Raw genomic sequence first — 144,179 nt, forward strand, 5'->3', positions numbered from 1 at the left:
TCCCAACGTGACCTTTTTGCACACGATGCAACCTGGTAACTGTGGTTCAAATTCACCTAGTAGGTAACGAACAAGGAAGCCTACTAAACAAGTATCAAGGGTACAAGGCTATAGGAAGCCTCCCAAACAGGTACCAAGGGTATAGGAAGACTCCTAAACACAGGTACCAAGGGTATAGGAAGACTCCTAAACACAGGTACCAAGGGTATAGGAAGACTCCTAAACACAGGTACCAAGGGTATAGGAAGACTCCTAAACAGGTACCAAGGATACAGGAAGACTCCTAAACAGGTACCGAGGATACAGGAAGACTCCCAAACAGGTACCAAGGGTATAGGAAGCCTCCTAAACACAGGTACCAAGGGTATAGGAAGACTCCTAAACACAGGTACCAAGGGTATAGGAAGACTCCTAAACACAGGTACCAAGGGTATAGGAAGACTCCTAAACAGGTACCAAGGGTATAGGAAGACTTGTATAGGAAGATAGTGTCGTGATGTATAAGCTGCCAATGAGTGTGAGACACACCCTGTAGTGTAGTCAACTAATGCAGCAAAATGAGAGAGAGAGAGAGAGAGAGAGAGAGAGAGAGAGAGAGAGAGAGAGAGAGAGAGAGAGAGAGAGAGAGAGAGAGAGAGAGAGAGATCAAATTGCAGCAGCACCTTGAGAACACCAGGGTAAAGTATTCTTTAACACCTGTAACTAACACAATGGCCTAATAAATAGAGCTTGGAGTTACGGGCTGGTGGGGAGGAACTCAACACAAAGCAAGATTGTTTTACCTGCATTGAACACAAAGACGATATGCACATGCATACAATAACAGAATCAAAAGGAACCTACAACAATGGACAGATACTGGGCCGCTTAAAGCAGAACGCCACGTTGGTTTGAATTATATGTCCCCCTTCTAGATTGAAAACATGTTATTGCATGCATATTAAGTGGTTTATATGCTGCTGATTAGGCATTACACTTGGTTGAATATGTTTATGCGACTGATTGTCGTCACACCAATTGATTTCTTATGCATAATTGGTGCACAAATTCCCCAAAAAATCTTCATTCCAGATGATTTGTCATTCATGATCCGATATTTATTTATGTATTAAGTAAAGTGTCACTTTAAAATAATAATTGTTTTCTATTAGAAGTATTGTATTGTATTGTATTGTAACCACAGCCTTCAGAGAAGAGTATGGCCTCATTGTAAAGTCTGACCTGGGGTCGTGGAGAGCACACACGTTCTGGTTCCCCAGCATCTCCTTAAAGGCCTCCATGTTGGCTGGGGAAACAAGAGTCTGCTTTCAGGCATTCATTCAATATCATGGCACTGCATGAATCCATCTCTTTAGACCACAATGATGCTGCTCTTAGAATAATTATCATTATCATCATTATCATTATCATTAGGGAAATCATTAGTTAACCAACAGTAGAACAGAGCAGAATCAGAGACACCAGCTCCCTGCTGTTAGTGTGATAAAGGCCAACTCTTACCTTCATTTTCAATAATACATTTGAGGATTTGCTCCACAGTGTCCTGATTGTCTTCGTCATCTTCTGGAACACAAAGAAGAGTTGAGTGATTAAGATCCACGTGTAAAGTGCAAGTCTAAGTATGAACTGAATAGCCCAGTTGTTATGCTGCAGTGTTAGCCCACCAAAATGTAACACAATGTTCTATTTCTAGCTACACTCTGGAAAAACACTGGAAAATGTGAGTGATCCATCTCTGTTTACAAAAGCTCCTTACTTCTCATCGAATGCCTAAAAATATAAATCTGCTGGTATGGAGACTAGGGGAAAGGACAATGCAGAGCACTGTGACATCACCATCGTGAAATGATTTGTGAGCATGGGGAGAAATGGTTGTGTTTCAAACCACCAGTCTCACGAGCGACGTGCTGTGGCATGCTGCGTCGATGTTAACAATAACCATGTTTACCCTTGTGTCCCTGCGCTTCATGTTAGTGGACCACCGAAAACACGGGAGCTAAGCATGTGTCCGGACAACGCTTCCACGAGACAGCCGACCGTCTACCTCTTGTCAATCACCTTCTGAGGTGGTTCTGTCTGTCCCACAACAATTCTCTTTAGGCAGAGAAAACATTTCTTTGCATTGTAAGCTCACAACCGTTTGAATATGTCATTTAAAAGAGGTTGAAACACTTGTGTAAACAAGGTCTTTGTTTGCTTTTCAATATTGTGAACATTAGCCTCTGCTGGTTCCTCCTAGCAACGTTTGTAATTTACGACCCCAGCCTAGCACATAGCTGCGAGGACAGACGGTGTGCTGCTGGGGAGGAACAAGGAAACTTGAGTCAACAGACCTTTATTCAAACACTAAACAAGAGGTTCTTGAAAAAGCATCATGGGTCTACTTGATTACAAAGCGTTCGTTTTAGAGTCAGTTGGGACATCAAACTTTCTTTAAGTTCAAAGTGAACTGAGGAATTAATTAAGAATTATTTTATTATTGTATGAAAGGCTGGTGGATTCTTTGATTTCTTTCTGACGAGAGTTTCAAGCCCTTTTAGATATTTGTCTGACAACATAGTGTACGGCTGATGGTGTGCGTGTGCATCTTTATGTCTGTATGTGTGTGTACTGAACGCCCCCTCCCCCGATACCTTCTGCACTGACTTCCTCCTTCTTCTTCTCCTCCTTCTCCTTCTCCTCCTCCTCCTCCTCCTCTTCGTCTGTTTCCCAGGTGCGGCAGCGGTAGCCTCTCTTCTTTAGCGTGTGACAGACCAGGAAGCCCAGCAGCCCCGTGACGAAGAAGAGGAAGACCACCAGGAAGATCATGTAGGGGGGGGGGGGCTCCCCCACCGCCAAGGCGTCCAAGTCGCTCATGCTGAAGGCTGGACCTGTCAATAAAGCAGAGGCAACACAACGAGGCTGGTGGGACGGGTGTTGAGAAGGCATTCTACACTTTCACCGAGGTGAGAGCGAGTTGTTTTAGGTTTTGAGGTCAACGGCCCAGAAGAATGGGGTTGATATGATGGATGATCCCTCAAAAGACAGAAGAGGCCTGGAAGGGGGAGAGACCAGGAGGGGTAGAGACCAGGAGGGGGAGAGACCAGGAGGGGCAGCAAAGGGGAATCCAACTAGAAGATAATGGGGTATGAAGCAGCTTATCAGGGGCCCCCCTGTGTCTTATCAGGCAGCTTAAGACATCATGTATAAACACACACACACACACACACACACACACACACACACATACACACACATTCACTTATCAGCATCACACCAGCACTACATACAGTAGATGCAACATGTCAACAAGATGCAGTAGCCGCCACCAGGAAATACACATGGGCTGCTGGTGGTTTAAGTCTAGCGGTAAAAGATTTATAATAAATGAATCCATAATGTACATATGACTCTCAAGGGTCAGCACTTAGTGGGTTCAACAGACTTGCGCAGGGATGTTCAAGGCCAGTCAGATGATAGAAAGGAGCAGCATTTCAATATCTTTTTCTTTCTAATTATAGATTGTAAAACATTTACAATCAAATGTATTCAATCAATGATTTGCTGGCTTCCTTTAAGTCTGTAAAGTACAGGCCACAACAATTCATCATGCTGTTCAGCATCAAGCTGTCTCAGCTGATATGAGTACACACCCCATGGAACATGCACGTGCACACACACACACACACACACACACACACACACACACACACACACACAAAGACAGACAGACACACACACACACACACACACACACACACACACACACACATACACACACACACATATTTAAGTATACGTGCCTGACATCAAGTCTAGGAAGTAAAAAAACTCGGCCCAAGGGACACCCTGTACCCACAAGCCAACCCATGTAATGATTAAATGATCCGTTGAGAAAGAGATGCTGTGGCTGTGCTTCTGGTTGTTCTCAGCAGGTACAAACTCTTTCCATTCCTCTTCTAAAAGAGTTTAGTCTTTTAACAATGGGCGCATATAATGCAGGATGACAGGAAACGTGGGGAGGGAAAGATAAACAAAGGCAGAGTAAGAGAGAAGGAGGGAGAGAGACTATCCAATAGAGCAGTGATGAGCAAACGTATGGTTTGTATCATTTTCTGTGTAAAAAGTATACATTAAGAATTACATTTGTATACAAGCATATTCTCTCCCTCTTTCTCTCTCTCTCCATCTCTGCCTTTCACACACACACACACACACACACACACACACACACACACACACACACACACACACACACACACACAAACATAGAGAGCCATGACTGCTACATAGTCTCTTGACCCTTGACCTCTCTTGGTTCAGTGAGGTCTGTTCTCACAGAATCAACAGGCCTTCCTTCTGCACCATGTATGCTTCTGTAGAGCGCTCGCTTATCTTCAGTTAGTAGGTTTGCTCTTTTGTCCATTATGCACGTATTTCACTGCTTTCGTGTGTCATTATATCTGCCTTTTTTTATACTGCACCTGCTGGCGTCACAGTGTCTTCGAACCAGAAACCTAGCCCCTAACTACTGCAGACCTCTTGCCTTTGCAACACCTGACACTGCTCTGGGGTGTGGATGTCTGTGTCTGGGGTTCAGAATGAGCCATGATTCCGTTATACTAAAGTGCTGCCAATGGTTTCCTGCGAGGTCTGTTTCAGCATTACAGCATTAAGCTCAGATTGTATTCAGTTATTGCACAGCAAGTGTGAGACATGCTGCAGTCAGAGCTGTGCAGTAAAAACAAATATTTATGGCTAGCAGATAAGGGAACAGCAACACACACACACACACACACACACACTCACTCTCTGCATTGAGAAGGTTGTGGGACAGCCAGCTTTCTTTTGACCTCAACAGGAAGGATGTCCTGCTCTATGTGGTGTGTGTGTGTGTGTGCGTGCGTGCGCACACGCGCGCGTGTGTGTGTGTGTGTGTGTATGTGTGTGCGTGCGTGCGTGCGTGCGTGTGTGCGTGCGTGCGTGTGTCCACATGCATGTATACAGCATGTGCTCCTGCTGCCTTCAGCAGCGCGCAGCAGCAGCATGTGCTCCGGCTGCACATGGTACACATGTGATCTCCTCAGAGTAACCACGAGACACACACTCTCCCTACCCATCTCCCATCCTCCACACGGTGAAGACAGAACCTCTGCAACGCGGGCCCGTGTTCCAGTGCCCTGGACATCAGCAGCCCCTCAAGTCCAGTGGCCTTAAGCTCACTCATCCCCCCCTGCAGCCACACATGGTGGAACCGCTGAGCAGGAGGGGTAGAGGGAAAGAACGAGGCTGTACCAGGGATACACCCACAGAGACAGTGCTAGCCCCTATGCCCCTGTGTGCCTGTGTGCGTGCGTCCATGCATGTGTGTGTGTGTGTGTGTGTGCGTGTCTGTGGTGTGTGGGTGAGTGTGTGTGTGTGTGTGTGTGTGTGTGTGTGTGTGTGTGAGACCAGCTTCATAAGATACATGGCTGTCGCTGCTTACTATAGTAAGGTTGACCCTGAGAATTGATTGATCCAGGCTTCAAATGGTTGACTCAGAACAGCACAGTGCACCCTGTACGACTTCATGCCTGGCCTACCTGCTAAGGTTTTGTCCTCAATAAACATTGTATCACCGTCATCAAGTTGGATTCTTCCACCGTGATACCGGTTACACGACCAAATCAACCAAGTGCACTGTGATGTCCTTTAATTGATCAGCAAGTCTCAAAAAAATGCATAGGCATGGATTGTATGCCCATCATGCTTTACTTTAATGTACAGCTAAGCTGCACCAATCAAAGGGTTTAACTAACAAATTATTTCAATAAAGAACAAAGTACTTTATATTCTCAATATGCCGCCAGAGCATGAAATCCCTACAGCTTTACAAATGTACAACAAATAATACTTAAGATCTTGTCCCTTGAGCGTAAAGCTTTTTCTATTTCTAATGGCAAAGGTCTTCCTGTATCAAGGTGACACATTTTTAAATAAGTTAAGTTAAGTTAAATAAGTTATTGAGCAAGGCATTTTTTAGATATTGAGCAAGGCTGAACTAAAGGAATGTGGGACTCAAACAATAGTAGACCTACCAGAAATTCTCAAATATTTCCCAATTTGCTTATCAATTGTGATTATTCAATAACCGATATCTGTGCTGCATTACAAATATTGCATTACAATAGAGAGAGAGAGAGAGAGAGAGAGAGAGAGAGAGAGAGAGAGAGAGAGAGAGAGAGAGAGAGAGAGAGAGAGAGAGAAATTCATTCCTCGGCCCTTCGTCACCACCCTCCTCTCGCCCTTGACGCGCGGTGGCCTTCTGGGTCGTGCCGATCGCGCGCGCGCGTGAAGAGGACTACACACGCAGTCACTAGGCCTACTTAATAGAGAATCATCACATACTGGCCCTTTAGCAATGGTATGGTGGACATCCTGATCACAGCATCTGCCAATGACTGCTGCCGCGCAAACCCAGATTCCCCCTGTCCAAGATCTCCCCTGTCCCAGATCTACCCGCTCCCAGATCCACCCTGTCCCAGATCTACCCGCTCCCAGATCCACCCTGTCCCAGATCTACCCGCTCCCAGATCCACCCTGTCCCAGATCTACCCGCTCCCAGATCCACCCTGTCCCAGATCTACCCGGTCCCAGATCTTCCGGGTCTGTCTGATATATGAACACACACTTGGCCGGGACGGTATTATAAGTTCAGTCCTCATGATCAATGCATCGCCTTGGTTTGGCACATGCGCATGTTAGAGAGGACAAGATGGGCCAACCTGACTGTAACTAGGGGTGGTGAAACGACCTCAGAGCGCTTTCTGTCCCAACTGCGGATGATTGCACCGTGAGCTTCATGTTGAGACAGCGCGTTCCTGTCAAGGAGACTGCAGAGGCGCTTCTGTTTCTCCATCTCCCACATTCAACAACATCCCCACCTTTCGTTACCACACACTTAACGTCCCCGCTCCTCGTCCATAACATACAATAAGCCCAGCAGCGACATGCAGCTGATACATATATAAGTGTATGTAGCCTACTCACGGTTAGTTAGGAGGAGAGCCAAGCCATCGCGTCGCCTCCTAAACTCGGCAGCTCTAGAGGAACCTGACGGGGTGATGATGATGATGATGATGACGCGTCGGTCCACCAAAAGGGGCAGGGCCAGAACAACTGACAGGCACAGCCCTGAAAATGGGTTTATTTTCAAGAAGGCCTGCATGGTTTAGAACAAATTGTGCAAATTAGTGTGCAATTTAGTACAAATACAATATAACATCAAGGATGAATACAAGGTCCATAGTCAGTTGAGATGCTACAGGCTCATCTCAGTCCTCCTCTAACATTTGATTAGTCAGACTACAGATTATAGACCTAACACCACCAGTCCATACTTTCAAAATGGAAATGCACAAATATGACTATACTAATACATTATAATCCGACTACGTAAATATCTTTTAATGTATAGACAATTAATGTATAGACAATGTATATATTACAATTTTAAAAATAAATGCTACCATCAACCCTTTCTTGCAACGCTGTGAATTGATAATGAATGTTTTAGGTAAAGTAAATGCTGTGTCTGGCTCTGTGGGTGAGGGCTCTACCTAGAGGTCACTTTTGGTATTTCACACGGAAACCTTTCAAAACACCTATAGAGCGTCAGTGTGGTTCCGGAAGTAAAAATCTATGGGATTAGAATCCTGTCATAATTCAAACCTGAAAAAAAAAGTTTCAAAGGCCTGTAAATCTGTGTTTGAAAACTCGACACCTTGTAAAAAAGGCTTTGCAACATTGAAAAAAGAGATTATAGCCTGAAAAAAAGTTTTAAACATCTGCAAACTTGATTTTGTGTTCTATTTTTCCATCTTCATAATTTCCACCAACAGATTTTCAAAGTTTAAAAATGTTCAGCACATTTGCAGAGTTTCAGTGACCAGTGTATTATTTTGTTCCCTGGTTTTGAAACCTTGTAAATAGGGTTCTACAAGCAGGTGTTCATACATTGAGAAAAAGGTTTTGAAAGGGTGAATATTTATTTTTGATAAACGTGTAGGCCTATGGTGTAAATTCACCATTGCAATGTATCTATTAAAAACTGGGTTTTCAGCACTGACTGAAGCCACAAGTAGGCTAAAAGTTAACTTCTATTATTTTAGAAAAAAAACACGTTTTATTCGCAATGTCATTTCGAAGCACTACACTACCCTTAATCCTAAAGTGTACGTCTTTGATTGGTGGAGCTTGCTGTTACCATGGAAACGTTTACCCTCACCCGAGAAAGTCAAGTCATCGATGACTGAACTGAACTCGATCGTTTACCGCAGCAGCCAGGATTTAGATTAATGGAAAGTTAGAGAGTTGTGGTTAGAGATGTAGAGGAAATGTGTTCTACATGTTGAAAAATATCTTGATATAGAATATACAAATAAAAGTAAAAAATATATGATATAGCACTAGCAGTGCTTTTTAATAATTTTGGTAGGCCCTATAGTATTAAAGCAGAATAGCCTACATAATGTTGAATGAATACGTAACTGGAATACAAGACTAGGCTATATTGTATGTATTAAAAACGAGTAGGCTAACGTTATTACGCAGTGATTGCAGTCAGGAATGAAGGAACTTAGGCCTACAGGCCTACCATGTCGATGACAACGCTATACATATGAATCACTAACACACACACACACACACACACACACACACACACACACACACACACACACACACACACACACACACACACACACACACACACACACACACACACAGAGAATATATGACACAACTTGTATGAACAATATAAACAATATAATAATGACAAAGGTTATAAGTAGGGCTGTCAAGCGATTAAAAAATAATTAATTACTAATTAATTACAGGCTCTGTGATTAATTAATCTAAATGAATCGCAAACTTACATTTTGCAGAGAAAGTATTTCAAAATAATTTAATTCAAATAAATTATGGCAGATGAGTGATTCAATGAATAATAGACATAATAGAGTTTAAAGTTCAATGTCTCTTTTATTTAAAACATGTCTTTCATTAACATACGGTGCATTTTAAGATCAAATGAATAACATTTCCATCTCACTCAAGATGCAATGCAGCTCGGGCAAAAAATATACAATAGGCCTACTTTGTTTTGTTTTGTTTGTTTTGGCTCTAGGGGGCACTATAGAAGCGCGATTAATCTGCATTACATAGCCAACGTGGTCTTATTACAGCCCGATCATTAAATAAAAAACACATAGAAACATTTAAGCATTCAGCATATGATTTCAACAATGTGTGAGGGAATACGCAACAGGGATGGTCGTACAGTGGAATGCTGTGCGATTTAATCTGCTCAATGCAGCCTGACGAGAGGAACCGCAAGACCGTTCCCACCTTAAAGGCGTTGCTTGTTACAGGGGCCAATTTGATGTTACCTGTCCGCAATTCCACAGCAGGCTGTCAGCAAACAAATCGATATTAGAGCAAATTCACTCAAACAAATATGTGTAGGCTAATTTGAAGAGCGTTTATCTCTGTGCTCTATAGGTTGACGTCACACACACACACACACACACACACACACACACACACACACACACACACACACACACACACACACACACACACACACACACACACTACTATGGTTTGTTCAAAATTTTCTGAAGCTTCAGGCTAATTCATAAAAATATAGATAGTTGCACACGACACTCATTCAATGTATTTTCATATTTTCTCTTACATGTGTTTTTTTCCCCATTAGCTTTGTTGTGAGCAGTAGTCAGTAATCATGATTTGCCTCAATATCAGAATAACACCCATCCCGGTCTGTATGCAGTGAAGCTTGTCATGATGTAGGCTATGAATCTGAACACATTTTTAGAATGATTAGAATACATTTTTTGAATTTTGAAAATTAGAACATTTTAATTCAAATTTTATTTATTATTCTACAAAACTGGATGATTAGGCCTGCAATTAAAGAATTGGTGTGATGTTTATCAGTTCATTACTGCCATTCAAAATGTGTTTTCCTTTAACTTTACAAATGTATATTTTTAGTAGAATAAAATATATTTGTGAATGTTTTGCTGTGTAGTTAATTTATGACATATTTCTGTTCAAACCATTAACAAATCGGTCAAGTTTCCGATATGTTATGTTTTACTTCCGAAACCAGAGATGGTAAAAAAGGGTGTGGTCACTGTTGCGCTCTATAATCAAAATGTATAACATTAGGTGAACAATTCTCATTTCAGATTGAAGGGTTACATTATATGATTGATATTCTTAACTTAGGGTCAGGGTTCTTTTTATCGAATTTGAACGTTTTCATATCTTTCATGCAAAATATATATTGGGTTTCTATAAGCAACAATTAACACGTTTAAGGCCTAATTGTTTTAATTTTTTAATTTTTTAATTTATGTAAATAATAATTGCAGCAGTGTGTTAGGTAGGCCTACCAAAATGACAAATTCAACTGAAATATACAGAATTTCTAACTAGAGTAAACAGAATAAATACATTCAACTACTTTTGTGTGATGATGTGGTGTGGAGCACAGTGGCTTAAGGTGAACACTGGCCTGCTGTACTTTGAATACATCATTGTACCCAGGGAGCCTCTCTTCTGTCTCTAATTTAAGCGCTTGGGTGCGTGGATCGGTATTGACTGTAATTAATGCCTGCAAGAAAATAATATATCATATAGTATGTACTATATAGCATATAATATATATAACATAGGCTAATTCGAACTCCTACTGATTTTCTTTCGCAATGAATCTTTAATTCTTGTGTGTATTTAAGTTGTATTATTACAAATAATGCAGTTGTATCGTTTTTATAAACACAATATTAATATACAGTATACTCTCTCTCTCTCTCTCTCTCTCTCTCTCTCTCTATATATATATATATATATATATATATATATATATATATATATATATATTATATAATATATTAGTGCTGTCAAAAGATTAAAATATTAAATCGCGATTAATCGCATTAATGTCATAGTTAACTTGCGATTAATCGCAATTAATTGCACATTTTTATCTATTCTAAATGTCCCTTGATTTATTTTTGTCCCATTATTTTTTCTCATTTTAATGCTCTTATCAACATGGAAAAGTGGATCGGCTTGCTCTGTGTATACTGTAGTGTTCAATTTTACACTGACATTCTCACTTGGAAAAAAAAAAAAAGAAAGAAAGAAAACGTTAATCGCGCGATAAAGAAATTAACGCCGTTAATAACGTGTTTAACTGACCTATGACGTCTCTATCGTGTGTGTCGTCTCTCGTGACTGTCGCACAACGCTACGCTATGAGTGAGTTTCTGTTTGTAGTTGTTGATGTTATCTTCCTCCGTCTGACCCCAGGGCAGATGCTCTGTTCATGACTACATTTCCCAGCATGCCGAGAGGCTTTAGTCAAAACCAAACCCACATCGGAACTCCTGTAGCCTCCCTGTTAGCTCCAGCAGCTATTCGACTGCAGTGTTTTGACAGTCTTAGTCCTGTCATGTTATAAGGTACGGTGAATTCTTTATCGCTGCTTTTATATGACATGTTCTGTAATGTGATGTTAATGGTAAGCAGTATTAACCCAATGCACGTCAGCAGACGCTAACGTGTCACCAGCTATCTGATAGCGTTAGCATTTACAGCTGGTTTATTGACACATCTTGCCCTATCTTAAAACGTTACATTTAACATTGAAGGACAATGCATGAGACCGCTGGACAAACGAAAGAGACAAGTGACATGTTCTAAGGCGCCGAACGATGACATATAAGCTGTTTTTAGAGTCGACACACACACACACACACACACACACACACACACACACACCCACACACACACACACACACACACACACACACACACACACACACACACACACACACACACACACACACACACGTCATCTGAGATGTGATGTGGTTTTCCTACACATCATTCTAGAATATAAACGTCCTCTGTTCATATAGCCCAGCTGTTGGACCAAGGGACACAACTACTAGGATACAACTCATTACATTTACATTTAGGGCATTTAGCAGACGCTTTTATCCAAAGCGACTTACAATAAGTACATTTGTCATAAGAAGTGAAACAATATATCGCTGTCGGTACAGTAAAGATGTTCATATAACCAAGTGCAAGTACTAACAATCGCTAGGCTAACGCATTCCCCATATACAGCAGCTAGCTACTGCAGATGCTACACAATTAAGTACTATGAAGAAATACAACGTACATTAAGTGCGTTCATTAAGTGTCATTACATTAGGACCATGTCGGTAGAGCCCGATGCCTGAGACAGAATGAGTCCACATAGATGTCCTTTGAATGTCAGACCTCATGTTATGCTTATTATTTAAATTAATAATGTAACACAGAACGACCCTATAGACCAATTGTTTTATATGCTATTGTTGGTGGATTAGCTACTGTGAAAACAAAATGTGGGTAATGTGACTGGTTGGAGGATAAGTAAGATTAGGATAGTATAATTAGGACTTGAAGGATAATGGGGGTGTTCTGGTATATTATGCTGTATTTACTCTGATTGATGAAAGTAGCAAAAAAAGGCAATGAGTTTAATATTCACAGACACATCAAAATCACCTTATTTGATTCCTTACTTGTTTCCCAAATGAATCGTATTGGAGTCATTCAGCGGCCATGAGGAGAAGGTCAGATGTGTTTCAGTCCCCCTTCTGTTCCTCCCTCAGCTGAGCCTCTAGATCTGCAGTGATGGCCGGGTCCCAGTGGGAGCTGCCCCCGGAGCTGTGCTGCCGGCCCATGGCCTTCGTGGCGCTGACCGGCCTGGACGTGACCTACAACGCCGTGCACCGCGCCATCTGGGACGCCTTCTGCGCCAACCGCCGCGCCGATCGGGTCCCCATCTCCTTCAAGGTCCTGGCCGGGGACCACGAGTACCCCAAGTGTCGCACCAAGGTGGGCAGGACCGCTCTACTGCTGCACTAAGAGACATGCTGGTCTGTCTTCTGATTTAGATGGGATAGAGTAGAGGCATGTCAGGGGCTTATACCTTATCCACTGTCAAGAGTAGGGAGAGCAGAATGTGTATGGGTTATAAATCTATGAAATGCATCGACAGTTCAAGTACATTTGTTTTATTGAGATTAATTATTCAAAAATGGAGGCAGAAAGTAGACCAGGTGGGAGTGAGCTATTACCTGCCACGTCGTATTCTGTCCTGCCCTGTGACATCACAAGTGGGAGTGTCCACCCAGACCATTGGACTATAGCAACTGATAGGCTTATCTAGCCATCATACATCAAGGCGGACACTCCCACCTGTGATGTCACTATGTCACAGGGGAGGGAAGATTTGAAACGGCTTGTATTGGCTGATCACACTCCCACCACCTAGGTGCCCTTTAAAAATACATGGCATTGTTTGGGTACGTTTCTTTCTCGCATTGTTCTCCGTCTCTCTCTAACACGCTCCCTCACGCGTCTTCCTGCGCTCCAGAGAACCTCTTATGAGTGGTACATCCCCAAAGGCATCCTGAAGACAGGCTGGATGAACAAGCACCTGAACCTGGTGCCCGCCCTGGTGGTTCTGTTCTACGAGCTTGACTGGGACGACCCGCAGTGGAAGGAGAAGCAGTCTGAGTGTGCCACTAAAGTAGAGATAGTCAGGTGTGTGTCCTCGCTGCATCTCTCGGTCTCCAATTGGGGTTTTAGTTTCTAATTGTCGTAAAAATAACAATCAAACACTTTGTGATGCATTGACTGGTATTGGAGAAGCACAAGAAGAATTTCTTCCAGTTTATACAACCCATTTCTCGATGCAACCAGACAGATTTCTAACAAATTTTACAATTTCTCTAGGACCAGTCTACAAGGAAGGAATACCAAAGTTGCAGTAGTTCTGATCCAGAAGAAAACCCCTTTACCCCCAGGTAAGGGCAGCCATCTGTGTGGTGACTTTTTGTTGGTATCTTGGTCATCTTAAAGCCAGATGAATTTAATATCTATTTAATAATCACACATAACAAACACTGGGACAAATGTAGTTGATTTGTGTTTAACTGAGAAAACAGGGAGTGGAAGGCCGGGACCCTATAATGTTCAGCTAACAGTTTTTTTCAGTTTTCTAAAACATTTTCTATATATACATTTGCAGCTGTGAACTCATGTATTGTAATTTATTGTATGATGTGTACTTTTAGTTTTATGATAAGACCTTTTAAAAAACATTTAAATATTTTTTAACCATTCAGCGAACAAAAGGCAACAGGCTGATTTTAGGGTGCCACTCAATGACATGCAAATGCAGACCGAAGCTTCATCAACATGCCCACTAATGTGAAGTGCGAAATACCGACATTCTACGCCTCATTCACACATTCATTCATTCATTCACAGGTAATTTACATTTCTGCCAGCGAAAATACTACCTCAGGGGTAGTATTTTTTTTCAGGATATTTTCAGGATACCAATGTCAGGATATGTTGTTCACATATACAGCCAATCAGGAGAATAGCGGGAGAATAACAAGACTTACGTGTATGTGAAAGCAGCTTATACATTACATTGTGTTACATACATTTCCTTGTTAGGTGTAATATTGTACTATGTCATCTTTTGCACAGCATTACTTTGTATCCACTGTATACATTGGAAGAGATAACACGGCTTTGGGATCAACTTTATGATTGAAATGTATCTCATATTATAAATTCTTTATTTTGTTTTTCCAGGAGAGGACTTGGTGGCATCCGAGAGGGCGTCGTCTCTTTGTAATGCCTGCGACCTGTCTGGCAAGAGCCTGTTTGTCCTGCCTCACACAGACCACCTGGTGGGCTACATAATCAGGTACCCTCTATCGTACCACCACTGAAGCACCATCTATCTCCTCTTTGGCAAGAAACAACACAACAAGATTAGAACAGCAATAGATGTCTTCAATATGATGTTATGGAGACCTTGAAATCTCAATACATTTGACAAAAAAAGAAGAAGTAGTAACAATGTTTTCCAACTAAATCTGATGTTTTACATAATGGCATATATTATAATATTCAGATATATTCCGTAATCTGTTTTGCCATATAGCACAATTTCCTAAAGCACATCTGCCCTCTGGTGGTCAGGTTGGAGAATGCCTTCTACGAACACGCACAGACGTACTACTACACAGAGATCCGCAGAGTCAAGTCCCACAAAGAGTTCCTGAACAAGACCACACACCAGGTGGGGCTCCAGAGACTAGAAGCTTCTCACATATAGATGCTCAATAGTGGTGTATCATAACATGTTCCAAGTTGAAGGTGCTCTGGGTACGATTCAAGAGCAACTTTTTTCTTTCTTTCTTTACAACTCAACTCAACTCAACCTTTTTTATATATAAGGAACTCACGATTCTATTTCTCAATAGAACGGACCACAGTTCTTCTCACTAATATTGTGTGAAAATATAAGTTGCTTCTCTGTTCCTTTTTCACAGCTGCTTTTTGTCAGACACCAGTTCAAGATCGCCTTCTTCAGTGAACTCAAACAGGACACCCAGAATGCACTCAAGTAAGTCCAGAACAAACCGTCCACAACGTTCTTGTTCAAATTGAACCAAGGTGATGGTCTTGGTGTAATCTGTGTGTGTGTGTGTGTGTGTGTGTGTGTGTGTGTGTGTGTGTGTGTGTGTGTGTGTGTGTGTGTGTGTGTGTGTGTGTGTGTGTGTGTGTGTGTGTGTGTGTGTGTGTGTGTGTGTGTGTGTGTGTGTGTGCTTGCGCTTGCGTGCACGTTTGTGTGTAGATACTACAGGACAGCATACAGCCTGGTCCATGAGCTCCGAGCCCACGAGACTAACATGTTGGAAATCAAAACGATGGCTGGATTTATCAACTACAAGGTAAAACCTGATCAGCTTTGTTCAATCTCCCCGTACCACCGTACCAGGTATATAACATTCTCTACTGTTCTCTGCAGATCTGTCGACTGTGCTTCCAACACAACACCCCGCTGGACGCCATAGCCCAGTTCAGGAAGCACATCGACCTGTGCAAGAAGAAGATGGGCAGCGCTGAGCTGGCCTTCGAACACACCGCCTGGATGTCCAAACAGTGAGCCCCTCACCTGTCCTCTCGTTCACATGTTTAATGTGGGAATGCATATTGACGAGAAAAACACAAACGAGATAGGAAGACTGTTACGGTTCAACAGAACCCATTTATTTTATTTTATTTTATTTTATTTTATTATGTAGAGCAGCGGTTCCCAAACTTTTTTCCTGTGCACCCCCTTCTACGTCCCAACCGGGTTGGCGCACCCCCAATCCCCACTTCAAAAAGAAGGAAAAAAACTGCAACAAAGCTTTGTTTTATCGCCATATAAAGACTCATGTTTAATCATGCGCAAATAACCAGAACACGCATGACAATAACAACATCAACAAATATCCAACAAATAGGACAGCCAAGGGACACGACTGACGTTGTGTGCAAGATCTACTCATGTGTGATCCGCGCAATAGACGGGCAGACGACCGATCTACATGACCACTTTATGCGCCTCTCAGAAGTTAATAGAAATGATGATGAACAAAATATCACAGAGCATAGAGCAGGATTGTGAACGTTTCCGGTCTCATGACAATTTACATTCTGACGCTCATGTGTGATCCGCGCAAAAGACGGGCCGACGACCAATCTACATGACAACTGTTGCATGTGCGCCACGCAGAAGTTAATAGAAATGATGATAAACAAAATATCCCAGAGCATAGAGCAGGATTGTGAACGTTTACAATGTCTCATGTCAATTTACAATCTGCAAAATGTGTCTGTGTTGGCTGACTTTTTTTAGTTAGGATATTGATGCTGCGCGCCTCCTATTTGCAACAGAATTTGTTTAAGATATAAAACCATTTAATTTAACACACACGCACTAAAACAGATATTTTCGTTTTTAAATAAAAATTTGGAAACGAAAATTGAAAAGTGAGGCGCCGGGGGGCATAACGATGGTGGCTCTCCATCGTGATGACACCGTCCATCGGCACAACCCTAATCATAACACAACGGTTATAACGGAAATTAGAACGACAGTACATTGAATTAAATTGTAATGAAGTTACAAACGATCCACAACATTAAAGAGAATAGGCTCCGAAACAGATAATAAAAACGAGGTAATATTACACCAGACCGCCATTACATTTTTCATCTCGCGCACCCCCTGGTAGCAGCTCGCGTACCCTGGGGGTGCGCGTACCACACTTTGGGAATCCCTGATGTAGAGGGATAGTGTACCATGTAATATAGTCTAAATATAATCATCTTTCCTCTCCCCTGTGTGTCTGCGTAGGTTCCAGTCCTTTGGGGAGCTGTTTGATGAGGCCATCAAGCTGGGCCTGACAGCCATCCAGACCCAGAACCCCGGCTTCTATTACCAGCAGGCTGCCTGCTACAGCCAGGACCGCAAGCTCACTGCTCAGCAGCTCTGTCAGGTACCACCAGTCTACTGCTGCTGCTGCCAGTCTACCACTTTTCTTTTTTATTTTTTACCACATTTGTTTTAGGTTTTCTGAGTCATCTCATGGCCCTTGTTACCAATAAGTTCCCACAAATAGTGTATTTTTTCAACATAAATATTATTTGCTATATTAGAGGCCCATTCAGATTTTGGTTTGGAACTAATGCTAAAATTTATAATGATGAGGTTAAAATAAAAATAAATAAATAAATAAAGTGGGGCCATTAATTGATTGGCTGGTTGGTTGGCAGGCTGGGGCCATCTGTCCCACCCCTGACCCCCTGGACACGCCCACGGGGGGGCTGGACTTCTACGGCCAGAGACCCTGGAGACAAGGACACCAGAGTAAAGACACAGACCCATACACATACACACACACACACACGCTGGCATCCAAGCTAACATGTTAGATCGAAACACATGGGAAAGGTGATGCCAGATCCACGTTGACACAGACAATGTACAACACATTGTCTGTGTTGTACCCTCAGACTATTTTAAATTGTTTGGGTTATTGGGAAATCTTTTTGGAAAATCAAGCGAGAGAAATTCCTGAGATAGCCAGGACACATGTAAAAGTAGTGACAGGATGACCTCACCATTTCCTCAAATATCAAACTGCAAAAGGACATTTTTATTTTGTCACTTTTTAGGCCCCAAAACATTTTAGAATGATGGGAAGAATTTTTTTATTAGTCGGAAAAAGTACAGACAAAAAATCTGTTGCTATTAATTTTAGTAGCAATATTCCATCTTTGTTTACCACCTGCTGCAGTATATAGTTTAGATAAGAAGATTGCTTTTCGGTTGCTAGTTGCTTTCTTGCACCAGCTAAGAAAGAGATGGTGAGTGTGGAGCTGCTGTAACACTTGTTGGTGGATTGTAACCTCTGCTGTGATTGGTTCCCTGCGTCCCCAGGTATCGATCCACCGGACCCTGAGAAGGAGAGGACGGGAATACTGGCCCTTCAGATCAAAGAGAGAGACGTCCCGCATTCAGTATGTCTATGTACACACACACACACACACACACACACACACACACACACACACACACACACACACACACACACACACACACACACACACACACACACACACACACACACAATATTACACATAAAAAGACTACACAAATTTTGGACCGCAGTCAATGAAAAATATGTACCATCTGACAGAAATACAGTAGGCCAGATTCATCCCTCTCAAAATGTAAAGCCAGTGCTCAGTCTACTGTAACTCACCAGGAGTCACACAGCTAACTAGATATCAACAGGAACCTGAAGTACTCTTCAGTCTCTTTGACCATATAGAGATTTGGGAGAAAAATAAACAACTCTTTACCTTTACTCTTTACCTGGGAATCTTCAGTAGAGCAATAACCTATCACCCTAATCCGGCTTCACACTCTGCTTTCCCTGTGTTTGTCTGTCTGCCTGTCTGTCTGTCCGTCTGTCTGTCTCTTACACTGCATCTGTTTCCCTGCAGGAGTTGATCATTGCGCTCCTGAGCAACGCTGTGGCCCAGTTTAAGAAGTACAAGTGTCCCCGGATGAAGAGCCACCTCAGTGAGTAGGAGAAGTGGCAAAAACAATTCTATAAGTTCATATTCTGAACAGATATTTATGTTTATTGCTCTCCAGTTATCACCACATACAAACAACAACAGAAACTAAACTTTTCCTGACCACCACTGGAAACCCCCTCACTAGCCACAACCCATCACCAGGGGTGTCAATTTTATTATGTCATTTGACTTTTCTTCACTGTGTTTTTCAGTGGTCCAAATGGGGGAGGAGTACTACCATGCCAAAGACTACACTAAAGCCCTCAAGTAAGTCTGCACACAGAACCGTTCCATTCTACCAACTCTTACAGACATGTTACAACTTAAACAACAAGTTAAACATTGTGTGTGTGTGTGTGTGTGTGTGTGTGTGTGTGTGTGTGTGTGTGTGTGTGTGTGTGTGTGTGTGTGTGTGTGTGTGTGTGTGTGTGTGTGTGTGTGTGTGTGTGTGTGTGTGTGTGTGTGTGTGTGTGTCCCAGGCTCCTGGACTATGTGATGTGTGACTACCGTACGGAGCGCTGGTGGGCTCTGCTGACGTCCATCCTCAGCACGGCGCTGCGCTGCTCCTACCTGATGGCCAACGTCAAGGACTACATCACCTACTGCATGGAGCTGCTGGGCCGAGGTACACACACACACGTAAACACACGTAAACACACACACACAGGTAAACACAGGTACACAAACACACGACAGAGGTATACAAACACATGGCAGGGGTATGCACACACACTAAAAAAAAAACAACTACTTGATACTCAATACACAAGGATCAACTGGTAAATAATGAGTTGCCGTGGACTACGGTATTGTGTTCGATGTTGTAAACCCCATTCTGGTCAAACATGAACCATCGGGATGTGAGCTGAACAACCTTTCTTCTAGACTCCTGCCCCTACATAGGGTTATAGATGAATACAGAATACATACACATTCAACTATCAAATATCATTACCTCCACACAGGGTGAGTGATGCTTGTGTGTCCCTTTCCACCAGCCTCCACCTTGAAGGAGGAGCAGAAGTCCCGGATAGAGAAGAACCTCTTCAAAGTCCTGAAGGTAACGCGGATGAACACGCCCCATACCTGCAACACACTTTAAACACTGACTCCATAGAGTCCTCAACGTCTTCTAAGAGTCTCCCACTGCTGGCTGACGGCAGGCGAGCGTGTGTCGCACTAGTTTACTGAGAGCCGGTAGATGTAGATAAGGACTCACAGGAAGATAGGCCGGGGTTATAACAAGACGGAGGTGTTCCTTATCGTGAAGCACGTGGGATGAAAGAGGAAACATGAGGAAGAACCAGAAGACCTTGGTCTTCATGGTTCATTACGTAACATGACCCCCTGCTGCCCCAGAACGAGGTTCCGGACGCAGAGCCGGACTGTGAGCCCAGCGGGGCCAGTGCAGCCGCCGGGCTCTGGAAGGACCGCATGGCGCTGTCGGGCTCCAACGAGTTCAGCATCGAGGTCCAGGACTACGTCCCCTTCAGTGAGTCACACACCAGCACGGCCCCCAGGGACGGGGCAAGCCGGGACGGACTTCTGAGGGCCCATATGAATACTTTGGTTCTGTGGCCTTTGAGATACAATTTTTTGATGGTTGTTAAGTTGTTTAAGTAAGTTGTAGAAGGTTTTTTGGTGTTTTTCGCTATAGCGCCCTCTGCAGGTCGGTAGGACCGTACTGTTCACTAGCTCCTAGTAGCTTCCTTTACGTTAACATAAAACACAAAAAATAGATGAAGAGAAATCATAGAATTGTGGTACTCGCATGTACTGTATACATTTTTTTTTATCTTCCCCCATCACTTTCTCCACAAAAATGATTCAATTGGAAAAAATAGCTGTTTGTATATCATACAACTGAGACAAGTCTCTGTCTGACTCCCCAGTCCAGTGTAAGGCCCGCTTCCTGGCTCCCAGCTTCCATGTGGACCAACCAATCCAGCTCCAGGTCTTCCTCCGGGCTGACTGTCCCCACCCGGTCAGCTTCAACAAGCTGTCCGTCAGCCTAAGTAATCAGGTACACAACACACGCACACAAAGGCACGCACAATGCACTTACACACTCACATAAACATTCTAAATGATTATTCATGCTTCAGTGATGATAATGTCCTTCTGTCCACGTCTTGCTCAGGTTTAATTAAACTGTTGTGCGTGTGTATCTGTGGGTGCAGAGCTACAACCAGTGGTGTGTGGTGGAGGCTTCAGGCCAGGACGACATGCTCCTGACCCCGGGGGAGACCAGCTGCTTCAGCTTCAACTTCGTAGCCAAGACCCAAGACGTGGGCAAGAAGATCGAGGTGAGGCTTGGAGCGAGCAGCACGAGGTGGCCGGCTGTTGGGTTGGAGGGCTCAAAGGTCACATGTTAGTTAAGCCAGTGGGTCGCAAAGCTACGAGCACCAATACAACAGCTTTAAAACAACGTCAGGAAACCAAAGACATTTATCATTGATTTGTTACATTGATCTAAAACGAATACAAACGCCTCAAAATATTGAATGGTTTTAGCACTGGTATGACTGGGTTGGAGACTGGGTTTTAGCACTGGTATGACTGGGTTGGAGACTGGGTTTTAGCACTGGTATGACTGGGTTGGAGACTGGGTTTTAGCACTGGTATGACTGGGTTGTCGTCAATGTGATGTTTTACTGGGGGACCAGTTGGGGGCCCCTTATTGTTGCACACTGTGTTGGAGCTTTGTGTGTGTGTGTGTGTGTGTGTGTGTGTGTGTGTGTGTGTGTGTGTGTGTAGATGACGGGCATAGAGCTGAGTCTGGGCAGCGGCCGCTGGGTGTTCCTCAGCTGGAGGGGGGCGGGGGGCGACGCCGCCTCCACCCACGAGGCCCTGCAGGCCAGCCGGTCGGCCCGGCCCCGGGGGCCAGGGGCAGGGGCCTGGCAGGAGGGGGCCTGGGACACTCTGACCATACAGCACAGCACCATGTAAGACTCACACACACACACACACACACACACACACACACACACACACACACACACACACACACACACACACACACACACACACACACACACACACACACACTCACACTCACACTCTCTCACACACACACACACACACACACACACACACACACACACACACACACACACGTTTTAATTCTTCATGTTATGGCAACATCTATCTCTTGTTGTTCAGGATCATCTCCAGAGTTCCCAAGATCACCGTTCAGCTCAGCCACCAGCCCCCAGCCCTGAACAATGAGATGTACTGCATCACCCTCAGCATCCAATCACAGGAGGAGGGCGTGGCCAGAGAGGTCCGGCTCACCGCAGGCCTTAAGCCCGGTATGGAGCTGGGTGGAATGGTTCATGATGTTCTCGTTCTCTGATTGTAGCTCTGGAAGAAGCCGTAGCTGTTTAGTTGAATCACTTTAATGACATAATGAGGCATGATGTAGGGAGCTGCGTCTGAAAATGAAAGGTTTGTCCATAATTACATTCTTCGTCATTCTGTCTTCTTCCTCTCAGGCCAGGATGCCAACCTCAGCCAGGCCACCCATGTGACCCTGGACCGCGGGCAGGTGTGTGACGCCAGCGACCCCGCCCTGCTCCCAGATATACCGCTGGGGGATCTGAACCCAGGCCACAAGGTGAGGCCCCACACACACTCACACTCACTCACACACACACCTACTCTACTGTTAAATCTGCATAAGGCGATTTAGTTTGTGAAACTACAGCTTTTCCCACGTTTCGTGTGTGTGTGCGGGTGCCCAGGTGGAGCAGCGTGTGTACGTGAGGTGCGTGTCGACGGGGCCCCGGGTCTTCCTGTTCCACGTGGCCTACAGCATCAACACCAGCGTGGACGGACAGGAGATCGACTGCAACTGTCACAAGGTGAGAGGTCAGGAGCACAGGAGCAGGCTCCTCCCCCCACACACCTGCTCCAGGCTCCTCCCCCCACCCACCTGCTCCAGGCTCCTCCCCCCACACACCTGCTCCAGGCTCCTCCCCCCACACACCTGGTCCAGGCTCCTCCCCCCACCCACCTGGTCCAGGCTCCGCCCCCCACACACCTGGTCCAGGCTCCTCCCCCCACACACCTGGTCCAGGCTCCTCCCCCCACACACCTGGTCCAGGCTCCTCCCCCCACCCACCTGGTCCAGGCTCCTCCCCCCACCCACCTGGTCCAGGCTCCTCCCCCCACACACCTGGTCCAGGCTCCTCCCCCCACACACCTGGTCCAGGCTCCTCCCCCCACACACCTGGTCCAGGCTCCTCCCCCCACACACCTGGTCCAGGCTCCGCCCCCCACACACCTGCTCCAGGCTCCTCCCCCCACCCACCTGGTCCAGGCTCCGCCCCCACCCACCTGGTCCAGGCTCCGCCCCCACCCACCTGGTCCAGGCTCTGCCTCCATGTGCTGTTGGTGTTACCAAGGCAACGCTGCCATGGGGCTTCAGCCACCATAAGTACTTTCTATTTGTGACAGAATATCTACGACTATGTATTGTGAATAATTAAATAATATTTACCCTATATTAAATATCTGTGGGTTACACTCGATGCTTTAATCGTCTGCATACATTAGTGTATGTATATGTATCAACAATGTGCCACGTTCCAGGACAATATGGAAAAGGTATTTAACACTGAATGATGCATGCCCCTTTACACGGGGTCAGCGTTCTCCTGGGTCGGAGAGTTGGGGAATCTGTTTGCTGTTGGAAAATGTAATGACGTTGTCGTTGGTACGTCTGAGCAAACAAATCCAACTGACCGCACTGGTCTGTCTGTGTACTGAGTGTGAATTCCTCTCTCCTTGAATTGGTGCTGTCCAGGATGAGACCATCGCCATAGAGACCGTGGAGCCCTTTGATGTTTCCTCCAAGTTCGTGTCGACCAAGGTCTGCTATTGACTCACCCCCTGTGTGGTAACATTATGGTCTATTGACTCACCCCCTGTGTGGTAACATTATGGTCTATTGACTCACCCCCTGTGTGGTAACATCATGGTCTATTGACTCACCCCCTGTGTGGTAACATTATGGTCTATTGACTCACCCCCTGTGTGGTAACATTATGGTCTATTGACTCACCCCCTGTGTGGTAACATCATGGTCTATTGACTCACCCCCTGTGTGGTAACATTATGTTCTATTGACTCACCCCCTTTGTGTGGTAACATTATGTTCTATTGACTCACCCCCTTTGTGTGGTAACATTATGGTCTATTGACTCACCCCCTTTGTGTGGTAACATTATGGTCTATTGACTCACCCCCTTTGTGTGGTAACATGGTCCTCTTAGTTTAAGTCTGTTCCTGCTAGACCGTCGTCGTTCTAGCGGGTGCAATTCAGTTAATCCTGAATAGAATCGAAAGTAAAGACCTGCTTGGAACAGTTTGACGTTTTAATTTGTAGACCATTACAGACCATTTAATTTGCCGTTCAGTTTGAACAGTTTTAATTTGTACAATCGAATATCGAGTTTACAGGGTCATAGCATCTTCCATTTACAATATAAATATACAATTCAATCGTTTTCTTCAGCTGATGTTCCTTTTTTTTATATTGCAGTTCAATAAAGAAGCAGGAAGATTGAAACGTTCTCTTATTAGTATGTTGTTGACGGTGCCACCCTGCTGTGTTGGGGATGTTTCGGTTCTCTCTTCAGTTGGAGCCCCTGGAGCGTGTGGTGGTGGACATTCCCTTCGTGCTGATGACGGACCTTCTGTCCTCCTCCCCCTGGCCCCTGCTACTTCACTCCTCCTCCCTCCAGCTGGTCACCATGGCGACCTGCACCCCCCAGCCCCAGTCCCAGCTGGAACAAGGTAACGCCCGCTCCAGTGTGGTTTAAGCTTTGTTAAGAGTATCAGGATATTAGATGTATCGATAGATGGGAGCTTAAATAAAACCAAAGGGACAGCACCAAGCTTTGGCTGAATCAGTCCCTGAGGATGTTTTAATAAGCCATGTTTACGGTGGTGTAGGTAAGATCTAAGAGCTAGAATTTGAATGTCATTTGTAAGAGGGCCAGATCCATCCATCAGCTGTTAGTGAGTTAAATGCTCTGTGAGATGATCTGTTATGGTCGCCTCTGTGTAACAAGCTCCATTATAGACCAATCAGGGGGCATCTCTTCTCTGATTGGTTCGGGGAGTCCATCTTGCCAATGGCCAGATAGAAAGAGAAAGTTTGGGAGGGAAGGGGCATCCGCCAGTTCAATGTTGATGTGATGCAAAAGCCACATTGAAGCAATCGCTTGTAGCCGACGGATGTTCCTCTGCATCCCTGGTCTCTCCTCCAGTGGTTCTCAAAACGGGGGAATGTGCCAGCGAGTGTTTCTGCCTCCAGTGCCCACCGGGCGCCGAGGGCAACGGCACCGTGGCCACCGGGCAGTACGTGATCTCATGGAGGAGGTAGGCAACATGCATCTACAGGCAGATGAATACCCTTCTGTTGGCCCCCTTACTGTGAAGTCATTTTGCCTTATTGTCCTTGATTGCTTTTAAAACAGAATTCAAGCCTTTGTTATTAGAGTGAATGGCCTTGTGATGGGGGGGGGGGGGGGGGGGGTATATTAATAAACTCGCCTTGACTACATGGCGTGCCAGTGCATATGAGGTGACAACGGAGGAAACGGGATGCATACCGGTATACATGGCACTATGAAGTGTCATACCCTCTGCACCTTCTGGGTGTTTGGCTCTAAAGCAGCCCAGCCTGGTTTGCTAACCTTTATAGCTGGGTTATAGCATGAGACGGCAGCAGGCCCCCATGAGGTCTAGCTGTGCCTGACCTCCATCAGGAGGACTGGACCCTGATGATCTGGTACCTGTTGTTCTGCCTCAGGGAGTCTTCTAGTCTGGACACTCCTCTGGTCCACACCACCGTGCCTCTGCCACACATCCCCCTGGAGAACATCCCGCTGTACATACACGCTGGTGAGGACACACACACACACACACACTGACTGACTGACTGACTGACTGACTGACTGACTGACTGACTGACTGACTGACTGATCTTGCACTGATCTTACAAAGCGCGTCCTGTTACTCAAGAACAAACAAGCTTTGAAATCCAGGTCTACATTGGCGGTTTTAATCATTATGTAAACGCAACATAGCGATGTCCCCTCGATATCGTTTTCTATCTTCCCCACGTTGAATCTAAGATATGAATGTGTCTCACCCCCAGAGCTGCCGTCGTTCGGCCGCGTGAGAGAGACCCTCCCCGTGCGCTACCACATCGAGAACAGGACCGCCCTTGTCCAGCAGGTGGAGATGGCCGTCGAGCCCTCAGACGCCTTCATGTTCTCTGGCCTCAAACAGGTGTGTGCGTGCGTGTGTCTGTGTGTGTGTTAGGGCTGGGCGATATGGACCGAAAGTCATCTCGATATTTTCAAGCAAAATGTCGAGTTAAGTTACCCTTTATTGTCCCTTTTTGGGGGAAATTCTTTCTCTGCTTTTGAGCCATCCGGGAGCCGGTAAACACCCGGAGCAGTGGGCAGCCGCAGCGCCCGGGGAGCAGGTGGGGGTTTCAGGTGCCTTGCTCAAGGGCACCTCATCCGTGAGGACATAGGACGAGTACGAGTGCGAGGACGAGTGCTGCACAACCACTCCCCCTGTCCATATTTTTGCCTACCGGTCGGGATTCGAACCGGCCACCCTCCGGTTACTGGTCCAACTCTTTAACCAGTAGGCCACGGATATAAGATATATATATATCGATATTTGTTGACGCAACATCGGGGAGCCGCTGTGCTTTAATTTCCAGCCTGCCTGCGTCGCTGTGCTCGTTAACCTGCCTTGCTGATTGCAAACTCAATCCTAAATTTGGGTGTAGGCCAGGGTAGCTAAACATTTAAAAATTAATCAAAAACAGTCGGAGCAAGATGTGGCAAATGTGTTTGACTCCATGTTTCGCGCTGAAGGGGATTAAAAAAAGTGACGTGAGTGGAAGAGCGGGGCCGGGGCAGAGTGTGTGTGCGCAGCGTTGCCAGATTGGATGGGAAATCTTGCCCAATCTGGCAACCCTGAGACCAACACACTGGAGCCAGTATTGCCAGATTGTGCGGGAAATGTAACCCAATCTGGCAACACTGTGTGTGAGCCAGAGGCAGAGCGGGACGGAGAGAGATAAGCAGAGTGAGGAGGCGGCAGGCACGGCTCGGAACGGCTTTTTTTGGAGCAAATGCGCTGTAATTTCAACGCAAATGAACTGTATCGATGTTGAATATAGTGCCTCATTCCATATCCTGTTTGAAAAAAATATCCATATATTTCAAATATCAATATACCGCCCAGCCTGTGTGTGTGTGTGTATTATGTTTCTTACATTACATTTCTTTAAGATTTTGGAGGGCTAGCATTCCCCATCTGTGCATCAGAAACATTTTGGAAAGTGTGTGTGTGTGTGTGTGTGTCCAGGTGCGTCTCCACATCCTGCCCGGTGCAGAGCAGCAGATGCTGTATAACTACTACCCCCTGATGGCGGGCTACCAGAGCCTCCCCCAGCTCAACATCAGCCTGCCGCGCTGCCCCGCCACCAACACACACGCGCTGCGCCGCTTCCTGCCCCAGCGCATCTTTGTTAAGGTATACACACACACACAGTTTAATTTTGAGTTATTGATTTGCCTATATTATAAGCTACACCACATTTTACCAGTGCAGGAGCGTGTAGAGATGCATACAGGACAAACGTTCCCATGGTGCACGTATTAGCAGTTAAGTGAGTTGACTTAGAAAAGGTCTTTAAAGTGATTATTGGTAGAAGTTGCTCAGTCTGCTTAAATGGTGATCGTCTGCTCTCCAGCCTCAAGGTCGAGAGCTGGACGATGCGTCCATCGCTGCAGCCTGACGGCCCGGCACCAGAAGACACACATTCCCTGCTCCGCTTCCAACTACGTATACAGAGGATTGATTGGAGATTTCTTGTTTATTTGGCTTTTGTTAGCCACTGCTCTTGTATAGATTTTAACTATAGAATGGACAAGGCAGTGTGTGTGTGTGTGTGTGTGTGTGTGTGTGTGTGTGTGTGTGTGTGTGTGTGTGTGTGTGTGTGTGTGTGTGTGTGTGTGTGTGTGTGTGTTTTTTGTTGTGTTCCAGATGATTTGAATGTGGATCTATTGGTACAATATTGATGCATCTCAAAATGAGAAACGTTTAGTCTCACCTATTTAGGATTAGCCATTAGTTGACAGTTAATTTAATATTAACTAATTATTGCAGTCAACATTGCCCTGAACGCATAACCATTGGATGCATAATGCACATATTAGTAATGACCTATTGCATATTTGATTAACAATAAGAACATCAGTACTAATATTAGCAATGCAGATGAGAAAATGTGTTTGACTACAGTATGTTCAATAAAACAATCAACTCAGTGTTTGGCGTGCTGCCTTTGTGATTCAAACATGATGGTTCTGACTGGTCTCTGCCCGTCAGGACTGAAGGTCCAGAGATCAGGTGGGCTTGGAGCTGACAAAACAAACATGCAGGGTTAAAGAAGTATGAAAATATGAAACTATTTTTTAACATCGTTGATTATCATGAGGCCATCTCACAAAGGACATAATGGTTTGTTTTAACATGAGCTAAGACTGATTACATATGTATGCCATGGATTTGCTAGCAATTAAATTTAATAAAAGTGGGATTTTACTGACAAAAGGCCATATCATTGAGTTGCATGCATCAGTGGAGACCACAGTTTGACAAAGAGCCAGTGAAGAGCAGCAGTTCTGGGCATCGATTACCTCCATCCATGGGTGAATTATATCAATGACCTCTGGTCGCTAGAGGTCAAAATGAGCGCCATAGTCCAACAGAACCTTGAAAACAAACGCTGTCGACCATCCTCCACTAAACTCTCCCTGTGTAACCTGAGATGACATTTTGAAACCTGAGAACCTGTTTTAAAATGTTCACACCAATTTGGCCTTTTCGGAACCAAAAAGACGCATGTGGAGTAAAAGGTCCCCCAGGAGACCACGCCGCTTCATCCCTTTTAGTTCAGGACTGTTTTCCACCTGGAGGATACAGGAGATCCACCTGGAGGATGAATGAGGTCCCTGCAGGGGGCTGGTTGGTGGCTGCAGTCGGGGTCAGATTAACACTATGACCTCCTAATAGCATTAAAAGGTAAGATATATACTTATTCCGATTTGTAGAAATTAAATCAATACAAAAAAAAAAAAGGTAATTTCATTTCAAGTCTTAAAAATACATCCGTGTGCCAGGAGGACAGACCTGACCGGAAGTAGAAGGTACAGGCGAACCTGACTTGTGTGCGTCCGCATCCCCGCTGCTCTGCTGGCGCGCTACCTGCTCGAGGCACCGCCGCGTCCCGCGCCTCTCAACCCGTCACTTATACTGGACTCCGCGTGTCTAGGAGGACGCGCTTCTGCCGCCTGGAGGACCACGCGGCGGTCTGTTTCCCGCGGAACGGAGTGCAGGGCGGCAGGTGTCTCGTGAGACCTGGCGATGATGAGAGGGGCTCGCCGCGCGCTGCGTCCGCCGCACGGGTGAATTCATTCGCTGCTGTTAGCGGCCGGCTAACACACCTGGCGGGGGTATCTACTGTTCAAACCCCCGCTGTCATCTGTGGTTTCCGGTCGGGACGGATGGGAAAGAGGCGTCACTAGATGCGGCGCGGCGACGCGCTCGTGCAGGAAGGTGGTGCGAAGGTAAGACGGGTGGAGGAATGCTCGGCTAACGGGAGCTAGCAGGCTAGCCTCACGGCTACAGGGAGCTATGCTGTTATTGCCCAGTCTAGCCTAGCCTAGCTAGGAGCACCGACACGGACGTCTGGTGTTGCGCGGAGCGGCACCGCCATGATCACAGTGCGCTCGTGAGACCGCGAGGAGGAGCGACGCGCCATGGAGTCTTTCCTGCAGATCGCCCCCCACTCCCTGGCCATCGTCCTGTCCCGGGTCGGGGCCGGGGAGGCGGGCGGCGCCGCCGGGGTGTCGGAGAGCGACGCGCTGCCGCGGCACCACACCGGATACGAGATCTTCGCGGACTTCAAAGCGGAGAACACGCACGAGCACATGTGGAGCCGGCGGGTCACCGAGGCGGTGCGCGAGACCTTCTTCCTGGGATGGATAGACGAGCACGTCCTGCTGATCCAGGGGAAGGAGGACCACCTGGAGGTGCTGCGGGAGGGCTGGATGCGGAGGTCCCTGAACCCCCCCAGAGGCTTCACCATCACCTACCTCGGTAAGGTCCGCTCAGGTGACGCCTTGTGCTGTGAGTCCGGTCAGGAGAGGAGAAGCTGCGGTTAGAGGTTAACGTCTCCAGACAGAATATACATCTGACTTTACGTGTGTGTGTACGTTCACTTGTATCTCTACAGTTATAGTTTGATGACCCACATCTCAGTCCATGTCATCCCATGAGCTGCTCATCAATGATACTACCGTCTGACCCCTGTGGTGGTCACTAGTGTAGAATGCCTTTTGTCGTCATCAATGAGTACAATGTGGGTGTGGGCCTACATGTTGGTGTTTTCATATACTTAGAATATCTGGTGTGTTTTCAAAATGTTTCCAAGTAGACAATGGTCACTGGAAAGAGCAGCTCTGTGAGGAGAGCCTGGAGTCCTGGGAGAGGATGGAGAGCAGCCCTTTAGTCACAGCATTCCTGCCTTTCTTCTCTATAATCAGAGCAGAAAACACTTGGTTGGTTGGTTTACATTTAGTCTCCAGACTCATTTCCGTCAACACAAAGACTGATGACCCTGAGGTTCAGCACCTTGTTGTGTTCAGTGCTGCACATGCATGACGTGGATACTTCTCTGCTATTTAACAAACATCATTCAACCCTTTTGTTTCTATGTTGGTCAAAACGTGGGAAGGCGAGGGGCGTAAAAGACAACACACCTATTTAAAACATGGCTGGATAAACCATACCAAGGGGAGACATCTTTTCCTTTTTGGTGAAACGTGTGACTGAACAGTTGAGTCACTCAGACTCCTGACACGCAGGTGACGTTTGGTATCAGCTGCTACTTCAACTATATCACAGGAGTAATGGAGATGTCTGGACCCATCTTTAAAAGCTTTCTATTAAAGGTGGTTTGAATTGTATAAAGCCTAAAAAAGTGTAAAATCCCCGCACACTGTTAAGCTGTTTTTTTTTGTAAACAGTGCGTTTCGCTGTTGCTTCGTCAGGTTCAGTCTTCAACTTCACGACACACAGGTGAAATAGGTGATTACAGGGTCACATGACCTCACTCATTTGTGTAAGATGGCACCAAATTAACATTCCAGGCTCACATATAATACAGTGCAAGGCTCACATATCATAAATATCAATGTTCACATATATCCAAGGTTCACATATCAATAACTATGTTCAAATTTAAGCACTACAACACCAGAAGACGTATACGTTTAAGCTTTCACGAGAATAGGCTACACTTAAATATAAAGCTCACATATTATAAATAACTGCAAATATAAATGCTCAAACACCAGAAGATATAAGTTTAAACTTTCACAAAAATACACTTAAATCCTGTAATTCATTGAGGCCATAGGGTTCCACTGTGTTTAATTCATGTATACAGTAGGCCTCTCTCCTTAAAAGTTGTTTAATCAAGTGGTTTGAATTGTTTGAGAGAGTGAAAGAGCAAGGTTTTGAAACTAACACCTAAATACTAATCCTTGCTCCCTCCCTCCCTGGGATCTCCGTCATCGAGAAGGCTTGTTTTCACTAGTGATTGACAGCAGGATGGATTCCCAGAAGGAATCGGGGAAGAGGATGCCCTGATCAGAAATGAGGCGGCACTCAGGAGCAATCTAAAGTTGAATTGACTTCTACAGATGCAGTCATATTGAAACCAATGTTCTCGTAGTGCATTTCACTCACTAATAGCTGATGAGTGGCTAAAGTATTTGTAACAAAAAACACTCGGATAGCCTTTTAAAGATGAAGCGATAGTATATATGAATGGGCTGATCTTACCAAAGGTCTGAGGAAGGCTATTCTGACAACACTTGCTCCTATAGTTCAGATCCTCATTACAATCAGTTCTGGATTCAAAACAATTTACCTAATTATTGTGCATAGGAATGCACAATCTTGATATCCCTTTTCCGTTATTCTTCTTCCAACCAAACATCTGTCACAAAGGTCTTGGTTCATACATCTGGGCAATGACTTTTCATATTTGTAAACTTTATGTTTCTTGAGATATTCTACTTTTAAAATACTATTTTTTTTTACAATGGAAGTCAAACGGAGGACGGTGGAACCGTCCGCCCATTCTCTGACACTTACTACAGACTTTGTAATTTGGTCAATTTATAGTTAACCTTCTTTCAAAGGTTTAGCAACTACCTCCCTCATCTTACCCACAGAAAACATAATTGTTCAAAGGTTGTGCAATTAAGAGAAGACTAGAGACTGAAGTTTATGGTTTCTATGTTCAGTGTCTGATCTCTGTCCAACCATGACTCGACTCATCCACACTCAACCATCAATCTTTGCATTGGCTATACAACCCTCAGCAAAATTGAACTGAAATATGATTATGGTTCTCAGCAGATACCTTTATCCACATGTAAAAAGAAAAAGATCACAGGCATTTCTATGCACAATCCCTTTTGTGTGGGATTACATTTTCTAGTTCAAGATCGCTATACAGGACGGGGTTCAGGATGTTCCTGAACATCTCACACATATCAAAAATATAACTAGCAAAGTTCAATGCTGCGCTCCACCTGTGGGGCAGCCGCACTCCACCTCGGTGGCCGCCACGCTCCACCTCGAAGGTCGCCGTGCTCCACCTAGATGACTTCCTTTGGGATCCTCCAGATAAAGGACACATGGTGGTGGTGTTGTAAATCCACTGCCATCCAGGAGATCTCCGGAGTGTGTGGTGGTGGCTGGTTTAACCTGTGCTTACTGATTAGTCAATGTGCAACAGGTGTGCAGCCGAGAGTCACTCAGACAGGCCCAGGTGCTTAAACCAGCCATCAGCCACCCACACTCTCACAATAACATCTAAAGCAGAGGTTTCCGCTATGATAAAACAATTGCAGGTCATTCAAATCCGCTGTGTAAATTTCCTTTAAGAATGAATAGGGAATACCTTTTTTTACTGGTATTAATACTGATATAATATTTACAGATTGCGTAATTGTGTTCATGTGATGCCAGCCAATAGGAAGTTGGATAATATCATTTGTATGTACATGCACATCCTTCCAAACATGATTACCTTTTGCCTATGCTACTGATACCATCAATAAGCAAAGGACCGAAGAAATGCTGCACGTGACTGCAGAACCCAGCTCCCTTCCACTAGAACCTCCTTTCAAGGCAGGAGAGGGAGAAGTCTTCTCTGACTGCAAAGTGTGTTATGTCTGAAAACACTTGAGTGACACAGGGTCTCTCTTGGTAAAAGGAGAATACTTCACTAATCACAAAGTAATAATACACAGTAAGTAGTCCTATGCCCCTTCAACCTTTATGTTGGCGCAAAGGATGCTGGGATATGACATATGATATGATTGCTTTGGCAGGCTATTTTAAAGACAACTTTAGATGGGTCTCCAAACGCCTCCAGTAGCCCATTGTTATTTCTCGCTGAGGTTAGGTTTAGCCCTTGGAGGGCAATAGCTCTGCAAGCTATTACAGAAATGATATGTATCAGCAAACCTTCTGAATGCAGTGGTGGGATGAAGCCCTTAACGTTTAAGGAATGTCTCTGGAGCGGCCATTAGTCAGCAGATCAAGTTACAACAACCATGTGGTTAGTGTCGGCTCCTCTCAGCTCAGTCCTGACCCGGCGCTACAGCCTCGCTTCTTCCCTGCCTGGCTTTGTTTCCTTCTCTCTCTTTATGTAACACACACACACACACACACACACACACACACACACACACACACACACTGTCTCTGTTACTGTCCCTAGGACTGTCTGTGATTGTCTCTGGGACTGTTACTGTCTCTGTCCTGGGCAGACAAAGTGAATACAGTTTTTGATTTGAGCCTTCAATCATGTCTTTTGCACTTTCTCTCCCTCGTGTGTGTGTGTGTGTGTGTGTGTGTGTGTGTGTGTGTGTGTGTGTGTGTGTGTGTGTGTGTGTGTGTGTGTGTGTGTGTGTGTGTGTGTGTGTGTGTGTGTGTGTGTGTGTGTGTGTGTGTGTGTGTGACCGCAAACCCTAAATAGATGGTGTGTTTGAGGCTGTTTGTAATGGTGTTTGAAGGCACCTTTCATTTCTGTGTGTGTCTATACGTGTCTGCCAAACCCCTTGTCTGAGCCGCTGCCAACTGTCCATCGCCTGCAGGCGCGCAGGGTTCCTACCCCTTCTTTATCTCTGTCTGTCTCTCGCTCCTCTTTCCTCTCTCAATCTAAAGCTATTCATTAAAAATCATCAATTTCAAAGAGCCTGTCTGGCATCTACCTGTGAAGCCAAAGCAAACACATTACAGCTGAATCAAAACCTGTACGCACACAAAAATAAAGAAATAGAACTGAACCTCCTGATTGTTTTTTCTCATCTCCCCATCTCCAGATCTCTGGAATACACGCTACACACAGGACAGTGCTGCAGTCTGAAAAGTTTCTTTGCATTCTGAGCGGTCTGGGTCCTACAACATCTACTAAGTGCTGCCACCCTGTGGTAATGTGGTGCCAGCACACCCCCTCCAAATTTGAAAGAATGCAATTTTGACTAGCGGTGACAACAATTTGAATCTCTAATGATAGCTTGGTCAACTTCTTAGCTGATATCTATGAACATATTATTCCCCTATATAAAAAAAGTAATACTCTACAATATAATATCTAAATGTTACGCTCCCTGTCATAAAGCCTGTAGTTGCAGGCTTACACACGGCTAGCTACCAGGTCACTTTTGCACAATCTAACAATGGAATTTTGCTAATGCTTTCTCCCTCACCTATTACCTTTCTTTTCACTCAGGAATATACTCCACTATACTCCAGAAGTCACACTGAATGCCATTTCATGTTATCTTCAACCATTGTTAAAGATGGTCTTTGTTAAAGAAGTATTGTGCTTGAAACTTGTAAGACTCTGCTGGTCACTGTGTGCAGCCCTCGTGTGGGTGGGGAGGCTTCTGAAGTTCACAGCTTATAGCCTAAAAGTCCATCTTCTAAGGTAGTCGAAACATACCCTGCGGTAATTAAATAGGACCTTCTCCTGGTCCAACACCTACACAGATCATCAGAATGACCGGAAGGAGCATTCTAACTTCAAGGGATCATTTAAGACTGTGGTACATTACATGACAAGTCCAGAAGCTTAACGTATATGATTCAATCCAATGTCTCACATTAGTGTTGCTTGCTGGCAGTTGCCTTTTAAATATTGAAAATATCGGCAAAAACACTCAAATCAGTACTCAATATTCTTGCAAAACGTAGATCTGATGTGAATATAACACATGGGTATAATCCATATCTTGTAATTACATTACTTGTCCACAAGGTGTAAGTGTTACACAGTAATGAACATTTCTCCGCATGGCTTGGATCCATAGCTCAACGGTAATGACATCATCTAGGGAAAAAAATGAAAGCTGGAATCATAAAAACCTATAAACTGTCAATGTTATGACATGCCGCCCTATAAACCTCATGTGATCTTTGATGCTCAAAGTGCTTGTTCTGTTCATGTTCCCCCCACCCCTCCATTTCCTCCTCATCATAAACCCCCCCCCCCCCCCCCCATGTTAGTGATAATGTTTATGTTCACATTTAACTCTTGCAGGCAGCTGCAGGCATTCCTTCTCCTCTAGTAGGGAGCTATTGTTTCCCGGCCTGCAGTGGGGAGTGCGGGTTCATCACGGTTCATGGATGTGATGTGTGTTTGCATTGTGTTGTCGTGAAATTGCTCCACGTCATTGCTTTCGCCGCGTCATGGATATGGCCATGCCATAGATTCCTGTCCCATGCTGTCAATAATCATGTTTGCATTAAAGAGTCATGCCTCAACCCTTCTCCATCAAAACATCTCAGTTCAGCCCCCTTTGTTCTCCTCATCACCTTTGTGTCTTTCTATACTTTTTTTCTCGTCTCTCTTGACCCTCGGAATACTTTCTCGTGAGCCTCTTTCCTCACAATGTTTTCAACTCACTTGTCGTTCTTCTGTTCTCTACCAATACTTAACTAAGGCTTATCGAAGGCTACCATCATGTGCCTCTCTCTTCACATGCTCTTTGTCTCCAGAGGCGCAGCTTGCCAACAGGCAAGGCAGGCAAATGCTTGGAGAACCAAGCTGCTAGGGGCCCCTGCGTCTCAGAGCGCTTGCCACTCGTCCGTGATGGGTGTGAGTGTGTATGTCTGTGTGTGCACTTTTGAGAACATAAAGGCCATACAGTTGTGGCGCAACAGTTGTTCAGGCTATATCTGACCGTTTGCCATGATTAGTCAATGATTACATACTGATTCTTGGCAAACTGGCATTGCTGTCACACACATGCATGCACACACGCACACTCACATTCATTTCAGGTTTTTTTCATATTTGATTTCAAGCGAACCATTCCTTTTGGTGGTTAGTTTGGAATCGAGTCAGAAACTACATCTACATGCTAGTTGCCAGCAAGGCACAGATTACATTATGTGGGCCAATACATGTGTAAATTAAATTTTCCAAATCTTGACTGATCGGATGAAGAGTAGATGTTTTTCTGGGATCAGGGGCAGATACAGATTATTTGCAGGGGAATGGAACAGGAGTAGAGCTACGATTTTAGCTTGTTTAGCTAGCTCCTTGTGCTATGTGCTAGCTGTACAGAAGCTGTTGTGTTTCTGCAGAGCAGGATGGCAGGAAGCAGCAGTTGTCCTGCTGTTTTTCCTTCCATCAGGATGATATAATCAAATATTTTGTTAAAGCTGACAATTGACATCAAAAATAAAAAGGAAAAAAATGAGTTTCAAGCAAATGGGGCAGATTGACAGGAATTTCCCTTTTGCAGAGTCTGTTAACCTGTCTGCTTCCTTATCACCTTAACACATCTCTTGAAAGAACTATTCTTTTGGTAGGCCTACATTAAGGCCCCGTCCCCACTGATTTTTGTTGTTGTTGTGAAAACGTAGAAGTCTTGTGCGTTTGGGCCGACCATCCAGACGCATCCAGCGTTTATGGTGCCGGAAAACACTCTTTTTTGAAACCAGGTCTCAGGGTGAAAAAGAGAAAAACGGCCCTATGCGTTTTCATGTTAGGATTTGTGTGGACGCTTGATACGTAAACGATGACATCATCGGCCCCGCACCAGCTGGGCAACGTTAGACTTCCGTCAAATTAGTTTTGTTTGATTTGATTTGTATTATTTTTGTAGCGTTAAATACAGCCCCTCAGTAAATTGAATTACTAACTACATTAAAGGTGACATATTATGGTGTTTTCCCATCAAGTAAACATAGTATACGAGTTCCAGAAAACATGTTTTTGAAGCAGTTTGCTGGAAATGCCTTTTAGGAGAAAAAAATCTAGCCTGCCGCTGTTTCAGTCCCTTCAGAATGTGCTGTTTCTGGTGTCTGTAGCTTTCATGCAAATTAGCTGCTGCCATTGACAAAGAGCTGTCAGAGTGAACCACAGCATGGAGGAGAAGTGATTGTTGCCGTTTGCGGACTCCCGGTGCTCTATATCTATAATAATAATAATAATAATAATAATAATATATAGGTATCTATATAATATCTAATATCACGGCCAAAAGCTATGTGCGCCTCGGATGATATTATAAATCATAAAGACTGCGTCTGACGTCTCTGGTACTTCCACAACAAGTAAAGACTCGTAGTGGGGGTTATCTCGGCCATGGTTGAGAAGAATTGGGGAAAACGAACTTTGGCTTTGACTCTCTGAAGTCCGGATTGAACCGCGACATGGAGGAGAAAGGGATTGTATTCCCGGAGCTGAGTTGCCAGACTGCTGCCGAAACTCCCCCCGCCGAGAGCTGCCGGACTGCCACCGAAGCTCCCCCGCCGGACTCTGCCGCCGGAGTTCTGGTGGCAGTCCGGCAGCTCCGGCGGGGGAGCTTCTCCCTGCCAGGCAGTCACATCTATTTTTGTATGGAATCTCCCTGCTTCTGAAATGACATTTCATTCAACATGAAAGCCAAAATGCTGCCAATACCGCTGTCCTACCAATATCATATCAATATCAACATCACCATATTATAAACCCAACAACACTATGTTGAAGTGGGAAACATTCTGAAGATCACTTTGAAAACTATAACCACTTAGAATCATTAAGTTAAGATCAGAGATGGTACAGAAAGCAGAGACGTGAAGACAAACGTGTCTTACAGCCCCGTGCAACTGACTTTGGTTGCACTGTATCCATGTGTGTAGGGAAAGAATTGCTAGTTTTCCCCCGAATATAAAATATTTCCACATATTGGATCACAATTAACCCACTGTGTATTCAGTGGGTCTCGTCTCTGGCCCCTGCTCCACACCTCAGACCAGACAAGGGGGTTGAATGGAGATACCATAATGGAAAGACAAAGGCCAGCTGGCCTTCTTTCCCCCTTGACCTCCTCACTGACTAGTTCCCTGGTTGACCTCCTGTCTGACTAGCTAGTTCTCTGGTTGAGACCTCAGTAGGCTGATGCTGTGACTAGTTTTCCGAAAGTAAACCGCTCATACATTTACGGGCAACGACGTCCAAGGCGCCGTAATTACAGCTGAGTGTGTTTTCCGAAATGGTTCTGCTAATCCAATCTACAATTATGTAAACCAATCTAAATGTAGACTAAACCGTGTGTGTGTGTGTGTGTGTGTGTGTGTGTGTGTGTGTGTGTGTGCGTGCTCCTGCCAGAACTGAATCAGTAATATGACCCTTCAATTCTGTGTTTGTGTTGTTTTTTACTTGGGTATGTCTCAGTTTTATCTCAGTAGTGTATGGATTACCTCTGCCAAGGTTCCTACTACAGTCTCTCCACACATCCTGGTGAATAATTTACTAATGTTGTAGCATTTAGAAGTGCAATTGCCAATAGTAGCAACTGGTAGTGTTCAGGGATTCAGTCCAGTGTTTTTAGTATTACTAAAACGTTTTATTTTTTGTGTTTTGTAGTAAACTGCTATTGGTATAATGGCAGGCTAGAAGAAAATCAATACTTAATTATTGCTAGCCCACGTGAAATAAAATTAGATTCTTATAATAATGTGAACAATTATTTAATATACATTTTACAAAGTTTAACTGAGGTACAGTTTATGGTTGTGAGACGGAAACTATTGCATTTACTTTCCTATTTGTTTTGTCATGCTCATTAAGCCCAGACAAAGGTTTCCTCAACAATGATGGCTGCCTGAGTAAACAACGATCGACAAGTAAATCTGTTCTTACAATCATTGGTATGATTCTTCAAATGAACCTGTGGACAGAGAGACCTCAGTAGCTATAGCAGCTGCTATAGCTGGAAGAAAAATGACTGCACGCACGCTCTACACATCTTTCAACGTTTCCCTCTAGAGGTGGTGTTTGGGTGGATGGGGCGGGGGGGGGGGTGCTGTGGGGTGAGTTGCGGTGGTGACCTTCAACCTTCTGCCCGTTAGAGAAGAATTGCTGTGATGTCATTATCTCTCGCAATGCACTGTAGAGCTAGGATACATGGAGCTAGATAGAGTGAGTGAATGTTGAGCTGGATGTTGTAGACATTAAGTCAAACTGTTCACTTAAAGAGGTGTCGTGAGGCTACAAAAGGTGAGGGCTTTGCGGCTAGCTACAAATGCTAGCTGTTGCCTGTGTTGCTGTGTGGGTTGCAGCATTTGGTCAGCGCAGTGCTAACTAAAGAGCAACGCTAAGAGTCAGAAGCTGATTGGCTGGCCCTTGAGGACCCGGCGGTCAGCCGGCGGTAAATTCTCACTTCACACATAAACATACAGTGGAGTCCCCTGACCTGACCCTCCTCCACAAAGTGCTCTGCTAACTACTATGTGACATACATCTGTGTTCAGAGGTTGTGGTGGGAGCGCTGTATTCTGTGAATGGACCCTGACATCATCACAAACCCTGTAAAAAAAAAAAAACGGGAGCGAGAGGGAGAAAAGCAGGGGGAGGGGGGGGGGGAAGAGTGTTTGACTGACATGTTTCCTGCCCTTCCCGCTCGCTCTCCCTGCCTCTCTCCCTCCCTCCCTCCTGTTACCCCCTCCCTCCCTCCCTCCCTCTCCTCCTGCGCGACAGCAGCACAATAACAGCGCGAGAGAAGGAGAGCGCGGCAGATCCAGCGAGCGAGCGGGCGGGCAGGGAAACGCTCGGAAATGGACGGAACAGAGATGAGGAAAGACAAAGGGAAAAACAACAGCACTGAACCGCGGCGGATTTTCTTTCCCGGGAATTAATCTTTTTTTGGTTCTCCTCGCTCTTTTGCTAGATTTGTGGATATCCTTCCCGTCCTTTTATAACGTTCTTCTCCATCCTCCACCTTTGCTCAGAGGCGGTAGAGAAGCTCACGCATGCTCACACACACACACTCACTCACGCACGCACGCACGCAAACACACATCTGTTGTCACTCAAATTCTTCCCTTTTTTCAAGGGCGGTCTTTTCTCTAGCAAAGTGTTTGTGTGGTTTCTGCCAGACGGACGGACTAGAATGGAAGGACTCTGGATGGAGAGCTAGAGGAGCAGTGGGCGGAGAGGCGGGAGGGAGTGCAGTCTGCGTTTCCCAGGGAGACTCTTTCTCTGTATCTCCTCCCTCCAATGGCCGCTCAGCCTCTTCCTTCTCTGACTCTTTTGTGTTAGCGCGCCCCCCAGTTCCGCTGCCTCCCTCCTCCCCTGGCCCGGCCGCTTTCCGGAGGCTTCTCTCCTTCTCTCACGCTGCCCGTGTCTCTCCGTAGTAACGCTACCCTCACTGACCCCCGTGGCCAGCGTAAGCGGGGAGGATCCCCCCCCCCCCCCCATCGCCGCCCTTACACACGATGACGCTATCTGGTTCACTAGCACTGAGGCTAATGCTAATGCTGCTAACAGCACATGAGTAGGGAGCCCAGCAGAGAGTCAGGGTAAACGAAGCCACGACCGGATTTATTCCCTTCTTTTCTTTAGGTACAAGGACATAAAGGTACAAGGATACAAGGACTCTTCTGTCTCCTTGACTTGAGTGTGTGTGTGTGTGTGCGTGTGTGTGTGTGTGTGCGCGTGTGCGTAAGCGTTTTGTGTGTCTCCGATTTTGTTTTGCGCTGTGCGTGGATGTTTGTGAATAAAAGGTATTGTTTGACCCCAGATGGGAGCAGCCTAGCTTGGATGGAGGCTTAGTCCGGTCGACCGTGGCTTTGTCGTGACTGGGGGACGGCATGAGGACTAACCCCCCCCCCCAGCGCTCCCTCTCCGCAACTCGTGCGCGCCCCAGTGACCTCCAGGTCAGCCCCCCCAGTGACCATGTGGAGATCTGTCAGGAACCGGAGCAGCCGTGGCACCACAGCGCCTCTCCTCACCACATGTATTTTGTTACGTCTTTAATTTTACACCAAAAGCAACGCAGGATGGAATTCACGTGACCTCAAAGGACTGCCGTCCACGCACTCCCCACGTCCCGCTGAACGCTCGGTGACGACGACTCCTTTTTGAAAACACTTTTGTAAAAACCCAACGACACGACCGAGTCCTCTTGTCGTGTGAACTAATAGGACGATGAAGAAGGCGAGCAGCGCCACGCTGAGGCGGGGCTGGCCCAGCTCCGACCTCTCTGAGCGCTTCGTGCCGGTTCCGCCGGTGTCGGTGGAGCCGCAGCGGGTCTCCCGGCGTTCCCGTAGTGAGAAGGACTACAGGAGCCACAAGCACAGCAAGCCCCACCGACACCCCCCACAGTACATGTGTCAGAGCCCGCCTGCCTACGTGCAACCAGGTATTGTACACCAACAGATCCAGGCTGCATAGTACGGCATGTCGTGTTTCAGGTCCTCGATGTGCTGCATCTGGTTTTTCTAGACTGGTTTCAAATGGTTTCTGAAGTGATTAATGCAGCGGTCCAGTAACACTTCTGAATCTTCACCCAGAAATGTGTGAAGCTCGTCCATGACAAGAATGTAACTCCACATCACCGTCTCCCATCTCCATCTACGTAGCTGGTTTACTTTCCTGGATGGCAATGCAGTGTCATTGAAATATACCCACGCAAGAGAGTAGTAAAGGAGGATAACAATGTTAGTGGCTCAGTATCAACCTTTATCAACATTTAAATGCTCACGAAGGATGAGCTACTCAAAGCACTCTCCTCTGTCCTATACCTGCGGCTAAGACTTTGCTTATTTACTGACTGGTATGTTGCTAATAAAACTTGCTGAATAACGTGAATAGGGCTGATTCTGTGAGTTGTCTGTAGTAGTTTGTGTCTGTAGTAGATTGTGTCTGTAGTAGAGTGTGTCTGTAGTAGTTTGTGTCTGTAGTAGATTGTGTCTGTAGTATTTTGTGTCTCTAGGAGTTTGTGTCTCTAGTAGTACATGTCTCTAGTAGTTCATGTCTGTAGGAGTTTCTGTCTCTTAGTAGTTCATGTCTGTAGTATTATTTAGTAATCGTCAGAAAATGGTTTCAATCCTCAGAGTTGAGTATTTTGGATTTTATACTGACTATGGTTGGACATTTACTGCACAGATTTAGAGGCAAACAAAACCAAGTCAACCTTGATCCACAGAAAGCTACGCGTTGATATCAATTGGCAGCCTCTAGTGGGTAAAGGTGGAATAAATGACATATGGCATCACCTTGCATTTACAATGCATGCTAAACATACTGTATGCAGGACTGTGTGTAAGCTGGCCTATTGTGAAAGGCACCTTGATGGTTTCTGTCTTCAGCAGGGATGTAACATCGTAGGAACTAGTATTCTCGTGGTAGCTAACAGCAGTTATTTGGGAGGATGGGGAGTGATTCGCTACTCTGTTTTGAACACAGAGAGTGTGATGGGCAAACAAGGGAGTTTTAAAGCAGTGTTATGTTTGTATTGTAACACATTTCATTCATAGCCGTGTGAACGGGAAGGACACAAGGGCATGCACCCAGATCATTCTCTCATCCCCTAGCAACCTCGCACCAGGATGAGCGACAAGACTGGAATCAAACCAGGAACCTCTCCGCAGGAGTGTTGCTTTAAGTGCTCTTGGGGCTTGGCATTAATTCAACACTTTTAACAAATACTGCCAATTCAAGGCAAAGCTTTGCATTGACCAGGAAACTATAAGTATGCCTCTATATGGTCATTGCACAGCCTGTGTTGGAGCAGTGTTGGTCATGGTCTTGAGATAGTAGTTTATAGAGGTGATATTTTATTTGATGATGATGATGATGATTTTTACTCTACAAATTTAAGGATTGGATTTATGTTTCTGCCGTAGCATTGGCTGACACACTATTGTAGCAGTTCCCCATGTAGTGGTTTATCCTCCACTCTGTGCTGGTTCTCCCCCTAGAGTGGTTTATTCTACACTTAGTGCTGGTTCTGTGTGGACTCCACCTTCATGCAGTCATTATCGTCTGACAGCACGCAACACTGACCTCAGGGACACTTCTTGTGAGACAAAGGCTATTGTAATTTGCCCAGATTGATGCCAGATGATGTCACTTTCTTTAATATGTCCAATGACGTCAGCTGGGACCAATTTAAGACAATCTCCCCGACTGCTGTTCCTAATTGACTTAATATAATGGTTCCAGATGATGTCAATTTTCCTTCAAACCATTTACCAACAATTTGAACCAAACAGCATTTTCATAAATGTGTGACACAACCATGTTGGCGTGGTCCATTTGGTTCTTGGCTATACTTTAAATCAGTCTGCTGAAGGCTAGTGATACACGGTCCCGATTCAACTTAGATTCGACATGGATTTTGTTAGGATATGTCAGTTCCAGTACTAATCTTGCTTTGATATGAAGGACATTCTCAGAGCTAATGCTGTTGATTGTTCAAGGCACCTTTTAACCTGGGTCATTATTACAAAGATGTTTACATAAAGAAATTAATTAATTAATTAATTTACATAATGTACTTTTTATTTAACATGACCAACGCACTAGAGCAGTCCAACAATATCGTGCAAGTTGTGCCCAAACGCTGAACACGTGAGATGAACCGTGTTAAAGCTTCAAGTATCCACGTGAAATGGCCTATATTTAACAATTATTCGCCAGAGCCTGAGGTGAATAATTGTTTTAGCATATACTACACGTGAATATTCCAAAAATAAACAAGATAACACTTTTGCTGGGATTTATTTGTTTTTATTAGCAGTTTATTTGTTTTTATTAGTGTGACGAGATGACCTCCACGTGCAACATTTTGCAATAAAAACAATATCCCATGTTTGAGATCTCAATAATGGGATATTGCCCAATATCCCGAGATAGCGAACCAATCAAATTGTGCCATCTTAGGAGGTTCACGTGTAGCATATACTAATAAAAGATTGCTGGAGTGGCTGGGTGGCTCACCTTGGTAGTGCTAACCATGTATGCGGTATTCCTTGTAGGGACCCAGGTTATACCAAATCCTCAGTGTAGGATTATAAAAATAAAGTAACCCATGCAAGGTAAGGAATACAACTAAGGTGCTCTGGTTGATGGGTAGAGGGGAAGTGAGGTTAAAGGCTGGTGTACCATTCCTCCCAACAAATATGTGCAGTCACTCGAACTGGCCTGAATTCATATGCTGCTAATTATAGTTACACATATGAAGTTTAAATGATCTCCAGATGTTAATTTCATAGTATAAGTGAACCTTGTGTTTCACCTGGAATTTAGGAAGCAGGGGGGCATGTTATCCCCATGGTTACGACCCTCACCAAGTTTGTGATACTTTTAAGTACAGTCGGTGTATAAGCATCATAATGGGCGATGCTGTGAACTGCTTGACACCCGTGGCGTTTTACTGTCAGGGTCCGGGCAGCCTTCTCCTCTCAGTGTCCTCTCAGACTTAAACGTCAAAATGAGTCGTTGCTCGGAAGGAGCTCCACACATTCACACACACTGTGGTGTTCTGCTGAGGGTCCAAGAGGCACATCCCTCTCTTAGACGCCGCGATTAACATCCACTCTCCAGACAGAGCTCCACACATCCGCACACACCTCGCCACCAGTGTCCCTTCATCGTGGCATTGAAGAGTACTCTAAAAGGCACCTAGACATCAGGAAAAGAAGGTTACCTGCAGAGAGAAACGTTTAGTTGGTGGAGATTGGCAGAAACTTAGGACTTGACTCCTGTTTTCTCTAAATGATGATCTTGTTTTAGTAACAGTAAAAAAAGGGCATGGATACCTATGTTGAAGATCATTAAACACATACAATCACAATTAGAACAAAATAAATTATGAATATAAATAAAATGAATGCAACTTAAAATATTTAATATTTTGAAGGAATGCCTGGCCGACCATTTCACTCTAATTAACATTTGAAGTGTAAACTGTATCCCTATGATATGGTGTTCTAATTCATTCAGACTTTTAGTGTACATTTCTTGCTGGAGTTAGGTCAGAAAATAGGTTTGAGGTTTAATCAGCTGTTGGCCTAAAGTCATTCTAGTTAAATATCATATTTATCCCTGGGTCAAACAGGAAATGTTCTCCTTTCCCTATCCATATTCAATATCCTCTGCTTTATCCTTTTATCCTCTTTTTTCTCTCATCCCTCTCGTCCTGTTAATGTTTCCATCTTTGGAAGTACCTCTCACTCAGTCCCTGTCTATCATGCGTGGCTGGAATGTCTAGTGCCATATACTGACACCATGTCAGTGTTTTTTACATAAAGCCATGCTGTATTGCCTATTGACTTATCCTTTAAAGACACTATAGGCCCTATGGAGACCCTTTAGGCCCTATAAAGACACCATACATCCTATAAATACCCTTTAAGCCTTATAAAGACATCAAAGGCCATATAAAGACCATTTAGGCCATATAAAGACAGCATAGGCCCTATAAATAATCTTTACGCCCTATATAGACCCTTCAGGCCTTATAAAGACACCATAGGCCCTATAAAGACACCATAAAGACCCTTTAGGCCTTATAAAGACACCATAGGCTCTATAAAGACCCTTCAGGCCCTTTAGAAACGCTATAGGCCCTATAAAAGACCCTTTAGGCCCTAAAGAGACACTATAGGCCCTATACATACAAGATAGGCCCTATAAAGACCATTTAGGCCTTATAAAGACACCATAGGTCTTATCAAGATACTATAGGCACTTTAAAGACCCTTGAGGCCCTATAAAGACCATTTAGGCCCCATAAAGAGACCATAGGCCCTTTAAAGACCATTTCAGCCCTATAAAGACCCTTGAGGCCCTATAAAGACAATTTATGCTCTATAAAGACCCTTTAGGCCCTATCCAGACCCTTTAAGCCCTATAAAGACACCAAAGGCCCTTTACAGAGTATTTAGGCCCTATATGGTGCGTTTCCACTGGGCGGTGCGGCTAGGCCCAGTACAATAAGGTCCGGTAGTGTAGGTGCGGTTAGGCGCAGCACAGTTACGGCTCGCGTTTCCACCGCCGACAGTACCCTTATGGTAGGACGGGGTTTAAGCCGGATGGCGATAGCCGCGGCAGCTACGTAAGCATCGTGACCTCCTAGCAGCCCGACACAGTGTAGCCTGCTAATAAATCCAAGGAAAAAGAAGAACACTAAGTCTGGACCCCGCCCACTTCTGGCGGTGGAAACACAAAACCGACCCTTTAGGTCCTATAGAGACGCTATAGGCTCTATAAAGACCCTCTAGGTCCTATAGAGACACTATAGGCCCTATAAAGACCCTTTAGGTCCTATAGACACTATAGGCCCTATAAAGACCCTTTAGGTCCTATAGAGACGCTATAGGCTCTATAAAGACCCTGTAGGTCCTATAGAGATGCTATAGGCCCTATAAAGACCTGTAAGGCCCTATAAAGACACTATAGGTCCTATGAAGACACCACTATAAAGACCATTAGTTCAAACAGGCAATGAGATGCTGTTGAAGGTACGCCTACTAGATGACGTCCTACAAAACCATCAAATTAAGATGTCCCTATTTGAGTGCAGTTATAGTCTAGGCTACACCAAGGCCAATGAATGCAGTGTAATCTATTTTAATATAACATATTATAAGACATTAAATGCAATGGTCAGGAGTGTATTACCTCCATACTGGTTTTACTAGTGTAAGTATACGGAACAATGCCAGATTGGTCAGTATTCTTTGAATTACCTTTCCTATCTTATCCTCTTCCTCTTGTGTCCTCATCTCTCCTACACTTGGCTCCTCCTTCCTCCCTCTCTCTGCTCCGCTCTGCGCAGTGCTCTCTCGCGCGTAGCAGCAGCGTTGCATGCTGGGATTGTGAACTCGTTAACCCTTGCTGAGCTGCCACGCTTGCGGCGTGACATCCCCCCCCATCTCCACACACACACACACACACACACACACACACACACACACACACACACACACACACACACACACACAGGCTGATGTAATGGGTTCTCCACTCCTGTATGGCAGCTGTAGTAGCTCCTCCTCCAATGTCTGCTGAGCGATGCTCTGTGCTGCTGCCACACACAATCACGCACTGACTCACATACACACACGCAGACTCATTTATACCCACACACACACACACACACATGCTTTTGCCTTGACTCACATTCTCACACATGACATCCTCTGTCTTTCACACATTATTGCATATTGTTCTCTCTGCTCCTCCCCAATCATATCTAGTGAAGCCCCCCCCCACCCCCACCCCCCAATCTCTCCCAGGCGTTTGGCTATTTCTGGCCAGGACGACGCATGTGCGCATGAACGAAAATGAAAAAATAAAACACACACACGTACTCAGTGGATCATGGTAGTAGTGATTTGTAGTAAAATCCTCAGCATCTGGCTGACGACGGGCTCACAGCTTTGTGTTCGTGTGTTCTTCATGAAACTGTGTCAGATATCTGAATGCATTAGGGTGAAGGTTTGAATTAAAGTGTTTGTTCATGTGTTTCTGGAATTGCCATGCCAAAATAATAAAGCACTAATATTATTATTCTAATAATCAATTTGGGATATCTATTTTTGCTTCTCATTGACAATAATTGGCGTAGTTGTCAAAATATCATTTTTTAAATATTATTCTATGTTATAGGCTATTTATACATTACCAGGCACGGTGGCCTTTGTTCTTACTGTCAAAAATGTCTATGGAAATGGGCAAATTGGTTCTCTGGCCCAGCTGTGGGGAGTTACCATATCTCTGTCCTGAACCACCGTTATTACATCCAGATCCCCAAAGTTCATACGGACATTACGGAATCGACATGAACTCCTCATGGTTTGTTAACAAATAACATTGATTAATAATGGCTTCATATCTCACTCTAACCTTTTGGGGAACCTCATTGAAACGTGTGAACATACACTTTGTCGAGGCTGTGTTTTCTGAGCAGGTGTCATAAAGACCTTAATCATTGGATCGGTACATGGGTCTCCTTATTGAGCATCCTTTCTAATCATTTCTCTTAAAGGGAGGGCACCCACTGATGTAGCTGCAGTAATTTGTTTATTCAGTCTAGCATGACTATTGCCAGCTTCATTGAATCCAGTTTGATCCCTAGTTAATGGCATTCCCTTATGGAGTAAAATTCTGAATAAAGAACACATGGCTGTGTTTATATTTATTGGAGTGATAAAAGAACAATAGATGAAAACAGAAATAAAGAATAACTCTGTACCAGTGCCTATCATCATTCTCAAACTAATATAAGGAAAAGGAATAAATCTGAATCTGATCTGTAAAATGTGGATGGTTACATACATCCCGCCATTCTGAAGAATCTTGACGTGTACATGGCACATGCCTAGATGGCGATATGCAAACTTGTGAATGGTGATAAATCTCCAAGGCTATTTTAAAGGCAGGATCTGAACAAGTTTTATGTTGGATGTTTATCAAGCTATTTATATGATGTTATGAATAACTTAAGGTACTCTAATATTGCATTTTGAATATTGCAGATTTTGCGTGATTCTACTTGCCCGAACGCTTCCCTCGAGTTACAATATTTGTGAAACTTTTCAGAGAATTTGTCTTGACAGCCTATCAGCGTTCACTCCCTGAAGTCAGATTGAACCGCAACATGGAGGAGAAGGTGATGGTTGCCATTTGCGGACTCCAGCAGTCCACTCGCGTGAGTGTTTGAGCGATCAAACTTGTGTACGCAGGGCGAATATTTGCTTTGCTTTTGGTGTGAACGCACAATGGTCTCTAATGGTTTGATGCTTCCCAAATCGATCTGAGGTTACATGTAGGGCTGGGTTCAAATAATTGATTTTCTGATTCAAATTGATCTTCATTTGAATGTTCCGATATCGATTTAAAAAATCCCATCATAGATATTTTAATATATGCCTTTTCCCGTGGATGTGTGAAGTGGCTAAGTGAGAGATGTGCGTCTCTTGGCGGCGAGAATACATACAAGTCAATGCAAAGACGCCAATAGATTGGCAAATTTTCCGCTGCCACAGGATTCTTCTTGCGCAAACACATTCTTCTTGCGCTGAGTTTAAATATTTTAACTTTCCCCGCAAATTTTGCTTGATGCTTTGTCTTGACAGCCATCAGCGTTCACTCCCTGAAGTCAAGATTGAACCGCAAAATCAAGCAGCTGATCATTTCCAATATAGTTGAACACTATGAGAGAGCAGCTGATCACCTCCTCTATAGTTGAACACAATGACAGAGTAGCTTATCACCACCTCTATAGTTTAACAATGTGACAGAGCCGCTGATCACCTCCTCTATAGTTTAAACTATAGAGCAGCTGATTAACACTAGAGCAGCTGATCACCTCCTCTGTAGTTTAATTAAATGGCAGCTGATCACCTCCTCTATACTTTAACACTATAGAGCAGCTGATCACCCCTCTAAAGTTGAACTCTATGACAGAACAGCTGATCACCTCCTCTATACTTTAACACTGTGACGGAGCAGCTGATCACCTCCTCTATAGTTTAACACTATGCCAGAGTAGCTGACTACCTCCTCTATGGGAGGCCTTGTATTCGGTCTATTGTGAAGTAGCTGGTGCGTAATTAGCAGCCTATTGTCTGTGTGTTAATCTCAACTTCTAATATTGCGTCTGGATCCGCCATTGTTTTTCAAATGAATGTGGCCGAAAATAACCAGTGGTTGATGTGAACCGTCAGGGATAACTCACTGTAGTGAACCAATGCAATTGGTGGTTTCTTTGACAAAGATGTCACTGATTCATGTCTGTCAATATTACGTTTATGGTAACAAAATGTCTCTTGTGGGACCTATTCTACTGGTTAAGTGTGTCTTCATATATATATATGAGAGAGAGAGAGAGAGAGAAGAGAGAGAGAGAGAGAGAGAGAGAGAGAGAGAGAGAGAGAGAGAGAGAGAGAGAGAGAGAGGAGAGAGAGAGAGAGAGAGAGAGAGAGAGAGAGAGAGAGAGAGAGAGAGAGAGAGAGAGAGAGAGAGAGAGAGAGAGAGAGAGAGGTTATCTAGCGAGCCAGCTGTTGTGGCCAGAGCTCCAGCCTTCCAGATTACAACTGGACAGCCTGTCCTCAATACCCGTGCACACACACACACACCGTTTCCCCGCTGTGCTGGGACATGTTCAGACTAGTTGACTCTGGGATTTGTGTCTTCATCATTTGGGGAGTTTCTACTCTCATTTTTGTAGTTTTAGGAGATTTTTATTTGTAGACATTGCTCTAGACAGAAAAGTCATTTTCAAGACAAAATATTCTAGTTTTAATGCATAGATTGTGATTCACGTTTTGCTAAATGTAAAATGTACAAGGTTTTATATTCTAGTTCTTCAATGGGAAAGTCCAATGGAAATCAGAAAATACGCTTTGTTGCATTCCGACAGTACACTCTAGACCACGACTTAATCGTAATAACCAGTGTTACAACATCATGCCATCATTTAAAAAATAGTACAAATAAATGTTTAAACAATTATTAGTATTTTTAAGTAAACTATTATAAAATATTGATCTTCTCAATGAAGCAGCAGTATTATTTATATCTGGCTGTCAAAACTCTTTATACTAAGATGATTACAAAGTAGCCCAACTAAGTCATCAGGTAATGTTGTGTGGCGTATATGCACTGTCCAACACAAGTACACACTGTTGTAATAATCAGATTGTGTTGTGTGGCGTATACGCACTGTCCAACACAACTACACACTGTGGTTATAAGCAGGTTTGCTACATAGTATCAGTGAGAGTTTGAGACACTCATGCTATATGTGTGGTTGCCCTACCAAAACAATGTAATAAGGGGTGGTCTAATAGGTCTTGGAAGGCTTATGTCGTTAGCATCTTAGAAAATCTTACTGTCAGAGTTGTTTGGGCTGCATGGCAGGCTAAGGCTAAGGTGTTGTACTGCAGGGCAGAACAGGGTAAGAAGTGATTTGAGGAGATGCTTCTATAGTTGCATCGCGTTACAAAGCATCAGCAGCACTCGAAAACTCCAGTGTAATCATTTACAAGCCTATCATTTACTTGTGATTTTGTTCGGTACATGGAGAATAGACCCACGGTCTGTAAAATGAAGCAGCAGATTTGATCGCTAGGCCCACAGTACAACACTAAACTAATAGTGTACTTGATGCCATTAAAAAGTATAAAGGAAGTTTTTAGTCTGGCATTTCAGTTTTGCAATAACGGTTAAGTGTCGTTGAGTGATGGTTATGTTAAGGTAAAGCTCGAAATGGTTGAGTTCAGGTGTTCAGTTTAGGTGTTTGGTCAGATGTTGGGTTAGGCATTGGTTAGAGGTGATGTTGGGTTAGGCCTTGGTTAGAGGTGGTGTTGGGTCAGATGTTGGGTTAGGCCTTGGTTAGAGGTGGTATCAGTCAGAGATGTTGGGTTAGGCCTTGGTTAGAGGTGGTATCAGTCAGAGATGTTGGATTAGGCCTTGGTTACTTAAAGGTGGTATTGAGTCAGAGATGTTGGGTAGTAGGGCTGAACGATTTGGGGAAATAATCTAATTGTGATTATTTCAACCAATATTGCGATTACGATTTAGTATGATATTTTTATTTTTAAAGTTCCTTATGTTCGGTATTATTCAATAAACACAAACAATAAATCATTCTATAGTATGACCAACACAGCATTGGAAGCAGACACCAAATACACTGCTCTTTCCTTTCCTTGAGGCATGAATTCATATGATAACATTGTAATTTAACTATTGAATTGTAAAAGAAAAATAAATATGAATCGTATTGATCTCCAGTCAGTAACAGTAACAAATCACCCCCAAAAAAAGGGTGATTTGCAAATTGCGTTGTAATACATAGTGATGTTGGTTTGAATTTGATTAATCGTTCAGCCCAATTGGTTAGGCATTGGTTAGAGGTGGTGTCACTGAGCGATAAGGTCAGGAATGGAGTTTTAAGGCCCAAATGGGGTGACTATTTCCCGAATGTTAGGCTGAATTTTTTAAGTTGTCGTCCCACACAAATGAAATGAGCTGTAGCTGGGTGTTGAGTAGATGTCATGTTAGAATAATAAATAAACCAAATGCTTCCAAATTATAGATTGTGGTAAAATAACTTCCAAAGTACACAATGTTCTGAGTCTTACCTCTAAATTATATGACTTGTCTTATTGTAATGTATTCCTTACCCTATTATGATGGTATATATTTTACCTGTTAAGCAGAAGTGTAAGTCTAGTGTAACATTTGCAGTTGGCCTGGTAGCCTACAGCTTAGTCAGCACATTCAGTCCCTTACGTTCACATTAAAAGTCTGTTTATGTAATTATCAGTGGAGCACCGTGCAATGCAACATGGAGCCACTAGGAGGACATATCTCCACCACACTGCAATGAGCTGAACAAGAACCTGTTAAATTATACAGTCTCACAAAGATTAACTTAAGTGTAAATTGATCAAGTTACAAAAATACATACAAATATATTACTAAAAGGAATGATAATTTGTCTCGGATGCAAGGCTGACTTAGCACAGTTCCATCAAACAAGGCAAAATATTGTGGCCTGTTTTAAAAATGTAAACTCTACTCTTAATACTCTGCCCTTAATTGTGGACTTTATGTTGCTTTAATAGCCCAAGAAAACCCCAGCTAACTTTCAGGTGATGAGGCAGTGTGACCCTGTGTGTATGGGAATGTACACTGGGGAAAATCAGGTGGTTAGTATAGTTAATTAGGAAGCAGTTCGCCACAAAGGCAAATGGTTGAGAGAAGCCTGTTGGATACGGTGCTCTAAAACATCACCGTAAATCTCCACGGACACAAAGGCATTAATTTGAATGAGGAGGACATGTCCAAACTAAATGGTGGGATGGCAACTGTAAATGCTTTGAAAGTTATCCTAAATGCAACATTATATTAATTCTATATTTTAATTATATACCTGTTTATTTAAATTGATTGATTTTTTTTCACTCAATATAATAGTGAAATATTATGTGAAAGATTGACATTTAATTGTGCACTTGCATATCTGGGAAAAGAATGTTCAACTTCACAAGCAGGCAAAATGGGGAACAATTCAGCACCTAAACATTCAACATGGCTGACTTTAAAATCACTGCCTTCTGCCTCTAAATACGCTGTCAATATTAGTCATGGAGTCATACAAGTAACGAAGTAAATGTAACTGTCCATGTTTATTTTATTTCTTTCCTTGGCCCATGTCAAACGGTGCTTGTGCTCTGCAGCATGGCCACCTGGTGGGGCCTGGTGGCCAATCAGCTGTTAGCTAGCATTAACTACCTGGGACTATTCTTACATGGGAATCAAGGTGTGCTGACAATCTGTATGGCTGTCAGTTAAAACAGATGTTCAGTTTCAGTTTCGTAAAGGGTCGCGATGTTAGTTCTTCCTGTTTCTTGGACCATCCATTGTTGTTCCTTCACATTTGATCAAACCAACTCTTCACTGTAGACCTTCTGGGGGCCTTCCAGTTTCTTTATTAAGCTAGAGATGTAGCCATCGTTGATGGCTGGAGAAACCAGTAGGGGGTCTGGGAAAACTTTTGTCAAATTGTTCCACAAAAGCTAAAGTTTAACACATTTTGAGATTCATCTTTATCAAAATCACTGAACAATTTTAAACAGAAGTTTATCCATTTATTCATTTTTTTAAAGGGGTGCCTTGGGGGCTCCAAGCAGTCCCTTATATGGTTCATAGCTAGAAATGGGCCTGACTGGCCCTCATTTGTAATTGCATAATTCAAAATAATAAGAAATGTTAAATGCTTCCATTAACTCAGAGATCTTCCTGAATCAGTCTGGTCCGTGGAGAAAGAGATGACTATGTTAGAGGAGAGGAAGTGGCGTTCAGCCTGATCACATGACTTCATGTGATCCCATGAAATCATCAGGATGCTCTCCATGCTATCAAGTTCCACAGATTCTTGCATTTTTCTGTTTACACTGAGACAGGTCTCTCTTGCACATACAGACCCTTAAGCCGGCTGGATCTTGCAACACTAATGCGTTATTGTTTCATGCGGTCAGACAGGCTAGTAGACCACAATCTTCTCATTCACCGACTTTTGATTCGAGAGCGTTTCTCTCAACCTCTTCCATGGTGAAAACTGAAAATTAATTCCCACTTCTGCGAACGACAACTATTCTAATTGCTTGTCACATTACCATGTACACAAGGGGGCAGTGTAGCGTGGTTAACCCCAAATGTACTCGATCTGACGTGTAAATCCTTTATCAGAATCGCAAGACTGAATCTTCTTCATTTAACAGGATGTAAAAAAGCATTACTACAGTTTGGTAACCAAACAGTGTTTGGTTCAGTGTCTGGACATGCTCCTCCTCCTCCGAGGAGGTCGGTGTGTTGCTGAGCTCTGGGAGGGCTGCAGGTCTTTGTCTACACATAAGTCCTCTGTGTGTACTATCTCTAAGTAGCGACGCGGCTATTCGCTGGTCTTCAGTAGGGACGCAGATGTGAGATCTGGCCTTTAATGTGTGCGGCCAAAGCAGAGACCAAGAGGATGGTGAACATTTAGTGTTTGTTGAAGTAGCCATGTGGACATGGGCTTAAGGCCAAAGTATACTTCTCCTACTCCGTAATCCGTAATCCGACTCCGTAACTACGGAGACCCCTCTAACATTCGAAGTTCTCCGTCGGGATGTCGGATACGCAATGCAATTCACCGCCCGTTCAATCTTATATGACTACTAACCATGTAAATAGTGTTGAAAATAAACTTCCAAAGCTTTTCAAATCTTATTTGGTGTTTTATTGGTGTTTTATTGGCTTAATGTGCAAAGTAAACAAGGTGCAAAGTCAAACCGGGAAAGAGGACCAATCACAGCCCTTGCCGTCTCCGTTTATGGATAGTTAAAAAATATTGGATGCGCACGTAGAGCTACGGAGAGGGTCTCTGACAGGGTCTCCGACCACGTGTGAAGTTTGGGTCCCCCCCCCCCTCCCCCACATCCATACCACCTCCCCCACCACCCTATTCTCAAGTTGTGTGGTTTAGCCTCCGTGTCAGGGACTCTTTGTTCAACAAGCCCTAACCAGCCTGACACACTGTTGCCCTGTCCTTTTCACATGCTAATAGCCCTGTTTACACCAAACCCTGCCCTAGTATCCCCTGCTCAGTCTTTCTGCGTCCTGTCTTCTGTCGGACTGTCTGTGTGTCTGTGTCCCATCTGTCTGTCTATCTGTCTGTGTCTCTGTGTCCCGTCTGTCTGTCTGTGTCCCTGTCTGTCTGTGTCCCTGTCTCTCTGTGTCCCGTCTGTCTGTCTGTCCCTTTGACTTGTCTTCGCCATTTAGTAATGCTGTCCTGGGATGTCTTCTTTCTCTCCCTACACATGAGCCTGTGTCTCCATGCTCCTTGTGACTGTTAGGTATGTGGAGCGTCTTCATAAGCTCTTCTTTTCATGATGCTGGGATATTCTCTTGGTTATGCGGCTCTCTGCTGGTGCATGTCCTACATCTAGTCTGAGTTCTAACTGGGTCACATCAGAACCAACTGCAGCACTGCAACACTGCCCCCCCCCCCCCACACCACACCACACACACACACACACTATCAGCGGTGCAGTGGCGCACACAAACTGTTAGCAGGAATGAGCGGTAGAGATAGTAAAACACGGTTCGAGGTAGAAGTGTTTGTGTGTGTTTATGTTTGTTAGCTTGAGAGAGATGAAGAGCGAGAGAGAGAGAGAGAGAGAGAGAGAGAGAGAGAAAGCGTGAGAGAGAAAGAGACGGAGAGCGAGAGAGAGAGACAGACGGAGAACATTAGAGAGAACTGAAACGGGAGGCGTTAGGAGCAACTGGGGATGCGTTGTCATGACAACTCCCTCGGCAGCCCGCCCACAAGCTTGTGTGTCAGTGGGCATTACGCAGGGAGCGGGCGAGGGAGGGAGTGAGAGAGGGGAGAAAACGAGTGCAGAGAGAGGCAGTGTGATTGGTCACACCCCCCTGTCTTTGTGTGGAGCAAGGCATTGTGGGTAGGCCCTTGAGTGAATGCTCATTTGTGTGTGTGTGAGAGAGAGAGAGAAAGGGGAGGGGAGAGGGAGGAGCAGAGTGTGTGTATGTGTGTGAGAGAGAGCGTGTGTGTGTGAAACAGGACAAGCTTGTGTGTGTCTGTGTGTGTGAAAGAGAGGGAGAGAGCTGTGTTACGAACGTAGGCTACATTGGGAAGCCCATCTGGAACATATACATTTTTTTTTTTTTTTTACCTAAAGGATATATTATCAACCAAGGTTTGGCATATTTTTCTACGTCTTTGTGTGATTGCGTCTCCAGTGTCTCTCGTCTGGATAGCTCTCTCCGGCTAGGGAGTGAGTGGCAGATGCTAGTTAGTTAGCGTTTAGCTGCGTAGCATTACTGTTCTGCAGAGAGAGAAAATGACACAGGGGTGATGAGGGAGAGAGAGAGAGAGAGGGAGGATCGTAAAACCTCCTCGGAGCCAAAATGGGGGATGAAGATCTTCAGAATCAGAAGGAGACGGAAACTGTAGTATTTGACTCGTGAGGGGAAGGAGAATGAGAAGAGGTAGAGGGGGAGAGAGAGGGAGAGAGAGAGGTGAGAGAATGGGAAGAGGCGAGCATGACAAAAGGAGGGGGTGTGGTTTAGCGCTCTGGACAAAGGAGGCAGGCCAATTGTTTACTACCATTGCAGTAAAGGGAGACCAGCCACGACAAACTGCTCCAGCGCTCTGCCATGTCCAGTCTCTCTCTCGCTCTCTCTCTCTGCCTCTCATTTTCCCCTCAATCGTTCCGTCTAACCCCCTTCCATATTATTTCCCCGGTTGGTTATTCTGCCACTAGATGTTGCCCCCCCCCCCTGCTGCTGTTCATCTTTCCTGTCGTATGCCCCTTACATCATTCTCTCTCTCTCTCTCTCTCTCTCTCTCTCTCTCTCTCTCTCTCTCTCTCTCTCTCTCTCTCTCTCTCTCTCTCTCTCTCTCTCTCTCTCTCTCTCAGCGTTACACTTTTGGTTGGCTGCCTGTCTGTCTATGCACCTGTCTCTTTAATTATCTTGCTCTGTAACACATGTCCTCTATTGCTCTGCCCTGGACAGTGCAGTAATAGTAATGGGGGGGGGGGGGGGGGGTGTTAGCCAACAGCTGCTACAGAAATGCTCTTTACACGTACTACGTCTGCCTGTCTGTCCCGATCCCTGTCTGTTTGCACAAAGCAGATCGACGCCAACAGCTGTCTGTCTTTCCATCCTGATCCTGGGCCTTGTGGGATTGAGTATTTAGTAGGTATTTTCTCTGGCTGTTGGATGTTTTCTTAGCAGCCTCTACTGGGTGTCTCCGTCCCCAGCCCCTTGCTGTAGTCCTTTTGGAATTTGGTGGTCGTGGTGGAAGGCAAGACATACCTTACTTAATCATCCCCTTATCCACACATATACGTCTGTGGTCCTTCCGGCCAAACACAGCAACCTGATTCCCAACTCTACCCAGTGAAGCTGGGTCTAGGCCTGATGGGTGAAGCTGGGTCTAGGCCTGATGGGTGAAGCTGGGTGGAGGCCTGATGGGTGAAGCTGGGTGGAGGCCTGATGGGTGAAGCTGGGTGGAGGCCTGATGGGTGAAGCTGGGTGGAGGCCTGATGGGTGAAGCTGGGTCTAGGCCTGATGGGTGAAGCTGGGTGGAGGCCTGATGGGTGAAGCTGGGTGGAGGCCTGATGGGTGAAGCTGGGTCTAGGCCTGATGGGTGAAGCTGGGTGGAGGCCTGATGGGTGAAGCTGGGTGGAGGCCTGATGGGTGAAGCTGGGTGGAGGCCTGATGGGTGAAGCTGGGTGGAGGCCTGATGGGTGAAGCTGGGTGGAGGCCTGATGGGTGAAGCTGGGTGGAGGCCTGATGGGTGAAGCTGGGTGGAGGCCTGATGGGTGAAGCTGGGTGGAGGCCTGATGGGTGAAGCTGGGTCTAGGCCTGATGGATGAAGCGGGGTGGAGGCCTGATGGGCGTGTGTCAACCCAGTCTACCAGTGGTTTGTAGGCTGCTGTCCCAAATGCATGTTCATTACGTTACCTTACAGATCAATTAATTTAACCCCCAAATTCGGTCACTCACCTATTATTGTAGAATGATAGCACACCTATGCGAGCAATCTCTTTTATTGCTTCAATTGCTTTTCACTTTTCTTCTTTCTCTGTGGCCTAGGACCTCATTCATAGTAGCTTTAGGTGTTCCCGCACGGTGGCACAAACCGGAAAGGTTGTACCCACCACGGCCCATCATACAGTGGTTCCTACAGCGGTTCATCCAGTGGTTCCTACAGCGTTCCTACAGTGGTTCATCCAGCGGTTCCTACAGCGGTTCCTACAGCTGTTCCTACAGCCGTTCCTACAGCGGTTCCTACAGCTGTTCCTACAGCCGTTCCTACAGCCGTATATTCAGCGGTTCCTACAGCAGTTCCTACAGCGGTTCAGCCAATGGTTCATCCAGTGGTTCATCCAGTGGTTCTTCCAGTGGTTCCTACAGCGGTTCATCCAATGGTTCATCCAGTGGGTCTTCCAGTGGTTCCTACAGTGGTTCATCCAGTGGTTCTTCCAGTGGTTCCTACAGTGGTTCATCCAGTGGTTCTTCCAGTGGTTCCTACAGCGGTTCATCCAGTGGTTCATCAAGCAGTTCCTACAGTGGTTCATCCAGTGGTTCCTACAGCGTTTATACAGCGGTTTCCCCTTGTTTTTTTGGTCATATCTATTGATGGGTGAAAACTTTACATTCCATATTTGGTGAGCGAATGGAGGGAGGCTTGAGTTTTAGGCGTCATCACATTTTAATATTAGTTTGGTTTAACAGCACTAGTTCAAATGGAAACATTTGAACTAGTTCATATGGTTCTTCATATAGTTCATATGAAGAATACTGCCAACTTTGGTTGATTAGTTTACTCAAACCATCAAATCTCATTGGGTGCTGGCAGCTATCTATGACGTAGAATAGTTGACTTTATACTAACTAACATCAAGTGGTTCTTCTTCTGACCAGGTCTTCTGCAGACCCTCAAACCTGGCCAGTGTTTTATGAAACATTTTTAGTATCAGGCCTAGATAAGAAATATTTATAAGAACAAATATAAGAAATAACTAAATATGAGTTTAGTTAAACAGATAAACTAGATTAAATACATACCCCTACATGCTTACAACAGAATAGAAATTTGCAGCCGCTGAATCACGGTAACCGGTCAATCTTTGACCGGTTACAACAGAGTCATTGAGATCTTGTCTTTGTTTAATGACGTCAGGAGTTTCCTTACATCTCCACATCCTTGTTGTCCCTCCTCGACTGGTCATTCAAACGTGCATGAACAATAACCTCAGCAGGTCTAGCTTCCAACTGGTTAATCTTGAAACAAATAGGGCAGGATGCAATAGTCCCTACTTGACAGATACTGAATGTATACAGATACCAGATACTGATGTAATCATTCACATGTTAATTTGGACCCATGCTGCATGCTGGGAATTTGGGTGGTGTTGGGAAAGTCTTTTTCCACTGAGCACCATGAGCCCACTGGGGCGCTGGTAGCCTGTGCGGTTTCTTGTTTGGTTCTCGAACAGACTGCCTTGTCTGTGCCTACACCCCATTTCAAATGTAGTTGTGAGTAAACTTGTGCCTTCAGTTGCTTGGCCACTACAACCACCAACACCCAATCATCTGACAAGTTCACCAACATAAACCGGACTGAAGCCAACCACCACCATGAACGGCACATGGGTGGAACCTTCCCCCATATGGGGGAAGGTTTTCTGTTTATCGGGCCAGTGTGCAAGCATCTTCTTAGGGTGAGGAATTAAGTGAGGAATGGTTAAAGAATGAGGCGGTGCGATCCCCCCTCTGAAAGGACCTGATAATGGATATTTAACTAAAGAACAGTGCACGCAGGAACACAGTGGATTATATCCAGTGCCTCCAATTTGGTTTGATTAGAATCAAAGTAAAGATTTGTTGAGACGATCATGATGAACACTTGTTACAGAGTTTAGCAAAAGCTGTTGCTTGGTAACTGCTTTTAGTGGTAGAGCTGTGTGTCCGATGTATTGTCATGATAAGAAATCAAATGTTGTGACCAAAATGTTTAAAAAACTATACGTTTGCATGATTGAGTTATAGCCCTCAAATGTATTGTAAACAGTTTTTTGTTAGTTACATCAATTATTTTCAAATAGCGCTTTTGTTAGAGTTTGGGTTAGAATTTGCTATTATTATTACCAAAAATGTAGGCCCCGTCCAGACGGAAACGATTTTTTTGTGAAAATGCATACGTCTTGTGCGTTTAGGCCGACTGTCCAGACGGATCCGGCGTTTTCGGTGGCCGAAAACACACTTTTTTGGAACCAGGTCCCAGGGTGGATAAGATAAAAACGTCCCTATCCGTATTCGGATTTGTGTGGCTGCCTGATGCGCAAAGGATGACGTCATCGGCCCCCTACCAGGAGCGGAACGTCAAATTTGTTATGTTTGATTTGATTTGTATTATTTTTGTAGCTTTAAATACAGCCCCTTGGTAAATGTAATTACTAACTGTACATTAAAAAGTATTTTCTGCCCAATCTAAAAGGTTTAAATACGGCTTTCACAGTGCCACACAGTGGCCTTGAATATGTACTACAGCGTTTCTACAGCTAGATGCGTTTTTGCAATGAGTCAGTCTTTACGGAGATATTCCTGAAACGCATCAAACAGAGGGGAAAATATAGTTTTCGCCCGTGTGGGCCTTAGTGGGGCCATCCAAGCCGACCCGGTAGCCCTCATGCTCCTTCTACTTTATACGTCTCCTGTTCTCTAAAACAAGGCTCATCGCCATCGGCAACAACTTGAGCAGGATTGGCCCCACCTGTCAATGCCCTCACAACATGTCTGGGCATAAAATTGTCTCCTCCTAACTGGCCTCCAAGGTTTTTTTTCATTCAAAACAGATTACAAGATATGGATACTAATCCAAATAATACACATATGTTTGACATTTCATAAACTTGCAAACAACTAATTTGTAAATGATACAATGCCCCTGTGCATCCAGTACAGGGCGTACGCTCATACCAGTGGACTGCATGCTAATGTTAGAGAGCATTTCAAGGATGCATTGAGAGGGTCCAGTCGCCTGTGAAATCACTACAAAACATCCTTTTAAAAGTGTTTACTTTGTTGTGTCTTACGGAGCAGAGGCAGTGTTTGGATCTCAACGTGGATTTCTATCTCTAATTGTCTATTTTATCCAGTTCTCAAATGCTTGAAGCTCTCCCTTTGTATACGTCTGGTATCTATAGTGCACGCTTGGATACCTCATATTGAGCAAAGTTCAAACTTCAGTGATCTCACTGCTGTTTGGACCAACCTTGGCCTTGCCACTAGTGACCGATGGAGTCTGTATTGTTTGTACTGAGTATATGATGAAAACCTCCAAATGGATGGCGAAAGCCACCACAGGGCAGGGTGTACGAATAGTGTGAACCCATGTTGGGAGTACGGTGTGAATTAGGCCTGGGCGATATGGCTGAAAGACATATCACGATATAACTTGATCATATTGATCGATATTGATAACTAACTATTTTAATTTTAATGACCTAAAAAGACAAAAAAGACTAGGAATTACCACGCTGGATTTAAACACTTCCTAATATGACGTTTTTCATTTAGAAATAGTCCAATGTCGATACAACAATGAAAAACACTCAAATATTGTAAATAAGTATGGAACCATGTTTGTGTAACAAACCCAGCTGCTAGATTTGGTGGTCTGCTCTCTTATCGATATATATTGAACATGTTTTATATTGATATTGATCAAAAGTCTATCACAATAAGATAATTTATTGTTTTATTGCCCAGGCCTAGTGTGAACCCATTTTAGGGTGTACGGTGTGAACCCATTTTAGGGTGTACAGTGTGAATCCATGTTAGGGTGTACAGTGTGAACCCATGTTAGGGTGTACGGTGTGAATCCATGTTAGGGTGTACAGTGTGAATCCATGTTAGGGTGTACGGTGTGAATCCATGTTAGGGTGTACGGTGTGAACCCATGTTAGGGTGTACAGTGTGAACCCATGTTAGGGTGTACGGTGTGAACCCATGTTAGGGTGTACGGTGTGAATCCATGTTAGGGTGTACGGTGTGAACCCATGTTAGGGTGTACAGTGTGAACCCATGTTAGGGTGTACGGTGTGAACCCATGTTAGGGTGTACAGTGTGAACCCATGTTGGGGTGTACAGTGTGAACCCATGTTAGGGTGTACGGTGTGAACCCATGTTAGGGTGTACAGTGTGAACCCATGTTAGGGTGTACGGTGTGAATCCATGTTAGGGTGTACGGTGTGAACCCATGTTAGGGTGTACAGTGTGAACCCATGTTAGGGTGTACGGTGTGAATCCATGTTAGGGTGTACAGTGTGAACCCATGTTAGGGTGTACGGTGTGAACCCATGTTAGGGTGTACGTACATGTGAACCCATGTTAGGGTGTACAGTGTGAACCCATGTTAGGGTGTACAGTGTGAACCCATGTTGGGGTGTACGGTGTGAATCCATGTTAGGGTGTACAGTGTGAACCCATGTTAGGGTGTACGGTGTGAACCCATGTTAGGGTGTACGTACATGTGAACCCATGTTAGGGTGTACAGTGTGAACCCATGTTGGGGTGTACGGTGTGAATCCATGTTAGGGTGTACAGTGTGAACCCATGTTAGGGTGTACAGTGTGAACCCATGTTAGGGTGTACAGTGTGAATCCATGTTAGGGTGTACAGTGTGAACCCATGTTAGGGTGTACAGTGTGAACCCATGTTAGGGTGTACGGTGTGAACCCATGTTAGGGTGTACGGTGTGAACCCATGTTAGGGTGTACGTACATGGGAACCCAATGTGTTCAATGTGTTAAAGGGGTAGTTCAGGATTTTGGACATCGGGTCTCATTTCCTAGTGAGCCAGTGTGTTATTTATCATTGGAGACCATTTTCAACACTTTTCATTCAGTCCTTCTAGTTGCAGAAATCGCTGGTGCTAGGCTAGTGCAAGTCGAGGGGAACTGCTAGCCTGCCAATAAAAACAGTTTTACCCACTCCAGAGGCAAACCAATTATAATGCCTGACTATCGATGTAAATGTCTGTGTTGATAGAATAGTGTTAGAAATAAACGTACCCTTGCATCGCATTGCATTTAGTTTATAATCCCTGTAGTTGGAAGCAAGCTATGGCAGCGGCGGACTGATATTACCTGGAGTGCGCTTCTCTAATTACCTTCTGCTGTATTGAATTGGTTGCACTGGAGCAAAGTGAAATTCCGCCTCTGCTGAGAAAGTAGTTCCCCAAAAATGTAATGTGATCATTGAGATACAAGGATAGTTTTATTTCTGATATTATTCTATCAACAGACATTTACATCGATAGTTAGGCATTATAATTGGTTTGCATCTGGTGTACTTTGGAGTGGGTAAAACTGGCAGTTCCCCTCGACTTGCGCTAGCCTAGCATTAGCGATTTCTACAGCTAGAAGGACTCAATGAAAAGTGTTAAAAACTGTCTCCAATGATAAATAACACACTGGCTCACTTGGAAATGAGACCTGATGTCCAAAATCCTGAACTATCCCTTTAACTACTGGAAATGCACCATTACTCTATTACATTACTGTTTATAGTAAGACACATACAAATGATAAAATCTCATATCTCTCATTTCCATGTTTTTGTTTTTTGTTTAGATCGCGGTGTTGTTGTGGTTATTTAAACTCCTAAATCATGAGAGGCTTTTGTTAACAATTCTAAACTATTGGTTCAAAGTTCCCGACAGTCTTCTTTGAGCGGGGAGTTGCAGACAACAGACCACTGGAGCCATGATTACATTACCTTCACATGCCCCGTCAGCAGCACTACAGTCGCGGTGACTATAAATTAGGGTTAAGGCTCTTCCTCAAGGACACTGTGACAAGGTTGTCTGTTGTACCCTCGCTGGGGTACAACCAACCATCCTCTGAGTGGTGACGTAAAGACCATATTGTTAGGATGTATGATGAGGAGATGGTTGGTTATTGTTGTGTGTTTACCATCATGATAATTAATACAAAGTACAATATCTCTCTTTCCACAGGTGATGTGTCACCTATCAGCATGTCCCCGATCAGCCAATCACAGTTCATCCCTCTGGGAGAGGTGCTGCTATTGGCTATCTCTGCTATGAACTCCGCCCACAAACCTGTTACCCAGGAGGCACTCACCGAACACCTGCAAACATGTTTTCCAGGTAATGACACCAAATCAAACAAAACGTTTTCTGCTGCCTGTTCATCTGTCCCCAAACGTAATTGGTTTGCAACCACTTGTTTTAAACCATAGGTTACAGTGTTAACTGTATGTGTGTACACTTGGTTGAAATATGTTGACAAATGTGGTAAGGATGTATGGAGAATGCATCTTCCCATCCTTATGTGCAGTCAATAACCTGATGGCAATATACCCAGTAATATTGTGTACATGCTGGGCTTCCCAGCCTCCCAATGGCTGGGAGGCCTCCTGTATAGATGACAATACTAAGTGATATGATGGAGAGAGAGTGTCCTATACAGATGACACTACTAAAGTGATATGGTGAAGAGAGAGTGTCCTATACAGATGATGCTATGAAGTGATATGGTGGAGGGAGAGTGTCCTATACAGATGACACTACTACGTGATCATGGTGAAGAGAGTGTCCCAGTTCAGTAGGAGGCAGAGGATGCTCTAAATGTGTGGAAACCTTGTTATGCTTCCTTGGTAAGTGTTGCCTATATCCCAGAGAGCCACGCCAGCAAAGAGTTTCTTGTACACTGTATGTATCATATTTACTTGTATTAATTGTTTTAATTTCATTTCTGACTCCAGTTGACTTATGTTGGTTAAGACATTATAGATCATTGTCTCTATTACCTTTACAATAGCAGCCAGCGTTGATGTAGCTACATCAAACTGCTGCCTGCATCACAGGCTGTCCCTTTCAATCCAACATTTACACAAATAAAGAAGCTCCTTAAATTGGCATAAAGGTTATTGGAAGCCTCCAAGCTATTTAGGAAGAGACTGTGGTGAGACAATATGACTAGGCCAATGTAAAGACAACTAGACTAGACCTGTGAGCTCATGTCCTGTTTACTTGGGGTAGATATACACACCATGCATTAACGGGGTATTTCATCCATCTCTTCTTGGTAATAGACAGAGACACTTCATGTCATGTTTAGCCTTCCAAAACCCTCACCAGTAGATCACAGAACTCTCCTGTTTTCCACTCATTGCTTTTTATTGACAGACTTTAATTATAAACAGTCTATCGTTTGCTCATGAATCAGGAACTGTTGGACAGTTTGTTTCTACCCCAGGCAACACAGAAATATAGTTAGGTTTAGTGGTATTTGTATTGATTTCAACCAAAAGAGAAATAGTTGAAAATTGTGCTTAACATTTCATATTCATTCAGAAATTTAGGGAAAGAAAAAGAAAAGCATAATAGCAACATAATATAATTGTTTAGATTCAATGAGAGTAAATAAAGTAAGTAAAGTAAAGAAAACGATATAATACATTCATGTATAATACATACATTGGTATATTAAAGGGTACGTGAGCCTGTTTCATTGTTCTGTGCTGTGACTCGATGGAAGGGGGAGGGGCTATCCCTGTGATCAAAGGTTACGCCCACTTTGTGCTACCTTTCTTTAAGCTAGTACGCACTTTTGATGATGAGCATCACAATGACCCTTGTTGCATCTGAAATGTACCATACACGTGTCCAGGAAACTCAACCCTCTCTGGGAACAACAACGTTGATCGCTCCACAGAGCTCAGGTCATGGGCACTTTGACATACCACTCAGGTTCACTTTGTGGTGATGTCACAGAGTCCATGAACCGGGCCTTATCTGGGAGCAGAGAACAAGTAGTTGAAGTAGTTGGTCACTGGCCTAAAAAACAGAGAACACCTGTATTTTCTAATTACTTATGTTAGTCACAGAGACACAATCGCAGACTACTATGTTATAGATCAAAGAAGACACACTGGCATGTTTAAAAGAAACACTATGTTGGGTTCAATGGCACTCTAAGGACATGGACTCGGTCTACTGTTGAGTTAAATGACGACTTGTGTTTGCCTTCTGACTATAATGTGAGCCTTGGTCATGAAACACATTATTATCTAGTAGTCTTACACACATGCGCACGCATGCACACACAAAGAGCAGCATCAATGCTGGCCCTCTGTGTATGTGTGCGCATGTGTGTTTCTGTCTACTGTGTATGTCATTCAGAGTACCTCAGAGTAAAAAGGACTCTTGCATCATGTCGCTACAGCAACTGCACAGGTCTGATGTAATGACAGGCAACACACACACACACAGACATAGACATACACATACCCACAGACATACACGTAAGGACGTCTGTGTGCCAATCTGGTGCAGCGTCTGTCAATTAGTTTGAACTGGCTGTTTTTTTGTTTTGTTTTATAAGTGTATGATAAAGCATGTAAATATATCTGTTCAGAATCGACTACATCGTGCCATATAAACACCAATCAGCCATTCACTGTACCCATTGATTAGTAAAAGAATGAAGCCTCCAATGAACTCCATTAAGGACAAGTGTGTTGTGTTGGTAAACAACCTCCCTGAATGTGATGGATGATCTGTTCGTTAAGGACATTCGTCTCATCTCAGAGCAGAATAATTTTTGCGTCCATATTTCATGGGTTGAAATAAAAGATTTAAGACATTTTCTAAACACGCAAAAGGCTTATTTCTTTCAAATTCTGAGAAAGAATTTGTTAAAATCGTTTTTTGTGAGCTCTTCTCCTTTGAGATGATTCGTCCACTTGACTGGTGCATATCAAGACGCTCATTCCACAGCATGATTATTACAGGTATGACACGGCTGGCCCATGATGTATTCAGTTGTAAGGGAGTATGCAATAAACATGCTGACAGCAGCATGTCCACCAGAGCTGTTGCACCTGAATGCACCTGAATGAATTGAATGTTAATTTCTCTGGGAAAACCGGAATTCCTCCGTGAAGAGAACACTGCTGTCAGATACCATGGAACGCTGGTAGGGTGGCAGACCTGAAGTCAGCCCAGACGCTGGTAAGGACGGAGAGCCGCAGGTGACCAACCCGGTCACAGTTTCTGACAGTTTCTGACAGTTTGTGCAGAAGGTCTTTGGTTGTGCAAACCAAATGTTGCATCATCAGTGGTCTGGCTGGATGCTGTCAGAAGATCTGCTGGTGAAGAGGCCGAGGTACTGGTGGGCTGGTGTGGTTACTCGGGTCTGTTATAAGGCTAGTTAGATGTACAGAAACTACGTTAGAGACAAAGTGTGACCAGGAGTTGTTATGTTCAGCTACCACTGATCAAATGCTGTGATCCTGTGGGTAATGTGCATATTCCTTGTACCTCAAAAAAGAGATAGTATTTCAGTGGATTATGAGGCGCAGTATTGCTGATGACAAAGCTCCTTAGCGCCGCTTCATGCAAGAGTCCCAGGCATGGCTGGCACAGAAAACAACCTGCTGCTGCTGGAAGTAGTGGTTAGTTCATATCTGAAGGTAGCTCAGCACTGATAGAACGTGCATCACTCTCTTTTGACAGCCCTGTTCACCGACCCAAATGCGCCATCAGCAGAAGAGTCGACAATCTTGGACATTGTCTGTTTTGTCCTTCTGCCTTCTACGATCTCCGCTACAGTGGCCCTCTGCCCATCACCACGCATCAATTCTTTGTATGAGTTCTACCTAAACCACGTTAGGCCAACCTCCTCAATACAATACTTATTTGTATATGTTTAGTAAACCTGGTGTTTTGTAATCAGGAGGGTAAATCTACAGCCGTAACCATTTTAATGCTTGGACCATAAACTGTAAAAATGAGAGGACCCTTTGGTTTACACCACCTTTATGAAGGTGTAGATGCCTTCTACGGAATCTCACTGTTCCTTGCAAACAGCAACCAAAGCAATGACTATTTGGCCTATCGGGGGAAGACCTTGAATGGCTGAATATTAAGATTAAATTGTTAATAACTTTTTGTATTGAATATAACTGTCATCCAGGAGGCAGGAATAAAGTTACTTATTTTTAATAGCATTATCTGCTGACAATCTTTGATTTAAGGGAACTGGCTCCCTACTATCTCAGTTCATAAAGCCTATCACTTGATTTCCCTACATGCTATCATGAACATTAGCCAATAGTTGACACGATTGGCCCAGGTTCCTCCATGTCAAAGCGTAAGTAGTATTTATAGGGGAATCCCCTATAAACACCAGGCTATTCCCTCCCCTCCTTCAGTCACTTGGATGGAATCTCCACATTTACTGAAACAAGACTGCTGAATTCACCAATTTCAGAAATTCAACACCATTTGTAATGGACGTGTGTGTGTGTGTGTGTGTGTGTGTGTGTGTGTGTGTGTGTGTGTGTGTGTGTGTGTGTGTGTGTGTGTGTGTGTGTGTGTGTGTGTGTGTGTGTGTGTGTGTGTGTGTGTGTGTGTGTGTGTGTCATTATTAGTGTTGCATCACTTTAGCCGGCATGTATGATGGGCCATGATGTAACAGGCAGTAATACTTTTAGAGAAAGTCTGATTAAAATTTGCTCAATGGGAAAAGAAAAAATCCAAAATTCCAAATAAAATCCATGATTACACAGAATTACTAAGGAAGACCGAACTCAGAGTAAGATGGAGACTCATTCTGAGCTTTAAAAAATATTGAATGATACTTTGATGGCTGCTGTCGTTCTATTGGTCCTTCCTAGATTCAAGAAATATCTATTAGTGAACAATGTGATATGAATATTAATTCAAGCATTTCCGGGCAATATTACAATCAATGATCAACAATCAGGTGTTTCAGTTTCATAATAAATCAAGTGCATATATTAACTTGACTTTTGTGGATCGGAGAAATAGATGGTAATGGTATTTGGTGCCAACGTCCCCCAGCCTGTGACCGCACTAACGACCCTCTCTCTGGTACCGCAGGTGTCCCCACGCCAACGGACGAAGTGCTGCACCACACGCTAAACATGCTGGTGCGTGAGCGCAAGATCTACCCAACCCCGGACGGCTACTTCATCGTGACGCCCCAGACGTACTTCATCACCCCCAGCCTCATCAGGACCAGCTCAAAGTGGTACCACTTAGACGAGCGGGCCGGCGACCGCCTCCAGCAGCAGCAGCAGCAGCAGCACCAGAGCCAGCAGACGCAGTGCACCTCCCCGCTCTCGGGCACCGTCACCCCCTCCACTTCCGGAGGGTTGCGGGACCGAGCGCACCCCAAGCCCAGTCAGAACCACTGCGGGGCCGGGGAGTCCTACAACAACAGCTACCGCGGGGGGGGCGCCGACGACCCCCCCAGCCACCACGCCACGCTGCAGCGGCGCTCCCCGAAGGACCCCCGGGAGGCCTACTCCTCGCCCCACTCCCCGCAGACCCCGCCCACGCAGGGGGGAGGCACCGCGGAGAAGAGCCGCAGCACCCTGAGCTTCCCCTTCAAGACGGACACGCTCACCAAGCACCGGGGAGGCGGCGGGGGCGGCGGCGGCGAGGTGGAGAAGCAGTCAGGGAGCGGGAGCGGGTCGAACAGCGCCAGCCGCAAGTTCGGCCTCAAGCTGTTCCGCCTGAGCTTTAAGAAGGACAAGACCAAGCAGCTGGCCACCTTCTCGGCTCAGTTCCCACCGGAGGAGTGGCCCCTCCGGGACGAAGAGGTCCCCAGCCAGCTGCCTCGGAACGTGGAGATGGAGATCATCCGCCGGATCAACCCTGACCTCACGGTGGAGAACCTTGCCCGGCACACGGCCGTCATGAAGCGGCTGGAGGAGGAGCGTGCGCAGAGGAGCAAGGCCTCCTCGGCCAACCAGAGCTCGCGGAGCCGGCGGAGCGGCGGGAGGCACCGGAAGCCGTCGCAGGCCAAGCCCAGCCGCTCCCACAGTAAAACCAGAGCCCCCCGGGGGGAGCCCAGCGACGGCTCCCACCCGGAGCTCACGGAGCGGGACTACCGAGCCTACTCGTCCTCCCTGGCCCGCTCGCCCCGGGAACACGCCCTGGCCATGGAGCGCCAGCGGGCGAGGCTCCACCTGGCCCACAGCAACCCCAACATCCTGGACGCCGCCCACCTGCCGGTCACGCCCGAGTGGGACGTGTCGGGCGAGCTGGCCAAGCGGCGGACAGAGATGCCTTTCCCTGAGCCCAGCCACGGCCCCTCTGCCCAGCACTCGAAAGTCCACCGCTCGCACTCGCACACCCAGGAGAGGAAGTCGAGAACGGAGCGCAGTGACAAAGCCAAGGAACGTTCTAGATCCATGGACAACTCCAAAGGACCCCTGGGGGCCGGGCTTATAGGACCGCCAGACTACTATGACGACCGGAGTCGCTATTACACAGACGATGGGACCTTGCGAGCCAATCAGAGTTCTTCTCACTACTCTCGGGTCACGCCCAGCAAAGCAAAACTTGCCAATGAAGCGCTGGGGTTGGAGGGCGGCAGAAGCTTGGAAAAGAACAAGAGCCGGGACAGTCTCCCGGCGTACTCCCCCAAGCCCCCGGCCGCCTCCATCCCATCAGACGACTACTTCCAGTGCTCCGCCTCCTCTGAGGCGGTGCTCACCGCCGCCAACCCCCACGGCTCCCTGGGTAAGAGCAGCCACGAGGGGCTCAAACTGGGCGGCGCGGACCGGCAGACGGACCGGCAGACGGACAGACAGACGCCCCATCCTCCGGAATACAAGGACGACGCGGGCAAACCGGGCCCCAAAGGGGGCAGCCTGCCCCCCATCGCGCTGTCCATCCCCGACCCCCCGCTGCCCAACGGCCGGCCCGTCCACAGCACGTCGGCGGGCCCCGAGAAGCGCAAGGAGATCTTCAGCAAGGACACGCTGTTCAAGCCCCCGCCCAGCTTGCCGCTGCCCGGCTACGGCTCCTTGAGGAAGACCCCCGCCCTGGCCGCCTCGGCGCTCTCGTCCTCGTGCGACGCGCTCGACTCCCCGGAGGCCTTCGACGCGCCCAAGCCCCTGGTGGCCACGCCCTCCGCCAGCGCCGCCCCTGCCGGGTCAGAGCCCGCCGGCGGCGGCGGCGGCGGCGGAGCGGCTGAGGCCTCCTTCGACTACTACAACGTCTCGGACGACGACGAGCTGGAGGAAGGCGCCACCAAGGGCCGGGGTGCCGACGGCAAGGCCGGCGGAGATGGGGGCAAGGCGGGCGGAGGCGGGGTGGGCGGCGGCGGGACCATGCAGTGGCTGCTGGAGAGGGAGAAGGAGAGGGACCTTCAGCGCAGGTTTGAGCGCAACCTCACCTTCCCCAGCGCTAAAGAGAACCTCCCGGAGCCCAGCCAGAACCAGCAGTCGGCGCACTCGGCCCGGCTGGACAGCATGGACAGCAGCTCCGTGACAGTGGACAGTGGATTCAACTCTCCACGGTGAGGGACGCACATGCACACACGCATGCACATGCACATGCAGGCACACCCACACAGCATGTACCGTGAACATGTACAGTGAGAAGGAACTATGCATGAGCCCGAAATAGTTTTTTGTATCCGTAACCGTTAAGTAGCGATGTAATTATTGTTACATCTTGTACATGGTTATTTTTCCTGTTTCCAATGTGAATCTCCACCAGGGATTTTCTGCTTGTTTGAGTTTGCATGGTAGTTGTTAAGTCATCAAAATGTGGCAACATTCTGAGTACTGTACCCAGGTTTGATACCCTGATTGGTGATATATAATATCACCAATCTATAAATTGATTGGTGATGATACCCCCCATTTTTTGTGAGTGGAGGGACTAGAATCCCAGATAGTGCCGTAGTCAGCTGCCATGGTTAACACAGGTTAACGACTTCACCAGAGAGAACAAAACGTAGACTTCACTAGAGACAGAAAAGTAGACTTCACTAGAGAGACAGAAACGTGGACTTCACTAGCGTGACAGAAAGGTAGACTTCACTAGAGAGACAGAAACGTGGACTTCACTAGAGAGACAGAAACGTGGACTTCACTAGAGAAACAGAAACGTAGTCTTCACTAGAGAGACAGAAACATAGACTTCACTAGAGAGACAGAAACAGATCTGATTGGATAACTGTACTGGTGTTAGACTGTGGCTGTAAAGCAGGCTGTGTTTTTGACGTGGACCAAATGAGGAAGTTCTTCTTCATAGCTCAATGTAGATGACCTCAATGGCATGAGACTAGATATACTTTACTGATCCCAAACGGGACATTTTGGGAAGTACAGGAGAGCAGCAGAGTAAACAGCATAAACGTTGAATACAGGAAATGTATCAAAGACAGCACTAAGGTTAAGAGTAGAGTAAAGGTGCGTGCGCGTTGCCCCCACAAACACCAACAGCTGAACACAGAATGTTCGCCCAAGTTGTCCAACACCGATTTGACGGGTTTGCCAATAGACCTCTGAAGAATAAGTCCCGCCTCCGAGGCTCCCGGTTCCCCCGTCCCTCTGTCAAATGTCTATGGGAAATAACATGGCGTTTTTGAACGATCGTACATAACAAACTCTGTAGGTGGCGAAGAAGTAAAAGCTGTGTCACGTTTTGAACACACTACACACTTTTTCCATCTAGTTTCCACTCAAGTTTTGGATTGTCAGTGCCGTTAAAGTTTTGAACTATAATGAAGAAGCATTATGCTAAAGCATTATGCTGTTTCCCATAGACATTTGACCGAGGGAACCGGGAGCCTCGGAGGCGGGACTTATTCTTCACAGGTCTATTAAAACCTTCTTTGGGCAACAGCCAAAAACCCCTGTCTGTCCCCCTTGCCTAATGGTGTTGGTTGCACATCACACATATCAAAGACAAACTGAATGTAACTAAAGATAGTTCCTTTGACACACTTGGCCGAAAACGTTGGCCGGAACACCCCGGCCCTCCCGACCGCCCCGTCAGCTCACAGCCCTCTCCCCCCTGCAGCACCAGGGAGAGTCTGGCCTCCAACACCTCCTCCATCGTGGAGAGCAACCGCCGGCAGAACCTGGCCCTCAGCCCGGGGCACCTGGGCCTCGCCACGGGCAACGGGCCGCCCTTCTCCTTCCGCGCCGTCCCGGAGCCGCCCGCCCCGCAGCCCGAGAAGCTCCAGAAGCCCAGCGCCTGCCTGGCCTCCATCACCAGCGTCTGACCGCGCCCTGAGAGCGGAGATGGAAGGTGGAGCTCTTTTTGGGACATGGTTGTGAAGGGGAAATATAGATATATCTATATAGAGATCTATGTCGATCTCTCTATATATATATATCTGTATGTAGATATCTGTCCCAAGATGCCCAAGGACTGTTACATTTCAGAACTAATGAACTCAGTGGAGCGCCGCCTGGAGGCCCGCTGTTGGAACTACAGCTGTTACAATTACACACGCACACACACACACACACACACACACACACACACACACACACACACACACACACACACTCCCTCAAATGGACTAATACACAGATGGAAATCGAGGCCACAAATTAAACCGCTTTTGTTTCTCACATGCGTTTACGCACGCACACGCACCCGCACACACAGACAGACACACACACACACACACACACACGCACTCACACCAAGCCACTGGGCAGACTTTGACCATGTCATTCTACAACCTCTAGTTTACACACTGCTGTTGTGTTGTTTCACTTGGATAATATGACTGACTGCTGCCTGTAGATATAATATATATATATATATATATATATATACATATATAAATATATATGTGGGAGTGTTTGTGTGTGCGTGTCTGGATGTGTGAGTGTGTGCGCATATGTGTGTATATTCTGTAATCTCAGGTCATGTTATCTCCACTCTCATTCCCGCTGCTCAAACTCAAGTGTCCCCCAACCCCCCCCCCCCCCCCCAATTTGTGAATCCTAGTATTACACCACTACAGAGGAAGGGTGTTGTCGTCACCCCCCCTAGTGTTCTATCCTAGTATTACACTGCAATAGAGGAAGAGTTCCCCCTAGTGGTGTATCCTAGTATTACATTACTATAGAGGAAGGGTTCCCCCTAGTGGTGTATCCTAGTATTACATTACTATAGAGGAAGAGTTCCCCCTAGTGGTGTATCCTAGTATTACATTACTATAGAGGAAGAGTTCCCCCTAGTGGTGTGTTCTAGTATTACATTACTATAGAGGAAGAGTTCCCCCTAGTGGTGTGTTCTAGTATTGCACTGGTAAAGAGGAAGGGTCCCCCCTAGTGGTGTATCCTAGTATTACATTACTATAGAGGAAGGGTTCCCCCTAGTGGTGTGTTCTAGTATTACACTGTTAAATTGGAAGCGTTATCCCTAGCAGTGTGTTCTAGTATTACACTGCTATAGAGGACGGGCAGCAGAGATTGTCTTCTGTGACCCACGGTACAAATCCAACTGCTGACCCACGGTACAACAATCCATCGCTCTTACAGGAAGATAATGGCAACCATAACTGTTACAGCTCCTGTTAAAACGCCTCCAGGGATGGAAGACACCACCACATAGATATCGCCACCACTACGTAGAAACAAGTGAAATAACGTCACCCAGGTCCATCACAGCTATACAGAAATAATTGATGTATCTAAATGTATTTTCTATATTACATAAATTTGAGGGTTAATTCCCATTCATAGACAACACATTTAAGGCAGTGCAGATGGCTAGTTTTGCTAACATTATGTAACTGAGAATATTTTTTTACAAGCCCTCTTTGATATCAATATTCATCCCGTCCCAGGTAACCATTCCTTCTACCTGCTTGACATCATGTTGGCCATCTGCACTGCCTCAAACACGTTGCCATGGATATAGACGGACCAGCTTAGAGAGCTTGAGATAATTTCTTCGGCCTACTACTGCAATAGTTAACACCTCTGAGGTGGTTGTTCTGTCTGCTACAGCCTGTCGGAGTAGTACCTCTACCAACTACAACCACTCCTGAGCACATTTACACGCACACAGATGACTGGACAAATATTATATAAACAGGCAATACTCTTCCCTGCAAATGGGAGCGCTGGTACAGCACTGGCTTTCCTCGTTAAGGATAAACATTCAATCTAGACACTAGATTGAATGTTTAGCTATTGCATTAGTAGAGTGCGCATAAACATGGCAGTTGGTTCCTGCCCTTACCCGATTGTTAAAGTGATCAGAATATGGTGTGCATGTAAGCACACGCCATGTGTTTCTGGGGTTGTGAAGCGAGCTGTAGCAGCTGAATCTGAGAGGAAGTGTTTCTTGTACCATGGTGAAGGAGCTCGGAAAGCAATGGATTTTGGAATCGTCCCGTCATTACAAAACAAACGGCTCATTTTTGCTGTTGGCCCTCAGAACCGCAAACCCACGTTTTTCAGCTCAAAAGAAAAACGGAGAGTTTGCAGGAGTGCATTTGGTAACTTTTTTTGTACCTACTGTCGATGCAAAGAGGACTCACGCTGGAACATGAAGCTGCCGTTACCGTACTGGTACGTCGGCTGAGTTTCCAAATCTCAAAATGCAAAGATGTGAGCCAAACCCATCGACCCACGCCAGTCCAGTGTTGTACGGAGCATACAGGGATCTTCTTTTGTTTCCTTTGTCTTGTTTTAACAATTTTTTTTTTTTTTTAAACTTTTGGGGACTCATTGTTTACTTTACATCCGATTTACATTTTTTGTAGTTTTATTTTTTGGCGTTTCGGTTGAACCCCGTGAGCCACTGGCCCTCCTGGTGCTTAGGACACTCTGGATGTCTTCTGCGGTCGTTGTTATTAAAACAATGATCCATCCTGTACTCTTGTCACCATGGGGACGACCACAACGTCAAAGCAGATCAAACCATCGGCGGCGAGACGCCCGTCATGTGTGCTCCAACTTGGCTGCCACTGTGCCCGGTCTGCCCGGGACACCTGACTCTTAACCAGTGAGGCTTAAGACATTTGAAGCTGACTTAACTCCTCAGGCCCGCTGATGGATGCTTGCCTGCACCGAGCCGCGGGCGACCTGACCCCGGCGCGGGGAGACGCGGGGCACGCGCGGCAAACTCGCAAAAAAAACCGACACCAACGTCCAATGTCTGTAGTTTGTGATCCAGTGCCGCGCAAAGCCGGACCCGCCCATCTGAGTCCTGCATTTCTATAGGTCGAATAATTTGTCAATCATTTGAAATCCCACTGCGCGTCGTTTCCAACGGGCTCTTCTACAACTACCTCCAAAGCAGCAAAAACACAACCCAGCCCCTTTCTAATGAGTACACTGTCATCAGCCTCTAGCCTGTGAATGTCTTGCGTACACACACACACACACACACACACACACACACACACACACACACACACACACACACACACACACACACACACACACACACACACACACACACACACACACACACACACACACACACACACTTTTATAGCCACAGATTCCCCCACACACTCAGACACAGACAATGCATTTAAGTGCTGGACCGTCCTGTCATCTCGTTCCATCCATCTCCCTCTCTTCCTACCAACCTCTGACGGTGAACATTAGAAACCTACTTTCCCCCTTACACTTCCCCCTTTGCTGAACTTTAAATGGCATTCGGCAGAGGAAAAAAGATACGGGTACAAAAAGCTAAATTCACGGCATTTGCTAATTAGCACGTGCAAATGTTTGACTGCAAATCTTGCAGAAGGACTTCACATTCCTGAACAGGAGAGTCCACCTCTGTGCAAATGACCAATAGAAGGACACCAATCTAGAAAAGTTCCAGGTTTGTCCCAAACTAGCTTTAAAACGGGTGTACGAGAACAAGTCTAATCTAAAGCCAACACTATAATCCAGGCACTGGCACCACATCCAACATGTCCGATTACCACGGTGTATAGTGATTGGTTGTGAGACAACGCCTCACACCATATCTCTGTGGTTGGATTCCTTAAGACGCCTAAGGCCTTGCCTCCTTAGTCCTAGTTTTAGTACTGTGTACTAGGGTGTAGAACCCGACTAGCAATATAGCGCAGAGCCCTACTTTATGGTCCCTGTTAATGATACCACTACGTTGTGGTTCTAGTGTGGCCACTACACAGGGATCAAAGCTGACCACTAGTCTGAGTAGGAGGTGAGGGGGTCCCCACTCTGGTCCCAGGTCTTCTTTAAACCTTAAACAAGTTACTTGAGGAGATTGTAATGTCTGAGTTCAACACCCTCAAACCCTCACCTTTGTTTCTCATGTTTTGCACTGCCCCCCCCACCCCCACCCCGGCCTCCGTTCCACACACACACACACGCACGCACACACCACCACCACCTACGACAACAACCACCTCCTCTTCCACACTCGACGCTCCATGAAATGTCTTCCGTTGACATTGACAAACGGTTCTAACGCTGGAGGTTCCACAATAGCATTGTTTCTAACAGTGACGTTAATGTCATACTTGTAAATGATGTTTATCTGTCATGCCTAGTCAGAATAATTTAAACAATAAAAAGAGGGATTCTTTTGTAAATGTCTATAATATTGGGGAAAAGGTTTTTGGGGGTGGTGTTTGTCCGGCTAAGCACGTTCAGCAAAAAGAAAACACATTTAGCTACAAAATGCGTCTTTTAAAAAAAACAATTCTTCTTCTGACACCTCCAACTGATGCACCATTTTTAAGAAAGGCAATTTGAAGCTTTAATGTTGTTATTTTGCACATGCTCAACTAGACAAAGGGCACCCCATAAAAAAGTCCCTCTATGTGTAGTGCTGGTGTTACCGTTGTTGTAGTGTATGTGATATATTACCCCATGGGGATTGTGTTACTTTTTAAGATAATAAAAATTAACAATGTTTGGTTACGCTGGTGTGTTTGGTTCATCATTACATGGATTATAAACAGCAGTAATCCTTTGAAGCCATGAGAGGAGACTCATTTTAAAGAGAGCCTGTTGATTGGACGACCGTCTGGGCTATGCTCCAATCGGTTCACTCTGCCTTTATACTGCATCTTCATGTAGGGGGTCAAGATGTCTGAAATGTGAGGATACACTTTTGGTTCCCCATAGACTAATTATTGTATTATTTTATTTGATATCTCATGATTTGTTTATAGATTTCACATGTCTTGCTCTTGTCTCTCGAAGCGTGAGGACAAGCTAAGGAAGATGATTGCTTTGGCCCCAAATACTCAACGGGACAACGTTGTGTGTGGGGCCTCTTCAGTGTTAATGACCCTTAATGTGTGTGTACCTCAGTGTATGAGAAAACAAACAACATAAAAAAGGGTACAACTAGGATTATACTGGTGATGGTGGAGGCTGACAGAAATCAACACAGGACTGCAGTGTTGGATTTGGCTGCCGATTGTTGTTGAGTGAGTGCAGGAAAACGCAGCAAGAGAAGGCAACCGATGGTACACATTATCACCTTAGGTTTAGCCATAGTGCTATGAATGGTTAAGGTAAGCCTATCGGGTTAGATTTGGTTCTGTTATGCTAGGCCTATTGGGTTAAATATGGTTCTGTTAAGGTAGGCCTATTTGGTTAGATATGGTTCTGTTAAGGTATGCCTATTGGGTTAGATATGGTTCTGTTAAGGTAGCCCTATTGGATTAGATATGGTTCTCTTAAGGTAGGCCTATTTGGTTGGATATGGTTCTGTTAAGGTAGGCCTATTTGGTTGGATATGGTTCTGTTAATGTAGGGCTATTGGGTTAGATATGGTTCTGTTAAGGTAGGCCTATTTGGTTGATATTGTTTGGTCGGGTTATTAAGGTTACGCTGGTATACACCAAAGTGTAGGTATTAGGTTAGACATGGGAATGTTTAGGTTTAAATCTGAAATTGTAATTCAAGTATTTTAAATTTAAAAATACTAGATGTATCTAGATACCAACAACCTCATGTATTTGAAAACAAATGGAATAAGGCCCATCTCTTTAAGACTAGTTTTATTTCCAAAATGTTTCTTACAAAGCATTCACAGAGTTAATGACAAGAGAAGAGAACATTAACCGAACAGACAAAGATATGAGAAGGTGTGTCCGTGTCATAACGTGTGAGAGCCTGCAGCTTTTCACGCTATCTAGAAATGTTGAAATTGCTTTTCAGATTTATTTTTCAATTCAATGTCAATGCTTGAAAATCTATTTTCTGTGGACGACTGCGGCAAGACGTCCCGATAAGGTTCTCTTCTGGAGGACCTTGTCTCTTGTTGGAGGGATTGAAGGCTGGAGGTCGGAGTAGAACATAGAACAGATCTAAAGGAGGGCCAGGCTGTACCTTCTCCCTCCATATCCGACTCCCTTTCCTTTTATAAGATTTCCTAGCTTTGTAGGCCATTATAGCCCTGAAAACAGATATTCACCATCTGTCATCGTCAGCACGTCCACGTGCAATCACTCTGCACCACCGGTGCACATTATCTTGAGGTGTGCGGAGGGATGGGATTCAAACCTGCAGCCTCCTGATGGAGACTGGGGCCATTCTTAGATATTACAAATGTTTGATATGCATGACAAGCGGTCGTGTCCACGACTTTAATCAGTAAAATCAGTGGTTCAATGTTTGATGTCTCTCAGTCTTCCTACACTGCTGTCATCTAAAAGTCTTTCTAGCGCGTCCCGGTCAGTCTTCTCTCCACAGCTCCTCCCCGGTGGGGGGGGCTTCTTGGCTGAGAGCCCCTCAGTGGCGGCCCACCCCCAGCAGGGCCAGCAGCAGGGCGGTCAGAAGGCTCCAGGGCAGCAGGCGGGGCGGGGTGCTGCCGCCGCTCAGCAGGTACTCTACCCGCGACCAGGAGCCGTTGTTGGGCAGTGGCGCCACGCCCGCCGTCGAGCACATGAGGTTGTAGATGTCCACGGCCCGGATGGGCGCCGCCCGCAAGCCCTTCTTGAAGTCTGAGGAGGAGGCGGAGTTAGTCTTTACTACCAGTACATTCTCTATGAGGAGGAGGCGGAGTTAGTCTTTACTACCAGTACATTCTCTATGAGGAGGAGGCGGAGTTAGTCTTTACTACCAGTACATTCTCTATGAGGAGGAGGCGGAGTTAGTCTTTACTACCAGTACATTCTCTTTCTCACTTGCCAAAAGTTGACGTTGACACTTTTTAGTATAAATATGTTGACCTTCTACCCTCTGACTTCATAAAGGCTTGATAGATATTAAGATAAGTCTAAGATATATCTAATCTATGAATTCACCCTGTATTATTTTACTTTAACACGTGTTTGTGGTGATAACCAAAATCACCACTGCTTCTGCATCCTCCACGAGTCATCCTGGATCCGAGGCAGAAAGTTTTCTAACAATGTCGCTTCACTTTTACATCATCTGTGAAAGTGGGTTTGGTTTACAACAGGTGCCACTGATGAGACGTTTTGCATCCCTTTGCTACGTCATCTGCTGGCAGACTATTTGACTTGGGGACGGGTATATTCTGTTTCTGATAAGGGATTGGCTCCGACATTGAGTTTTGACATCATTGCAATTCATATAATATAGGAGACTTCTCAGCTATCAATACGAGATGGGAGATTAGGAGGGAAGATGCTTCTGGACTTCATCTGCTCGACCAGATTGTAAGGTTGTAATCACATGAACCCTGGAGGAACTCCAGAGAACCAGGAGATGATCTCAGCACACAGCATGAGAGGTGTTCACACATACTGTGGAGACTTAGAGACTGAGTGTGCTTTAGGCGAGGGGGGGTTCAACTGGTTTCACCATTAACCGCCCTAGAAACATCACGGTTTCCAGTTAATTAATCTTTCTACGACCATCGGTTCTACGGTGAGGAAATAAAACAAACAGAAAATTGCCAGCCACACGTCATCAACACACACAGTCGTTTTGAATTCTCCAGACTTTACACTAGGGGCCTGGTAGGTTAAATACGTTATTCTAGGGGCCCGGTAGGTTAAACTTCAGACGTTACTCTAGGGGCCTGCTGGGTTAAACTACAGACATTACTCTAGGAGCCCAGTTGGTTAAACTACTGATGTTACAAGAGGGGCCCGGTAGGTTAAATACAGACTTAACTCTAGGGCCCCGGAAGGTTAAAATACAGACTTAACTCTAGGGCCCCGGAAGGTTAAACTACAGACGTTACACTAGGGGCCCGGTGAGTTAAACTACAGACGTTACACTAGGGGCCTGGTAGGTTAAACTACAGACGTTACACTAGGGGCCCGGTGAGTTAAACTACAGACGTTACACTAGGGGCCCGGTAGGTTAAACTACAGACGTTACACTAGGGGCCCGGTAGGTTAAACTACAGACGTTACACTAGGGGCCTGGTGAGTTAAACTACAGACTTTACTCTAGGGTAGGTTAAACTGAGTGGCTTTGTTCCTCATCTGTCCATCACCACTTTCAAATAAAGTCCCTGTTAAATGACACATTGCTTAATGATGAAGGTTTGTTACCAGGTCCTGTTGCCAGAAAGAAAGCCTTCATGTCATTGAAGGTGTTGTCGTAACCATGCCAACCCTTCTGCCATCCTGAGGCCCCAGTACCATTGTTCCAGTAAGGAAGAGTCGCTTTGTTCTAGAAAACAACAAATACACAAATAACAACAAAGTTGAGTGTGTGGTAATGCCTGACACACACTAGACCATTTTTCAAACTTAGAAATCATGAGAGACCATATACCTGAAGACATATTTTAATGTATTTATAGTTAACTGTGTGTAAAGCCACCATTTTGCAAACACAGAACACCACACACTGACCAATTCCATTCCTGATTCTCAGCGTTAACAAACATACTATGCTATCTTTTGTGCTTGTTTTTTTATTAACATCTTAAAGAACTACTAAAGAACATTGGACGTCATGGCGATGGCGGGAAAATGGGCTGTACATGTTGCAGTGTATGTTGGACTCCATTCTGTGAATTCAAACTCTTTAGCTTTTGCCACCATGCCACTAATGACCTCTCATGGTCTGTGTGTGTGTACGTGCGTGCGTTTGCGTGCGTGCGTGTGCGTCACCTCAGTGATGAACCAACCAGGCTCGGCCACCAGTGTCAGCGGGGGAACAAACTTCCCTCCTTTGTAGTGGAACCGCTCCGGGATGTTCTGTCTGTCGTACACTCGCATGTTAGGAACCCGACTCAGAGCGGAGAACACCTGGACGGACACACACACACACACCATGTTAATTCTCACCTTTATGTTTTTTATTACCTGCTGGAGCCTTCACTCCAAAAAGTCCCAAATGCTTTGAATGACATCAAACGAGCAGATATAGTACAGCTCAGGTTAGAGCAGATATACTATACAACTAGTAACACCTCGTGGTCTGCTGCTGTGTTGTGTTTGAGGTTGTGCATCTTGGGTCTACTTTGCCCAATACACAAGCTTGATACGTAAATAATGTCTCTTTTATCAAGATTATCAAGGTTATACGTCACTATGGACCCAAATGACAAGTCCACAGGTTCAATGCACAATATTGCATGAGTGACCTGTGACTCGCCGTTACCAGGTAACGTCCATCATACATTCTGGCCCTCAGATCTGATGTAGCCAATAGAGACGGAGGAAGCCTGCAGAGCAACACAGTCCACCAGAAGGTTACCAGAAGCTGTGTGACGTTTTGATGGTTGCCGGGGACGACCTCTGGTCTTCCAGCTCAGCGCTCCGGAGCTCAACCAAAACCAAGGTGCCCTGATCAGTGGGCTCTGTGACGTCACCTGATCAGTGGGCTCTGTGACGTCACCTGATCAGTGGGCTCTGTGACGTCACCTGATCAGTGGGTTCTGTGACGTCACCTGATCAGTGGGCTCTGTGACGTCACCTGATCAGTGGGCTCTGTGACGTCACCTGATCAGTGGGCTCTGTGACGTCACCTGATCAGTGGGCTCTGTGACGTCACCTGATCAGTGTGATCTGTAGCGTCACCTGATCAGTGGGCTCTGTGCCGTCACCTGATCAGTGGGCTCTGTGACGTCACCTGATCAGTGGGCTCTGTGACGTCATCTGATCAGTGGGCTCTGAGACGTCATCTGATCAGTGGGCTCTGTGACGTCACCTGATCAGTGGGCTCTGTGACGTCATCTGATCAGTGGGCTCTGAGACGTCATCTGATCAGTGGGCTCTGAGACGTCACCTGATCAGTGGGCTCTGAGACGTCACCTGATCAGTGGGCTCTGTGCCGGCACACACAGCGCTCTCACCTCCTGCTCCTTGTTGTGTTTGGGCCACAGGCTGACCACCACGCCTCGGTCCATCATCTTGACGATGTCAGCCATGTCGATGTGTTGGTCCAGCTCGATGACACGCTCCATCCACTGGATCGCGGTCATGCCGTGGTCAGAGAACAGCATGACGTTAAGCTTGTCCCCCAAGTCCTTCTCCTGTGGAGGAACACACCTGTCAAACACACACCTCGTACACACCAGTTCAAGTGAAAGAAAATATATAAACTTGTGCCATATTTCTGAGTGGTGAACTCAAACAACAATGTTTTGTATGAACCTTGATCTTCTTGTTCAGCATCTGCAAGGCCGTGTCCAGTTCTCGCACCGCTGTTTTGATTTGGTGTGAGTCAGGTCCAAAATGGTGGCCCTCCACGTCGATCTTCTCATAATATATTGCGGCCATCTCTGCTTTGCCTGACCTGTCAAGAGATATGAACACAGACATTACACTCTGCTTATCCTGCTCCTTATCCTAGCAGCCCTGACCTTGTAATCAGGCAGCTGAAGTTATGACTCAGTAGACATGATGATAACTTAGATTCTGATGAGACAGACTATCCAAACAAAGCCCAACAAATTTACTTTTCTTACACCACTAATTCTTGCTATTCGATTATAGCAATGCTGACCCAGACAGCAATGTAGTTTGAGTACTAGTAATGTATTCTAAGTATACTAAGTAACGTATTCTTACTAATAATACTAATACTTGTAAATGCTTTAAAAACGTAGGGACCGTGAGATGGGGTTTTAGCTTTGTTTTGATTATTTGCATTGTATTAATAATTTATTAGATTGTGTCCTCCAAACTATGACGTGAATTTAGAATTGGGGGAAGTTGACTGTAGATTAACTTAATCTAGACTATGACTGCAAGCAAAGTGCTCAATAAACTTTAATTCAACGAATGACGGTTGACCCTAAAGATGTTGAGGATGTGAAACTCACTCCAAGCTGTCGAGAGCGTCCTCGATGGAGTCAGTCAGGTTCTTTACAGAAGGGTTGTAGACGTACTCCTCACAGAAGGATGGGCGCACCCCCAGAATCTCAACCTCACAACCTGGGACACACAGAGGAAACAAACACACATTCACAACAATGTGTACGGTCTGGTCCACACGTTCTAATCCTGAAAGCCGGGCTGATGTTCCTATCCATGCGTAGAGTGGCTAAAGACAATGTGTTGTCTTATTCGACGATTGCTGTCTTTCTTACTTATGAGATACTATTGCTTGATTACTATTACTACGTAGTACTAATACTATTACATTGTTCACACCAAAAGCAAATATTTTCGCCGGCCACATGTTCGTCTGAGTTTGCTCTCGCGAGTATACAAACTTTCCTCGTGGGAGTGATTGACGCGAGTTAAGATAATATAAGATAAGCCTTTATTGTCTCCCTTAGGAGAAATTTCTCTTAGGCATTCGAGAGAGTTGTTTAGGATTCATAATATCATCTGGCGGCGCACACAGCTTTTGGCCATGATATTATATATTATACACAGGTGATGGAGAGCACACAGTCTCTCCATGTACACACAATTTGCACGTATACATATACAATCAAACTACAGTTAACATTCAGTGACACACACAGATCCATATACACACCAAAAATATTGCATGATGCCCTACACCAAAAAAAATATAGAGCCAAGATATTGCACATTCCCCCCAATAAAGCCGTAACATTAAATATTGCACAAATGTCCTACACCAAGATATTGCACATTACCCCCTATAAAGCCATAACATTTAACCAACCACACACACACACACACACACACACACACACACACACACACACACACACACACACACACACACACACACACACACACACACACACACACACACACACACACACACACACACACAGCTTTTTTCCACTCCATGGACCCTGAGCCATGCAGACGCTGACTAGTTTGTGAACAGACATACTCTTTGTGAGCCCATGGTTACTGAGAATCAAAGTGAATACCTAAGTACTTGTATGTTGTTACCTGCTCAACTCTCTCCCCTTTAATTAGAACTGGGCTGTGATCACCAACAGACCTGGGATCAAAAACCATTTCTTCTTGTTTTTTTAACGTTTGTTAGGTTGTGCCCCCCACTACATTGCACAACCTTTTCTATCTCTGACCTGAGTAAGGCTGTATCATCAGTTACTCCAGTTAAGTGTAGTACAGTTACTACATCAGTTTGATCTCGCAAATTTACTCACGACAGTAATGTTTTAATATGTCTTGTCCTATGGTCTTAGATAAAGCGGGAGGTTTAAATATATGTCTTGTCCAATGGTCTTAGATAAAGAGGAAGGTTTAAATATAGTGATTTTTCAACCGCAATAAGCCAACAAAAAGGTTTACTCCCACAAACACACAAACTCACACAAACTCTACTGGACTTGATCTCAAAGTATGAGCTTAGCCAGGTGTTGTAAAGCAGTTATTCACATGCTTTTCCGTAATGCCTTCCTTGGCTCTCTGTATGGATGTGGAACGGATCGTTTCATACGCACCGGGCCAGTAGTACATTGCCACGTTCTTGCCCTCCTTCTGCATGGTGACCCAGATTGGTTCAGACCCGTCCCACCACATGGGCAGACGGCTGTCGGGGTTGGTCCCGATGAGGAACTCCTTCATGGATACCTCGTCCCACATGTAGTTCCCGGTCATCTGATGGACATCACAGCTACGGCCTGGGGAACAAAGGTTACACACAACAGGTTGATCAGGGAAAGGCCACAGCACTGACATTAAGATCATTAGAGAGCTGCTGTCTTATTTAATGAAGGGACAAAAGGATATCTCAAACCTGAATTGATAGCATAGATCCTGGTTAGTTTGGCCAGTTCATCCATCAATATTATATCATGTTTACTGATCAGATCTGTATACATGATTTTATTTAATGATTTGTTTTTATTGATGAATTTACAGGTCAAACACAGGATGTCTTCTCCTTTACAACTCTGTGTTAAATGTTCCTTATTTATTTATCAGTAAAATAATAACTATAATAGTTAAATAATAACTATAATATATATGTATTAACCCTGTGAGGACTCCACAAGTTAACGAGTGGACCATTAGATCTAGAAATAGTGTAAACAAGTTGCTTAACAAGCGACAGGTCAGCAATAAACTCTTCAAATTGCAAACAAATACCATCTGTGTATTTTAACCTGTGTATTTCTACAGTGCCAGTCTACATGGTTGGAAACCTTTATAGACACTTTCTTGTGTTAGCCTCAGCCAGACCCCCTCCTCCAGCAATGTGATTGGTGAAGAAGTGGAATGCCCCCTTCCCCCAGAATGGAGTTTGTATGTTATTAATCCACAGACTAATCTAGAACCTTCATGACCTCCTGGCCCCATGAGGCTCTGCAGACGGCCCTGGGACGACCTCTCTGGAGGAGGGAGGTCGATACTGGCCTGAGGTTGGGGCTACTGCCTTTGTTTGCCACTTCTGAGCTGTACTGAACTTATTGTTTAATTTAGGAGAGTGATCCAAGTTGGCATGGAAATGATGAGCAAGGAAGAGCTTGGAAAGCCATCCAGGACCCGTCCAGAACAAGAACAAATCAGATTTCACAAATATTGTAGCGTGAACTTGCACCCTGGCACACAAGATGATGAACTTGTTTGTTCAGACTAAAAGTAAACAAAACCTGAGTGAGAACAGTGAGCCATAATACACTCATACATGATGATATAAATAACACAATATATAGTCACATATTGTGTTATTTTTATTCTAACTTATTTTATTGATACTGCCCAGCTTTACTTCAAATACTAACAGGTGAAGGCACCTGGTGTGTGGGTCAACATCTTTAGACAAATCACGTGTTTCACTGAACAACGCACAGGAGAAAGTGTCAGTACGGATTGTTGGTTATCGGTCAATGTTTTTCCTGGCAAAGATGCTGGGTTCTGGTACTGGCGATAGCAGCTGGCCAGCACAAGGCCTTTTGTCTCAAAACAAACAGCACAGCCATGCCTCGTCTCTATCATTACCTCCCTTCCCAACCACCGTCATAAATGTTGCACTCCCAGTTACAAAACACTAATCTGTGAGACCTTCATCACAGAGCTGTAACACGGGGTCATGACCTTTATATGGACACTGGCATGCCTACGCAGACCCGTCCTGAAGTAACTGAGCTGCACTTGTTCCCCCTAAACACCTCTAGGAAGAAGGCCTATTGGTGGAGAAGAGAAGTGACGTTGGGACGTCAGCAAAATGTATAGATGAATATGCTTTGCGTGATTGAAAATGTATCAGAAGCCCAGAGTTCCTGATCCGTTTCTCTGTAGGGCTATCAGAATTAATCGCTTGGCTGGCGGAGACAAATGTGACCCGTCTAAATCCACAACCTCAGCACATCAAGTGGGGAGACTCCCCGTCCTGCAGCGGGTCGGAGCATAATGATGGTTTGTCTCTCGCACGCACGCACAAACGCACGCTCTCATACACGCACACAAGCTCTCATGCACGTACACACACACACACATTCATCTGCAAGTGACTGGGCATTTTATACGATAACCTGGCATTTGGGCAAATTCTCTTTTCGCTTTTCATTTGCCTGTAGGTTTGAGCCAAGTATAGATTCTTTTAAGTATAAGTAGAGGTATTATAGAAGACTAAGTTAAGTAACTAAATCATCATAACAACCTGTTTCTCACGTCATCGATAAAAATGCAATATTGTGCTGTATAAGAGTCTGTGGCTAACATATGATTGAACATTGTAGACATTTTGCAGCCTTACTGAACGCTATAAAGGTCTCTCTCTCTTGCTCTCTCATTGTAATGAATATATAATCTTATATGTATATATATTGTCCCTCCTTCAGCTTGGGGCAGACGGCCATCTCCCAGCAGGGAGGACAGCATTATTGGGCAACTTATTTGAATGTTTGTAAGAAAGTCTTTCTAATAATAACTTTGATCCATGTTGTCTGGGCGTTTCCACCCCACCCTGCTGGCACGGAGCGGACTAAAGATGCTTGTACCGGCCTGTCGCCCCTCCCTGGGACTCTGAGCAGACTGAGGAGGGGAGGCTGCTTGTACCAGCCTGTCTCCCCCACCCTGGCAAATGACACGGCATTTTGCTCTGAACTTTGTTTTTTCATATATAATAACATATATATATATATATAAACTAAATAATATATAATTTCGTTTTTGACTATTATTTCTCTCTTTTTTTCCAAACACACTCCAGACAAACTTGCTGGACCAAAGGGTTTGATTTGATTCAAAGTAAAGGACAATTCCGGTATATTCAACATTGAGCCCCCTTTCTGGATGAAATAGAGTGGTTGACACAGAAATTTTGACTATTGGTCCCGTCTCGGGTATTTGGCTCATTTCGAATCGCCCCTGACTCATCATTGCTCGTTGGCCGGAAACGGAAAGGGGGGCTGTTTACGTTTGGTTGTAGTCTTTTCGCTTGGTTCGTCTCAACAGTAGGGCTAGAATCGAGCGGAAAGACTACAACCAAATGTAAACAGCCCCCTTTTCGTTCCCGGCCAATGAGAAATGAGTCTTCCAACAGAAATCAATGGCAAAATGCGAAAAATGTGCAATAGAACCCGACAGAAACTGTATTTCGCTACGATACTTGATTTGGAACATCAACGAACACCACTTACCACTCGGTGAGTTGCACATTTCTGAAAACGAACGCTAAGGGTTGTTTTAAGGACAGGTTTGTGAATGCCCGTCGCCAGCCATTCTGAAGCAGGCAGATTCGAAATGAGCCAAATACCCGAGACAGGAGCAATAACAAATGTCGGTGTCAACCACTCTATTTCATCCTATACAAACCAGAAAGGGGGCTCAATGTTCAAAATACCAGAATTATCCTTTAACATCAGTGGTGAAATGTTCCGTCTTCCACCATCCATCCCAGCTCTGCAGAACATCCAGAAGCTGCTGTCTGCGTCTCATTGAGCGATGTAGTCTGATGCAGACTCGGTTATAAAGTCTCCTATGACGTCCTGCTAACTTTAGATCTCCACACACACACGCACACGCACACGCGCACGCGCACACGCACACACGCACACGCACACGCACACACGCACACGCACACACACCTATCTACCTGTCATCAACGAGTAGTAATTAGGGTAGGACAGGCTCGGGAACTCGGGGGTGACGTAGTCCACCTTCACCCCGGTCTCCACCAGCTCCCTGAACCCCGGTAGGCCGCTCAGCTCGTCCATGTAGTCGAACCGGAATCCGTCGATCAGGAACACGAGCAGCGGGCGACCCCCGAGGCAGACCCGACCCCCCAGGAACAGGACCAGGAGCAGCGGGCGCAGCGACGCGGCGCACATGTCTCCGTGATGCGACCCCCCCGGTGATGATAATAACGGTGAATGAGGTATGTTGAATATATGGGATCAGATGTTCCTCTGGTCCTCTGATGTCTAGAACAGCGGACCTCTGATCTGTGTAAAGGGGGCGTGCCGCGTCTCACTTTATTGTGCTTCTTATTCGTTTCGACGACCAATCAGGTGGCTGGAGGTGGGGTTTAACTCTGATTTGAATCGATTGGCTGACAGCGAACAGAAGCACTCAGACTTCTTCCAACCCCCAGTCCGAGGACCCGTAAAAAATATATATTAGTTAATAATAGTTTATTGAAGTCTCAGGTGCCTTTTCTTGTGTTTCTCTTATATATAGTATATATTTATATAGTATATATCTTATATATAGTTATATATTTTATTGCATTGTTGAAGGGAGCCTGACACTCACGCATTTATTGCTGTTGCTTTAATTGTTGTGAATATGACAAATAAACCATCTTGAAAAACAGCCACATCCTTTGTTTAAAAAGGATGCATCTTAAAATGAAGGCATTAAAACTGACTACCGGTCCTCCAAATTTTTTTATGAATATGCTGGTCCTTGGAACAAAAAAGGTTGGGAACCCCTGCCCTACATGAGCGTGGGATCCAGTTCCATTAGGTTCACCTGCAATCTTAAATCAGAGGTGTTAAAATCAATAGTGATGGCTCGTTCACGAACGAATCAGTTCGAACGAACGACTCTTTAACATGAACGAACCGACCTGATTCCCCGTTTCAGTTTATCTCGTTCATATCATTCGTTCGCCGAGACTCAGCTCCCAGCTCCACCCACTAGTCGCTGACTCGCGAGTCGCCGTTCGTTCACTGACTGTGTTTAGCAGTGAAGACTCAAGGACTGAGAAGTCATGAGAGCCAACCGGGCAACAACATCCAGATTCCGTGAACATGAACATCCGTAACATGAAGCGCTCCTCAGCTAAAAGGAACTTAGTTAATGTTGTGTTGATTGATGACCGTTTGCACCATTGCACGATCGTGATTCGTTTGAGAATGAAAACGAGGGAGGAGCTGAATCTGACCGACTCGGTAACTGACAATCATGATTCACCGCTACCGGAAATGTGAACAAACAAACAAACAAACAAACGACTCTTCTTGGCGAACTGATGCAAACTGATTCATTCAAACGAATCATGAAATCCACCACTAAAAATCAACACAACATGTGATATTTTTAAGACACCCCTTCTAAAGGGCTGATTATGGTTCCACGTTGACGGACCACGCAGACGCTTCGACACAGTCATAAACCTGTTTGGTTCTGTGTCTGGTTTTATGGCGCGTTCGCATCGCTGGGAATTATGGGGGAAACATTTTCGCGACGTTGGAAAGTTCTTGTGAATGACACCTCATGATGATTCTACTTCCGTTCTGCAACTGGGGCCACATTTTGATAACAGTTGCCCAGTTGGTGACGTATGCTTTATAGGGGTGGGCATTGTCAAAAATGTAACGATTCGATAGTATTGCGATATTTAGGCCACGATTCAATATTATTGCGATTCAATTCTGTGATATATTGCGATTCATGTTTCCCATATTATTCAAAGTCATTACAAAAAATGAGGAAAATAAGACTGATCAACTCACTTCAAATGTCACATTTAATTCTGTGAACAATTTTTGGGAAGCGCAGGCCCTTGCGGTGGATGCAGGGAGGGTCCGCAAGGACGTAATTGGTCCGTAAACCCTCTTGTGTTGCGTCGACGTGGAACCATAATCAGCCTTTAAGACTATGCTTTTCCCCTCTGCAGTGCAGGAATTAAGAGGCAAAAGTAAACATTTTAAATATCATCCATATGGCAACGGAGAAATAGTGAGTCACAAATGGGAAAAGGGGAACTGATGTGGAGTATGGAGTCTTCAAACACATAAACCACATCCACAACGGCATCTCCCTGGACGCTGCACTGACATAACCATGCTGTCAGATCAGCTTGACAGATCACCAATTGTTCCAAATGCTGATGAACTCATGACCTACGCCTCCCAGAGCCACTGTAGTGGGGACAATCCACGTGTTGATTAGTCTTCTCTTAGTTTTGCTGTCCCATGTTGTGTTATCCAGCACATCTGTCCCTTTGAAAACTGCAACTGTGTTCAGGGCTCACTGCTGGAGAGGAGACTGGTCTATGAATACATTCAATAGGTCAATTATACAACCTTTGTGTGCTTCTTTGCAGTCCAATGCAGACACGTTTTTTTTAAATTGTTCCAGTATTGAGAGAAAGTGCTTCAGCCAGAATTAATTGAGATTTGAAAATATATAAAATAATCGCCCTATAAAAACAATCATTAAATATAGTTGCAATCAACCATGAATGGGTCCTACGGTATGACAGACCGTATGACTGTTTGACTATGGTGGTGACCTAATGAATACATGATGGTAGACATTATTTGATGTCATGCCATGTTTCACAGAATGATTGGTCGAGGTTGGTCTTGAACCACCGACCTCATGGTCATGAATCTGACGAAATACCACTACATTGTATGAACATGTGGACTCCAAAGGGGCAGATCAGAGTATATTTTGAGAACTAGAAGTCTTCTGTATGTGGAGTTATGGTGATGTGGCATTGGTATGCCTTAAAAACTGGTTTTCCGGAAGTTAACATATCAAAACAGTCACCAACCATGTTTCTAAAGCATATTGTGTGAAAATCCACTGTCAAAATGTACGTTTGCGAAATTACGTATGCACCAGTTTAAGGCCAAGCCTGCCTTGGAGAGAGGCTGTGATTCAGAAAGGCAACTTCAAACAAATGCATCCAATTTCTATTTTCAGATCTAGACAATTTGGCATGGGTATACTATGGAGTCTCCTCTTAGTAGCCACGACAGCGGAGCCTGTGTTTCTGATTGCCTTATTGTTATGAATGTCACACCATAAAGTCCCACAGTCACCTGGTACATGTGTGACAAGTTTGCAGCTTTTACCACTTTTGGCACAAAAGCAGTTTATGTGTGGGTGTTCAGTTGAGTTGTAGCCTTTGCATTAAGTCAAAACGGTCTGACCGTATGGGTTGCGATTTGAAAGTTGTTCATCATGACAAATAGTGCATGTATAACAAGTTTCATGCATAATAGCACCACCTAGCTTCACATTCAAAAATGAACAAAACTATCTTCTAAATATATATATATATGTATATTTAGAAGATAGTTTTGTTCATTTTTGAATGTGAAATAAATAGGCTACAATCTTCAATCTTTTGAAGTTGCGAGTTTTTGAATATATATATATATACTATTAAACAAATAAACCATTATAAGCAACGAGTGAACTTAAATAGTGAACTTGAATAAGCGATCGAAATACCACCACCTCTTTCCCTTGACATTTAGTTTTCAACTGACATATGCGACAGATGTAATTAAGGCAACTTGGTGACCAAGGGTGCTTAATAGTGGTGGATTTCATGATTTGTTTGAATGAATCAGTTCGCGTCGGTCAGTTCACCAAGAAGAGTCGTTCGTTCGTTTGTTCGCACTTCCGGTAGCGGTGAATCATGATTCTCAGTCACTGAGTCAGTCAGACTCGGCTCCTCCCTCATTCTTGTTCAAACGAATTGCGAATGCACGTTCTCAGCCGAGTCGGTCAGACTCAGCTCCTCCCTCGTTCTCATTTTCAAACGAATCACGATCGTGCAATGGTGCAAACGGTCATCAATCCACACAACATTAACTAAGTTCCTTTTAGCTGGGGAGTGCTTCATGTTCGGAATCGCCATGTTTTTGCCCGGCTGGCTCTCGTGACTTCTCAGTCCTCACCGCTAAACACAGTCGGTGAACGAACGGCGACTTGCAAGTTAGCGACTAGTGGGTGGAGCTGGGAGTCGAGTCTCGGCGAATGAACGATATGAACGACGATGAACGAGAGTGGCAAGTCAGGTCGGTTTGTTCATTTTAAAGAGTCCTTCGTTCGAACTGAGCCACCACTAGTGCTTAACTCAAAATCCGTGGTGGCCTCCATAACTGACAGTGATATTGATCTTTTAGATGTAGCCTATTGGTATTTACCTCAAAAACACATTTAGCTAAAAGCAAGGTGACTTCTTCAGACTTGCGAGCTGTCAAATCGAATCGATCGTATGCAGTTTGCTCACATAGCCTAGTGGTGTGGTGGTGAAGTGCAGTCATGCTGCGTTCATGAGCGTAGGCTACGGTCTACGTCCCGTATAGTGGCCTATATTTTAATTTAACGTCTTTAATGGTAAGAGACCGCACAGGGATGGATAATGAGTGTTGTTTAAGATTAAATTACAATGACACATGGCAGACACCGTCAGATAAGTGGTGGCTGCCGGTCTTTCAAAGAGGGGAAGCTCATTTTCAGCCTAAATCATATAAATTGTAAATTTATGTATATGTAAATTATGCTCTCTGTTCCTTTTCAAGGAAATACTCTGTGACCCCGTCATACCAACTAGCTGTCTTTTCCAGTGACTTGACCAGTGTCCTCTCAATGGCCAGCAGAGCTAGGCTGCTTAAACGGCCTTGGCCCATTGTGTTACGGGTGTAGGACTTGAACCGCTTTAAACAGGAGAAGCTCCTTTATACACATGCAGATGTAGCTCCAATTGTTGCCACTAATGAGAACAGTATGTAAAGCTGAGGCATTGCACTGTCCAACTCGATGTCTTTAAGGAACACCAAGAAATCACACAGCTTTCCCCTGTCACGCTGCAAGTGCTGATCTGAACACAGGAATTGAAGTTCAGACCTCAGGCTCCCTGAATCAAAATGATGACCAACTACCAAAACGATATTAAACTCGAACAAGGAATTGTGTGTATAAGTATATGAAATGTATGATGTAAATTGTCTAGCAATTTCGCCAAGCAAATATCATGAAATAGGTTGCATTTTCTCTTTCGACTTGCAAAATCTGCGGTGGACTAAAGGTGGATTTATACTACTCCGTAAAGTGCTGTACGTAGACACGGAGAGCCCTCTCCGTTGACAGAGAGCCTGTTGAAGACCCTCTCTATAGCTCTACGTGTGCATCCAATATTTTTTAACTATCCGTCGAGGCAACGGAGATGGCAAGGGCTGTGATCGGTCCTTTAACAAAATCATTTCCTGGTTTGACTTTGCACCTTATTTACTTTGTACATTGTTTACTGGTCCCTTCCAGTCTCCAATCATGTCCTCAGACAATCTGATTGCAGCCCCTCGGTCCACTCCTTCCGGTTCTCTGGATAGCTGCCTCTCCATCCTGAGGAATGTGGCTTCCACTGTCCTTTTATTATTTGGTAGAGAAGCTGGGTCTTCCAATCAAGGATAGCTAGCATGCCAATGTGGGTCTTTACTGTGACGGTCCCCTGTTACATAGGTGAGGCCTTCCTTCACCACCTCAAGCTCTCTCTCCTCAGCAAGAGTAATTTCTTTCCCGCCTGGCTGGCAGTTACCACAGCGGCAACCCCCACAATCGCTCACATCCTGCTCCAATGCTATCCCACTTCCACCAATCCAAGAAGTCTCGATTGGTGGTTGATGTTCGTGACTCCTGGACTTTGGCAGCGACTTGTTTGTTTGGTGAAAGTTCCTCAGGGACTGAGTCAGTGAGTGCCTCATACTTTAGAGCAGCTGCTGTCATTGATCTTGCGAAGTGTGTTCTGGACATGTTGGCTGACATGGAAAGCTCCTCACACAACTCAGGATGACAACCTCCGACAGTCGTTCCCAGTGGTCCATCCCACAGAATGAGATCTCCCAACAGTTCTGATCTTCTGAGGCGTTAGCCGACCTTCTCTATGGCTTATGAGCAGATGTATTTCTTTTGGTCTCACCAGTTCCTCAATTGGGACGTCTGGAAAGAACTTTTGCAGCTGCTGTGGTGTCTCTACGTGGACCTTCATCCCCCCCAACTCCATGGACGATAAGTGTGATTGCTTCACTCGTTGTGAGTTATATAGTTGCTATCTGAAGCCAAGTCAATTAATGTCCCAACCTTTTGTCCAGCATTTGCTACGACCTACAGAAGCATCATAATCACTGGGTGCTCTTGCCGATCACTTCCCTTTAGAAGGCTTGGCTGATGCTTTGCCGTGTTGAAGGCTCTTGATGCTGTGTTGGAGAACGCATCTCGACATTGTTTTGCCAACTCTGGTGGAAGTTTACTGAAAAACTCCTCTTGATTCACTGTATATTTCTTCCTGCTTGTATCTTCCTCTGGGCCAAAATTTCTCCTTCTCTGATCCACACTGCTCTTCCTCATCTCGTAATTGGGGCACAGATAAAAATGATGCTCAGGAGATTGTTCTTCCTTGCAGATTTGATTTTTACACAGATATGCAGATTTGCAGTATGAACTCTCATCATGAACTTCAAGACGCTTTTTGCATGCTCCCAACTTCTTTACTGCAGCTCTTTTCTCTGTCAGCTTTAGCCCTCGAAACTGCTTGCAGAAGTACAGCTTTCTTTTGTGTTTTTCATCACCACAGACTACGCAACCTGTGTGGTCATTTCCTGACTTGGTAGATTTGGTCCTGGCATGTCTTGGTTCAGTCCGAGTCTCCCTTCTACTCGGCTCTTCGATCCTCAGTTGCTCGAGCTGTTCGTATATGTTCTCCTGCTCTTTGAGAAATGTCAATAGACTGTCAAACCGCTTCTCTGGCGTCACAGAATTATTTTTGTCAGCTACATAAACCAGCCATTCCTTTTTGAGGGTCTCTGGAAGCTTGGTTTCAATTGACTTTGTCATTAGTGGATTTTTAATGGTGCCTGTGTCCGAGATCACTCATGTCCTGAAGCGCCTTTTCTACTGCTTGAATTAATTCCACTATTTTACGTGGCTGATGTCCTTTGACAGGTGGGATTCTCTGAAGTTCCTCCACTATTTCAATAGCAATAGCCGTTTGATTTCCAAATCGGTTCTCTAGGACACGGAAGATATCCTCTGCAGTGTTATAACTTGTAATACGGAGGTCTCGTGTCATTTTGTCCTCCAGACTGTCCAGCAATTGAACCTTCCTCACCTCACTCGACCCAGTGGGTTCACTTTGCTTTTGTAGTGCCTCCCAATCCTTCCTCCATCTGTAAAAATCACGCTTGTTGCCAGTAAACTTAGGAAGGGCTGTGGGTCTCAGTCTGATGGCTGGTGAAGGATAATTGAAAGCATTCCCTGTCTGTGTTAATCTCTCAGTGTCCTCTTTTATTCTCGCCTGTATGAAGTCATCCTTTCTGGAAATAAGCTTGGGGACGAGAACCTCGAGTGTTCTTAGCTGTTTCTGGTAGCTCTCCTGCTCATCTGGAGGGATCCAACGTTTCCACCGACTGTACATCTCCGTTGCAGTCTCTGCATAGACTTGCAGTCACCAGTCTATGCAGGTGGTTGAGCACGAATTCATATGCTTCTTGGTTGCTATTTGATGGTGCAGTGGCAGCAGCATGTTCACATGCACCATCAGCTGTCTGTAGTGAAATGGATAATTCAACATTTCCAAAGTTTCCCCATATGGTGTCCTGGATGAGCCCTTTGACCTCTTTTAGTTTGGACTCACACTCCTTTGCAGTTTTTTCCAGATCGGCTCTTTGCTGGTCAGTCAACATGGCTTCCTCATCAGTTTCCAGCTCTTCTTCCAGATCTGCAATAAAGCCAGCTTCCAGTTCATCGTTAGCCTACATAACGTCCTCTGCTACTGTTTTGAGTCTGCTGAAACTGTCTCTGAGTTCCTCCTCAGACATGTCTTGGTGTGTCCGGGTTATACTGTTGACCAGACAGGTTAATGCTCTTTTGGCTGTAGTTCTCACAAGCTTTAGTTGGTCAGCTGGAAAACAGATTTTCCAGCTGCTTCATCAGCCATGATTATTTTTTCTTTCTTTTCTATTTATCGTTAAGGGTTGTTCAGTTGTGAATTTAGGAAAGTGGAGGTAAGTGCAACCGTCCAATGGTGCTTTAATGTTTCTTTTTTCTCCACTTTTCCTTTCCAGGACTCCAGGTTATGGCCTCTGCTGTTAAAGCTTTCAGCTCCTGTTCTTTATCTTGGCCAGTTTTCCGGTACTAGCGGTTTTTCACTGTCAAGTTCTTCCCCTTTTTTATCTGCATTCTCCACTTGAAAGAGATGGTGCATCAGAACAGGGGTGGTACATCACCCCTGTTCTGCAGCAACTTCACTGGCTCCCTGTCAAATTCCGCATAAACTTCAAAATCCTCCTGTTTACATTCAAGGCCATCCACAACCTTTCCCCTCCTTATCTGTCCGAACTCCTCCACATCGCCACCCCTTCCCGTTCCCTCAGATCGGCCTCCTCTGTCCACCTCTCTGTCCCTCCTGCCCGCCTTGTCACCATGGGGAGCAGGGCTTTCAGCCGCTCTGCCCCCCATCTCTGGAACTCACTCCCAGCGGACCTCAGGAACCTGGACTCTCTCACACTCTTCAAATCAAGGCTAAAAACTCACCTATTCAGAACTGCATACCCCACTTAACCATCTACATTGTCTTTTCTTATCCGTTTCTTATTTCTTACTGTTTTTTATTTTTTATTTTTATGCTTTGTACGGTGTCCTCGAGTGCCCAGAGAGGCGCCTTTAAATAAAATGTATTATTATTATTATTATTATTATCTTTCTGGATTTCACTCAATAACCAAACTTTGTTTCCTCTTTATCTTTCTTTATTGAGGTAATTAGTTGTCAGCAAGGTGAAAAACCTTTAAATAAAGACCCCAGAAAAAGGTTGTTTTATAATGTTATGTTATTTTGAATCCAGGAAAGGCCGCCGAGACAGGATTGCTTTTAACTCACTTTATTTGGTAAAGGTTTTGGTCTATTGTCTATCGTCTATGAAACAAAAGGAGAGGAATGGTATATAACACGTGCGGAGCGTCTCTAAGCTTTATATCTACGATATGCCGCCCAAGAGATTCTGTCTCTCTGATAGCGGGGTCCGAGTTAAATAGGCAGGTAGGGGTGGCCCTACCGTATGTGCTCGGTGCTGCTCCCTTGTGACTATGTGAGAATATTACCTCTTAACTATTAAATGTGCTCGGTGCTGCTTTCTGTGGCTATGTGAGAATATTACCTCTTAACTATTAAATGTGCTCAGTGCTGCTCTCTGTGGCTGTGGGAGGGTATTATGGCTGAAATATGTCACAATAATGTGAAATTAAATGCAAACAGGAAAATATACATTTTTACAATTATTGCCTTATTTCCCTTAAATTAATGAAAGTGCAAAATAAAGTCTCCCAATATTTATCGTTCTTAATGTTATTCAGGGATTTTTAAAGTTAATATTATAGTTCTAAATATTTATATATAATATTTACTTCTTATTAAATAACATCCATGCACCGGTGTTGCTCATCACCACATCTGACAGGCCACTCTGCAGCCGCACGTACTGTGGCCTGCTGGAGAGGTAGTCTCCAATCCTGGCCACCATGTCATGGTCTACCCGCATCGCTGAGAGCTTCTTCACAAGCAGGACAGGCTGGATTGTGTTGAACATGAGAAGTCAAAGAACATGACTCTCACTGTGTTACCGGCCTCTCCAGGTGTGAGTAAGCCCTTCGTTTCTTGGTGGATGCCATGCTAGCTGTCAATGGTTAGATTTAGAAATGACACTGCAACTTCTTTAGGTTACCCCAATGTGACCCTCAACATTCCAGAAGTAAACAAAAAGGAAATTAACCTTTTTCTCCTTAATTCATTTTGTCCAAAGTTGTCTCTTATGCTTGTATAACTATATTGTAGGCTAGGCTATATGCTTTGTTAACATTTTATTTAATAATATTAAATATATATATTTTGGGGTTTCTTGAGCTGCTTATTTTTATTTTATTTTTCTAATTTCTTTTTTTTAATCCTTGCCTCCGCGGGCCAGATGAAAGGCTTTGTCGTGCCGTATCCGGCCCGCAGGCCATACGTTCCCCACCCCTGTTCTAGCGTTATGCTAGAAAGATTGAAAGTTGAAATAATAGTCAGAAAAGTAAGAGAAAGTAAAAGAAAAACTGCAGGAGCTACTGTAACAGGCTGCCGTCCTCGACGATGGCGTCACCCCAATTCACAAGAATCTTCTACAGCATTAAGAAGAGTCGTGTAATAAATAATATAAATATAATATATATAATATAGATCAAATATATATAATAAGAAGACTAAATAATATATAAGAATAAGAATAAATAATATAAATATAATATATATAATATAGATAAAATAATAATATAATACAGACATGAGCAAGTCTGCCTGTGCCTTGCGTAAATAGTTGTGAAGACCCACATGTCAGTCGTATTGGTTTGTTAATGATCACATTCAGATCAATAGTGTGCAGACTCTACTCTTTCATATCGAATGAGGAACCATCTGAATACGGGGAAAATGAAACAATGTGAAGAAACCACACAAAGCGCTGTCTAGAGTGAACAAGGAACAACGATGGATAGGCCAGGGCCCGGCTGATTTAATGAAGCTCTGCCTGGTGGAACTGGGGGTGACTGATGGGAACGGGACGAGACTGGAGAGGACTCACCCACGGCAGGCCTGAGGGGCGAGGAGGGTCAGACTCTGATCAGACGGTGAAGGTTCAGGACTCGAGGGAATCACAGCACTAAGGCATTAATTCATACAGGAAATGTCCTGGACATCTAAACATAAAGTCCTATAATGCTTGATGCCATAGATATCCGTTTGTATTGTCCTTATGTATCAGTTTGATTGCCTCAACTAAAACTATTTGTGTGCAGAACAGATAATTCTAGCAGGTAAGAAAGTAGAGTGACCATGCGGATGAGGAGTGCTCAGAATGTTATCACTGGTCAATTATCCTAACCTTGAAATCCTGTTGCTATGCTGTTCAGCCAATCTTATCCATCAGTATAGTCTTGTGTATAGTACTTCAGTTATAGAGATTCTTCCGAATTGCTTGTGAACTTGTTTCTCCTGCAATATGAAAATATGAAAGAGATTCCAACAAGCATTACTGTCATTACAATTATTCAGTAATTTCATTCCTTAGATTAATCTCTACATGTTTCACAGTGGGGGGTTTAGCCAAATGTCGGACAAATCCTAACAGATATCAAAGACCAGTCTCTGGTCAGCTTTCTGAGCAACACAGTCAACATTGGGTTTAAAGGTCAGCTGAACATAATCTAGATCCCAAGGTGTTTTCGACAGGTTCTGCCTCAGAGGACTGCTGAGGCAGGCGGACACTGTGAAAGAATACCTTCTTTGGTTTAGTTCACATTATAATATTATAAACATTACATTATACAAGTTACAATATACATTATAATAAGAGACTAAGAGACACAGCACTCCTACATCTGCTCCATATCTCCATGTTCCAACGCATAGCGGTGATGAATATCCCTATACTGTGTTATACCGCTGTCTCAATGGGCTCTATCTGCATTGAGGGGATCCCTACTGCTCCACCAATGGGAGCAGAGGACAATGGGAGGAGAGGACAATGAGAGTGATGGAGATGAGGGGAGCCAGTGTTCCAGATCTGGATCAGACACTGAGAAACAACCAGAGAACAAGAAGGACCGCAGGTTGCGCCCGGTATTACAGATCAGAGACACTGACGACATGACAGCAGAGGGCTTCATGAACCAAGTCTAAACTAAACACACATTTACAAAGTCACACCTATTATCAACCAGGTATTATCATGTCATCACCTTGTGCTAACTGAGGTGAATGGCTTTGCGTTGTGAATTTGAGAGAATTTGTAAAGCTATTGTTGATCAGTTATTTAGTGATAATGTAGTACATCACAAAGGCCAGGAGGTGGCAGCTGCTGCTAAGCTAAGAGCAGCCTCCCAACAGCATCGTGAACAAGGCGTTCATGTACTTCCAAATGGTTGGCATCCGTACATATGGAAGAGTGGAAATTAAAAATATGGAAGAAAAAAAATGGCTTCAAAATGTTAAAACAATAAGTGGCTGAGATCTAACTGAATGGATTTTACAACATTCAGAGTAGTTAAGGCAGGAGAACAGGACTGTAATAGCCCCTTAGTCAGTGGGGTGTCAGTAGGGGAACACAGGTCTATCAGGATATGTTGATTATGACCCTAAAGAGCTGCAGGGGTTATTTATCTCCACTGTCACGCTGTGCTTCAGGCCGGTCCTGATGGTTTGTAGGCTCATCTCTAACTACAGCCGTGGATGTTGTGCTTCTGATCCTATTTCATTCAATGCAGATTTGAAACCAATGCTTGAAGGGAACAAGATTTGGTGACACTGGATCAATGGAAAGCAGAACCTGGAAAATCCTAAAACTTGGGCGCCATTTGTGCAGAATGCAGATGTGTGAACTGTCGTGTTATAACAGCACCTACATCCACTGAGCTATGAGCTCTGCATTGAATGTCAAAAGAATCCCGTCATAGAATTTTCTACCAGTGCTATTAGTTTAGTAAGGAGCCATCTTAGTAAACCAATGGAGTAATGGACTAATGTGTAAACGACAGAGCTTCGTCAGAAGGTCTTACGGAGCATTGAGCCTGTAAGGATAGATATATAGATAGAAAGATAGGAACTTTATTAATCCCTCTGGATGGTTCCCTCAGGAAATTACACTTCCAGCAGCTGCAAACACCATGTTACAAATAGAATAACAATAAAGAACAACAAATATAATTGTGCAAAAGTACAAATTGATAAATCCTAAAGGCAAAATGCTTAAAATATAAAAAATATATATGCAGGGAAACAATATATGAGAAGAATAGCTCACAAGCCGATATTCACATGTGGGGGTGCTTAAACAGTGTGTTTGATATGGAATGTTATGTTATGTAGTGGGTAGTGGGTCAGGCCTGGTGCTCCTCCCCGACCTCTGTCCTCCTTTGCCGCCGCCTACCTCCATGTCAGGTGTTGTACAGTTTAATGGCATGGGGGAAAATTTTGTTTTTCAGTCTGTTGGTGTTGCACTTGGGGAGGAGCATCCTGAGAGGATGGCTGACATTGTCCAGAATAGCCAGCAGTTTGTTGGATGTTCTCCTGTCTGCCACTGTCACCAGAGAGTCCAGCTTCATGCCGACCACAGAGCCGGCCTGCCTGATCAGCTTGTCCAGCCTTGATGACAGGAGCGGAGTCAGAACGGGGGCCGGGGTATCACTGGCCCCCTTTGGAACCTGATTGGACACCTTAGGTGCCACCCTAGTTGATTGACACCGCATGTGTCATTGAAAGCAGCGTGATTTATGCAAATGAGGAAGGCTCTCGAAGGCTCTCGTAAACGTCTTGCAAGGCAGGCACTTCCATGGATGAGGAGGACCTGTTTCAGTGAAACCATAATTCCAAAGTAAGTTTTAAAGTGATCTCTGGATAAATCCTTGTTTTAAACTATTGATAATTTGACAGCACATTTAGATAAGAGATTTTGTCCCAACTGTGCAGGTTGCTAGCAGCTAATGTTATGAAAGCTAACTATAGTTAACCGTAAGCCACGCAGACCTAGATTAGGATATTAATGTGGGAAACCACATCATACTAAGTTTTCAGTAAGTGTATGTACTGACTTTAAATCCACTCAGCTCGCAAGAATTTCAAACAAGACCTCCAAGTAAACTTTAATGAATGCCCAAAGATTTTCTCAATGTCCATGTAGCTGCATGCTATTGTGAAGGTAATTAGGTGTAGCCAAGTTACTTTGGCGCTGACGAGTGCTCTTCTCAATCTATCCAGAGATAGTTTAGCACTTTGCTGTACATATCTTGGTGCCTATGGTCATGTTCTATGTAGACCTAGATGGTCATGTTTGAAACCTATGTTATGTAAAATTGAAAAGATTTTGTATTTGATTATTTTTGGTTTTATAATTATCTGGTTTGTATAGGTCTATTGCATGCAAATTTTGCAACATTTTGCACTTTTTAATATGCAACATTTCATAGATTTTATGTCAAATGAACTGCATCATATTTCATCCACTAATCTCCACTTGTGCTTTACTTGCTTAAATATTAAATATGCTTGCTTAAATATTAAGCAAGCATATTAATAATAATAAATATTAATAATATAAATATTTTCACTTGGTGACCCAGAATCATTTTCTGGGTCACCAGAAAATGATTTTTCCTCTTTTAATTTCATTTCTTGCCAAGAGAGGGCGACAAAGAGATTACACAGAGAAAGAATCAATTAAGTCCTACTCTGTATTCCCCAGAAGGTATGGAGGTACGGTACAGGCAGAATGCTAAGTAACCTTCACAATCTCCTGCTTAATAACATTCAAAACTTTCCACCTGCTCCATTCAATTGAAGTTTGGGAGAGCTGCTCTCTGCTGGCCCCGTTCTCTCCTGGCTCGCCTGCTTGGAATCAGACTATTGTCTGGGTAGGATGGGACTCTGCGTCCTGGTGTGCTATACAAAATCTCCCTCCTCTTTGGGTCCTTCTGTTTCTCCAACAGAGCAGATTGACGACAACCTCTGCGTCCCGCAGGGCCCAATGGAAGGGGATCCTCTTTGGCTCCAGAAATGTTAGGTTGTCTGTGTTTGGGGGGAGATAGGTCAGGGGGAGGGACAGGCGTATTGCACAGCCTGTGCTGTGCTGTTTGGTGCTGAAATAATTGTAGATATGACCCTTTGATCACTCTAACGTTGCTTAAATATTGTCATCATATTTATAATTATAATTATTATTAATACAAGCTATTATGCTTAACATTATCTGCCTAAGACTAAATGGTCCTGAGTCATCCATGGGTAAGTGACATAGCATAAATGTAAGATAAATGTTAGATTGAATAGATTAGATGGAATAGCTCAAGATAAAAGAGAAATATAGTGGAGTGACGGTGGACATTGGAATGATGGAGGAGAAGTAAGGTGAAACAACAAGCAGTTGAACATTTGGATAAAAGCTGGTCAACATCACACAATTACAAACACACTTCAGCACCCAGGAAGGGTTGCAAGAGGGCCTTCTGCTGTCCTCTGTGAGGACCAGATCACCACCTAACAGCTCGTAAAGTGTGTGAGGAAAGAAAGTAAATGTTTTTACGGTAACGACGTACAAACTGATGAATACAAAAACAGGTGTTTGATGTTTTTCATGATTTCCACTCGTGCGTGTCCAAGCTGGGGCTGTGTGATGGCAACAGAATAGGCAGAGAAGCCTCTTTCCCTTGCAATTTCCCCCCCGGATCCCTGGAGACAGAAGAGGGGGAGATGTTATCCTGCAGGCCTCCAGGCCTGACGCACATAGGGAGACAAGCTTGATGACTATCTGGAACGACACCTGGCTCACCTCAGCATCGCCCTAATTGAATTGTGCACGTAAAAAAGCCATGCATGATAACCCTTATACCGACAGAGGATTCTAATGAAGGGATCATCATTGTATCCATAAGCATATCTGACTAAATCGAAGCAAATGCTTCGACCCAGTAGCTGCGATATGTAAAGTGCAGCCACAGTGTCCTTTAGGTTCAGCGGACCAACACACTGATGGGAACTCAGTCTGACCCATTCTCATAATATCCACAGAATATAGAAATCCAAACTATATCTTTCCAGTCTTCATCCATTCCCCGGCACATCAATTATGTTTTGTATCGACGTGGCTGAGCGTAAAAGAAAGCAGAAGGAATATATCAGCCGTAAGACAGAAGTAGCGCATGCATCAACTATAAATATTTCCTATTTCAGACCCTTGCAGAGTTAGTCTTCTGGTAAATACTTAAAATAAACAGACATGAAAAGGAACTATTAAGCAGAGGTCTGTTTAATTTGTCTTGCTAATGGTGTATAAAATATGCCTTACAGAAAATAATTCAGATATAAGTCAATAATGTGCCTGTAACCCCAATAGATATATTAGATATATAAGAACTTGATTCAATTAGATGAACAATCGACTCTGAACCTGATAAAAAAAAAAACACTTTATGAAGACTTTATTTCAGTATATAAACACACGATACTGGCAGATACCCTCCTCATCCACAGAGCATCACAACAGAGATGAAATCTCACAATATCCACCAGAGTGTTCTTAACTTGCCTTCAGTCCTTATCTGTGTTTCTGTTGTTGTTTCCCCTCCATATCGTCCATACTTCTCCAGCTGAAACTTCTTGTCCCCCAAGTTGATTGTGTTGTTGTTCTTATTTTAACATCCATCTGCTGTCATGATCTCCATTTAGCCAGCAGGGGCCAGCTCTGCTGTGATCTGCGTTGTTTATCCGCGTTAATCCACAGTGGCTATATTCTATTGATTAGGTATTTTCACAACTGCTTAGGTTTATTGATTTATGTCATTGTTTTTAAGATGGGAGAAAAAAGAGAGAACAAAGAGAAATCCTGTGTGTGTATTTGTGTGTGTGTGCATGCGTGTGTGTGTGTGTGCATGTGTGTGTGTGTGTGTGTGTGTGTGTGTGTGTGTGTGTGTGTGTGTGTGTGTGTGTGTGTGTGTGTGTGTGCTTGTCTATGTCCCACGTCAACAACAAAGCAAGAATTGTGTGCAGGTTAATACACAGCCATGACAATGTGTAATGACAGGAAATACAATGCAGAGGATCAGTTGTTTAGATGTATGCATTGAATATGTTGAATACAATATATACACAACATACAAAGGGGCATATTTAATAAATAAAACAACATGTAACTCAATTCACTTTAGGTAGACGAATGCAAGCTACTGTCTCAAAGTGTGGAACGGAACAGAGCCATGAATCTCAAAGCACAAAGAAAGCAATGACCTTTACCTTTTATGTTTTGCATAGTTTTTCGAATAAATAATTTGGTGGATTTATAAAACTGTTTTCGTCTGAATTCAGTATTTTTCTGTCAAATTGAGGGGTGCTTATCTAATGTGTCATCAAAGTCTCAATGTGTGCGACTTGAAAGCCCAACCACGTGTTGTCGGTCATGCCAGTTCTTCTCTCATTAAACAAAGTCTTGACCTGAGTTTGTTGTGGTGACGGAGCCTGGCTGTGAGGAGAAGTCTGGCTCGCTGACAGAGCAGCTGTGTTATCATCATTTGGATAACTATGTTACAATGCGTACAATGTCAACTTCAGTTCACACAAACTTGTGTGTGTGTGTGTGTGTGTGTGTGTGTACTACTACGTTGGCTCACCAAAAAAAAAAAATACCATGACAATCACATAGAAACAATTTGTAATAGCTAAACTTCAATAGTCACTGTTATGGAGATGATTTTACTATATTTTTATTACTAATTCAAGGAAAAAGAGTTGATTAAAAAGTGAATCTTCCTCCCACTTAGCCATTATTAAAGATGCATGAGAAAGACAGAGGAAAGTGCGTCAAATAAACCCATTCAATATTAAGCAGCGGCGCAATGGAAGATCTCTGCTCCCATTCAAACGAGGTACATTTGCATTGCTACCATCTGGGCCATGCATATTCCACAGTTAACTTCACGTTTCTAGCCAAAAATCAAACAGGATAATTTCCCAAAAGCTCTGGCTTTACCTCAGAGTAGAACAAATGGGGATTGTGTTGTCTTTGTTCTGATGCCATCTGCATGTGCAGGCACAAGCAGCCCATTAACATGTGGGATTTATATTAATAAGTCAATACCCAGCGGAGCCTCAAAACAATGCTTTTTATTTTTTTGATTGAAGATTTTCTTTCAATTTGCTTCTTTACAGAAGTGAATTGCTTTTTGCATGAAATCGGAATTGGTTATTAGGTTGTGAGCTCCCTTCAGAGATATAAGGCCGATATAGCTCAAACTAAATCGGAATTGGCATGTTTATAGTTTCACCAGCCTGATAGCAGACAATCTCAACCGAGATGAACGGGCATTTCCCTTCCTCCCGCTTCCGCTGTCAGTCAACCAATCATGTGGCTGGAGGAGGGATCTGTAAGTGAGTAAAACACAAACCGGGCCAGTAGAAGTAAACCCTAAAAACAGGTTGGGACGGTTGAACACAGAAGCAGAAATACATTTATTAAAATACCCTTTTGTATCCACTTGGGCCAATGAGTTGCTCTTCAGTAGGATCTCTCTGTAACAGGCTAAAAGGTGTAGCCTTGGGCTTGGGGCTAGGGCCTGGGCTCTGAGCCGTCTACCCCACAAGTTCTGCTATAATAAAGTAGTATTGCTGGATCCCAGTGACGTGTGTTCACTCAGATAAAGAAACACTACAATGGGCTTCTATCAGCTGTGCAGCTCAGCCACTATGAAGTCATTCCCACATACCCCCAAACACCGCTGCCTGTAATTGACCAACCACACCCAAGGACAAACTATATTAGTACAAATACAAAAATAAAAATGTAATTATAATTATATGACTATTAGTAGAATGAAGAAGAACACTATAATAAAATGCATCAATTGAATCAATCACATTTTGCCAAAGCAAATTAGGAAGGTAATAAAATTAACCAAGTCTGTTCTGTTTATTTATGTTTCCACTTTACTTTGGCAAATATGCCTAAATGGTTGATGTACAAAGCAGTATGTGTAAAAATCGTTCAAAAATAAATCAATATGTGCATACGGAAGAAAATGTACAATTTCTCCATGGATACGGTGTATCAGATAGGGGAGAGGCTAACGCTGAGCAACACCCCACATTAGGACCCACGAGGAACACTGCAAAGAGGTGTGACTGTCTGAATGGGAATGGGATAATTGGCTGAAATAATCTCTTTAGTGTCAGAGAGCAGACCTCCCGCTGTTTAGCAAGGCCTGCATCCCCCTGCCATGCAAATGAGGTTAACCAGAATGTGAGGCTTGTCCAGCCTCTCTGCACCACAACATAAACACCGCCCCACCACCCTCCCCACCAATCACCCTGCCAGCACCCCAGGAGCTGCAAATGAGATTACACCTTTGTCAGGTGGACAGGGACTAGCTAATGGCCCAATTAGAGAGGTGCAGGCCACCAGCCAAACCACTGATGTTACGTTGTGCTTGTTCCTCCAGACAGGGGGGGAGCCGAGGACATCTGAGGCGGTCTGAGGCTAAATCATATACTGCATTATAAAGCTTTTCAATGAAGACATTTACATTCGATGACCGGGTCACCAATTTGCGATGCCATTACACAAATTACATCATAGTATAGTGAATCAGAATTGTGCCTACTCCTAAAGTCTTTTCTGCAAATCCTCATCTGTACCACAACAGCCTTTTATTGTTTAATTAAAACACCCACTTTAGTGAAATACTGAAAAACAAGCTCTGGTGAAAAGTTGTTGTGTTCAACGACATTGCCTAATAAAACTAGAATTTCCCCGAAGACAGACGTTTCAGAGTGGCGCGGGCGTGCACTTTGTAAACAATCATTACAGCGTTTGACCTTTAATCATAGGTTCATGCATGACAAAACATGGTTTTGTGGAGCAGGTCCAATTCTTTCACCCCAGTGGTTGTTCATATTATTTGTCGAGAGAGCAGGGGAATATGATTGAATTCCTGGTTTAATGGGGAAAATAAGGAGAGAATATTTGTTTTCTTAATGTATCCGTTCCCTCCTCATATCCACGGGTGCTGCCGTGTGACGCCGTCGGGGCCCCTGTGTGATGCCGAGTGGGCCCCTGTGTGATGCCGAGTGGGCCCCTGTGTGATGCACGGAGTGGCCCCTGTGTAATTCACGTTGTAGCCCCTGTGTGATGCCGGATGGGCCCCTGTGTGATGCCGGGTGGGCCCCTGTGTGATCCCGGGTGGGCCCCTGTGTGATGCACGGCGTGGCCCCTGTGTGATGCCGGGTGGGCCCCTGTGTGATGCCGTCGGGGCCCCTGTGTGATCCCGGGTGGGCCCCTGTGTGATGCCGAGTGGGCCCCTGTGGATGCACATCGGGCCCCTGTGTGAGGACTCCCTGGGCTTTCTTCTGGCTCCAGGAATACTTTGGAGGGAGAACACCACTGCTCAGCACGGAATGGATGGTCGTTTCACATCCCAGGGCTTCAAGTCTGATGGTTCATCCATCACAAAAAAGAGGCGAGCATTCTTCACAACACACACACACACTCTCTCTCTCTCTCTCTCTCGCTCTCTCTCTCTCTCTCTCTCTCTATCTCTCTCTCCTGCAGACACATTCTCACGATGTTGTTGTGTTCATGAAGAACCTTTTAGAACCAGTAAAAGCCATTGTTGTTGTTTCCTATTTTTTAGCAACACACAAATTAAACAATTCATTAAACAATAGTACTCCAGTCTGAGATTGTGATGCTTTATGTTTGAGGGGCAAATAGGGAATGAAGAGAATTCATAATGATCTCTGTTTATTTTGATAACCTCACATCAGAACACAAGAATGCATCAGGTTCTGCCTGGTTTTACTTAATCTGCACACCTATACAAAGCGTGGCTATTGCATTCCCGTTGCTACACCTATAGTCAGATGAAGTCGGCCATACAACCAGTTTGAGTTAACTACACTCTGCCAGCACCTGTGAGCTCCCACCACATATCCTGTAGCTACTTTGCAGGCATGTGTTTTATCAACGGCCTAAATGACGAAAGGCCAAAGAGATGATTCACTATAACCCAACATCAGTCTCACTAACTGGTGCACCAGGCAAATAGGAGAATGGATATTTGATCATCAGGCTTTAATGTAGCAGCCAGTATTCCAGCTCCCCATTGTCCCTGTCTTCCGTAGAGGACAGTCCATAACCTGGTCAGTCTCCTCAGATGTAACTGTTAATGTTAACTCCAGCATAATAATACCACATAATCCAAGACAGGGATTTTGGCTCTCCAAACACTGTCTGGAAGAAGGAGACAGACAAACATGTGATCTATGGTCCATCAAGACCGTAACTTTGGTGGGGACAACAGTGCTGTCAGTCAGGGACATGCGTGGTGATATCCAGGAATATCCACGTGTACGATTACAAATCAAACAGAATGGAGAAACACACACAGTGAGGTGGATGTCTGCTCTGATAGAACAAGGTGCTGTCACGCCTTACCCCCCCCCCCCCCCCCAAGAGTATGTCAGTGTGTTAAGCCCTCCCAGGGTGGCTGTCGATGGCTCCCTGCACTGATTATCAGAGTGGGACAATAGAATAGCTGGTCATGACCCTGGGCTGAAGGCAGTGTTGTTGTCAACACGCTGAGCTGTTGACTGTTGTAGATGTGAGCTGTTTGACGGGAGCCACCGGCTGCTACAAGGACAGAGGCAGGTTGATGGCTGTATTAAAGAGAGATGAAGCACCACCTTGAACCATTCATACCGACATCTTTGCCTGGAGAGTCAAGGAAAATGAAAAAAAAACATTTTGCCAAATTAACCTGAACTGAAGAATGTTTCATCTCTTGTGTGATGTGTTGCTTATCAAGTGTAAAGAATTGCGTGTGTTTGTGGCAAAACAAAGAAAAGACCTGGTCACTGGTTTGTGCTGATTTGTGGTGACATTGATTTGTCCTGAATAGGGGAACCAAATCATGGGCTACTGCCTCTTTAGACAAAGGCAATGCCCACTCTGAGACCCATCTGCTGCCCAAACTAACTGGGGTCTGCCCCTCTCTCAGCAGAAGAGAAAACGATCTATCCAACCTGCTCCTATTATCACTGGTGATTGGTTATCATTATGTTCTACATTTTCTCTGTGTGTCTGTCAACAAGGAATTATCTGTAGAGGGAGCCCACTGGGACCCCTGGTTGGGGAATGGTTTGTTATTGATTTCCGTAACTCTCAGAACTTTGTTCTGGAATTGTATAATTCATAGCTTGAGTTGAGATGGCATTGGGAGCAGTGACTTTTAATGGTGCAACTCCAGCTATTATTCATGTCTTTTTTAATGTATACATTAAAGTTTATTAATGGACGTTGACTAAAAAGGACAGCAGAAAGGAAAGTTTTAGCACCCTTCAGTCTTTCATAAACCAAGACAAGACAATTTCTCACTGTAATACAAAATGATTTCCCCTGGAAGTAGTTGTACAATAGAATCTAACATTGTGAAAATTAATGAGTTCTAATTATTTAGAAAATTTAACATTGCGATTTGCCACAGATTTTTTTGTCTTGAAAACATTTCAACACCCACCCATTACTGACTTTTTTTAAACTGATTTACTGCATAGTTAAGTGCCGCTGGCAATGGCCAGCTGTTCGCATAACAAAGGATGCAATGTTGTGGATGCTGTCCAAACACAGTCTCTATTTTCTTTTGCATGACCTTTTCTGTTTTCTGTGACCTCGCAACCAGAACACACACAAAATCGACGTGCAGGATCGTCAGATCCCGAGATCTTAGTGTATATGGAGGTTGTGATCTTGGGGTTAGAAGTCACATTACAACACACACACACACACACACACACACACACACACACACACACACACACACACACACACACACACACACACACACACACACACACATACATACATCCGCACACACACACACACACACACACACACACACACACACACACACACACACACACACACACCTTCACATATGTTTTAAAGTATTGTTATTTGAATATTTAAATGATGTTCTAAATACCAGGGTATAATCAGTCTTAAGCATAATCATTTTCCTTGGCTTACCACACATTCAGCCACTTTCCTACTGTCTCTGATTTACAGAAGAGGATGTTGGAGGTGTCTTGCCAGCTGTTGCATAACAAATTGAGAGAGGTGTTGGATGGCTGCTTTCAAAATAGACAACTAACCATTTTTTTTAATCATGACCATACCTTGTTGTTGCCATCTTCCAAACAAAGCAGAGAGCAGCATGTTGCTGTGATTATGTCTCTGTAAACGGTTGCTTTCAGCTTATACTGACTAGTGGTGATAATTCTGTAGGGCCAAGATGTAGTGGTGAAATGACAGAGCACTCTTTCAGGTAATTGGACAACTCTATCCCATGATTTGTGTTTATTGGAATCAAGTGACTCATGACACAAATTAAAAATGTGGTGTTGCAGCGGGAACATCAACATCTCTGTTTTATAGACTTTATCAACTTAATCAACCACCACAGGGGCTGGGCTTCACATTGCTCTGCATGGTAGTTTTGTGTGTGTAATAGTACTCCTAAAGCTGTTTACAACTGTCAACACTGTCAGACACACACACACACACACACACACACACACACACACACACACACACACACACACACACACACACACACACACACACACACACACACAAGCATATTACATTGTTCACATGTATAAATAACACATTGCTTTTGATTCCTTCATAAGGTATTACTGGTAGGAATGATACACCATTCCACTGTGCATGCTGGTAATGTAGGACTATGTCATTGAGGATGTGTGGATCAACTTGTAAGTTCAGACACAGAATTCTGTTCAAATTTTTTCGAGTCAGATCAAACTGTACTAAAGTAGAACATGAGCTAAAAATGCAGGGTATGCAGGTCGGGTTTGCAGGTCGAAAAACAAACACATTGTGTGATCTGAATCAACACTAGCAGATGTATAATGATATTCTCAGTCTCAGTCTTGCTATTCTACAGGTTTACCAAAGGGGGCTGTAGAGCTCCATAGTGAGAACAGGTGTTTTGTGTTGTGTAGAGCTAGATCAACTATAACGCATCCTAATGGAACCTCATAGAGAATCGCTCTCATTTGGTCGAAATGAAAAGTGATAACTGAAGCTAGAAACAATCTGGACAATTAAATGTGTCTGGACTACCACAAAGAGAAGAACATTGTGTTTGCATGTGTGTTTATGTTTGTGCATGTGTTTGTGTATTTGATGGTAACATAGTTCTGCAACAGTAGAGTAAAGCTGCATAAGGAATAACATTTTTCCGACTTAAAAACTACATATCCAAAAATTCTGACAATACATTAAGTCCACATAAATACCCTTGGTGGGCAGAAACTGGTCATTCCCCACAATGTTTAGACTAGAAAATACAAAGTTCAATCGAACCAGTAAATGTTTTTCGTTTTTTATTCCCTCCCCTCCAGTAACGTCTGAATGTTGTCTGAAAATGAGCTTCACCAGCAGGTTCAACTCCAGTCACTAGAGGCTACAAATGGGAGACTTAAATAGTGCAGGTTTAATATATCAGATACTTTTAAAAATTAAAAAAAGACTTGCTCAGATCGGAAAAATAAAGACACACTATACAGCCAGGGTTTTGCAAACATGTCGCGTCGTGCTGAACGACAAAAGTACATCTGAAACAGAACACAGGTTTGAGGGTTTAGGAGCGTCAGCACCGTGGAGCTGGGAGTTCCCCAACGCTCGGGCAGGGGACAGATGGAGCTGGTCAAGTGAACGGCGATGGGACGAGGCAAGGGCAGGCAGATGGTTTGAAACGGGAGCGGATCACTGAGTGTGGGACGAGAGAGGGAGAGAGATGGTTCGTTGCCCCTTCAATAAAGCCTTGGCTTTGTTGCTTGTTAAAATCTCTGCTCCAGTGCTGATATGACATAATGACGACAAAAACACGATGGCATCGGGACATCGCTGGCGGTATGCTAATAATCCACTTCCACGCTTGACGGAACCACGAGTCCGGTTAGCTCCTCGTGGGACTTCAGTGATCCAGTCCAGAATTAATAAATAATAAAATTCCTCTGTTCTTTAAGGTCTGACAGTGAAGGAAAGGTTGCTTTGGCGGGAGAATGAATAAGGCAATAAATAATGGCCTTTGAGTTACAGCAGCGGTCCTAACCTTTGATGCAAGGTCACATCTGACCATGAATCTCACACCCTCCAATGTGTGTGCATGTGTGTGTTTGGTGTATGTGTGTGTGTGTGTGTGTGTGTGTGTGTGTGTAGAAGGTGGTGGTTGATGTGTGTGAATTAAAAATAAATATTTTTGAACGTTTATCTGTCTCCTCAGTGTGATGGACCTGAACATGCTGAGGGATATTATGTTTTTCTAATCGACCGCAAAATTATTCCCCCCCCCTTCATATGCTATATATAAACTGTAGATCTGTATGCAGAGACAGATTATGTGTGCAGGTGGCGTCTTGTTTAAAAATCCAAAGTTGAGTTATTCCGTTCACATAATGAGTTGGGTTCAGCATATGCACAAAAAACTACTTTCAAACTGAGTGAGATCTGTGTGTCACAGTGGCTCCAAACAGCCCTCTGTAGCCAGCCTCTGATGCTCTGCAGCCTGCTGTACATCATTCTTCACACGCTACAGTACGCCTGCTATATATTTCCCGCTCAGAAATGGAAGTGACAATCTGATTTTTGAACAACATTTTGTAATTGTATTTTTTACTGCCATTTTTATTGTTGGTTGCTGCTCTGTCTCCTTCGCACTTTGGTTTTTGCCAACCTCAATGTCCATGGGAGGTACAATACACATCTCTTTTACAAATGCGAGCAGCAGGGATGAGGTTCTGCTGAAATTGGACACAGCAGTTGGATTTGATAGTAGAAGAAAGCTTCAAATCTCGGTGTTTGCTTTGAAGTGACGACTGACAGCACCATATTGTGAACGCGGACTGGAGGCTGGAAAACACGACGTACACACTGTAAAAAAAAACATACATTCAAAAGATATATCTAGAATCAATAACTAACGTATGAATAAACAGGTTCCTTTTCAAATAGACAGGAAGGCACTGGTGCAGATGATCCATTCATAAATGAGGAGATTTTAACACCATACCGCTTTTTAAAAATATTTCACTTAAAAAGTAAATAATTATTGGATACAATAATGAGTGTTTGAAAAGCAGGAAGTAGACTCCTAGATGGAAAGACCTGAACCTGGGAGCAACAGTCTTTGTCTTGGGATGTCTTTATACCTCGCTCTGTATGGTAGTGTGTGTGCAGTGACCCTAAATTAATTAATGTGTACATATTCTATACATATATAATATTGTATTATATATATATATATATATATATATATATATATATATAGGCTTCACATCACTCACACTTGTGGTCTATAAATCCCCTTGTCCTGTTGTTTGATGACTAACTTCTCTTCCAATTTTAACCTCTACAGGTTGTTTAACAGAAACTCAACATTGTTAATCACAGGTGCAACACCACTCGACATATCTGCATCTGATATAGAAACTACGAAAGATACTGGCGGAATAATCAAGTTAAAACAACAACAGTTCTACAATATGACCATGGGCAGACTACTTTACGACCATATTGGCGTCTATTAGTGCGGATTGCAATTCTTATTGCAGCCTGCAGGGTTATGTGATAAACATATGGAGGAACGCGGTCGCTGAGCTGCCCTGCCCCAACATTGCATGACACGTTAAACTCAACTAGAATCGCCACCATTATCCAAAGTGTCAACAGACCAAAAATAGTCTGAAAGCCTACAGAAACTATAGATAGTAAATGTGACAATCACATTATTAAAAATAGACTTGGAGCAATGAATTACTGAGGAACTATTTTTTTGGGAGCATGCTTTTGCAAGTAGTTTGCTGCCCCACCTGCCCATATGGACGGCACGCGCCTGTTCTGTAGCCATGTCTCTAGTGGTCTCCCTCTCCTGGAGAACCAAGACCTCCTGAATGGATGAATGAACTGAGGGATTGGTAGAGATGGAGGAACTAGGATGCATGTCTGAAAGAACCCATCCCTGTTGTCCTCAGGAAAGTAACCCAGGATAGAAACCCATGTTCACCCTCCCACCCCACCCCCCATGCTATCAGAGAACCACAACCCCACATGCTGCCTGTGTTGAACTCACTGACCTTCTTCAGAGTCACCTCCCTACTCCAGGCTCCTCTCTAGATCTGCTTTGGTCCCGGACACAGACAGCATCAACACATTTACAGGAACCCTGAAACAGTTCATTTTAAAAGGAGAGTGATGTAGAGAGTTACATTGTAATTATATGGGTGATCCTGGTCCAAATCTCAACTGAGATGCTCCCTGTTTTAATACATAGCATCAAATGTAGATAGTGACTCAAAGTGCACTCTATCTCAGCATCAAATAGCGTCACATCTGATTGGAGGAACTGTTGGGGCCGTGGGAGTGCCTGTTGCAGGAGAGCGTAGGAAATGAACTCCGTCCAACTCGTCCAAGTGTTTGGGTCCTTTGAAAAGCCTTGGCTGAATAAGAAAGTATGAGAATGATTACCTCTGGAAGGTTCCCTCTGAAGGCCTGAGTTGAAGGCCCAGGACAAGGCAGATATATATTCACATTCAGTGCTTGGGGTCAACAGCCCCACCTATGCCAGTGCAGATTCTTCATGGCAACAGCACTGCTGTTTGGAGGGCACTCCCCCCTACCCTTTGATACGATTTGTTAATTCCTCTTTACAGAAGGTTTCTTCTTTCATGTTCTTTCAGTCAAAAAGTTGCATTCTCTGCCCTCACTTCTGTGTGCCTTAGAAATTAGTTTTAATTAATTTCTACACAAACACTCTCCATAATAACTAATAAGTGGCAGAGATATACAATCAGAGAGAGAGAGAGAGAGAGAGAGGGAGGAAGAGATAGAGCGCAAGCAAGCTAACGAGAGAGAGTACGAGATAGAGAGCGCGAGCAAGTGAGAGAGAGAGAGAGAAAGAGAGCACGAGAGAGAATGAGACAGAGAAAGAGAGTGACAGAGAAAGAGAGAGGGAGAGAGGAAGAGAGAGAGGGAGAGATGAAGAGAGAGCGAGGGAGAGAGAGGACGAGAGAAAGAGAGAGATAGAGATAGAGAGAAAGAGAGAGACAGAGAGTGAGAGAGCAAGAGAGAGAGCGTAAGCGAGAGAGAATGAGAGGGAGAGAGAGAAAGAGAGAGAGAGATGATCTATTCTCTGTGATACGTGCACAGGCAGAAGAGATAGAGAGAGGTAGCGAGGAGGCGAGTGAAAAATCATTTCCTTCTCTCTTATCTGCAGCAATAGAACGCAGGACCTTATTAGTGGAGGTCTGACAGATAGCAACAATTGCACACATTTAACCTTCTCCGTATGGATCCCCGTGCTGAATTCAGCCCTCGTTTGACTAAGCGATTCAAGTTTGTGCCTGTGTAGGCGTGCGTGTGGTTTTTGCCCTTTCTTCCTGCCCAGTACACCTGTACTTCATGCATTCTCATGAAGAACCACCTCAAACATCACCTCCAACAACAGCATAATAACAATGATCAACTTGCACTGGCAAGGACAGGGCTGTTTCTAGCTGTGGTGCGGGTACACGGTGCTCTGCTCAGCTGCGTGTGATGGGAGTCAACAAAACCCACGTTATTCAAGGCTTCACACATGTGCTTCAAATCCCTCTAATTTATCTCTCTCTCTCTCTCTCTCTCTCTCTCTCTCTCTCTCTCTCTCTCCTTGTTTCGGATGGTACAAGGGCTAATTAATTCAATTTCCATAATCTGCTTGAAGACACCATGCACAAGGACACTCAAACAAGCACACACAAACACACACACACACACACACACACACACACACACAAAACACAAACGCTCAAATGTTCCAACATTTAATAATCACAAGTGAATTGAGTCCATCCTCTGCACAGCATCTTGGTGGCTTCTATCCTTACAATACATTTAAAAACAACATGATGGGATTGTATACCTATTTCTATTTATTTTATTAGATTATTATTCTAAAATATTCCCATGTCTGGGAGTTCATACGTGTGTTCTGGTCCTCTTCTACTCCTGCTGGCTTTCGTGTGTTTTCATAACTTGTATAGTAACTCAAAACTTGGGTTGTTTACAGTTGATGCTGTAAAATGAAATGAATGTTGGCACAGCAGTGAATAAGTTAGCAAAGAGCCACCATCGGACAACCTCGCCCTATACAGAGCTCCATCATTTCACCTTTCCTGAGCACACCTCTGCTGTCTCCTCTTCCATCTCCTTCTCCCTGCATCGTTTTCTCTCTCTTCTCTCTCGCTTTCTCTTATTCCATCTCGTTCTCCCTGCACCGTTTTCTCTCTCCCACTCGCTGAATACTTCATTATTTCTCTATTTCTCCCACCCTCTCCCCTTACCGCCCATCTCTGGGGGCAGAAGTAGTCAGCTCATTATGGGCTACCTAATGTTGCAGGTAATTAGACTGTCCCTGGCTGCATAGTGAAGGCATGCGGAGCAAGGGAAGACTCACCGTGGCACCACCCATCCCTCTTTAATATATGCTAATAGAAAATACATTTATCTGCATAGTTTTACATAAGAAAGGAGCCTTCTGTCTGGGGCTTTTAATAATTTTCTCTTAAAACGGTGACAGAAAGTCATAACTTACCTGTTACACATAATAACATTTGCACCGTTATCCTTCCCAGAGTGATCCATCAGGAAAAAAAAAAAGATGAATTAATGCAGGGGTGAACAATGGGTGGAGGTAGGTGTAGCGCAAGGCGACTCCACCAGAGGAGGGCTGGCTTACACCGCCATCATTTATGCTGCCAGCCAATTAAAAGTGAGCTCCATGATTAAGGCAACAGGACCGTGTTCTTCTCTAACACACACTTGTTCGTTTCATTATGCCAAAAAGAACATCATTAATATGCCAGCCGTATTTGTTTGGTCTTCATGCTGGAAGCAGTGACCTAACCTCTGCCAGCTCCACGAGCCCAGAAGGAAAAGGCCAGCACACATTCTCTCGCAAATTGCACTCGGACTAAAGTGGACATCTTCAATACCACATTTGCTATCGTAATGGCCTTCTGTCAAACATGTATGTGGGAGTTGAAAATTCATCTAAACTCATTGTACTGTATTTCCGCAAAATGAGCAATTGTTGGAATGCATTATTCAAATTTATGTCCTTGACCCCTTTTCCATCAGCCCCACTAAGTGAATCCCTACGTTCTCATTGGCCAATGGACAGCATTAAGCAAAGAGCCACTCTGGGTAAAAGTGGTCCGCAGTCAAAGGTCAATTAGGAAAAGGTTCTGACACAAAGCATAGGAGGGGGAGGAAGTGGATATATGCCTGGTTGTCAGGCAAAAAACATGTTTTACCTAAACCGTGGGTAGAAGACACACAGCCACAAGTGACGGTGTGGTTGTGTGTACATGTGTGTTTGTGTCTGTGTGTGTGTATGCGTGTGTGTGTGTGTACGTATGTGTATGTGTTTTTGTGTTTGTGTTTATGTATGTGTGTGTGTGTGTGTGATTGTGTTTATGTATGTGTGTTTATGTGTGTGTGTGTGTGTGTGTGTCTATGTGTGTGTGTGTATGTGTGTTTGTGTATTTGTATGTGTGTTTGTGTTTATGTATGTGTGATTATGTATGTGTGTTTGTGCATCTGTGAATGTGTGTGTAGGTGTGTGTGTATGCGTTTTTGTATGAATTTGTGTGTGTGTGCGGTGTGTGCGTCGGAGGATCTTAGCATGAGCACAGTTTTCAGACAACATAGACAACCAACCAACCAATCATAAACCAAACCACCCACCTTGTACTGGACCTCTGTGTGTGTCTATGCTGATATGCATGAGTCATGGTGTAATACATGGGGTGGTTTTGTTGGTGTCTCTTGAAGCAAACAGGAGATGATCCACGTATCTGTGTGTACACGACTCAGAGGTCCAACGGAGGAACCTCCAACCGCAGCAGATTATTTCCATTGATTTCCTTTTCAAAAGACAGCCACCGTGGAGAGGACTGCTCGGATGTACGCCATCTGCTGCGGTGAAAGCCAAGCCAGCCAGTCCACTGAACCCAGATTTTCTCATCAGTTTGACTGAGAGCCATGTAGCCGAGCTGTGTGTGCGCGTGTGTGTGTATAAAAAATAACCGAATGAAAGACAGTGTAGGAATGAGACTTGAAGAGGTGCAGGGAGGGAGACGAGAGTCCTGGTCATTACAGGAGGATGAGGGAATGCCTCAGGGTCTCTCAAGGATGTGACACCAGCACAGATCTGAATCCTGCTTTCCACCACTCACTCTGCATTTGGCACAGGAGGATTCTGAATCGTTCCGATGAACATTTCTGATTCGCTTTTCTAATGGCTGAATCTCCAACTGTAAATCCCTCCTTTGGTTACATTGTAAAAAGTAACTGCTGCAATAAAATGAATCATTAAGTCATAAAAAGTGCCTAATATTGTTGATATTTTGCTCTAAAATCTCTTATGAGCTCGTTAACTCCTATAATTCACTTGAAAATGCAATCATTAGAGTGGCCTCATATTTATTAAATAACGTCTGCCCTCACTAACATTTTTATCATTTTGTTATCAGCATTTTATGCAGTGATCCCACTGCCATAAACCCCAGAAGATTGTGTCCTGTTTTTGTTGGTTTTTAAGCACATTATCTGAGAAGAAAGCTTGACCTTACATTTGTGTGTGTGTGGGAGTGTGTGCTTGAACACACGTGGAATATTGAAATAAACAGGATAGAACAGCTCACACAAGAGAATTCAAATCTGCCAGACATTGCATCAATCGCAAATGTGCTGTCTGAGCTAATATGTAGTTCCTGGGCGTGCACTTTTCACAAACCTTCACAGGCTCAGAGCGTCTGATGGCTGTGTGCAGCCGGATGCCTGCGGAGCAAACCTTTGATAATGCATCTGTGTGAAAAGGGCATAAAGCGAACAGGGAAATAAAACAACCTCACAAATGAGACTAATCAGGGGGAAGACCGTGCTACTGACGCATTTCCAGTGACTCCAATTTCCTTCTGGTCAAGCAAGCGTGAGAAGGCTTAACTAGATGTAACCAGGGTGGAGGATGACTGTTTATCTCTCGTCATTATATTGTTACAGTAGAGCAGCATGGCAGCGATGGCGTGTTCCTAATGTCATCACTTAGGGACCTTGACGCACAAACGCATTCACACACTCACACGCACAAGCATACACACACACATGCACAAACACACACACACACACACACACACACACACAAAGACATATAGTAAAATGCGTATGCATAATTAGCAGGCCAACATATTGGAGGCGATGGCTTTAACAACATTTGCACCAAGGTGCCATTAGCTACTGCAGCACGACTGCTACTGATCATCCATCATATCTTCAGTCTGACCCCAGCAGCAGGAGAGAATACAACTGGACGCTTGTTCCTAAAGGGGGAACTCAGGGGACAGATCCTCACATCAAAACGAGTTGATTCCATTAAATGCCAATTCTAGAGAGTCCCTCTTCAGAGAAGAAGGGGGCAAAAAAAACAACTCTGACACTGTACTGAACCAGAGACACTCACTAAAACACAGAACAGCATCGACGATGCATGGACAACATCACCGGGTCGGACCCCAGGGGCAGGATCCTCTCTATGCCACAGGGTGGAGGTTGTAAGCAGGGTAGTAGAACTTTTGTGTTGCTGATGAAATCAGGGCGACCATTTTCCAATGAGTACCTTGCTATGGAACGGAATTCTGCCTTATTTTTCATTAGTTCTTTATATAGTTCCCAATAGTTATGTGAAACGTTAATTTGCCATTATCAGCAACGTTTCACAAATCTTAGTAGGCTTGTGCCTTTATTTGTGGTTTGGTTGGAATCGGCCGAATGCCCCCTGGGTTCCTTTAGTATATTCAAAGGAATGAGCATGATTCAGAATACTGTGACAGTGGTCTATGTATCTTCTGTCTGTATTCTTGAAAAATCCATTCATTGATTTTTGTAGCTTCTGTGTATGATGCAAGCTTTGGCAATGTGTCCTGGTCAATATGATTCATCTAAAAGCACCACATCTGCATGATGTATACCTACTGTACCCTTAGTTGCAGGAGCCAATCCCATTCAGGATCATTCACTCTTTTGAAAGAGTTTCTTTCCAGCAGCTCGCCAGAGCCTCCCTTGATTCTTTCTCTCAACACCTCCACCATGGAAATGGATTCTGATCCCAGAAGCCTCCTCTATGGTGGGCACATCCCCTGGGTTTAGGAGTTACTAAAATGGTTCCTTCCATCTTTTGAAAATATCCCCCAGTTGAGGTCAAAGTTTCCCTGCACTTGCCAAGAACAGTTTTTCCTGTCGACGGAAAGTAATTCTCTGTGGCAGACAAAACCTCTAGAGCAGCATGCTTTTTTATTCGATATTTTTTCTTTCAGTGCCAACTCTGAAAGTCTATCTTTCAGAGATTTGTTCTACCTGTGCTGCCAAACTAAAGAGTATTTGCAAATGTACGTACAAGGTGGAATTTGTAATTGGATGATACACGTAATTTTTACGTTTCATGAGATTCTATTTGGCTAATTGTTCACAAGCAATGCCCATCTAATAACTGAGAGGACACAATGGAAATTGCCATTGCGACCTAGATATGACCACGAAGGTCAGGATGTAGAAGAAGATTCTACAAATCCTTTTACTTAATGAAAACATTTTTCCCATTGAACGTAGATTTCAAAGGACACAAACATTCTTCTTTATGGGTTCTAACAGAGCCCGTCTATGGAGAGCCTTGGCACTCTCTATTGAGCCCCATTGTATCGAACTTGGTTGCAGTTCCATTAGAATTCCACTGGGGGTGATCGAATGAGTGCAGATTGAATGGGGGTCTATGGGGCTAGACGGCTAAATGTATCTCACCTGCTTGTCATTAAAATATCGCAGATTGTATTGTAGATTCCGCAAGTTCAATATAGATTATTGTTCAAAAGTCGAATTAATGAGTACTTATGTCCTTTCGATTTCTTACAGTTTGGGCCGTTGTTGGCCGTACATGCATTCTGCTAATGAATGCTGATTGGTCAGGTACGGACTTGCGACTGATTACGACCAGAGACCCCTCTTGAGGGCATCTGAAGCTGAAGCACAATCAGAAACATAATCTTAAAGGGGTAGTTCAGATTTTGGACATCAGGTCTCATTTTCAAGTGAGCCAGTGTGTTATTTATCATTGGAGACCGTTTTCTACACTTTTCATTCAGTCCTTCTAGTTGCAGAAATCGCTGGTGCTAGGCTAGCGTAAGTCGAGGGGAACTGCTAGCCTGCCAATAAAAACAGTTTTACCCACTCCAAAGTACACCCGATGCAAACCAATTATAATGCCAGACTATCGATGTAAATGTCTGTGTTGATAGAATAATATTAGAAATAAAACTATCCTTGTATCGCAATGATCACATTACATTTTGGGGGACTACTTTCTCAGCAGTGGCGGAATTTCACTTTGCTCCGGAGTAGCAACCAATTCACTACAGCAGAACGTAAACAGAGAAGCGCACTCCAGGTAATATCAGTCCGCTGCTGCCGTAGCTTGCTTCCAACTACAGGGATTATAAACTAAATGCAATGCGATGCAAGGGTAAGTTTATTTCTGACACTATTCTATCAACACAGACATTTACATTGATAGTCGGGCATTATAATTGTTTTGCCTCGGGAGTGGGTAAAACTGTTTTTATTGGCAGGCTAGCAGTTCCCCTTGACTTGCGCTAGCCTAGCACCAGCGATTTCTGCAACTAGAAGGACTGAATGAAAAGTGTTGAAAACGCTTCAATGATAAATAACACACTGGCTTGGAAATGAGACCCGATGTCCAAAATCCTGAACTACCCCTTTAAGGAGGACTTTCCATCAAAGTTAATTGTTATATATTATATGTATATATATAATATATATATTATACATGCGGAAGTGCCAAAGTGACTCAGAACGTTGACAAAAATCAACTAACTTGATTTTTAGAACAGTTAAGTGAACTTAAAAAATGCAATATTTAGCTGAGTGTAGTCTTTTAGCCCCCCCCTTTTGAATGTGACTCTGAAATTACTTGACAAAAAATTACACCCTGAGAAAAGTGGAATTTGAGGGTGAAACCCCGTCGACTCCCATTCATTCTGCACTCACTGGCGAGCGCCCTCGCATGGACAGAGATGTCAGTTCATAAACCGGAAGTCACCAGAGAGTGCCAGTTCTCTTCATATTAGACATTCTCTGGTTCTAATTAACAATTATTTACCGAAGGCAAAATTAATAATGTGTTCACGGAGCCTGAAGTGAATAATTGTTTTCGTTTATAAATGGGTGGCTTAAATCAAGCGATCTGATTGGTTCCCAACTGTTGTATATTGAGCGTATACACACAGCTATCACTCCGCGCCTAACTTGAACTGTTGTTTATTTATATATAAAAGCAATAGCATAGTTCACTGAAGCCTAAAAATATGTTGATTGCTGAAGAGGGTGGAAATGTTGGTTGCCAGCGAACCAAGCCACCATCTCTAGCCTTACCTTCTCTCTGAAGGACTCTACAGTGTGTTGCATAGCAACTGCCGTACACTTTTCAGGCAGCCAGGAGGGACTACTTTTTTGTATTTGTTAAAAAAAATGCTTTTCTGACTTTCTCGCTTTTTCAAAATTGAGGGTGTCTATGACTTTCATTTCGCCATACTTACGTAATCATTTTATAAAAGCAATAGATCACTTCAGTCAGTGAAATGTTCTCATTATACCACAGTTAAGTGGGTCGCCGTCCCTCCGCTGCACGTCGGGACGGACAACACCCCTTAACTGTGGTATAATGAGAACATACCACAGCCAGTCGTGATCTATTGCTTAAATATACTACATGTGAACACTCCAAAAATAAACAAGATAACACTTTTTGCTGGGATTTATTTGTTTTAATTAGCGGTTTATTTGTTAGCGTAAACGGCGACTTTATTTTGTAAACAAGACAACAAAATGTCACAATTTCATTGTTTTACTTGCTGTTTTATAAATAATATGCAAATTTTACCTTGAAAAATGCAAAGACCATATTGTGTTGCTTTTTTTGTTTTTTTAGGGATAGCATTTTGTTGGATTTCTTGTATTTTTTCCTCTGAAACACTTGCAAAGCGGGACATTTTGCGATGAAAACAATATCCCGAGTTTGAGATCTTAATCATGGAATGGCCCAATATCCCGAGATAGCGAACCAATCAAATTGCACCATCTTAGAATGTTTCACGTGTAGCATATACTAATGTCCTTTATGCAGACCCTGGTGTCCATAGAGCCATGAGCCTCCAGCTTAGGATGTTGAATGGTAGAAGAACAGATAGAAAGCACTATGCTAACTGGACTTGTCATTGTACTACATGAACTGTATCTTTATTTTCCAATTAACTAACATGAGCATAAAGATATTTAACTGTTTATCTTGAGTCTGGAACTGTACCATGCCAATAAAAGTTTAATGATAGCAGTTGTGAAATATAAAAAATATTATCAGTATAATTACGAACAACTAATCAACTTTCCGCATCACACTACATAAATCATCTGGAAAGTAAAAAACAGGTTTTTCATTTACATTTTCCAATGATAAAGACAAGTACTTTGAATGTAAATGAGGTGCAAGAGTGCATAAATAAGCATCAAAATAGAGATTATTTATCTGAAATCAATGTGTGTTGATTCCCTGTAACATCTAGAGTGGTCTGGGCTAGGCCTTAAATCTCAAATCATAGAAATCCCCCTGATTTAGAGGTTAAAATGCCCTCGAATCATTGAACTCCCCCTTTTTTAGAGGTTAAAACGCTTATTTAGCTCTCCTATCCTTTCAATTGTTGGGATGTCATACAGAATGATACACTGTTGTTTGAATGCTATAAGACAATTAAAATACCATGTCATATTTTACCATGGCCATGCTTTCCAGTAAAAGTTTAAAAAAAGAAGCAACCTTCTGTTTGACAGATTAGACATTAAATGTAAATGTTTTCTTTCCTGACCACTAATAATTTGGTCCATGGTGCATGGCAAAACAATTCTGGAAAACACCACATGCAATTAAACGAATACCAGCTCCACATTTCAGGGGCTAAACCTCGGGGGCTTCGCTGCTGGCTCTGTAACAAAGCTGATGGCAGAGCCGTGGAATTTGGCTCTGGTCGTACGGCCAGCCTGTCTGAACCAGGCGGATTTTAACCCCATTTGGCCGTTGTCGACTCAGTCAGGCCGATTTTAGCCGTGCACACCTGTACAGATCATGAGGACTTCTAGATTCATCCTGACTACTTTAGATTCATTGTTAAACCCTTAGCATCAGCAAATAAATCCACAAATAAAGCAAACTAAAGATGCATATTGGTCATCACTTCATCACGCTCCACACTGGACCAACCGGATGCTGCTCTAATGTTTTCATTCATTTTCCTTTTATTCTTGTTTCCAAGGTTCTTATTATCCAAGGCCTGCACTGCCAATCATCCTCTTTTCTCCTCTTTTATGAACACAAGCTTCCTTTTATAATGCAAAAACAACTGCAGCCACAACAACAACAACAACAACAACATTGTCCGAAAATGGCGAGCCCTGCCTGACCCACACAAGAGGATCCTATCTGGACCGTTGAGGAAATGAGTTTACGGTTGCCAAGGAATGGAAGCAATGACAAAGAATGGAAGAGGAGTCTGTGTAAAATACAGCAGGTGAAATGAAAGACTATAGAATGTCATCATGACAGTTTGATGCATTATTATTTCCTCAGGATTAAGTTTCTATGTATGCTCCTACATTTTTAACTATAGTGTTCCATAACAGCTTTACGTTTAACTGGCTTGGCTGTTTTAAATTGTCTATATTACTCTCAGAACAGCGATGCATATCGTTGTTTTGTCAGATGACTTAGCCACAGATTGAGCCATTGCCTTGTTCCCTAAAACACAGTAGCACATTCCTGAATGTTGTACAGATAGAAAATATACTGTAGATTTTATTTATTATTAATAATTTATTTATTAATGGTATTTTAACTAATTTTAACATGGAGGAAACAGGATCATTCTCATTCACCTTTCCAAGTGAAATAGTTTTATTGAAATCTAATCGTAAAAACTAGCTCTTTGCTTGCATTTATGATGTACGCATTCTCTATTATGATCTCAGAAGAGTTCTGCTGCTGTCGGTGCATCTCTCTGCCTCTACTGTGATTTTTTAAGATAATATGATGTTTTAATAATGCTATTTTAAAACATGATCATTTATCCAATATGGAACAAATCCTTCCAGTCTGTTTACTTGCATTTGCTTTCTGAAAATTACTTTCATATCTTGTTTATATCTCTTATCATAAACTGGATGAACTGTCTGTCGCTTTATGTAATACTAATAAAAAGTTTTAAGTTGCCCAACCATTTGTGCCCATAACTTTCATTGTCACATAATCCACTGCAAATGGGACCAGGCAAGCTATAAAGTGACACCTTTATGTTGTGACCCCTCAGCCAGGTGTGCATTCACCACACTGTTTATTATATGTTAAGCTCCCCTATCTCCTGTCTCCTCAACAGCTAAAGAGACAGTCTGTGGGAAGTGTGATTTCAAGTGTGATTAACGCTGGATGTGCATGCCTAGAAAAGGGAATTGTGCCACAGCAAGGAACATGATAACACAAGCTGAGGGAAGAGGAACACATGTTGGCACATCCCACGATAACACCATCACCACCTTGCAAGGAATGTGTGTGTGTGTGTATGTGTGTGTGTGCGTGCGTGTGTGTGTGTGTGTGTGCTGGAGGCAGAGCGAAAACATGCAGTGTAATGTTTACACTGGGGATCATATAGATAAAAAACAAGCCTGTAAAATACATCAGAGAGAGGAAATGAAAATGGGCTGTTTTGGATGCACAGTTCTGCTCAGCATTTGGTGAGCGGTTGAGTCCACAAGGGACAGTGAAGGCTCTGCAGATATCCGCTTTCCTCTGTCAATACAATAAGACTAATGTTAACACATCACAACTGGCTGGGTGAGGACGGCAGTGACACTGACTGATCTCCACGATGGAGTAGAGAAAATGTGAAATAATTTCTTTCTAATGTCCGAAATTATGTATGTATGATAATGTTCCAGCTAAACATGACTTTTTTTTCTTCTCAGATTAATTTGGATTCATTGTTAGTACAACAGAAGTGTAAAGGAGAGTTTTTTTGATGTCTTTGTAATCTGCAGGAAGCTTATTTCCTGGTTTTCATATGCTGGAGCTACAAGGTCAAGGTTAGTGACAAGCTTCATCAGTTAAGCTGCTTAATGATTTAAAACATTCACAACATCATTCAGCATCAGACGGAAACGCCTGTGTGTGTGGGTGTGGGTGTGGATGTGTGTGTGGGTGTGTGTGTGGGAGTGCGGGAGTGTGTGTGTGAGTGTGTGTGTGTGTGTCTGTGTGTGTGTGTGTTGGGGAGGGGGGGTTCCTCGGATATTATGCCACGGTAATTGACATAGTTATCTTAATTTTCATCGTAGGACTGATGAACCGGAACTCATATGAATTCATAATGTAATAATATTCATTATGCATAGTGGATTACACAGAGATAATAGAACATGCATTATAGTCAAAGTACTTTTGACCTGGTAACACTAATACAAATGACACAGTATCTGAGGAAAGTACTGCTTGGTACACATTTAATTCAAGGCTATATTGGCCATTCCATTCTTTCTATTAGGATAATAGAAAAGTATGAAGTACATCAAGTATGGCATACTTTCAAACCTTGGAGGTTAAGTATACAGATACATGAAAGAAGGTCATAAAATGAAATTATAAATAAATGAACATGAGTAGGTTGACACAAATAAAAAATATCGGAGAAATGATTCAGTCCAGTAAAACGTTTTCTGTAACTATTCAAAACCAGTGAAAGAGAATAAGAATTAAAAGTAACTAAAACACTCAAGTGAAACGTCTGGGACCGTACCAATAATTATTGCCACGCAATATCACAATCACCTACATGTACCTTGCATGATCCCAAACAATCACAAGAGAGATTGCAACCAGAACCCTTGGGAGTTAATTGTAATCTCTGGTTACACTGCTAACATATTCTTATAAGCAAAAGAAAAGAGTACTGACTACTACAGACTACTGACTAGACTAGAGTAAAGACTACTGCAGTTATTTTATGCAATTCAATTCTCTCTCCTTTTGCCAGTTGTCTTTTCTTCCCTCAGCCTTTTTTCCTGCTGTTCTAATGTATTAACACAGTATTTCCTTCCTTCCTCCACTCCATACACCAGCTGTGAGTGTCAGAGCTGCTGAGAGTAAATTGTTAATCCGCTGTAAAGGCTTGACCCGCTCAGGAGCCCTCAGTTCACCATTTGTCTTCGTGGCCTTCTGCCCCGGCCTGGACCGTGAAACACAACAAGGCAACTCCATATCATCGAAAGCGGCAGCAGAGAACAGCACTTTGGTGTACAAACACTAATGATTTTCCTTTGTACTTTGTGATCGATGTTATTTGTGACTGTCCCCCTGAACGACCCCTGGATCACAGGTTTTTCAACAATCAACCCTCATCAGTATTAGCCACAGCCCTACAGCAATGCGTTTGCATATTTGGATGTTCGTTATCCTAATATTTGGAAAAACCTGAATGAGAATTAGCACAGTGCCTCAGGAATACACCATTTAATATTAAATATCAACTGCCAGAGGTATAAACCTTTTATTTTAACATTTTGATGAGGTGGAATGAGATGAGGAATCACAGAGGATGGCTTCGGTCTCCTCTCTGCTGTGGTCACATTACATGGAGAGCCTCCACAGCTAGGATACGGAACCAAGCTACAGAAAGAGGAACAGAAATGTCGAGCAAAGCCCTCTCAATCCGCACGTTCTCCACAGCTTGTCCTGTCACAGTTAAGCTCCACTGAATTCAAACAGGGGCCAAAAGGATGAGGATGAAAGTTAAGTGAAGAAATGGTTTGCAGATTCACACAAGCCCCTGGCCGCCCCACACACTCATTTTATAATAATTTCACACTTGTATGACATACACATGCGCTTACCCCCCCCCAACACACACACACACACACACACACACACACACACACACACACACACACACACACATACAGTCCACACACACACACACACACACACACATACAGTCCACACATACATCTACAATGGGTGGATTTGGGTTGAGTTTGAGTCAGGTGCACATTAGTCTGAAATGCATTGACAACCTATCACCAACCAAGTGGGAGAGAGGGAGATAGGGAGAGAGAGATAGGGGGGGACAGAGACTGAGAGAGGGAGAGAGAAAAAGAGGGGGGGAGAGAGAGACCAAGAGAGAGAGGAGAGGGAGTAAAAGGAGAGAGAGAGAAGGAGACAGAGAGAGAGAGAGAGAGAGAGAGAGAGAGAGAGAGAGAGAGAGAGGGGGGAGAGAGAAGGAGAGAAAAGGAGGGGGGAGAGAGACTGAGAGAGAGAGAGAGAGGGAGGGAAAATAGAATAATAATAATCTTTGTTCTCTTTATTTTTCTGCATTTGTCTCCGCTCTCTTCATCTCTCTGTTTATCTCTGTTTCTCTCTCGTCTTTCAGATGTGGCGGCGTGTCGTCGGACCGCCTGAATGCAGGTCCACCCCAGAGAGTCAAGGCAGACAAGTGGAACTGTAAAGGTTATTCAGCAACAAAGCCCTTTCCCTGTTAACCCTGTGTGGCTCCTGTTTGGTAACCAGGCTGGTTGTGAAGAACCACCTCACCATTGTTATTCAGAAAACGTAATGGCCCGGAGCGTAAAGGAGCCACTGTAATTCTGTAGGGCAAAAAAGGTCACGCACAATCAGAGATAAAAATATATTTCTCCAGGATTGGGCACCACAAATAACTAGCTCTGTGCTACAGGGCATGCTTTTTCTATCACTGTATCGTCGCAGCCGCCCAAAGGGTGATGCTCACAATCATATTTAATTCTAAACAAAATATTCTGATGATAGTTGTTGTTTTCTTCCTTGCAGGCAGAGACTCTGACTGTAATAAATTCATACGCTCTGCGTTGGCCTTTTAACATAAAACTGTCTTTTATGTTTCTGAGTGCACAGACATCCTCCGAAAACAACACACCTGGATGGAAATACACATGCCCCTGACCACACTCTCACACACACAGACACAGACACACACACACACACACAAAGCCCTAACAGTTTTTTCAGTTTCAGAAGCACTGCCATTGCAGATCCCTGAGGAATAGAAAATAATATAAAACCAGGATACTATTAGATGTTTCTGGTTACAGGAAACAGAACCAGCTATGTGATAATGATATACAGTATCCTACATATAAATCCCAAAATATTTTACTTAATTGAAACGGTTTTACATAAATTAGCTAACATGCTCATTTATTGGAATACAAATGTAATTTCCATTTTTCTCTTACCATATATTAACAATACATAACATTAACTAAAGTGAGACCTTTAAGCATAGTACTGTTAAAATTAATTGGTTCCACCACAATGTACCTGACAATGATTATTTTTAAAACATAGCAAACACATTGTAATTGTAAACGAGTATATGGACACCTGCTCTAAGTTACTGAAATACCAGCCACTGGTGAGTCGTATATGCCAACTAGGTTACCAATGCAAACTTATAACCTTAATCTTTGGAAGCTTAGGTCATATCCACAAAAATGTGGTTAGAGGACTGCGGTTGGGTAACCTGACTCTCGCCAGATGAATTTCATTCCACGTAGAGCTAGGTGGAACGAAATTCATCTGGCGAGAGTCAGGTTAGCGGTTGGGGGTATTACTTAAGAAGGAAGCCAAAATATTGGCAACATTTTGCTCTGTTTCAGCCACCATAGGTAGCATGCAAATCTGGAAAATGTTTTGTTTACCCTTAGGTGTTCGGTGATTAATAACTTAACTTATCATATAGGGGGATTATTTGTTTATCAACACGGCGGATGCGCACGCAGCATGACTGCAGAAAGAAAAACGTTTCACCGGTTGCCATGGTTATCTCTGTGTGGTTAACTTGCAGTTGCGGTGTTAACTAGCGATGTTGTCAGCTTACTACAACAGTTTATCAGCGAGTGATAAAATTGGTTATGCGGATAAATTAACATTAGTGAATGGGATACGTCTTAATGACCCATCACGTTAGGGGCAGGTGAGTGGATAAATGATGAGGAAAAAGTGGCCCCGACTTCAGTGGCCAGACATCCATTCATACCTGATCGAGACACCAAGTCTCTATTCCCGAGAGAGCCTGAAGTCCTACACGACACTGGATGCCTACAGCTATGTCACAGACAATCATGTTCAGGACATACTTTTACATGATTACAAAATTGAAAACTTTGTGACTCTGAAGACCATGTTGCTGCCTAGTCAAAGACAAGGGAAGAGGACGGAGATGTATAACGTCTGGGTCATTGTGCAGATTGTTGCATTTTTAATCATCTGCTCGTTCCAATCGCTTCTTCTGATAGCTTGTAACCAAAGACGTCTCCTGTTTGCCTTAAATGGGGTGCGAGTTGATGGTATCTGATAGAACTTCCGCATTTTGTTTATCTTATTAAAACGGTTTGTGCAACCAACAGCACAACAAGACATGATCGTGCGCTCGTCTCTTTCTGCAAACGTGTGTAGGCTATATTTGTGTAAAGAGGGTTGAATTTTTGCACTAATACTAGATTTGGCATCATAAACTGGCTTTGAATCACATTTCATAGAGCATCTTTCAGGTTGGTCAGCTGTACAGGTAATTCATGACCCATTTTTTATGGAACTTGAACGTAAGGTGTCAAACTCTAGACCGAGAGTAAGGCAGAATCAGGGATGACAGCATGAAGCATTAAGACTAAACATACATGCATGATTTCTGTGGTACGCTTGGTGCTCCGATGTTGTTCCAGGGCTCAATCAATATTCTATCCAATGAGATGTTCTTGTTGGTAGCAGGGTCTTATCATCCTCCCCTCTAACTTCCACTGTAGCTCTGTTTGTCTCACCACTAGATCTGTCCTGTTTAAGGTTGTTTTGTGGTACACGAGTGAGCATTGCCGAACAGAGAAAACGACGTTCTGTACATCTAAAACATAAAAATATTTTTAAATTGATGCTATAAACTTTTTCGACGCTTGAATGGACTTGGGATGCTAATCTGCATCCTGCTCTTAAAGACAACACCGGTCAGAGGGAATGAGTTACACTTTATTTCCCGGTACTTCAGATCAAACATTGTCCTGGCCCGCCTTCATCAACATAGTGTTATGATGACCAGTCAAACTGCTACTGTTTGCTTTGATTACAATACCCATCTAAAGCACCTAGTTAGGTCATCTTAAGCACCTAGTTAGGGCATTGAGGCAATCACTTCAAAGCCCTCTCAAAGAAGTTCTGCAATAGCTTTTCTATATCTTATGAGGGAGCCCATTGATTCTTACTATAGTTCCTTTTGAGGAGTAACATGAAAGGCATATCCTACCAGTGTGTCAGCCTTAGAGCTGCTCGGTTTGATTTGGCAACGACATTTTAGATTGGCCTGTGGCTGTTTCTATTGATTTGCTGGAATTTGATTATCTATGCTGAAGGCCCATTTCCACCAGATCTGTCTCAGATGCGGTACAGCAGCGAAGCAGCTGTGTTCTGTACTGCAATCCACACTAGAAGCGCTCCAGACACGTTCCGGCTGAGATATAGCTCAGCGACGTCACAGGACAGGACACAGTGTTTTTTTCCACCTCAAGGGTCAGTGACTGACTTTTTGTAATGTTAATGTATCAATCGGCGGGTGTAGTTTAAACACATGAATATTCATAGACTATGCTATGTGATTATGTTGGACTGTTTTCAAAACAGGTAGGCTTTTAGATTGAAATAAGTAATACTGTCTGTGAGTTTGTAGCTAATCCTATGTTGTAATTGTTGTAGTATTCAACCATTAGCAAGGTGCCACTGATTAGCTATTGATACCATACCGTCTAATGTTACCCTGTTAGTGAATTGCATAGGGGTCGATGTCAGTGTGCAAACTGATTGGCTGTAGAAGTGTTCTGAGACACGGCAACGGGCAACCTTCAGAAATAGAAGAGGCAAGCATCGTAAACGAAGTGCCGGTTTGAGGACGGTTCTGTGCAGTGCCGCGACCGTAGCCAGTGGAATAGCCTACATAGACTAGAAGGTTCCTATTGTCTGCGGCAAACGTTTGACTGCAGTGACGCTTCTGAGACGGATCTGGTGGAAATTGGCCTTGAGCCTGTGACCCAGTGGCATCAAAGGTAACACCTCCAGTCATTATATCATAACTGGCATTATCTGGCAACTGTTTCATTTTGTATAATCTGTTGGGTAAAAGGGGAACAACATTTTGGAGGGCCTGTGGATTCTTCTTCTTACTAGGATTTTTTATGATATGGTCTCATTAATCTGAATATTTCAGATTGGCTAATGCAACTGTTGCAGGTATACATATACACAGGCGGAGGCTGTATTTGAGTTGGAGTAACACTTTTATTTTAAAATCAACAATACAGTGTGCCTGTATGCATCGGCTCCATCAACTTCTTCTTCAACCAAAGTGATAACTGAACACCTCAACCACAGAGCTTTTCTTCTTCGACTTTTCAAAACACCTCAATACTTTTACAGCGTCACCCAGTGGCGGAACCTCAACACGGCACCCCAAAATACCAACAGGCACAAAACAAAGAAACCAAATAAATACAACCCTGGCCATATAAACCTATACCTCTACACTCTCCCCCACTTGAAAAAAAATGTCGTCCCGACATTTTAGTATACCTTCTTGCCCTTCAGACAAATACAGCGACATGCATAAAATTGGATGGGAACATTGAGGTTATAACCTTGCTTATGAGATACCCAGACTACCGTGCACTGCAGTCAGGGATACTCCTAATGTCATTAGTCTTCGTACCCAAACACATTTAATGCATATTACACATCTCTGAATTCACACATTCGGTTGAGTCATTTCTTTTCTCCATAACTGATACCCAACACACACAACACATCAATCAGCCAACAGTGTGTTACCTCCTACAAAATAAACACAAGGTATATCATACTACAATTCAAAATAGGTAAAGAGTGTCTTTTCTAAGTTTACAAAGTCCCTTTTAGTTCACTAAAAGGGCCGCCAGTAGCCTCTTACATCTATCCCCTGGGTGGAAACTATCCGTTCTGTGAAGTGCGGCTGGCCAAGTCTATCATAAGTCAGTGTTTGGGGACGCCTCCTCTGTCTCTTTGGATACGGGTCCCGCAGTTCTGTCTCCATAATTTCATCCTCTGAGCTCACCTCATCGACACCAGCAGCCTCTTCTGCGCTGTCATCCAAAGCCGCTGTGTGGGCCTGTTCGTCTTCAACAAGATGAGGCTCACACACTTCTGGGACCGCCTCCTCGGCTTGTGGATACAACTCCTCAGCTGTGGAGTTAAGCGACGGTGGGCCTTGAGGTTCAGCTGGAGAACAGGTGAATGTTCCTGCAGGAAAATCATCATCAGAGTCCTCACTGTCCATTTGTTGTGCTTGTCCAGTCGCATGTTTTTGTCTGTTTTTGTCCCTGTTACATCTCTTTGTATGAGTTATGGCGGGAGTGTTCTCTTCATTTGTGGTGACTGGAAGGAAGTCACAGGGTAAAAGCATGTTTCTGTGAAGGATTCTTGTCCTGCCTCGACCACATTCTGGTTCCACTTCAAACACAGGACTGTCCTCACCTTTTTGACTCTTGATGACATAAATGTTATCCTCTCAGTAGGAGCGGATTTTCCCTGGTCCTCCTCTCTCAGTCACATTTTTCACTAAGACACGGCTGCCTACTTGGAGTGTGGGACCGTACCTTTTTTTTTATCATACTGTATCTTTCCTCTGTCTGCAGACTTGGAAGCATTTCTGGAAGCAATGTCATATGCTTCAGCCATCCTCCGTCCCCACTTTTCCACATACTCTTGGGAGGAGCGGGCACAGTTCTCACTCTCCGTCTCAAACAACAAATCCACTGGCAGTCGAGGTGTCCTGCCAAACAGGAGAAAGAATGGAGAATAACCTGTGGCCTCGCTAGTTGTGCAGTTATAGGCATGAATGACCTTAGGGAGGTGGTTTTTCCAGTCACTTTTCTGTTCTTCTGTCAGTGTTCTCAACATCGAGAGAAGAGTTCTGTTAAACCTCTCAGTTTGCCCATTCCCCTGAGGGTGGTAAGGAGTAGTGTGAGACCCCCTGACACCGGAGAGAGCTTTCAGGTGGTGCAACAGTTTGTTTTCAAATTCTCTCCCAAGCCCATGGTGCAGTTTTTCTGGAAAACCAAACTTGAGACAGAAATCATTAAAAAGTTTATCAGCCACAGTTTTGGCTGATTTGTTGGTCGTGGCATATGCTTGGGCGAAGCGAGTATAATGGTCCATTATCACAAGAATATATTCATAGCCACCTCTACATTCTTCCAGATGCAGGAAGTCGACAGAGACCATCTGGAATGGATGTGTGGTTTCAATACTCAACATGGGTGCCCTTGACTGTCTGTTTGGTTTTTTCCTCTTGAGGCACTCACACACATTTGTTATGAAATGTTCAACGTCTCTTTGCATTTTGGGCCAAAAGAAGCAGTCTCTGATCAAGTTGACTGTCCTTTCTGTACCCAAATGGCCCATTTCCTTGTGAAGCTCATTTAGGATGAGCGGGCGATATGTTTCTGGGAGTACAAGCTGACTTTTTGTTTGAGTTCTCCGGTACATAGTCCCATCTGCTCTGATCTCAAGCTTGCCCCACTCCCTCACCAGTGCTTTAAACTCAACACTTTCACCCTTTAGCTCTTGTACAGTAGGCTTGTCATTTCTCTCTTTGTAGTCATACATTCTGCCTATCACAGGGTCTTGTTTCTGAGCTGCCTGTATCTCTTCTCTGGATAACGGTTGAACAGTATTGAGCAAACTCTCATCTTCCATTTGTGCCTTGAGAGCATTAAACAACACTGAACTGAGGAGTGGGCTCGGTTCTTTTTGTTGGACTAAAATGCCCTGCTCTGTTGCTCTGACGGCATCCTGACAGACTGACTGGGTGCACTGACTCATGTAGCTCTCAAAATCCATTGGCATCCTTGATAACCCGTCTGCATCAGCATTTGCTTTGCCTGGCCTGTATTTAATTTAGAAATTAAAGTCAGCTAACTCAGCAACCCATCTCTGTCCAGTAGCATTCAACCTCGCTGTTGTCAATACATATGTGAGTGGATTGTTATCGGTATAGACAACAAACGAGGGAGTGTGAAAAAGATAGTCTCTGAAGCGCTCACAGATGGCCCATTTAAGCGCTAGCAACTCTAGCTTTCCAGAGTGAAGGTTATAATTTTTCTCTGGGGGAGTGAGCGTTCTGGACCCATAGGCTATTACCTTTAGCTTGCCGTGACTGCGCTGGTAGAGCACTGTTCCTAGTCCTGCCTGAGAAGCATCTGTGTGCAGGACGAATGGTTCATTAACGTCCGGGTAGCCTAGAATTGGAGGGCTGGAGAGTTTGTCAATCAGTTAACACAAAACCTGGTGATGATTGTCAGTCCATGAAACTTGTGTCCCTGAGGGTAACTGTCCTGATTTTCCTTTTTTTGTTTTCCCCCTTTTAGCGACTTTGCCCTTGTTTTCAGGAATGTGGACAGTGGGCGGGGCAGCTAACAGTTCATACAAAGGCTTAGCAATGCGAGAAAAGTCTTGAATTTATCATCTATAATAGGATAAGAAGCCCAACATTTGCCTGACTTCTCCTACTGTAGTGGGATGTTTTTCTTTTAGAGCCTGTACAGGGGCCACTTCAGCTGGATCCATGCTATGACCTGCACTTGACACAACTCTGCCCAAAAATCTCACTTTAGACTTAAACAGTTCACATTTGTTTGCCGTGAGTTTTATTCCATGTTGCTTGTACCGACGTAGCACTTCCCTTATATGTTCTACATGGTCCTCAAAGGACTTACTGTGGACTAAATTGTCATCTAAGTAAGGCAGGCATATGTCGTCACGCAGACCCCACAGACACTTCTCCATACTTTTTTGAAACTCAGCTGGAGCTGAACTCAGTCCAAATGGGATTCTCACCCACTGGTATAAGCCCCACGGAGTTATAAAGGCAGTGAGTGGCTGACTTTCTTCATCCAAGAAGCCTTGGTGGTACGCCTTTCCTTGGTCTAGTACCGAAAACCAAGAGCTTCCACTGAGACTGTCTAGCATATCCTGTATCCTGGGAATAGGGTGTCTATCCGGCACTGACTTCTTATTTAGTTCACGATAGTCGACACATAGTCTCAATTCACCAGATTTCTTCCTCACACAAACTATGGGTGATGAGTACGGTGATTTTGATTTTGTAACCCAGCCCCGGTTAATCAGGTCCTGTAAGTACTCCTTTACTTCCTGATGTAATGGCTTAGGCACACTAATGTATGTATTTTGGACTGGTGTTTGGTCAGTTAGTGTAATGTGCATCCGGAGTGAAGGGATACAGCCTACATCGTAGTCATCTTGGGCAGTCTGTCTCTCCTGGTTTTACTTTGACTGAACTTACTTGTGCTGGTGTCACAGGTTGTATGGCCGCCGGGTACACAGCTTTAATGCTCTCTATGTGTCCCAGGCTGACGCGTGGGCCCAGAGTGATACTGTGTCCTGTGGTATTAATAACAGAGACAGGGACAGTTGAACAGTTACCTCTTTTCATGGTGAGCAACACTTCTTGCATTTGTAACCCCTCAGGTAAGTCTGCACTCGTTTTTGGACAGAACAACATTTCAGTGTCTTTCTCAGCCCCTGTGTGTGTGCGACATCTCACTGTAGTGGTTTTACCTGGATGTAATATCACTTTACTCTTGCCAGTACTTACTGGGATCCCCTCATTACTGGATTGGTGAGTATGCATCAGCTGGATAAATGTTTTTGCTGCACAAGAGTCAATGTCAAAAGCGCTGCTCACAATTTCTGTGGCACTGTCTGTATTTGTAACACATTGCTGTTGTTTCAGTTCATTAACCACCTCCTCTATGACATTAAAGCCAATGATGGGATCTTCTGCCACATTGGGGTCGCTGGAAACAAGTACTGGCACTAGCAGACTAGAACTAGCAGTGTCTGACATGCTTAGTTTGAATTCTACAGGTACCCACCCCATAAATGGTATTTCTGTCTGATTGGCAGCAAGCCCATTTAGTGGTACTGGCCCTAATAGTTCATCTGTTGCTCTGATAGTGCTATTCGGCAGATGCTGCACTCGCCATTTGTCATTTATCACAGTTGCTTGAGCGCCTGTATCCCACAATGCTGTCACTGGCACATTATCAAATGTACATTTTACCATTTTACGTTCCCCAATTAGTTGGATAAGCTTTTTACCTTGTTTTGCTGAGAGGTAATTAACTTTAGCGATTTCTGGTAATTTGTTTCTTTGTGCCTCTTCCCCCACTAAGTGTTGCTCAATCAACTTAACTGTTTTACACAGGGCTTTGTGTTCCTGCCAGTGATGATTCTGACAGACCTTAGAGCAATAGACTGTAGCTGAACAACCTGTACATAACTGTAACCTTCGATCGGTGCATTCTTCCTGCAGACAGAAATGGCAGCGTTGGGACTCTGACGATCGTGGCTGGGTCACTGCCGGTCCCTCAGCAGCAACCCCTGGTTGTTTCCCTGCGCCTGGCGTGGAACTCTGCATCCTCTGGAGATGTGGCCCAGCTCTCCACACTTGAAGCAGTGGCTGCAGCGATCTCCTTCTCCTTTGTCCGGGCACGTCCTGCAGCCTCTCCTCCGGCGCGGGTCCCTGTTGTCTGCCGTTGTCTGTTTTGAGTTTGTTGGTCTCACAGCACTCATGGAGTGCTGTGAAATGAAACATCATCCGTTTCATTTCAGCTACCTCCGTCTGAAGCTCTCTCACCAAGATGTTTACTTCAGGCTCAGATGGATGGTGAGCGACTTTTGTTTTTTCCTTGGAGGGCTCTTTGGTGTTCTTCTCTGGCTGTCTGTTCTGGGTTGAGGAGGAGCCCTGCGTGCTGTCCCAGGTGTTGCTGGTCATCTGTAGCTCAGTCACTCTGGGTGTCTGGCACTGTTCCTCTTCAACTTCGTTAGTCTCTCTGTCTCCAGATTAGCTGCTTCATTTATTTTTTCGATCAAGAGTTCATCAGTCACTTCCAGATTATCAAGGTATGGCTTAATCTGGAATTTGATAGTCATTTAGTAGTCCTGTACTCACTGACCTCAGAAACTTCTTTTTGACCAGCTCTGCACCAAAGTGTTCCTCTCTTTCTTTAGATGAAACAAGCAGTCTGTCTTTAAGTTCAATGGCTCTGAACAAAAAATCCTGTGCTGACTCTTTTGGATCTTGAGAAATACTGATCAACTTTTGATACAGGTCCGAGGCATCATCTTCTTTGTAATGTCCCTTTAATATTATTTTTAGCTGAGGCAGGGTCAAATCATGTTTTATTTCGAGCATGTCACGAAGCTTAAGGCCTGGGCTGATGGCCCTTATCACTGCTTCTATGACGTCTGACTCACCATGACCCTTACGGAGCCCGCTCTCTATCTGGTGGAGGAGGTTGTTGTATGACAATTTGTCACGCTGTCCGTCCTCGCCGATTTGGCCACAGATGCGAAAGTCACGGCGGATGGTCACTTCTGGCGCTCTGACTAGCGGCAGGTTCAGAATGTGGCTTGCTGCGGTAGCCTCGGTTTTATTTAATTTCACACCCAACTCTTTTATTTCCTCTTCTAAGGCTTGACGGGACTGCTGCAGCTTCTGGAATTTTCCTTCCATCTCAACTCGCTCTGATTTTTCTTCGTCATTCTGGACGGCTTCTTCCCCCATGAACAACAACAGTTCTTTCATTAGCTGTATTGCTTCATCTGTCTCTGTGTCGTTTTCTATCTCGTCCAGCTTATTTTCCACCATTTTGATAAATGCGCGCCTACTCTTATCAGCGACAGTTTCATCGTCTTCTTCAATGCATTCCAAATGTTTGCAGACATCCACCACTTGGTCCTGATTTAGCTGACCTAGCCTGGTGGTGGCTCTGTCTAAGAGTAGCTCCAAATCCATCTTGTATTTCTTAATAGTTATTTTATTTTCTTACTTTTTCGTTTTAGGTTAGTCTCCGGGGAAAAGTCCACTTCTCTCGTCGGGTGCCCGTAATGGCGGCCCGCGTGCGATTTCAACTTGAACTCTTCTCCTGGCTAGCTCGCCAAAATATGTTGCAGGTATACATATACGCAGGCGGAGGCTGTATTTGAGTTGGAGTAACCTTCCAACACTTTTATTTTAAATTCAACAATACAGTGTGCCTGTATGCATCGGCTCCATCAACTTCTTCTTCAACCAAAGTGATAACTGAACACCTCAACCACAGATCTTTTCTTCTTCGACTTTTCAAATGCACCTCAATACTTTTACAGCGTCACCCAGTGGCGGAACCTCGACACGGCACCCCAAAATACCAACAGGCACAAAACAAAGAAACCAAATAAATACAACCCTGGCCATATAAACCTATACCTCTACACAACCAGGAGAGACATTTCAGTTGGATTCTCAATTTTTAAGGAAGACGAAACGTGTTTTTTCACCCACTTGCGACTGTAAGTATACACCTCATAGGTTGGTAGGAGCTGATCGATAAACAAGGTTTACACAATACTATTCACTGAAGCCTGTAGCAGACCCTCTCTATTGGATCAATCCGATGAAATTAAAACCACTATGCATCATGGGATACAAAGTGGGAAATTATGGGCATTAAGGAGTGCACTATGCGGGGAACCAGATATGCACATTCACAATACAGACAACAGTACGGAATGGTGGTGACAAATTGAGCAATGCAAACACCGTGAATGTATATTTGCAAAGAAGCATGTTAAAGCATCCATATAGCCCATCTTCAATTGAACGTGGACTGAGTTTCTACAATGCAAAGGTGAAAGCCGAGGTATGCATTAATCCGAACCATGACGGAAATGTGCCTGCAGTACATTTGTTTTTGTATTTGAGTCTTGTTTCCTCCAACCGGTGGTGAATAGACAGAACACTAAAGGGACGTATGGATCGTTGGATAGATGATAGTCTGGCCAGGAGAGACACAACATAGTGGTGTGCTAAGTCCATACAGTGTCATACAACTGAGCGAGTGCAGGTAGCTCTAACAACAGGGTTATCACTCCACCTGACAGGCCGTAGGGCACTCAGGGAAGAGGGGGAGATTGCTGTTTGACACATAGACCATGTGGGGTGTCACCTGCCATCTTGTCATCGGTGTGCATCCAAAAGAGCAGTCAGTTCTGTGGGTTGTAACACACAATTTCCTCCTGACCTTTCTGGACCAAGTTGCTGATATTAGCATGATCCCAAAGAGCCTCTTAATCCACTTATCTACTATTTACTCCTTTCAAAAAAGGATCTTAGCTATAGAGTCTCAAGAATAAAGCACACCTATTCCACAAGACAATATGTCCTTCAAGTGTTTCACTATAAGTCTTTTCATTGTGTTCCATTTTTGCATTTTTACTCATAGACATTTTGAGGAAGAAACTGATCCTGGGTAGAGAGAAGTAGATGCTAAATAACCTGTCCTCGGTCAGCCAACATGAAAGAGGATGTGTAGAGAACAATGATACCATGACTCTCACTGACCAATTTCTTACTGTTACTTACTTAGGCTTGATATCTGTGGAGCCAAATCTTTGAAATTGTTATTAAGCCAAAAAATATATATATTTATTTGAGGGGAGCCCTTTTATTTGAGGGTAACCAAACCAGATTAATCATCTGATTTGGAGCTGGTTGACAGCAGAGGTTCAAACTAATTTCACCCATCAGTGTGGGCGGACGGGGGGAAACTTCTCAAAAACATATATCATATTATTTCAAAATGTGTGTAAATGAAACTATATGTTTCATAGAAGCCACCTCCACTTTTGAGGAGGTTTTGTTAATGCCCCCTATCTTTCCTGCTCAGCGGTCTGAACCTTTGTACTGTACACTGGTGTGTTATACCTCAAAATAATGAATTGTGCAGCAGTGCTGGATAAGAGGCTCTTTAAAATAGGTGAATATGGCTAGTGATGGCCTAAAAGGGATTCATTCATATATATTTGGAGCTTCTATTAACGGCGGTGGGTCTGCTTCAGTAGATCATTGGATATACATTGTGGTTCCCCCTGAGTTGTAATGTGAACTGCGCCCTTGCATATATCAGTCACAATTATTGGTTGAAATGTTTAACAATGTGTTAAAAGTCAGTTTAATGCTAACCTGCTTGTGCATTTCCACAAAAAATACAATGTGCACAGTGAAATTGTTTACATTGTGGAGAAAATAACAGCCTATTGTCTTTATCATGAATGTTCATTTGAGTGGCGTCGACTCAACATTGAAACATCTGACTTCAAATCTTTAAATGCAAGGTTGTGTGTTACAATGTATGAATTATAGCAGACACAATGAAACACTGAGATGAAGTGGGACGTATATCTACAAAGCTTTTTGAACAATAATCACCTTGTCAAGCATAATCCATTCTGTCAGACCTACTATTTTGTCCTTTGTCCTTTTAAATATGGAAATGTGTCTTATATGATCTTCAACATAATGAACCTTGCTATTTT

At 44.1% G+C, this 144,179-nt stretch overlaps 4 protein-coding genes across 5 annotated transcripts in view; 2 read left to right on the plus strand and 2 right to left on the minus strand.

Annotated features, from left to right (window-relative positions):
* The window catches only part of rell2 (RELT like 2), a 9,967-nt gene extending 6,833 nt beyond the window's left edge, over positions 1-3,134 (minus strand). Inside the window, exons 1-3 of the mRNA XM_084469807.1 lie at positions 2,634-3,134; positions 1,501-1,563; positions 1,222-1,285 (exon numbers count right to left, since the gene is read on the minus strand). Coding sequence (XP_084325933.1) covers positions 1,222-1,285; positions 1,501-1,563; positions 2,634-2,928 — 422 coding nt within the window. The 5' untranslated portion in view covers positions 2,929-3,134. The remainder of the gene's footprint in view (positions 1-1,221; positions 1,286-1,500; positions 1,564-2,633) is intronic.
* An 8,277-nt stretch (positions 3,135-11,411) lies between these two features.
* Positions 11,412-28,421, plus strand: trappc11 (trafficking protein particle complex subunit 11). 2 transcript variants are annotated; one of them, XM_084469760.1, is made up of 30 exons: positions 11,412-11,513; positions 12,720-12,945; positions 13,487-13,656; positions 13,849-13,919; positions 14,722-14,836; positions 15,115-15,214; positions 15,468-15,541; positions 15,773-15,869; positions 15,947-16,080; positions 17,324-17,465; positions 17,743-17,836; positions 18,410-18,489; positions 18,979-19,057; positions 19,269-19,323; positions 19,536-19,681; positions 20,055-20,116; positions 20,416-20,548; positions 20,949-21,079; positions 21,237-21,362; positions 21,814-22,001; positions 22,219-22,367; positions 22,551-22,672; positions 22,800-22,919; positions 23,864-23,929; positions 24,699-24,855; positions 25,332-25,443; positions 25,877-25,968; positions 26,225-26,358; positions 27,457-27,624; positions 27,845-28,421. In XM_084469760.1, the coding sequence occupies exons 2-30, from the start codon at positions 12,742-12,744 to the stop codon at positions 27,887-27,889; spliced, it is 3,366 nt and encodes a 1,121-aa protein (XP_084325886.1). In that variant the 5' UTR covers positions 11,412-11,513; positions 12,720-12,741; the 3' UTR covers positions 27,890-28,421. The 2 variants fall into 2 exon arrangements, with proteins under 2 accessions (XP_084325886.1, XP_084325887.1); XM_084469761.1 differs by having other exon boundaries at positions 13,855-13,919.
* A 1,121-nt stretch (positions 28,422-29,542) lies between these two features.
* Positions 29,543-73,828, plus strand: LOC311344935 (storkhead-box protein 2-like). Its single transcript, XM_084469282.1, has 4 exons — positions 29,543-30,255; positions 64,575-64,727; positions 69,489-71,919; positions 73,434-73,828. Exons 1-4 carry the CDS (start codon positions 29,916-29,918, stop codon positions 73,636-73,638), a joined length of 3,129 nt encoding a protein of 1,042 aa, XP_084325408.1. The 5' UTR covers positions 29,543-29,915; the 3' UTR covers positions 73,639-73,828.
* Positions 73,829-79,440: 5,612 nt separating this feature from the next.
* Positions 79,441-90,087, minus strand: enpp6 (ectonucleotide pyrophosphatase/phosphodiesterase 6). The gene is made up of 8 exons (XM_084469588.1): positions 89,756-90,087; positions 86,157-86,336; positions 84,582-84,693; positions 83,911-84,052; positions 83,610-83,789; positions 82,423-82,560; positions 81,856-81,976; positions 79,441-80,328 (listed from the first exon to the last, which is right to left on the minus strand). The coding sequence occupies exons 1-8, from the start codon at positions 89,988-89,990 to the stop codon at positions 80,117-80,119; spliced, it is 1,320 nt and encodes a 439-aa protein (XP_084325714.1). The 5' UTR covers positions 89,991-90,087; the 3' UTR covers positions 79,441-80,116.
* Between the last annotated feature and the right edge of the window lie 54,092 nt (positions 90,088-144,179).

Source organism: Micromesistius poutassou, assembly GCF_964030765.1.
Source record: "Micromesistius poutassou genome assembly, chromosome: 6".
Taxonomy (NCBI): Eukaryota; Metazoa; Chordata; class Actinopteri; order Gadiformes; family Gadidae; genus Micromesistius; species Micromesistius poutassou.

Bases quoted from the DNA above. Each gene is read 5' to 3' on its own strand.
- trappc11 (XM_084469760.1), top strand. From the start codon at position 12,742: ATGGCCGGGTCCCAGTGGGAGCTGCCCCCGGAGCTGTGCTGCCGGCCC. The intron at 18,490-18,978 runs GTATGTCTATGT...GTTTCCCTGCAG, and splicing joins AGAGAGACGTCCCGCATTCA to GAGTTGATCATTGCGCTCCT. The intron at 27,625-27,844 runs GTATACACACAC...TCTGCTCTCCAG, and splicing joins CCCAGCGCATCTTTGTTAAG to CCTCAAGGTCGAGAGCTGGA.
- enpp6 (XM_084469588.1), bottom strand. From the start codon at position 89,990: ATGTGCGCCGCGTCGCTGCGCCCGCTGCTCCTGGTCCTGTTCCTGGGG. The intron at 81,977-82,422 runs GTGACGCACACG...GTTGTTTTCTAG, and splicing joins CTGGTTGGTTCATCACTGAG to AACAAAGCGACTCTTCCTTA. The intron at 80,329-81,855 runs GTAACAAACCTT...CCTCCTCCTCAG, and splicing joins CTTTCTGGCAACAGGACCTG to ACTTCAAGAAGGGCTTGCGG.
- LOC311344935 (XM_084469282.1), top strand. From the start codon at position 29,916: ATGGAGTCTTTCCTGCAGATCGCCCCCCACTCCCTGGCCATCGTCCTG. The intron at 30,256-64,574 runs GTAAGGTCCGCT...CTCTTTCCACAG, and splicing joins CTTCACCATCACCTACCTCG to GTGATGTGTCACCTATCAGC. The intron at 64,728-69,488 runs GTAATGACACCA...CTGGTACCGCAG, and splicing joins CCTGCAAACATGTTTTCCAG to GTGTCCCCACGCCAACGGAC.